The 144,179-nt window shown below is 42.5% G+C and overlaps 2 protein-coding genes and 1 pseudogene across 15 annotated transcripts; 2 read left to right on the plus strand and 1 right to left on the minus strand.

Moving 5' to 3' along the window:
- The first annotated feature begins 36,807 nt into the window (after positions 1–36,807).
- On the plus strand, positions 36,808–96,836 carry FHL1 (four and a half LIM domains 1). 7 transcript variants are annotated; one of them, XM_036839862.1, is made up of 8 exons: positions 36,808–36,941; positions 59,592–59,665; positions 92,250–92,431; positions 92,573–92,747; positions 93,357–93,526; positions 93,973–94,159; positions 94,734–94,933; positions 95,288–96,836. In XM_036839862.1, exons 3-8 carry the CDS (start codon positions 92,276–92,278, stop codon positions 95,369–95,371), a joined length of 972 nt encoding a protein of 323 aa, XP_036695757.1. In that variant the 5' UTR covers positions 36,808–36,941; positions 59,592–59,665; positions 92,250–92,275; the 3' UTR covers positions 95,372–96,836. The 7 variants fall into 7 exon arrangements, with proteins under 7 accessions (XP_036695757.1, XP_036695762.1, XP_036695760.1 ...); XM_036839865.1 differs by lacking the exon at positions 94,734–94,933 and having other exon boundaries at positions 36,812–36,941; XM_036839861.1 differs by lacking the exons at positions 36,808–36,941; positions 59,592–59,665 and adding an exon at positions 85,319–85,424.
- LOC118888369 lies at positions 43,076–46,963 on the plus strand (annotated as a pseudogene).
- Positions 96,837–102,267: 5,431 nt separating the features above from the next.
- On the minus strand, positions 102,268–136,361 carry MAP7D3 (MAP7 domain containing 3). Of its 8 annotated transcripts, none has more exons than XM_036840784.1 (19): positions 136,251–136,348; positions 130,236–130,334; positions 130,059–130,142; positions 128,673–128,836; positions 125,620–125,731; positions 124,972–125,070; positions 121,767–121,856; positions 117,161–117,342; positions 116,528–116,992; positions 115,849–115,979; positions 115,380–115,588; positions 110,983–111,115; positions 109,343–109,481; positions 108,291–108,395; positions 107,223–107,276; positions 105,491–105,593; positions 104,248–104,443; positions 103,052–103,323; positions 102,268–102,468 (listed from the first exon to the last, which is right to left on the minus strand). In XM_036840784.1, the coding sequence occupies exons 1-19, from the start codon at positions 136,303–136,305 to the stop codon at positions 102,461–102,463; spliced, it is 2,700 nt and encodes an 899-aa protein (XP_036696679.1). In that variant the 5' UTR covers positions 136,306–136,348; the 3' UTR covers positions 102,268–102,460. The 8 variants fall into 8 exon arrangements, with proteins under 8 accessions (XP_036696679.1, XP_036696678.1, XP_036696677.1 ...); XM_036840783.1 differs by having other exon boundaries at positions 116,528–117,040; XM_036840782.1 differs by having other exon boundaries at positions 116,612–117,342; positions 136,251–136,361.
- Positions 136,362–144,179: the final 7,818 nt, after the last annotated feature.

Consider the following 144,179-nt stretch of genomic DNA (forward strand, 5'->3'; position numbering starts at 1 on the left):
TTAGTTTATAAAAATTAATCAATCTTAAGTTTAATGAGTTATATACCTCTGCATAACCAACACCTCAATCAAGCCATAAAATATTTCCATCACTCCAGAAAATTCTTCCATGCCTCTCCCCCCACCCAATGATCTGATTTCTATCCTGTAGATTTGTTTTGTCTGCTCTTGAACTTCATATAAATGAAATCATGTGGTATATACTCTTATGTCTGGCTTCTTTTGTTCAACATAATATTTTTTTTAATATTTATTTATTTATTTTTGGCCGTGTTGGGTCTTTGTTGCTGCGCACAGGCTTTCTCTAGTTGCGGCGAGAGAGGGCCACTCTTCGTTGCCTTGCGCGGGCTTCTCATTGCGGTGGCTTCTCTCATTGCAGAGCTCTAAGCGCGCGGGCTTCAGTAGTTGTGGCGCATGTGCTCAGTAGCTGTGGCTCACGGGCTCTAGAGCGCAGGCTCAGTAGTTGTGGCGCACGGGCTTAGCTGCTCCGCGGCATGTGGGATCTTCCTGGACCAGGGATCGAACCCAAGACCCCTGCATTGGCAGGCGGATTCTTAACCATTGTGCCACCAGGGAAGTCCCCAACATAATATTTTTGAGATTCATCCGTGTTGTCGCATGTATCAGTAGTTTGTTCCTTTTACTGGTGATTAATATTCCAGTGTATTAATTTACCACAGATTTCCCTTTTTCCTGTTGATGGATGTATGTTTTGGTCCTTCACCCCTAGTTTTTGACTATATGAATAAGGCTGCTGTAAGCATTCTTATATGACTCTTTTTGTGGACCTATGATTATATTTATTTTGGATAAACAACCAGGAGTGAAACTGTTAGGTCATAGGAAAGATGCATATTTAACTTTATAAGGATCTGGTAAACAGTTCTCCAAAATGGTTTACCATTTTATATTCCCACTAGCAATGCGTGAGTTTTCCCATTGCTCCACATCTTTGCTAACATTTTATGCTATCAATCTTTTTTATCTTAGCCATTCTAAAGAGTATGAAATGACATTTCATTGCAGTTGTAGTGTGCTTTTCCCTGATGACTAATAATGTTGAGAACCTTTTCATGTGTTTATTGGCCCTCCATCTACCTTCTTTTGTAGAGTGTCAAGTCTTTTGCCCATTTTTCTATTGGGTTTTTTGGTCTTTTGTCAGCTATATGTATTGTGAATATTTTCCCCAATCTGTGGCTTGACTGTTCATTCTCTTAATGGTGTCCTTTGATGAGAAATTTTTAATTTTGATGAAGTTTCATTTATCTTTATTTTTTCTTTTATGTCAGTGCTTTGTATATCTTGTCTAAAAACCTATTGCCTATCCCCAGGTCATGAAACTATTCTCTTATATATTCTTCTAGAAGCATTATAGTTTTAACTATATCTAACTGCATTTTGGTACATGAGGCATCTCAAATTAATTTTTAAGTAAACAGTGAGGTAGGGGGTCAAGGTTCATTTTTTTTCCTTAAGAATATCTGGCTGTTTCCAGTACCATTTGTTGAAAAGACTATCCTTTCCCTATTTAATTGCCTTTGCACCTTTGTTGAAAATCAACTGTATATCTATATATATATATATGTTTTTTTTACAGGCTCTCTATTCAGTTCCATTGATCTATTTTTCCATCTTTATGCCAGTACCACACAGTAGATTTAGAGTATGTATGTATTAATTCATGTAGTGTGCATCATCCAAAGTCTTTCTTTTTCAAGATTGTTTTGTCTAGGTCCTTTGCATTTTCATATACATTTTAAAATCAACTTGACAATTTCTACAAGATAGATTTCTTGGGATTATAAATGGGACTGCATTAAATGCATAGATCAATCTGGGGAGAACTGACATCCTAACAATATTGATTCTACCAATCCATCAGCATGATGTATCTCTCCATTTATTTAGGCCTTCTTTAATTTCTTTCAACAATGTGTTTCTTTTTCAGTCTAGAGAGCACAAATGTCTTTTATTAGATTTTTCTCTGGGTGTTTGAAGTTTTTTTGATGCTATCATAAGTAATAATGTGTTTTAATTTTTCTTTTCCCAATTTTTCATTGTTAGTATATAGAAATACAATTAATTTTGTATACTGACCTTTTATATTGTGACCTTACTTAATTTGCTTATTAGCGCTAGTGATTTTTTTTAGATTCTTTAGATTTTTTTCTATACACAATTATGTTATCTGAATAAAAAGTTTTACTTCTTTCTTTCTAATTTGTATGCTTCTTATTTCTTTTTCTTGACTTATTGCACTGGCTAGGACCTCCAGTATGATGTTGAATAAAGGTGATAAGAGTGGACATCCTTGCCTTGTTACCAATCTTAGGGAAAAGTACTCAATATTTCACCAGTAAATATGATGATATATAAGTCTCAAAGTGAATACTCTCTCTGCTGTGTGAAAAAAGGGCTCAGTGGATAAGAAAGGCTAGAGATAGAAATTGTGACTCATAATTATGGATGGTATATAAAGCATGAGTCCTGAGGAATAATGAAATTTAGAGGTTGGGTAATAAATTAAGAATAAATCACTAACAGGACGGGAAAAATGAAAAAGATGCCATCAGAAGCCCAGAAATAATAATAGATACTATTTATTAAGTGCTTACTATTTACCATGAACTATTCTAAGCACTTTTAATGTATTATCTTATTTACTCTTTGCATGAATAGAGAAAGACAGGGATCCAGCAAAAAGACACTGAAGGAGAAGCTTGAAGAAATTCAAGATGTGGGAGGTCACAGGAACCAAGAAAAGAGATTGTCCTGAGAAACAGTGACTGACTTCTGGATATTGCTGAGACGCAAGGTAAAAGACAGAAAAATGTTCCTTTGATTTGCCAACATGGAAGTTGGCTGCCTCGGCAAGGGTGGTTTCAGTAAAGTACAGTCTGGAAGATAGATTGAAATGGGTTGAGGAGTAGATGGGAGCTGAAGAGGAAGAAGCAGTGTTAAGGAGATGATCTTTGGGAAAGTTGGGCTATAAAGGGGGCAGAAAAAAAGGGTATCAGATGGAGAGGGCTGTGGGGTCAATGGAGGAATGTTCATGCCCCCAGGGCTCCTGCAGCACTGGCCTTCTCAGACTTCTTCCAAAGTTGCCTTTGTCCACACTATTCTTTCTACATGCAAAGTTCTGTCCCCACTCTTCTCCACCTGACAAGCTCTTATCCTTTAAGATCCATATCAAATGTCCCCTCCTCTGTGAGGACTTCATTAAGTCATGGTAAAGTGAACCACTTTCTCCACCACATCCCTAGGTACCACGTACACAATTCTATTAGAACATTCAGCACGTAGATTATAATGTAATCATTTTGTTTGTCATTTGTCTCCCCTATTGAACTATGCCTTCCTCCAGCACAGAGGGCAGGTCTTACTCATTTTTGCTTATTTCTTTGTTAAAAACCCTCCATTGGATGGAATATTACTCAGCCATAACAAAGAATGAAATAATAACATTTGCAACAACATGGATAGACCTAGAGTTTATCTTTCTAAGTGAAGTAAGTCAGAGAAAGACAAATATCATATGATATCATTTATATGTAGAATCTTTAAAAATGATTCAAATGAACTTATTTACAAAACAGAAACAGATTCATAGACATAGAAAACAAACTTATGGTTACCAAAGGGCAATTGTGGGGGGGAGGGATAATTTAGGAATTTGGGTTCACAAATACACACAACTATACATAAAATAGATAAACAACAAGGACCTACTGTAAAGCACAGAGAACTATATTCAACATCTTGTAATAACCTATAATGGAAAGGAATCTGAAAAAGAATATATATATGTATATATATATTATATATATACATATATATAATATATATATCTGAATCACTTTGCTGTACACCTGAAACATTGTAAATCAACTATACTTCAATTAAAAAAATAAAAAATAAAGAATAAACATTTTAAAATTAAAAACGAAGATGTGGGGCTTCCCTGGTGGAGCAGTGCTTAAGAATCTGCCTGCCAATGCAGGGGACACGGGTTAGAGCCCTGGTCTGGGAAGATCCCACATACTGCGGAGCAACTAAGCACATGCGCCACAACTACTGAGCCTGCGCTCTAGAGCCCGTGCGCCACAACGACTGAGCCCGCGTGCCACAACTAGTGAAGCCCAAGCACCTAGAGCCCATGCTCTGCAACAAGAGAAGCGACCGCGATGAGAAGCCCTCAACCACAAGGAAGAGTAGCCCCGCAGGCTTCCCTGGTGGCTCAGTGATTAAGAATCTGCCTGCCAATGCAAGGGACATGGGTTCGAGCCCTGGTCCGGGAAGATCCCACATGCAGTGGAGCAACTAAGCCCGTGTGCCACAACTACTGAGCCTGAGCTCTAGAGCCCGCAAGCCACAAATACTGAGCTCACATGCCACAACTACTGAAACCCGCGCACCTAAAGTCCATGCTCTGCAACCAGAGAAGCCACGATAATGAGAAGCCCACACACCACAAGGAAGAGTAGCCCCCACTCACCGCAACTAGAGAAAGCCCGAGCACAGCAATGAAGACCCAATGCAGCCAAAAATGAATAAATAAATAAAAAAATTTTTTTTAAAGATGTGGTATTTTAAAAAAAATCCTCCATTGGAAGTGAGTGACTGGTTACACAGGTGTGGTCAGCTTGTGAGAATTCACCAAGCTCTACACTTACACTCAACAAAAAGGATTTTTTTAAAATGCACAAACAATAAGAAAATAAAATACTGTTTCCCCTTCCCATTGTCTTCAGGTTAAAATCCAATTACTGAGAACCTACTGGGTTCCCAGCACTGTGCTAGGTTCTCAGATGATCCCAGCAAGCACCTTTCGGCCCCTCTGTCCCTCCCCAGCTCTTAGTCTATGCTGGCTGGAGCCTGGAAAGATCATACTCATGTCCTGCTCTGGGACTGTGGGTTCCAGAATGGTCAAATCCTTGCTTGGCTCTGTAGGATACTTTACAAGGAGTTCAAAACTGCTGGATAAACAAAGAGAATGAATTTACAAATGTTTTGGACTGCATGTTATACTTCTGTTAATATATTCTGGAAAATAGCAGGGTCTTTTGCAATAATATCTTCATATTTCACATTCTGCTTGTGAGCAATTATCTATACATTCCTGTTGGGCCACATGCCATTAGCCAAAGTTCTGAGAAATTGATTTCTGGACCAGTGTGATGGAATGTTCTACCTACTTTTTTTTTTTAAACATCTTTATTGGAGTATAATTCTTTACAATGGTGTGTTAGTTTCTGCTGTATAACAAGCGAATCAGCTATACATATACATATATCCCCATATCTCCTCTCTCTTGCATCTCCCTCCCTCCCTCCCTATCCCACCCCTCTAGGTGGTCACGAAGCACCGAGCTGATCTCCCTGTGCTATGTGGCTGCTTCCCATTAGCTATCTATTTTACATTTGGTCTACCTACTTTTTTAAGGTTCAGCATAAACTTTCATATGTTTCTCCAAAAATGAAGAAGCAACCATCTTATTTCTTCACTTATAGCACTGGAGTGTATTACTCACACTTAATCTGTGTTTAGCAATCTGAAATGGGACCTTAAGGGTGTTTGAATTCCTGGAGCCTTTTCACATTTCCGGACTTCAATTGAGTGAGATGAACACACTACAAGAGTAGCCATCTGTAAACAGGGAAAATCATCCCATATTAAGCAATTAGAATCAGAATATGGCTTGTGTAACAGTCCGGTTTTGAAGTCTAGCCCTGGCTAAATGTCTGACTTCAGCTAAATTGTTTAATTTCCCTGCTCCTTAGGCTCTCCAATTTATAAAATGGAACAAATACTGTAATCTTTAAGATGAGTAGTTTGAAGGAATATGCTAACAATTATAGAGCTGTTTGCTCGGAGAGAGTATGATTACCCATATGAATCCCTTTATTTGAAGGAAAGATAATAATTCTGTCCTCTGCTTACAAATCTCCTTAAGTGTTCTTATGCAGACGTCTTTAAGAAAACATAGGGACATAGAGAATTGTACACTTAAAATGGGTGAATTTTACGGTATGTGATTGATACCTTAATAAAGCTGCTTATGAAAATAGATACAGGTCCACTTCAGCACCATGTCCCCAGTCTAATAGGATTCATGAGAGAAATTTCTCTCAGGTTTCTATGCCAGGAAAAACTGACCTTATCCTGAGCAAGACTATGGTTTATCTTATAGACAATATGAACTTGGTCTTGCTTCCTTCTTTCCTTTGTTCACCAGGAAGCCCATATCTAGGTTTGAGATCCACTTGTAGCATTTCAGCATACTGTTTTAACTTGACTTTTGGTTTTATTTTTTTTTCCTACCTGAATTTTCCCTCGGTAGTGAACTTTATATATTGATTATTGTTTTATCCTGTTATAATACATGGATTTACATGACCCACTTCACATCCTCTTTGGAAGTAGGCAGTATATAACTGACCAAACTACTACCTTAGTTACTTACTAGCGGAGGAAGGCAGTACAAACATAACAAATATTACTCCATGTTGAAAACACTGTCCCTAACCATTTTAGAGAAAGTGAAGGAGGAACGAACTCAAGCTCCACTTGGCTTAACAGGTTAAATGGTCGTAGTGATCTACAAGAGTGGGTCTGGGGAATTCCCTGGCCGTCCAGTGGTTAGGACTCCATGCTTCCACTGCAGGGGATACGGGTTTGATTCCTGGTTGGAGAACTAAGATCCCACAAGCCGTGCAGCATGGCCAAAAGAAAAAAAGAAAAAGTAGGTCTGCATATTACCACCATATTCAAATGTTCTGTTGGACATCAGTGAAATTTTTAAAGCCAACACTAGTTTATTCTGCTTTCAGACATTTCACATTTGTTTTAAATTTTTATTGGAGTATAGTTGCTTTACAATGTTGTGTTAGTTTCTGCTGTACAGCAAAGTGAATCAGCTATACGTATACATATATCCCCTCTTTTTTGGATTTCCTTCCCATTTAGGTCACCACAGAGCACTGAGTAGAGTTCCCTGTGCTATACAGTAGGTTCTCCAGACATTTCACATTTCTCAACAACCCATACCCATCTACCCAATGAAAGTTTACAGAGAAAGACCAGTCTGGACCAAAAGGGCAAGGAACAGTAGACTGCAAGCAACTTTTTTCTTTTCTCAGTGCATTTAGAATAAGAATCCTGCTCCTCACACTGGGCTGGAGCTGGCCCTTGTGGGTTTCACCAAACTTGCTTCCTTCTAGGCTGCCTTTTGTTCACTAGGCCACACTGGCCACCTTTCTGGAAATGACCAGCTTTTTTCCATCTTGGACACTTCAGATTTTCTTTTCCCACTGCTTGGAATGTCCTTTCCCCAGCTCTGGGCTTAGCTAGGTCCTTTTCACCCATGGGGCCTCAGCTGAAATAGCACCTCTTGGGAGAGGCCTTCTCTGACCATCCTTTGTTTCTTTCTTTGTTTCTTTGATCATAACCCACAATTAGGTTAATTCTTTTGTCTGCTTATTTGTAGTCTGTCTCCCTCACTAGAAGGAAAATTTCTCAGAGCAAGGCTGTCTTATTCCTATGAAAAATGTTGACCCCCCCCATAGTAGTATCCCCTGCCCCCCATGGCTCTTACCATGCCTCCCTGTTTATTCCCACTGTAGCTGTCCTTACAAACTGAAATGCTCTTTCTTTCTTTTCTTGTTTATGGTCTGGCTCTCTCTACTAGACTCTGAACTCCACGAGGGTAGGGAATGAGCCTGTCTTATTCATTTCCATATCCCCTGTACCCAGCACAGGCCTGGACACTGGATGAATGTCAGAGCCTTAGCATTTGTGTTTAGGACAAAACACCATGGTCACCTCTTCCTGAGTAAACACTGCCTGCTTTTAACTGTCTAGTTTAGAATTGCAGTGGTGTTGGCTGCTAAGTCCAAAGGTATCTCAGTCTAGGCTGCTATAACAAATTACCACAGGCTGGGTAGCTTATGAACAACAGAAATTTATTTCTCACAGTTCTGGGGGCTGGAAGTACAAGATCAAGGTGCCGAGAGATTTGGTGTCTGGTGAGATCCTTCTTCCTGGTTCACAGATAGCCATCTTCTCTCTGTGTCCTCACATGGTGGAATGAGCAAGAGAGCTCTCTGGGCTCTCTTTTATAAGGGCACTAATCCCATTCATGAGGGCTCCACCCCCATGACCTAGCCACCTCCCAAAGGCCCCACCTCCTAATATCATCACACTGGGAGTTAGGATTTCAACATATGAATTTGGGGGGGGCATACAAACATTAAGTCTAGCAAAAGAAATAAGAATAAACGAGAAATGATCTTTCCTATGCTGGTTGTGCGTCTAAATCATGGAGAACTTACGCACAACTTCTGAATGGTATCATAGGAATGCAGAAGTGCATAAGCAAGTGTTTAGGAGACTGGAAAACTATTTGTGTTACTTAGCAGCTGCAATGTTGAGAAACATATTTTATGCCTTGTGTGCACTGTGAAAATACAAACAATCTCTCATTTTTGAGTGTTCTCCCAGCTCTTAATTTTTAAAATCTTTTTCATATTACAGAAGTAGCCATGAAGCCAAACCAGATAATACAAGCTACATTGACTAGCTTAGAAAATCCAGAGATTAACAGAGTTAACTGCTACAAGTTGGAGCAAACTGGGAGGGTCCCAAATTTTGAAGGAGATCTTCTTTGAGGTGGAGCACCTGCTGAGAGTTGTGGTGGGGTGGATCCAGCTCCCCACCTTGCCCCTCACCGCCACTAACATGACTCTTTTGTCTTCCACCCCTGTATCTGGCTCCTTGCCTTGGTAACTTGTCTTCATGCAGTTAACAGATCTTTTTTATTTTATGGACACAATATCATGTCATACTCAATAAGACTCTAAACTTAAACGCCTAGGGATTTGCAAACACTACACAAGGATGAATTGACTTAGTCTATAACCTGCCTAGCAATTGCTGAGATGGTGGGGTTTATACAGAACCTTGCCTTGCTTGTGTCCTTTACCCGTCTACTTTTCCTTAAAGTTAGATCTTCAGAGTTCCAAGAGGTCAGGAAGTGGGCTTGCAGACTAAATGTACTCTCAGTTGTTTTCAGCTAGGAACCAACATGTCTTTCTTATTTTCTAATATATTGATGCAAAACTCCTTTGGACTCCTTATAGACTGTTGTAGAGCTTGGTATAATACTTCTCAGGCACTGAGCCTTTTGAGTTATTGCTTTCTCAAATTCCAACCAAGTCTATGGGGAGTCTTTACAAAATTCTGTTAAAATACCTTGTTCGAGAATATCCAGATCATGGTTTTTCAACTCTGTCTTTGATCCTGTTCTATTTGCTAAAGATAAAGAGAATGGAATCTTGGAAACCCTAAAGCTCTTAGGTCCAGCTAGAACAATCCCTACCCACCATCCCCACTAACCATTTACCTGGGGCTACACACATCAGCGCTACAGAGCTTGCCTGTGCTCCTGTAGCAAGCTGTCACCCTGCTTTCCATAAGGTTAAGTGGGTCTCACTCTATTCTGTCATTTTTGGGACAGAAGAGACAAGAGTGATATAGCTATTGTTTTATTGCCATCTAAGGAAGCATTTATTTTATAAATAAGCATCACCTTAGGAATCAGAAAGAATGCAAGTTGGCCTTGCAAAAATGTGTCAAGATTTATTCATTCACTCACTCAACAAATATTTATCAAGTTTCTACAGGTGCCAGTCACTGTGCTATATGATGCAGATACTGTAGTGAACAAAATAGATAAGGTCCTTTCTTGGAAGGAGATTACATTCTAATGAGTCTCCTAACAGAAAAGGTCTTTGTGAATATATATTGAATAAATCTGGTTGAACATTTGTTTGCCCGACCAGACTAGTTTAGACCCTTATTATCTCTTGTCGGAACTATTGCACCATCCTTCTAATTAAGTTTCATCCCTCTCCAGGTCAAACTTCACATCACATCCAGGGTTGGATTTTTTAATAATTGCATAATTTAAATATGTATTATATAATGTATGAAAATTATAAAAACAAACAATTCAGAATCAAATATCACATAATGAAAAACTACAGTCCTCCTACCCACATTTTACCACACCCTAGTTCTGTTCCACAGAAGTGACCACTTAAATACTTTTTGCTGTTTCTTCTAGTAATTATGACCACATTTCTTTAAAGTATGATTTTATTGGTACTTCTAGGTTCATCAGTTTCAGACATCATCTACTGATTTCTTGTTATGCTCAAAGAGCACTAAATAGATGAAGATCTAACAATCTTACACTATATAGTTCTGTTGTAATTATATTTTTAAATAAAACAAGTGTTTACACCGTTACAACTATGTTAATATCATTTATTGTGGAGTCAAATAATATAATATTATTTTTTTCCTGGCATGTCTGATTACCTACTGTTTTGTTTTATTTTATCTATTAATCTACATACCCTAAATGCTCTACAACTTCTCCATAATATTAGATATTTCCTCAAGTACTCTTTTTTTCCCCCCCAGAAATCACGCTCTTAGGGTCTCCTATCTTCCCGCACCGGTCTAGACTTAAGGCCTGCTTAAGTTTTCATCCTGAAACTTCCCCACGCCACACTCCCAGGCGCGATCCAGTTTCCTGAATCCCATTTCTTCTCCAGTCTTGTTTAATTCCCTCATTTTGCTAGAACATATCTTCCAGTAGTTTCTAAGAAAGATGCATGATCCTTTGCTTTTCTTGCATTGAATTAATGATTGAATATTATTTTTCCTCACATTTTTTATGGCGTTGCTCCATTACTTTCTAGCCTCCAGTGTCATTCTTGAGCAGCCTGATAGTGTTCTGATTCTCCTTGGTATTACATGTGACTGGTTTTCCAGAAGGTTTAAGATCTTTCCATAAGTCCCTATTGTTCTGACATTCCAGCCTCCTCTGTGCTGTGCCTGGTGTCTTCAAGTCGTGAGCCTCTCTAGTCCATTTGCTTGGATCTCTTTCTTGAGGATGAGAGGTGTAGTTGTCGCTGTGTGATTCAGGGTGAGGGCGAGGGTGGAGGTGGAGGTAGGGTGGGGGGCAAGGGTATCTGTCTAAGGCACAGTTCTGATCAGGTAATGCCCCTGCCCAAAAGCCTCCATGTTTCTTTCTTGCCCAGTAAAGCCAACTCCAAACTCTTTAGCATGGCATTCAATGCCCTCCAGGATCTGGCCTAACTTTCCTGTCCTGATTTAGGGGGCCACTAAACCCCAGTGTTCACCTCCAGGCCAACTGGGGTCTTGACATCTCCCAAACACAATAGGGGCCTCTCATTTCCAGTGTTTCTGCTGTGCACTGGTATCCCACACACAGCTAGAATGCTTTTCTCACTGAACGATACCTGTTAAAACTCCACTACCCTTCAACGCCTCAAATGGTGCCTGCCCAAATTAAGAATTGATCTTATCGTCATCAGAACTTTTGGTACCTCTTTGGGTTCAGTCTTCACTTTGTCTTCCATGTATTATAGTCATTGGTGCACATGACTGTCCTGAAAACTCTTTGTGACGATTCTAATGTAAAATTTAGGGTTTTTGGCTCCAAAGTCACCTAACACACCAAATGGCATACAGTAGGTACTCTGTCAATGCTTGTGAAATAAACAAATCTGCGATTTTTGTAAATGTGGAAGAATACCGTCACATTTTAACAGCTTTATGGGAATATGATTCGCATACCAGACAGTTCTGTATAGTTCAATGGTTTTTAGTATATTCATAGACTTGAGCAACCATCACCACAATCAGTTTTAGAACATTCTCATTCCCCCAAAGCAAAGTCCTGTAGCCATTAGCAGACGCTCCCTACCCCCCAAATCCCCAGCCCTAGACAAACACCTACTTTCTGTCTCTAATTCTGGACTTTTCATATAACCAAAACCATAAATACGTGGGGTTTTGCAACTGGTTTATTTTACTTAGCATGTTTTCAAGGTTCATATTGTAGCATGTATCAGTTCTTCATTCCTTTTTATTGACAAACAGTATTCCATTGTGTAAATATACCACACTTCATCCATTCATCAGTTGAACGACATTTAGTTTGTTTCCACTTTTCGGCTATTTTGAATAATGTCTCTATGAACATGATATATATATAGCACGTGTGTATACACAAACACATATATACATATATGTGTGTGTGTGTGTGTACATATGTTTTCATTTTTCTTGGATATATACCTAGGGGTAAAATAGCTAGAACATATGTTAACTCCATGTTTAGCTTTTTGAGGAACTGCCAAACTGTTTTTCAATGTGGCTGCACAGTTTTTCCACCAGTAATATATGAAGGGTCCAGTTTCTTCACATCCTGGAGAATACTAGTTATTGTCTGTCTTTTTAATTATAGCCATCCTAGTAGGTGTGCATTGGTATCTCATTTTGATCTTCATTTCCCTAGTGGCTAATGATGTTGAACATTTTTTCACATGCTTATTGGCCATTTGTATATTTTCCTTGGAGAAGTATCTGTTCAAATCCTTTGCCAATTTAAAAAATTTATTTCTAATTGTATAAAATACACATAACATAAAATTGACCATCTTCACTATTTTTAAGTGTGCAGTTCGGTGACATTGAGTACATTCACATTGCTGTACAGCCATCACCACCATCCATCTCCAGAACTCTTTCATCTTGCAAAACTGAAACTCTGTACCCATTAAACAATGCCTCTCCCTTCCCTCCTGCCCTTAACCCCTGGCAACCATCATTCTACTTCTGTTTCTATGAATCTGACTACTCTAGGTACTTCATATAAGTGGAATCATACCGTATTTTTCTTTTTGTGACTGGCTTCTTTCACTTAGCATATTATCCTCAAGGTTCATCCATGTAGGAGCATGCCTCAGAATTTCATTCCTTTTTAAGGCTGAATAATGTTCCATTGTATGTGTATACTACATTTTATTTATCCATTCATCCATTGATGGACACTTGGGTGCTTCCACCTCTTGACCGTTATGAGTAACGCTGCTATGAACGTGTGCATACAAATATCTCTTCAAGAGCCTGCTTTCAATTATTTTGGGTATATACCCAGAAGTGGAATTGTTGGATCATATAGTAATTCAATGTTTAAGTTTTTGAGGAACTGCCATACTGCTTTCCATAGTGCCTACATCATTTACATTTTCACCAACAGTGTACAAAGTTCCAATTTCTCCACATCCTTCTCCAACATTTATTTTCTTTTTTAAAAATAATTTTTCCCTTAATTTCTTTCCAGTTTTATTGAGATATAATTGACATATAACATTGTCTTAGTTTAAGGTGTACAACATAATGATTTGATATATGTCACATTGCAAAATGATAGCACAAGAAGTTTAGTTGACATCCATTAACTCACATAGTTACAATTTTTTTCCCTTGTGATGAGAACTTTTTTTTTTAAAGATAAGGAGGTTATTTATTTATTTAATTTATTATTATTATTTTTTAATGTATTTATTTTATTTTTGACTGCATTGGGTCTTCGCTGCTGTATGCAGGCTCTCTCCAGTTGCGGCGAGCAGGCGCCACTCTTCGTTGTGGTGCAGCAGGCTTCTCATCGCGGTGGCTTCCCTTGTTGCAGAGCACGGGCTCTAAGCACAGGGGCTTCAGTAGTGTGGCACGCGGGCTCAGTAGTTGTGGCTCACGGACTCAGTAGTTGTGGCTCACGAGCTTAGTTGCTCCGCGGCATGTGGGATCTTCCTGGACCAGGGCTCAAACCCGTGTCCCCTGCACTGGCAGGCGGACTCTTAACCACTGCACCACCAGGGAAGCCCATGATGAGAACTTTTAAGATCTACTCTGTCACTGTGGTTTTGATTTGCATTTCCCTAATAATTAGTGATTTTGAGCATCTTTTCATGTGCTTATTGGCCATTTGTATGTCTTCTTTGGAGAAACGTCTATTCAAGTCTTTTCTCCATTCTTTAATTGGGTTGTCTTTTTATTATGGAGTTGTAGTTTTTATATATTCTGTATACAGGCACCTTTCAAGATATATGATTTGCAAATGTTTTCTCACATGTGTTGTTTTTTCACTTCCTTGATGGTGCCCTTTTTTTTATTGAAGTATAGTTGATATACAATGCTGTGTTAATTCCTGCTGTACAGCAAAGTGACAGTTATACATATATATACATTCTTTTTTTTATATTCTTTTCCATTATGGTTTATCCCAGGAGATTGGATATAGTTCCCTGTTCTATACAGTGGGACTTTGTTGTTTATCCATTCTAAATAGAATACTTTGCATCTACTAACCCCAAACTCCCAGTCCATCCCTCTCGTACCCCCCTCCCCCTTGGCAACTACAAGTCTGTTCTCTATGTCTGTGAGTCTGTTTCTGTTTCATAGATAAGTTCATTTGTGTCATATTTCAGATTACACGTATAATTGATATATGGTATTTGTCTTTCTCTGTATGACTTACTTCACTTAGTATGGTAATCTCTAGTTGCATCCATGTTGCTGCAAATGGCATTATTTCGTTCTTTTTTATGGCTGAGTAGTATTCCATTGTATATATGTATTGATGGTGCCCTTTTGAAGCACAAAAGTTGTCAGTTTTGATGCATTCCAATTTATCTATTTTTTCTTTTGTCACTTGTGCCTTTGGTGTCATATCGATGAAGGTTTTCCCTAACCCAAAGTCAGCAAGATATACTCCTATATTTTCTTCCAAGAGTTTTTTTTCTCTTCATATTTTGGTTTATTTCCTTTCCATTTTAAATATTTGACTGTTATAAAGGGTACTAGTTTTGTTTCACTAAATTGTTATTGTTGAGCATAAGACTGCTTCTCATTTTAGAGTAAACATTCTCATAGTTAAAATGTCGTACTTAATTTTTTCTTTCTATTTTTAATAGTATTTATTGTTTTCTTTCTAATTTTATAAGCAATACATATTCATAACAGACAACTAGAAATGCATAAAAGCATAAAGTAAAAAATAACATTCACCCATAATCCCCCCCATCAAGATAACCCATTAGCATTTTGATACATTTCCTCCCAGTGTCTCCATATTTTTTTCTTTTTTTATATTCTTTTCCATTATGGTTTATCACAGGATATTCAATATAGTTCCCTGTGCTATACATTAGGACCTTGTGGTTTATCCGTCAAGAGTTTTATAGTGTAGCTCTTACACTAAGGTCTTTGATCCATTCACAGTTAATATTTGTATATGGTGTGAGGTAGGGATCCGAGTTCATCCTTTCGCATGTGGATATCCAGTTCTCCCCATATTTGTTGAAGAGACTATTCTTTCCCCACTGAATGGCCTTGACACTCTTGTGAAGAATTAATTGATCATCCATGTTAATGGGTTAATTTTTTGACTCTCAATTCCATTCCGTTGTTCTATATGCCTGTCCTTATGCCAGTACCACACTGCTTTGATTGTTGTAGCTTTGTAGTAAGTTTCGATATTGGGAAGTGTGAGTCTTCCAACTTTATTTTTCTTTTTCAGTATTGTCTTGGCTATTCGGGATCACTTGTGATTCCATATGAATTTGAGGATAGGCTTTGCCATTTTTGCAAAACAAAAAAGCTGTTGGAATTTTGATAGGGATTGTATTGCATTAGTGGATCAGTTGGGGAGTATTGCCATTTTAACAATATTAAATCTCTGGGGCTTCCCTGGTGGCGCAGTGGTTAAGAATCCGCCTGCCAATGCAGGGGACACGGGTTCCAGCCCTGGTCCGGGAAGATCCCACATGCCGTGGAGCAATTAAGCCCTTGCACCACAACTACTGAGGCTGCGCTCTAGAACCCGTGAGCCACAGCTACTGAGCCCGAGTATCACACTTACTGAAGCCTGCGTGCCTAGAGCCCATGTTCTGCTACAAGAGAAGCCACCTAAATGAGAAGCCCATGCACCACAACGAAGAGTAGCCCCTGCTTGCCGCAACTAGAGAAGGCCCATGCGCTGCAATGAAGACCCAACACAGCCTAAAATTAATTAATTAATTAATTAAATTTTTAAAAAATTCTTAAAAAAAACCACTTCTGCTCCATTAATGTGGAATGTCCTAATTTATTTAGGTTCTTCTTTAATTTCTTTGCACAATGTTTTATAGTTTTCAGAATAGAAGTTTTATACCTCTTTTTAAAAATTTATTCCTAAGTATTTTATTTGCTTTGATGCTATTATAAATGGAATTTTTCTTAATTTTATTTTCAGATTGTTACTGTGACATTTTGAATAAGAGGTAAAAAATCACCATGAGCAACCTCTAAGTTTAAAATCAAAGGTTGTTCATATTTTTATGTTGCTGTTTTCAAGGGGTCCCAATGTTTTACAATACTTCACACAGTAATACAGCTTTAAAAAATTATCTCATTAGTATGTTTTGGTAATGTGGAAACAATTGACTTCACTAATGGATTTAATATTATCATAAAAATTCCAAGCCAACCCCATCCTATCTGAGAAAAGTTAATGTGAAACTGCTTACTTTGGTTCTTCCAGAAACTTGTCTGCTAATAAAGTATTTAATATGTTTCTTTCATGAGTGGGTATTTCTATATAGTTTTCTAGAGGACATGGAAAATTCCTGGGTGCCAGTATTAATCTCCTCCTTTCTTTAATGAACTGAGAATCTGATCCAATGAGATTAAACTGTCCTCACAGACCAAGATCAGGACTCTGCTGTTAAAGTTCTGGATGAATTTTGGTTTTTGCACTAGACATAAATTCACAGCAACTCCTCACCTACAGAGGTTAATCTCTCTATCTCTTCTCCACTCTGGCCTTAAGACATCACAGCTAGCATGCTCTCCTATCCTTAGATGGCTGGCTCCCCTTGCTCTATGCTTAATTAAATAGTGAACAACTTCATCAAAACATCTAGTATATTGGTCAGAACTCAAGTACACAGTGAATATTAATATATTTCCCTTGAAACAATGTCTTCTTTTGATATTAAAAAAAAGGTTTCTGTGCTAATTATGGGTTTTAAATGTTTATCCAGATTTTGTGTCAACTTTGAAAAAGAAATTTCATAGACTGGAGGCATTAGAGAAGTTGGAAGGAAACTTAGAAAGCCAGGGCAAGAGCCCATGAGCCAAGTTCAGCCTGTAGACATGTTTTATTTGGCCCCTGTGAATATTTTAAAACTATTTAGATTAGTTGCCAACACTGAAAAATCAGGCAGTTTCACATAAAAATATGGATTTCTGGCTTTTCTTGAAAAAGTGGATAAACCTGGCCATGTCAGGCCCACACTGCAGCATGGCACATATGGGGGCAAGCATGCTCCCGGGTGTCAAGGTCCTCCCTGCCTGACCTGTCTGACCCCAGGAGGCCTTTGAGTCTGTGACTCCTGAGCTAATTCAATTCCCTCCTGAGGTTTGGAGACAGGCTTGGAGATTACTGCTCAAAACTAGTCATCAGCTGATTACTTATCAATTCCTCAATTTGTTTTGACTCAAATGCCAAGAGTATTATTCATAAACAGATAAAATTAGGGAAGAGCTAATTCTTCTAAATGTTCAAAGGATTTTCTTGCTTGAATGGCATCTCTACTGGTGTGTTTAGGCTTTTGAAATATAATTAACTGAGAGAGGAGCTAAAAGGAGCCACAGCTAAACAAAGATCGGACACATCTTAAAACAATAAAATGTGCTTGGAATCATTCTTTTTTAAACCTGTGTCCCACTTTAACTCTGACCTCCTCTTTACAATTTTCTTTCATTTCTCTCCTCTTCTTCTGAACTCGTAAGCTTTACTTATAGACCCGGGTAACAAGTAAGTTAGTACTTAAGCATTCATTCATTTAATAAATATTTATTTGAGCACTTGTGAGATGCCAGGGGCTGGTCTAGGCACTTGGGATGGCACAGAGGACAGAGACGAAAGTCCCTTGTGCAGTTTACAATATATTGGTCATGGCTTATATTTCTTGGGAGTCTTCTACAGCAGACTGCACAGTGTTAGGCACTTAGTGGTACATGAATAAATACTAATCAATTCATTAGCCAATTGATGATTGAGTCAAGGACCCTGGACAGTCTTCTAGGAGCAGGCTGTCAGTAGGAGAGCCTGGTATGGCAGGGCTTAGGTATGCCCTATTTGCAAGAGATAATGTCCCTGGGATAAAACAAGGGGAATAAAGCAAGCATGAGGAGTTCTTCAGTCTTTACCTCTCACATAGGTCATGAGAACTCTGTAATACCTCTATGGAGAAGTGAGCAAACCTGCAACTCAGCCCCTCAAAAGTGAAAGGAGACGTTGTAACTGAATGTCATCAGTGTCCATCCTCTTGGGTATAAAAGATAGAAACAGGTCTCTTCCGAGAGGAGAAGCAGTGACCAGGTGGGGCGGGGCTCTAGTGTTTGGCTGTGGACAAGCCTCTTATTTTCTGGCCGTTGGAGGACCGTGGGTAGCAGTTGGTGTGTGTATTGGTGAGAGGGAGGTTGGCCTCTGGAATCTGCTTGGACTATTGAAATAGTTCAGAAATTAAGACAGAAAACTCCCAGTAGAGATCAGAGAAACCAGAGCTGGTCATATCTGATGATTACTAAATCGTATCTTAGTAAAAACTAAAGGGGATCCACTGAGAACTCCTGGCTGTGGTCTCAAGAGTTCTGAACCTTCCATTCCTTCTATTAGTAAAACTGACAGGGAGAAGGGAATCTTGCCGATCTATGATCCAAAATTCCCCCAAAACAATTATGTAAGTCAATGGTAAATCATGATCCAATATCTCTTTTAAAAATTATATGCAACGGTGAGGAACACATACATGAAAAGAAGTCAATCTGTGCAAGCGTAGTGGAGTCAGAGTGCCTGAGGTTGAATACCGGACACCCCTCTTGACTATGCAACCCTTGGTAAGTTGCTTAACTTCTCTGAACCTTCAGTTTCCTCATCTATTAAATAGGATAATATAGTACCTCCTTTGTAGGGTTGCTAGGTTGGCATATAAGCCTCAACTGGCCGACCTACCTTTGGGTCTCATATTTTTATGGAGATCCTGGATTAAGTAATTAAATTTGTTTTTCTCTTCTTAAAAAAAAAGATTCAGTGAAGTTGTACATGTAAAGCTCTTTTTAAAATGTCAGGCACAGAGTGGTCAACAAACATGGACTATTTTTCTTTCTTTATTCCTGCCTTGTAGAACTAAGGCACTTTACATTTGTACTGAATTCGCAGCAACTAACAATGTGGTATGCGAGCTAAGAGACTGGGGGTTGGAGCAGATAAGAAAAAGTGATGCCTTAAAGCGATGGTAATTTCAGTCAGTCTCTTCTACTTCATGGCTGTCTTCATAGTGAGTTTTGCAGAGAAGTGCCTCTTACCCAATTCCCAAATATAGACCTAACTCCACCGAGAATGGCTCTCACTCCTAAATCATTCCAGTCTAGAAAACAAGTCAAGAATTATTTTGCCTCCATTTTTGTTCAATTTTGCCAAACCCATTAATCAATAAACAACATAAATCATCTAGCTCTTCAGAATTCAACTTCTGTTAATAGTCAGCCAACTCTAAGCTCGATTTAAACTGAGGGTGAGAGAGTGATGTGTATTCGTACTATAAGCATATATGGTAGGAGTCTGCATGTGATGATCTGGACTAAGAAAATAATTATACTGACATGATTTAATCCCAAACAGAACAAATCTCCCAAGCCTAAACTGGCTTTTCCTCACTGGGTCTCTCTGGCCTCCCTCAGCTCTAGTAATTCTAAAAAGGGAATGCTAGGCTATGATATGTGTGACCGCATTTTGAAAAAAAAAGTTTTACAGTTATCAGCGGCTTTTAGTTCTCAAGTAACAGAAAAATGGTTGACTATTACACCTAAATATTCTGAATATGTATGTGCCTTTGTTTTGAATTGCTTTTTCTCCAATGATATTGTTTGCTCTTAAACAGTGAACAACTGAAAAATTAATGGATGAAAAGTAATGTTTAATTAACTTGTTTTATCAGACACCAAGTCCACTGCTATATTTAGCAACTGAACTAATAGAAAAAGCTGCTGCAGAATTAGTCAGCACATCAGCCTGTTAAATATCAAAGAGCAGAGGAGGCCTTTTGTCTCAGCATTGAACCAGAGACTGAAAATGCATCTAATTTTAGCATTTCCAGAGGAGGATAAAAAGATGTGAAACACAATAATCAGGAAAAATGTCATGCACAGCCTAAGTATGTGTTTGTCAGAGGAGAAACGCTGGGAGAATGGCAGCATAAAGTAAGAGGTCTGCTCAGAAGCCAGAATTCATCATCACAAGTAAATTCTTTAAAATAATTTACCATTAAGCCAAGACTCCCATCTATACAAGAGATCCTAGGGACTAATACAGAATATTGATTAGGTGGCGGGTTTTTTCTGAAAGCAGTTTCATGTGGTCTACTTTAGCATTTAAGGGCTCCAGGGCATCATCAGTGCAACTGAAGGGAAGGATTAAAGGGATAAAGGAAAAGCTTACTTTTCAGGGTGAGTTTTTATTTTCTATAGAAAAGCTTCTTTTATTTTGAGGGTGTATATCCAGGTACAGGTGGAGGGAGGAGAAAGTGGGTGAGATGGACACTCCAAGAGATCCCAGCAATCCTAATATATTTTAATGTTTTTATTGTATTATGAAGGCAAAGTTCACATTCTTAATGAACAAAGTGGAAAGAAAAAGAAATGTGAGCTTTGATTACTTATGATAATTTTTAAATTATTATTATTTTTAACATCTTTATTGGAGTATAATTGCTTTACAATGTTGTGTTAGTTTCTGCTTTATAACAAAGCCCAGAGGTAAACCCACATACCTATGGTCACCTTATCTTTGATAAAGGAGGCAAGAATATACAATGGAGAAAAGACAGCCTCTTCAATAAGTGGTGCTGGGAAAACTGGACAGCTACATGTAAAAGAATGAAATTAGAACACTCCGTAACACCATACACAAAAATAAACTCAAAATGGATTAAAGACCTAAATGTAAGGCCGGACACTATAAAACTCTTAGAGGAAAACATAGGCAGAACGCTCTATGACATGAATCACAACAAAATCCTTTTTGACCCACCTCCTAGAGAAATGGAAATAAAAACAAAAATAAACACATGGGACCTAATGAAACTTAAAAGCTTTTGCACAGCAAAGGAAAATATAAGACGAAAAGACAACCCTCAGTGTGATAATTTCTTAAAATTTATTTCAGTATCCCAAGACTCTGGACCAGTGCTTGGCACATAGTAGGTCTCAATAAATATTTGTTGAATAAATGAATGAACGGTTTCATGTCAAGATGGTGAAGTGAGCATATGCATAATTCTCCCCACACTATTTCAAACACATAGGAATGATCTATAAGGTCTTTAAAGATATATTTAAAAGTACATAATAATCAAATGTGAGAGGAAAATCAGCATGGATCTAAACTCCAGTGGTAAGCCACGAGCAGTCGGGGCCAGGACTTCAAGTCCATGGGAGAATGGGGCCAAACTTGCCCAGTATGTGGTACAGGACTGGAACCAGGATCCCAGTATGAAGCCAGAGTCCAGGACCATGCTTTCTCCCTGCAAGCAGTGGCTGAAAAACCTCTGCCTACCCACAGGGATTGGGCCAGGATCTCCTGCTTGTCTTAGGTGACGGCTAAGGCAGAGAATTCTAACTAACATGAGACTTACACCTGGGCTTGTGCCATGTGGGTATGGGCATTAGGACTGCTAAATCTTGCAGGGAAGAAGCCTTGAGCTGAGCTCCTAGTAACTTGAGGCAGTTGAGAAACCACCGCCACAGGGATAGGCATGCTGAAGAAAATCCCCAAAGAAGATTAGCTCCCAAACAAAACTGTTTAATTTATAAGAAGTTGGACACCACGAAAAGTAGTCAACAGACCCAATAACTGAGGAAACGGAGATAACAGAATGGTCTAAAAAGGACCATTCAGTAAGCTTGTGTAAAATATTCAAAGACTATATTGTGTTTGCATGATGTGAAATACCATTATATAGTATGCTAGCCTTTGTGTAAGAAAGAAAGAGAAATATGTATATATGTATCTGCTAATATCGGCAAAATATATTTTGCAGGAAGGATAAACCAGAAATTAAGGAAATTGATTGCCTAAAGTAAGTGGATATGAATGGGATGCAAGGGAAGGCAATGGGACTTCTCTGAGGGTATTTTTGTATATTTTGTCTGCTAATTACATTAATATTTTAGATTTTTAAAAAATAAAATTGAATCAGTATGAGAAAAAACCTAAAATTTAATACAAACAAATAAACTAACCTAACTGTATATCACATTGAAAATATAACTACACAGTAGAATAAAAAGGAATTAATCCAATAACTTTTAACACAGTACTCTCACTGTACACCCTCAGTAGGCTATATTATACAGATAAAAATAGCTGCAAAGCAGTCATGAACATTTTTAGTAGGTTTATTATTGGTAAAATATTGCTATAGCAATTCTGAAGCTATTTTGTATATATCATTGGATTGAGCAAATAAGTAAATATACTGTAAATGAGCAAATACATTGGGAGTCAGGATTCTCACTGTGGGTAAAGGGAAGTACAAACTACATTTTGGGGAAAAGAGAGGAAGAACCATGTGGTGTTAGACTGGCATATAGCTATTAGAATGAACTCGTGATTTTAAAATATATATCTATCTACTAAAAGGGCTTAGAAGCAATGACGTTCCAGTTGTGATGTGCACACAGCACCTTGATCTTGTACTCTAAATACCACATGCCTCGGGTTGAGTTCTCTGCAAACAGACATTGGGATGGAGTTCAAAGTACAAGATACTTACTAGGGATCAATAAATGTATAAAGATGGGGGAGGGGAGGAAGCAGTGTTGAGGAGAGAAGGAAGATTGCAAGCCTGCCAAAGCTTCAGTAAACCCAACAGGGAGCTCTGGAGCTGGTATTTTGCCCCCAAAGAGTGACCCACATCAAGGTGAAAAGCTGGGCCTTTATATCCTGGATGTGGGCTCCTTCAGGAGGGCATGCATATAGGTGAAGTGGTTTTGCAGCTGAGGCAGACCCTGAAGGAGCTGGCAGCTGGAGGCTACCCACTGACTACAGTCCCCACAGCTGGGCAGTAAGTCCTTTCCTACAGGGTGATCTGGATGGCACATCTCCACGACAACCACACTGTTCCTCACTAAAAGGAGCTAGATCTCCTTGAAAAGGGGGCTCATTCCATGTCCAGGGCAAGGAAAGAACAAAGTGAGCCTGGAACATCGTGTTATGCGTGAAAGTGAGGAAATGCCCCAAATTTGATAGACTTTTGTAAAAAAAAAAGACAGGAGCCAGCTAGAAGGGGCCCCCACTAGCCAAATTTGAGATAATGTGAGCATCAAAATGAATAAGGGCAGGAAAGAATTATAACACATTGAATAATAATAAATAAAGAGCCCATGAGTTCATACTGATACTGAAAAAAAGTTCCAAAAAAAGTGGGAGGAGAAGGGAAAGCTCTTATTTATCGGAGAATTCCAACTAATCAATGTAGAAGAAATGATAGAAAGTCATTTTATAACCACCACACTAACAACTGATTCAGGCAAAAATCATCACTGGGGACTTCCCTGGTGGCACAGTGATTAAGAATCCTCCTGCCAACGCAGGGGACACGGGTTTGAGCCCTGGTCCGGGAAGATCCCACATGCCACGGAGCAACTAAGCCCGGGCGCCACAACTACTGAGCCTGCGCTCTAAAGCCCGTGGGCCACAACTACTGAGTCCACGCACCTAGAGACCGTGCTCTGCAACAAGAGAAGTCACCACAATGAGAAGCCCGCACACCGCAATGAAGAGTAGCCCCCAGTCGACACAACTAGAGAAAGCCTGCGTGCAGCAGCGAAGACCCAATGCAGCCAAAAAAAAAAAAAAAAAAAAATCATCACTGGATGCTAAAACTATCAGGTGAAAGCATGTTGAGGACTAGGACATTCACACTGTCTCAAAATATCACTTCCCAGATCTTACTAATTACAAGGGGGAAAAGGAACCCTTACAATGCGGAAGTCTGGTGGAAACCACCTGAACCAAGTGGTCAAACCTCCCATTACAATAACGGGACAAGCCGACATGCGCCTTCCGATGTGATGCACTAAGGCACTAAGAACACATCACTTATGTTGTATCCCTGCCAAAATGTAAAAAGTCACACAAATCTAAACTGAGGTACATTCTAGAAGAAAAACTGACCTGGACTCTTCAAATTTTCAATATCATGAAAGCCAAAAAATAAAACTGGGAAATCATTCTAGATCAAAGCAGACTAAAGAGACATGACATGCAATGCTGGATTCTTGATTGGATTCTGGATTAAAAACAGCTATAAAGGATGTTATTGGAACAACTGGGGAAATTTGATTATGGGTGCAAATTCAATGATATTACATCAATGTTAAATTTCCCAAGTGTAATAATTGTACTGTGGTTATGTAGGCATATGCCCTAATTTTTAGAAAATGCATGTTGAAGTATTTAGGGGTGAAGTGTCATGTCACATGTAACCACAGCTACCAAATAGTACAGGTAGATAGATAGATAGACAGATAGATACATAGATACATAGATAGACACATAGATAGATGGATATAGACATCCACACACAGATAAAGCAAATGTGGAAAGCTATTAACAGTTGGTGAGTCTAGGTGAGGTATACATGGATTTTCATTATACTGTTCTTGCAACTTTTTGAAAGGTTTGAAATATTTCAAAATAAAGTTGAGAAAAACAAAAAATACAAACAAAATACCCACAAAATTTCCAATGATAAAAAGGGGAAATTAGCATACATAAAATTATAATAATAGATTTTGAAATCAGAACATGCAATTATAAATCAATTGAATAAAGAATAGAAAAACAATAGAACAAAACAAAAAGATGTTTCTTTGAAAATATCAACAGAATTGAAAGCCTTTAGTTAGAATGTCCAAGGGAAAAAAGTAAAGAAGACTCAAATTATTAAAATCAGAAGTGAAAGAAGTTACATTCCTACTGAATTTACAGAAATTAAAAGGATTATAAGTGAGTACTATGAACAGATATATGCCAACAAATTAACCTAGATGAAAAAGAAAAATTCCTAGAAAGATACAAACTACTGAAATTGACTTAAAAAAATAGGAAATCTGAAGAGAGCTATAATAAGTAAAGAGACTGAATTAGTAATTTTAAAATTTCACACAAAGAAAAGCCCAGGACCAGATGTCTTCACTAGTGAATTTTATCAAATATTCAAAAAAGAATTAATATCAATTCTTCACAAACTCTTCTAAAAAGTAGAAGAGGAGGAAACCCATCCTGACTCATTCTATGAGGTGAGTATTACCCTGTTACCAAAGCCAAATGAAGACATCACAAGAAAGAAACTATACACCAGTATCTCTGATGAATATAGATGCAAAAATCCTCAACAAAGTACTAGCAAAATAAAGTCAGCAACATGTAAATATATAAGAAGTATTATACACCTGACCAAGTGGGATTTATCCCAGGAATGCAAGGTTAATTTAACATCGGAAAGGCAATTAACGTAATTCAACAAATCAGTAGAATCAATAGAATTGATATAGAATATCTATATCAGCAGAATAAAGGACATGTGATCACCTCAATACACTCAGAAAAAGCATCCTCAAAATCCAACATCCCTTCATGATAAAAACACTCAACAAACTAGCAAGATAAAGGACCTTCCTCTACAAAAAATCCACCACTAACATAATATTTAATGGTGAAAACCTGAAAGCTTTGGCTCTAAGATCAGGTATAGGACAAGAATGTCCATTCTTATCACTTCTACTCTACATTGTACTGGAGGTTCTAGCCAGTGTAATCAGGCTAGAAAAAGAAATAAAAGACGTCCAGATTGGAAAGAAAGAAGTAAATCTATCACTACTTACAGATAACATGATCTTGTATGTGAAAGTGTGTAAAGAGCCCACAAACAAACCTATTAGAACTAATAAATGAGTTCAAGAAAGTTGCAAGGTAGACGATCAATACGTAAAAATCAATTGTAATTTGATATGCTAGCAATGAACAGTCCAATAGTGAACTTAAGAAAACAATTCCGTTTATAACAACATCAAAAGGATAAAATACTCAGGGATAAATTTAACCAAAAAAGTATAAAACCTATATTCTGAAAACTATAAAATACTATTTAAAGTAGGCCCAAATAAATGGAAAGACATCCCATGTTGATGGATTAGAGGACTTAATTTGTGACGATGACAATACTTCCTAAATTGATCTACAAATTCAATGCAATCTCTACCAAAATCCCACCTGGCTTTTTTGCAGAGATTGACAAACATCATTAGTCATCAGGGAAATGCAAATGAAAACCACAATGAGATACCACTTCACACATACCAGCATGGCTATGCTAAAAAAGACAGGCAATAACAAGTGTTGGTGAGAATGTGGAGAAATTGGAACCTTCATATATTACTGGTGAAATTGTAAAATGGTGCAGCCGCTTTGGAAAACAGTTTGTCAGTTCCCCAAAAGTTTAAACATAGAGTTACCATTTGACTCAGTATTTCCACTCCTAGGTCTATATCCAAGAGAATTGAAAACATATGTCCACACAAAAACTTGTACGCAAATATTCGTAGCAGTTTTATTCATAATAGCTAAAAAGTGGAAACAACTCAAATGTCCTTCAACTGATGTATGGATAAACAAAATGGAATGGACAAACTAAATATCCATGTAGTGGTCTGTTATTCAGCCCTATAAAGGCTGAACCTTGAAAACACTGTGCTAAGTGAAAGAAGCCAGACACAAAAGGCCACATGTTGTGTAATTTCATTTATATGAAACATCCAGAATAGGCAAATGCATGGAGAAAGAAAGTAGATGAGTGGTTGCCAGGAGCTGGGAGGGGAGGGATGGGAAATTGCTAGGGGAGTGACTGCTCACGGGGTTTGTTTTTGGGTCATGAAGAGGTGCTGGCATTAGATAGTGGTGATGGTTGCAACTCTGTGAATATGCTAAAAACCAATGAATTATACACTTTTAAAGGGTGAATTTTATGGTAAGTGAATTATATCTCAATTAAAAAACCAACAGGTGTTAGTTAAGGCTATAATGGCAGTCATATTGTAATGTGTAAATGTATCAAGTCAAGATGTTCTACGAAAACAGCAAAACAAAACTTGGAAGTAAAATCATAAACAACAAAAACACAAGAGTTGGAGGTGGAGGTGGGAGAAGTTGTTTGGGAGAAGGATAGAGATACTCATTCCAGTAGGCTAAATGATCTAAATAGAATGTATAACTTCTAAAATGATGGTGGCAGGAAGAGAAGGAGAGGAATAAAGTCATGATGTTGAGTCAAACAGATAAACAAAAATAAGTTGCAGAATGATATATACTAATGGTACCAGTATTATACATCAAACATAAAATCGTAAAATAAAACCAACTCATAAGAGTGGTTGACTCGGGAGAGAGAAGGGAATAGAACTGAAGGCAGTGGCCAGTATTAAATATTAATCTGTACTATTTAATTATCTTATTTCCCAGAAGAGACTTAAAATATAAAGCGTTAACAGCTGTTAATTCTGAGTGGCAGAAGCATGAGTGTTTAGTCTATTACTCTTTGTACATTTTTTTTGTACATATTTTTTAAATGTCTGAAAGTTTAAAAAAATATATAGGGAAATGTCAAATTAGATTTTCAGCCCACTTTTATTGATTTCATGTGTAATCTTGAGCAAATCACATAACTTTTTTCTAACATGATTTTTAGACTGTAAAAAAAAGATTTACCAATTGTACTTGTAAAAATGGGCATTTCAAGGTGGAAAGGTGGGGAAGGAATCTAATATTTGCTGAATATTTGCCGACTGTATGTCTGACATTATGCTCTGCTCTGCATGTGGTATGTAATTTAATTCCATCTTCATATTAAGCCTGTGATTTAGATAATGCCAGTCCCAAATTGCAGATGTGGAAACTGGGATGAGGAAATTAAGTCAAACTAGGTTACGAATATCACTGGGGATACGTGAAGAATTGCCAGGAGTTCATGTGCACATTGAGTTGTAAAGAAATCAATGTCTAGACTTTCAACTTCCTAACATGGATCTGCGGAGAACAGTGAATCTCCCTCGGGTGGGTTCTGCTTTCCCACCTCCTCTCTGTCAACAGCCCTTCTCACATTTTACAAAAGAAAAACAATCCTCTTCCCCCACCCCCCTCCATCGCTAATCTGATTTTGTTAGGACCTCCTAGTACCTAACAAAGGGACCAGCCAAAATAAGGGTGTTGGTGTGGAAAAAGGAATGACCCTATTTACTGCTTAACGAGAACTTTTGCAACACAGGTGGATTCTAATGCTTTGTTTTCAACAAAATTGCTGAAGGATTTAATGGAGTTGTCAGTTAATAAAGCATTAAAATTAATTTTTGATGATAGGTCACGATGGGATCTTGGGTACGCAGCTCAGAAGAAATACAAAGAATTGTGTGACAATGCTGTGAGAAAAAATTTCATTTCCTTCTAACTGTTTCTGTGACCAAAGGTTCTTGGTGTTTACGTTTTTAAATAGTAAAAAAAGAATCAAAGTAAAATCGATACTGAACCCTGTCTCATTGTAGCATTAAGTCATATTTATCCACAAATGCATGAACTAATTCAGAAACACCTCATCCACCTCTAAGATACATTTCCAAAACATTTTTACATTGTATATTTAAATTATTTTTCAAATTTTATAAGAGAGTTAATTTTTTTGGATCAATTGTTTATTAAGGATAACTATTCAGACAACTTTTCTAAAACACATAGAGCCTTATGGTGATAGGAAATATTAAAAATTCAATTTAATTACTCTGGCGATTGATGGGAATGTAAATTGGTACAGCCACTATGGAAGACAGTATGTACATTTTCAAAAAATTAAAAATAGAACTACCATATGATCCAGCAATTCCATTTCTGGGTATTTATCCAAAAAAACCAGAAACACTAACTCGAAAAGATAAATGCGGGACTTCCCTGGTGGCCCAGTGGGTAAGACTCCACACTCCCAATGCAGGGGGCCCGGGTTCGATCCATGGTTGGGGAACTAGATCCCACATGCATGCTGCAACTAAGAGTTTGCATGCCGCAACGAAGATCCCGTGTGCCACAACTAAGACCCAGCACAGCCAAAATAATAAATAAATAAATAAATATTTTTTAAAAAGAAAAGATAAATGCACCCCAGGTTCACTGCAGCATTATTTACAATAGCCAAAATATGGAAACAACCTAACTGTCCATCAATGGATGAATGGATAAAGCAAATGTGATTTATATATACAATGGAATATTATTCAGCCATAAAAAGGAATGGAATCTTGCCATTTGCAAAACATGGATGCACCCTGAGGGCATTACACTAAGTGAAATAAGTCAGACAGAGAAAGACAAATACTGTATGATCTCTCTTACATATGGAATCTAAGAAAAAAAACACACAAAAAACAAGCTCATACATAGCACTGATTAGTGGTTGCCAGGGGCAGGGGGATCGAAAGGTAAAAATAAACAAATTAATTTTAATTCATGTTTTTATTTTTGTTGCAGAGAATTATATATAGAGAGCAATCAGAAGCCAACTTATAAGCATAAAATATGTTACATTAGGACAAAATTCTGTGGGAGAAGTGGAATGGAGATATGAGTTTAAGGAGAAAAAAAGGAATGATGTAAAATTTCCAACTGTTAAAGATATTAATCATGTATTTTTAAAATAGCTGATGGTGGGTATGAAACGGCTATTGTATTCAGATTCAATTGGACAGACTCAAAAAGTGATGTAACCATTTTATTTTAGAATGTCAGCATTTACTTTATACCCCCAAATAACTTCCCTTGTAACTATTTAAACATGGGATGAAAAACGTTTAGATATCAACTTCCAATATGTGAGCAGGTAAATAGGTTTTCAAAATTATTTTAGGGAGCATGTGAGTAAAAAATGTTTTACTTAAAAATTTTTTTCTTTGTTTTTAACCTTTTTTTTCTTTTTACTATAGTCACCAGAAGAAAGTTTGAAGACACCTGAGTTTATAATGTGCCCTGGGTCGTACAAGCAAGAGGTGGTCAAGCTCACTAGCTACACAGCAGTGATTACAGCACTTACTTCAAAGAGCTGGAAACTTTATAGGTGAGATAAGCTGTCTTGAGTATATTAAATGCAATCAGAGCAAGAGACATTTATGAAAATTGTTATGAGAAAAGGGAGAGGTTATTTTCAGCTGGGGTATCAGAGAGGAGTCTGAACAGGTTCTGGCATCAGAGAGATGGGTCTTTGTAAAATGGGTACAATTTGGACCAGGGGAGACGTGGGTGAGAGAAGGTATGAAAGATTAACTCACCCATCCATTCATCCAAGAACCATTAACTAGAAACATATCAGCCAAACATAATAAATGAGCCTTGAAAATATCCTGATTGGAATAAACAAACTGTAAAAAACGTTTGGGAGACATCTGGGAAATTCTGAATCCTGACTGGGTATTTGTTGATATAAAGGGATTTTAGTTAATTGCTTTGAGGTGTAACAATGATATTGCACTTATGTTAAAAAAAAAAAAAAGAAAATCTTTTAGCAACATATACCGAAGTATTTCTGGATGGAATATGATGTGTTGCATTTGCTTTAAAATAGTACAGTGGGGCTTCCCTGGTGGTGCAGTAGTTAAGAATCCACCTGCCGATGCAGGGGACATGGGTTCGAGCCCTGGTCCAGGAAGATCCCACATGCCGCGGAGCAATTAAGCCCGTAAGCCACAGCTACTGAAGCCCACGCACCTAGAGCTCGTACTCCACAAAAAGAGAAGCCACCGCAATGAGAAGCCCGCGCACCGCAACGAAGAGCAGCCCCCGCTCGCCGCAACTAGAGAAAGCCCGCGCGCAGCAACGAAGACCCAGCACAGCCAAAAATAATTAATTAAATTGTAAAAATTCCTTTAAAAAAATAAAATAAAATAGAGTGTGTGTGCGTGTTGGAGGAAATGGATAGGGAAATGTAAATGAAATAAATAAAATTGGTGTTGATAATTGTTGAAGATGGATGTTGGGTACATGTTAGTTCATTATACTATTTTCTCTGTTTTGTATATGTTTATATTTTATAATGAAATATTTTTTTAAATGTGAATTTTATTTTAATCTCAATTCCCTTATGCTCTTGCATCTAATTTTTTTCTTTAATTAATAGTAATCTTTTATTTATTTATTTATTTTTATATTTATTTTTGGCTATGTTGGGTCTTCGTTTCTGTGCGAGGGCTTTCTCTAGTTGCGGCAAGTGGGGGCCACTCTTCATCGCGGTGCGCGGGCCTCTTCACTATCGCGGCCTCTCTTGTTGCGGAGCACGGGCTCCAGACGCGCAGGCTCAGTAGTTGTGGCTCACGGGCCCAGTTGCTCCGCGGCACGTGGGATCTTCCCAGACCAGGGCTCGAACCCGTGTGCCCTGCATTGGCAGGCAGATTCTCAACCACTGCGCCACCAGGGAAGCCCTATAATGAAATGTTTTTAAAAGAAATATTAATTGAATGCCTACCATATTCCAAGTGACTAGAGGTATAAACAGGAAAGACACATTGCCTGCCCTCAAGAAGCCTATGATCTGGTGGGGGAAACAGATCCCTCAAATCAACAGGTCTGTAAATGATCACCTGCTGTACTCACAGTATAAAGCTATTGCTTTGGGAGCAACTAATTCTGACTGACTTGGTCAGGGTTTACTCCGAAGACGAGGTAAGGTTTGACTGTTTCACAAGTAGAATTTACAGGACTTGGAGACCTATTATACATGGAAGAAGGAGGAGAAGGAAATGCAAGTTTACCTTGGGCACCTGGGCGGGGGCGGCGCACCATTAGCGAAGACAGGGAATACAGAAAGGGAAATGGGTCGGGGTAGGGGTAGGCATCAGGGGTATACCTTTGAAATGTACAGATGTCCAGGAGGACGTTGAAACTGTGTTCTAGGCAGAAGTAACAAAGGTTTCCAAGGGGGATGTACAGGGTGCGTTTCAAGACCCTCCTAGACCTCAGGCTGATGGCCCATAGGGTCTGAGAGGGAAGAGGTGGGAGGTAAGGCTGGCCGCAGCGGTAATGTGCTCACTGGGAGTTAAGCTGGACTCCACCATTGCCACCATGTGTGATGATCATGAAATGGTGCAACTGTCAGTAGGCTTGAGGCCCCTTGTGGAAGAAGGGGCTTGAACTCTGTGGCTTACATGGATAGAGAAGTCATGAAGATGAAATATTCAGCATCACTTTGTAAAAAGAATCATTTCCCAGAAAGAAGCAGCCACTTTGGCTGACCACAGTAAAGGTGATTAACTCTCTTCTTTCATTGTTTTGCAAGTATAGTATACTGATTTGGACTGTGGGCTCTGGAGCCATGCTGCGTGGTTTTAAATCCTGGCTCCAAAGCTTCTTAACCTCTTTGAGCCTCAGTTTTCTCACCTGTACAGCGTGGATAATAGTGTCTAATGCAAAGAGTAAATAAAATGAGGAACAAATAAAATGATGCATATAAACTGTCAGGTATGTAATACAGTTTCAATAACTTAGAATCACTGGTCAGAATGCACTTCTTGAAGAGAAGGCAAAGGACTCGACTACTTCATATGCCGATAAATGCTTCATATTTCCTTCCCAGGGTGCTTTAAATTCTGTCGAAATCTAAGACCCTTCTCCTCAGGCCTATTTCATTACTCAAACAGAAATGAAAAAGATCAGATCTGAGATCATACCATCTGATTTCAGTCTGTTTAATTTCTTTTTGCTTCTTGATGCTGAAAACATTACCAGAACGTGGCACACAAGTTCACAAGGTGGGCCGCCTCTTTCCTTTCATCTGTTTTGCTTATTCTGCAACACAGTCCCCCACATATTTTAAGTGGAACATTTTGTTTCCATGACCCGCAAAAGTTGAGTTCAAATCCAAGGAGATGAAGTGTTCAGAGGCAGACAGGGCTGGCCTAGGGTGTAGACCAAGCGTGGGCAACGTGGGAGATCTGGGCCTTGCACCTAGTAGGAGCACGTCAGGAATATCTAAAGAAGGGAGGAAGGGAGGAAAGAAGGTGGGGGGCGGAGAGGAGGGGGAAGGAAAGATGGAGAAAGGAAGTGGGGAGGAAGAAAAGGATCTTGGGAGGAATGAACCACAACTAACACTGATGAGTGCCAAAGGATGGCCAGAAGGTTCCCTGGGAGAGGGCCCTTCATAGAGCCCTCCATCTTGGACGTGTCTTGGCTGTTTGGGGGCTGGGCGCTGGGCTGGTACTCTATTCCGGGAGTTGCCTGCAGTGGAGCTAATTGTTCAGAACCTTCTTGGCATCAGGGTCGGGCAGATCGACTTCTTTTTCTAGCAAGCCTGAAGCCACAGCCTCTCCTGCCAACCAGAAAGACCAAACGTCAGTGCTTCTGAGGGCTCGTTATGAGAAAAGGGAAGGGCCACGCGCCTGGTGCCAGGGGGAGAGAAGGGAACCTTGCAAGGGCTTAGGCTCTCTCATAAGGGAGGTCAGCGCCCAGTTTGTGCACCCCTGGGGAAAATAGGAGTCATCAGACTGGATTTGCTTGGTCTATACTTACGGCTGGCCACCCTCCACCCAGCCCCCTGATCAGCATCTTTACAGTGGAGAATTCCTTTCAGCAGATGGAGGGCCCGTCCTCCTCGTGGACCCCAGCTCTCATTTCCTCTGGGCTAGGCAGGCTTCTCTCATCAGCAGTCCCTCCCTACTGATTATCCCTCCACACGCTCTCCTCTCTCAAATGAAAAAGAGAGAAAGGAATCTTCCCTTGTCCCTAATTGTCCCTCCCGTTCCACTCCACTTCTGTTCCCCTTTACAGTGAAATATCTCAAAACAATTGTCTATACTATGCTGTCTCTACTTCAGCTCCAATTTCCTCTCCGAACCTCTTCCATCAAATCCTTCCATTTCCCTTCACAGGCACCACCCTAATCGAAACCACCATCCGCTTTGATAGGGACAACTGGGAAAGCATCTTAACTAGTTTCCCTGTTTCCATCCTCAGTCTCCTCTGAATCTTTCTCCACATGGTAGTCAAGGTAGTCTTTTAAACACATGAAAGAATGCTCAACATCACTAATCATTAGAGAAATGCAAATCAAAACTACAATGCGATATCATCTCACACTGGTCAGAATGGCCATCATCAAAAAATCTACAAACAATAAATGCTGGAGAGGGTGTGGAGAAAAGGGAACCCTCATACACTGTTGGTGGGAATGTAAATTGATACAGCCACTATGGAGAACAGTATGGAGGTTCCTTAAAAAACTAAAAATAGAACTACCATACGACCCAGCAATCCCACTACTGGGTATATACCCTGAGAAAACCATAATTCAAAAAGAGTCATGTACCACAATGTTCATTACAGCTCTATTTACAATAGCCAGGACATGGAAGCAACCTACATGTCCATCGACAGATGAATGGATAAAGAAGATGTGGCACATATATACAATGGAATGTTACTCAGCCATAAAAGGAAACGAAATTGAGTTATTTGTAGTGAGGTGGATGGATCTAGAGTCTGTCATACAGAGTGAAGTAAGTCAGAAAGAGAAAAACAAATACCATATGCTAACACATATATATGGAATGTAAAAAAAAAAAAAAAGGTCATGAAGAACCTAGGGGCAAGATGGGAATAAAGACGCAGACCGACTAGAGAATGGACTTGAGGACACGGGGAGGGGGAAGGGTAAGCTGGGACGAAGTGAGAGAGTGGCAGTGTACATATGGACATATATACACTACCAAATGTAAAATAGATAGCTAGTGGGAAGCAGCCGCATGGCACGGGAGATCAGCTCGGTGCTTTGTGACCAGCTAGAAGGGTGGGATAGGGAGGGAGACGCAAGAGGGAAGAGATATTGGGGATATATGTATATGTATAACTGATTCACTTTGTTATACAGCAGAAACTAACACACCATTGTAAAGCAATTATACTCCAATAAAAATGTTAAAAATAAATAAATAAATAAATAAAAATACAAATAGAACCTAGAATACCACTCGACAATAAAAGAAAGCAAACTATGGATACACACAACTTGAATGACTCTCAAGGGAATTAAACTGAGTGAAAAAACCAATCCCCAAAGGTTACAAACTGTATGACTCATTTACATAACATTCTTGACAGGACAACATTGTAGAAATGGAGGACAGATGAATGGTTGCCAATGGCAAGAGACTGGGGGGACTGGGGAGGGGGTTGAGGCTAAAGGAGCAACAGGATGGATTCTTGTAATGATGGAACTATTTTGTATCCTGACTGTGGTGGTGGATACATGAGTCTACGCGTGATAAAGTTGGATAGAATTAAATACACACACGAGTACAAGTAAAACCAGGGAAATAATAAGATTCGTAGATCGTACTAATGTCAATATTCTGGTTATGATCTTGTACTATAGTTTTGCATCGGGGGAAACTGGGTAAGGGGTACATAGGATTTCTCTGTATTATTTCTTACAAACGTATGTGAATCTACAATTATCCCAAAAGAAAAAAGAAATAGGAAAGAAATATAAATCAGGTCATGTCATGCCCCAGGGGTGAAGCCATTCATTCACTAGCCTCCCATTGATTTTGGAATAAAACCGTCTGACTATGGACTAGGATGCAGTCCATGATCGGGTCCGTGCCCGCCTGCCCAGGCTTATGCTACCCTCCTCAGCTCTCCTGGTGCCAATCACAACCACCACCTCTTAGTTCTAAAGCAGCAAGATTTGCCCCCTCCTGGCTCTCATATGTCTGCTCCCTCTTCTTGCAAGGCTTCTCCCTGGCTCTTCCTATGGTTGCTTCTTTCATAACTTTCAGGGCTCAGCTTAGATGCCACCTCCTCCTTTCCTAACCACACAATTTGCACCCTCTCCTTTTGCTGCACAGGCCTAATCCCAAATTTGATTATTTTCTCACTTCTTAATCGTCTGTCTCCCCACTAGATTGCAAGCTCCCAGGGCAGGGTGGAGGGTGTCCTGCTCGACTCTGCCATGTATCCTCAGCGCCTGGCACTGTGCCTGGCACACGGTGAGGGCCCAGTAAACCGAAGGTTGAGTGAATGAATGAGTAGCCACGTGCCGCTTTGCCATCAGTGCTTTTTCGAATGATGCAAAGCCCCTCTGTATGGTAGCTTTGGGCTCATGATGGGGCTCCTTTCGCTCCCCCGCGGCCGATTACTAAGGGGAAGGGTCGCCGGTAGGTCCTTCGGCGTCGCCCAGAACCACGGGGCTCCTGCAGTCAGGGGCCGAATCGGGGTGCGCTCCGGACGCGGGCCGCTTTGCAGGGGGTGCGCTGGCTAGAGTAGGCCCCCGGTGAGGCCACCTTCGCCCGACTCTCTTTGTTGCTCCCACCTCCCCAGCGCCGGCCGCGGCTGCCTGCAGTGACTCGTGACTCCCCGCCGGCCTCGAGGGCTGCGGCGCGAGGGGCGGGGGTGCCCCGGGCGCCCCCAGCCTGCCCTCCCCTCGGCCTCCGGGGCGGGAGCCGGTCCTCCAGGAAAGCGCTCGCCCCTATCTCCTCGCAGCCACCTTCCCCGCGCGGCCGCGCCTTGCAGTCAGCGGGCCGCCCCCGAGGCGGGGGCACGTGGCCGCGCGGGGTGCGTGGCGCCCCCGCCCCGTCCCCGGCCGGGCCGGCTCCCGCGCGCGCGCGCGCCCCGCACAGCAGCCCCCGCAGGCCGAGCCCCGGCTGGCGCACGCCCCGCCCCGCCCCGGGCCAGCCGCGCCCGCCCCCGCCCCCGCGCGCGCGCACCCTCCCTCCCCGCCTCCCCCGCGTGCCCCTCCCCTCGCGCCCCTCCCGCGCCCTAGATCCAACGCCCGGCCGAGGGGGCTCAGTCCGCAGCGCCACCGCCGCCGCCGCGCCTTGGCCTCGGTGCTGGCAGCGGCCGCCGCCGAGACAGCCGCGCGGGCGAGCGTCCCCAGGCAGTAAGCCCGCTTTCTCTCCGCGTGTGCGTGCCTGCGTGTGTGCCTCCCGCCCAGCGGGCCCGCGTCCCGGGAGAGAGGCTGCCTCCTGCCCCGCAGCCTCCGGTCGCGGGCTGGCCCCCGGGGCGGGTATCCGGGGCCTCGGGCCTCGGCCGCCCGGCCGGGGGCGGGGGCTGCGGGATGGGCGGCCGCGGGGTCCCCTCCTCTGCCCTCCCGCCGGTGCGTGCCTCAGCCTCCCTCGGGCTCTCGCCGCAGGGGTGGCGGGCGGAGGGGACCGGGAGCGCCTGGAGGTGGGGGAAGCGGGAGGGAGGAGGGGGCTCTCCCTGGTTTCCTCTGCGGAATGGTGGGGAGTGGAGAGAGAGGGAAGGGGGCCCCTGGGCTTTCTGCCCGAGGATGGCGGGCAGTGGGGGGTTGGGGCGAGGTGGGGGGCACCTCTCGGTTTTCTCAACGAGGATAGCCGGCCGGGTGGGGAGAGCGGGTGAAGATGAAGTGGGGGGCTCCCCTCGGTTTCCTCCTCGAGGACAGGGAGGGAGCGAAGGGGAACCGGCCTCGGTTCGCACGACGAGGCGGGCGGGGGTGGGCGTGGGAGGGAGTGGAGGTGAGGGGCTTCCAAGGTTTGCTCGTCGGGGATGCTGCGGTGGGGAGGAGGAGGGGGAGGTTCCGCGCTGGTTCTTCTCTAAGGGGATGGCGAGGGGTTGGCGAATGGGGGTGGGGAGGGGGGGTTTCAGCTCCAGCGCGAAACCTAGAGAATCAGGAGGAAGGTTTTGTAACATGGGTTGAGCCTTAGAAGGTGGATTTTCAAAACTGCAGGGTGTGACCTTTCCGTCTCAAAAAGCGTGAAATCCCTACAAGGTGCCGTCTGTTCTAGGCTCTGGGAGAGAGGTTTCTGCTTTCGAAGTTTCTCTTTCTCTTCCATTCCTCGCGGCCTCTTCTCAGGCGTCCAGGACTAGGTGGAGGTTTGGAAATCAGCAAGGAAAGATTGTGTGTGGTTCGTGTTCGGTGCTGTATTATCTTCTGCGTTTGAGACTGTGCGGGATTCTCAGGTTTGTTTTGATTGCCCTTTACAATAAAAACCCTGCACCAGCGAGACCCCTTGGGAAAAGAAGAGAACAAGGTTTATTAAGGGGACTCCAGGTTTGGTTTTTGGATTTCCTGAAGTGCAAGAGATACGTCGTTGTAGCATTTTGCTTGGCTTTCAGAAGACGTAGAAATAGAATAAACGTATGTCTTTGCTGGAAGTCCCCTATATTCATTTAAATTATTCCATTGGGATTATCTGAGCCCCCTTTGATTTGAATTTGGAATAGGTCCAGTTTTCCTAATTGGAGCCATCATTTTGTAATTGCCCGTAATTCGTTCCTGGGTTATCAAATCTATGGCAAGCTTATAGAGCAGTAGGAATAATTTTTTTTCGTTATCTTGATTAAGACAGTTTTAATGTAAATTTTATGTTGTTCTTTGGAAATGTGAACATTTGCAGAATAGCATACATTTAAATTATGAGCCCCTTGGAATTTTGCAAAGCCTTTCCCTCCCCAGCTCATCTCCAGGAACAGAACCCTCCCCGTTCTTTACACTGAGGAAGCAAGGGCTTCTGGGATGGTAGCTTTGCCTTTGGAAACTCATGCTCATATTTGCTTAGGAAGAATACATATTGAAAAGGTTTAGGCCTTTAATGTGGTGACGCTGTACGTGCTTTCCCATTTTGGTTACATAAGGTTCCAATCTAGTCTTTACCTTCAGTCTTTAAAAATGCTTATTTAACATTTTTCAGAGCAAATATAATCTTTATGCAACAGGAAATTGGTCAGATACGCCATGATTTGTGTGAACCACCTACCAGTAAGTACGTAGTCTAAGACTACCATATGGATTCTGTAACCATATATGGTTTTTGAAATTCTAGGCTGCCATTCCCATATTGAATTTTTGGAGAAGGAAAGCGTTTTTTTGTTTTTTGGGTTTTTTTAACCAAGTCTAGATTTTTGAGTGAAACTTTTAAAAAATGGTGCAAGATTTAAATTGGGAAAATTCTTCATATATGACACCAGGAAATTGAAGCTAATTTAATATGGATCAAACTAATGGACCACTTAAACATGATAATTTATTTGTGTACTGGAAATGATAAACTGGAAACGTTTTAAGTGGAAATAGAGGTTTTGGTCTCAAAGGTGGACGAGAATGCATTTATTTTTTTTATAAATTTATTTATTTTATTTATTTATTTTTGGCTGTGTTGGGTCTTAATTGCTGCGCGCGGGCTTCCTCTAGTTGCGGTGAGCGGGGGCTACTCTTCGTTGCGGTGCCCGGGCTTCTCATTGCGGTGGCTTCTCTTGTTGCGGAGCATGGTCTCTAGGCGCGCAGGCTCAGTAGTTGTGGCGCACGGGCTTAGTTGCTCCGCGGCATGTGGGATCTTCATGGACCAGGGCTCGAACCCGTGTCCCCTGCATTGGCAAGCGGATTCTTAACCACTGTGCCACCAGGGAAGCCCCGAGAATGCATTTAAACACTATTATTTGCACCATTTCTAATGTTAATGTGATACCCATTCTATATACTGGGCAATGATCTTAAAATAATACTTTAAAAATACAATTTAAATCTGACTGTTTTTTTCTCTTATGAATAGAATGCTGGGAGTGGTGAAATCTTTTGCAGAGAGAAGCATGTGATGGTGGTGGGCCTTAAGCTTCTCTAGACAAAAGGAGTAAATGGAGTGTCTTTTACGCAGCTTTTTAAGAACCTGTTGTTTGCCCCGCGGGACTGGAGAAGGGGAAAAAAAAGATAAGGAAACCTGAAAAATTAACAAAAATATGATCAGATATCTTTCTAAATATTCTTTAAATTTTTGCTCATATCCATTTGAAAAGTAATTTGTAAGTCAAGGCTTTGCGTAAGACATTGACTCTTACCTCTAACGTTTTGAGGTTAAGAAAAAAAACTGTTCACTGAAGGATGGCAGCTAACCTCCTGAGGCTGACCCATCCCTCTTTTCCTGCTTCCCACCTCCCGGTTGCCTGCTTGCCCTCTTGTGCCAGCAACTTTGGCTTTTATAATCTTGTGGGAGTTGAACAAATGTTCGTGCTTGCTTGAACTTTGGGCCTTATCTGTTTGGCTGCTTTCCCCAACTTTTGCCTACAAAATTTTTTTGGTTAATTGAATTTTCCAGTTGTTTAGGTTTGGAGTAAAAGGGAGCAGACTGTAATTATTTTCTCTTAAAAGATCTTTTCTTTCAGCTCCTGTTGGACGAGAGCAAAGAAAGTTTCTTTCTTTTTTTTTTTTTGTCAACAGAGTACTTAATTAAGCAGAATATATGACCATTTATTTATTCAACCAACATTTACTGAGTTAGCCTCTGTTAGAGGCTCTGTGCTAGGTGCCGGGATGTACAGTGGATAAGAAATGGCTCCTGCTTTCTGGTGCAGTTATTAAAATGAAAAGTAGACAGTGAATTCGTTGTGCATAATCAAGAGTTGTCCAGAGTCTTTTGGACTTTAACATAGCACTTTATGTACAGTAAACATGCTTCAGCCATGCAAACAGGGGAGCCGTTTCTTTCCAGGGTATTAGTCACTGCATAAATTCCATCTCACCTTCCCAATGAAGACATACTTTGTCAGTTTGGGTAATAACATGGTTTATAAGTCATCTTAAGGTCAATGGCCTTTTAAAATTTTATGTAAAGTAATTAGGACATAGCAGATTCCTTGATATTAAAGTTCAGCATTTTGTATGACGGTATAGAGTAGCGAAAAGACAACCAGGCCAGCATTCCTTCCTGTGACTTAAAGCAGCTTCTGACAGCAAATTGGGCCAAAAAATTTATTTTTCTATGGTCACCTTTGAATTACAGGTACTAACGAATGATGGAGCCCAGAGGAGTAGATAAGACTAAATGGGAGGGCGAGTAAACCTTTGTCCTCCTGCTGGGTTGCCTACCGAGGTGGTGGAGAATTCCCATCTGCAGATAGTGCTAGACGAGTGGTTTTTAACTGGGGCAGTTTTGTCCCCTAGGAGACATTGAACAATGTCTGGAGACAGTTTTGGCAGTCACAGCTTGGGGTGTGTCTAGTGGGTAGAGGTCAGGCAAGGGGCTTAAACATTCTAGGATGCAAGGGGCAGTCCCCCGCAACAGAGAATCATGTGACCCCAGTTGTCAATAGTGCTAAGGTTGATGTAATTTCCTCTATGAAATGCAGTAGAACTTAACTTCAGGAGAGTAGAGAACACTAACAGTGTCTTGACGTGACTGAGTTGTTGGCTGAGCTTACTTTACTAGTCTTTAAAGTGACTAGTACCTGAACATCGACCCAAATCACGAAGACCAATAAAAGCTACCATTTATGGTATTTAGCTCTGTGCCAGGCACTTGTATACATTGTCTAGTCTCTTCATTTTTTAAATTAAGAACCAGGCTCAGAGAGGTAAAGTAATTTGCCCTCGGTTGCACAGCTGGTCGCGGTTAGGAGACATCAAAATTAAGATTGTCTTACTCCTCAGAAGTTCATGGTTTTGAGCACAACGTCGTACTGTCTCCCTTGTGGTGTGCTCTATTCAAAGTCTTAACAAAATTAAAATTACTACATGTCCTATATACCATTGAGTTTGCTGGAGAGTAATTAAAACCATGAACATTAAACTTGATCATACTTGAAGTAAGTGGCCAGGAGTAGGGGGCGAAAGGGAACTGGTTACTTGAAGGCCTACTATAGTTCTAGAAAATATGTGAGTTGAATTTACACCCATTATGTAATTTGATCCTCAAAGGAACTCTGCAAAGTGGTTATGATGCACATTTCACAGATGAGGTTAGTTAAGTAACTTGTCTAAGATTGCACAACTAATAAGCGGCAGAGTTGGGATTTGAACTTCAGTCCCGTGACTAAGCCACTGTCCCTTGCTGCTTGGTCTGGAGCTTGGGGTTGCTGAAGGCGAGTGAGGCGAGGAGCCTGCTGCAGAGAGGCGGGTGACTGGTCCTGGGTAAAAAGTCACTTCGGAGGTAATGTGTTTTAGACACAGATCACATCCAGGTGGAGAATGGAGAGGTGAACTCTTATACTCTACCTTCCTCAGCTGAGGAGAATTCAGTTGAACATGAAGTTTGTTCTAGAGATCTACCCACACTGAGCCTGCCGTTGTCATTTTGGGGAACTTTATTGTCTATCTTCCTTGAAAATTTTACTTTTTATGGTGGTAAAGCTGGAAGTTACCTAATTGTGTTTATATCCTTTCTGCAGCTTACCTTCAACCTTTTTTGGACTGTCGTATAGAACTTAACAATGATAGCATTTAGTTTTGTAGTCTTTGTACACAATTTAAACATTTGTTTTTGCTGTGGACGTTGTTTTTATAACAAGCGTCATCAGATTCATATTTGTGTTTTCCATATGGGGGGTGTGTTTTGTTTTGACAGCTAAATATTTATTTTAACTTTTGATGTGTTGTGTTTTAGAGCATAGCAAGAGGAAAAAAAAAAAAAAAAACCCAGCCCAATAGCAACCATATTTTGTCTGGAAAGCTTTTTTTTTTTTTTTGTGGGTAGAAAAAGTACCTCATGTTTCATTTCATTTACTTTAAACTGGAAAGGAATTTTAACCATGATTCTCAAGGGCCAGGATGCTGGAAAAAAAAAAGTTATTTAGATAAAACGTATGTTTTGATTTCCACGTAGGACTGTGAGCCATAGATTCTGATTATAATAATAACGTCCTGATTCTGACTACAGCAGCCAGCCACTTGGGTAATCAACCACTGTGCGCAGACACGCATTGCGATACTGTCTGATTTCGTACCCCCGCCCCATGATTTTAGAGTAGACTTGAGAGATCTGGTAAAACTTGCAAGAATGCACTAATCCTTTTGAAAATCAATTTTTTAAATGATAAGAGTGGTACTTTTTCATTGTAGGGAAATTTAGAAAATACAGACAAGCCTAAAGAAAATAAAAATCAGTTATAATCCACCACCCAGAAGTTAGTGACAATGTTTTGTATTTCTTTTTTAAATGCAGTGATTTTTTTCATGGTGGACTCAAGTCCATTGCAGAATCTCCAACTTATAAGTGTAGTCTAAGGTTTTTTAAAAATTTTACCAAAAGATCCTCTGAATTACTGTTGCATCTCTAGATAGAAGTCATGGTCATGAAGAGTGAAATGGGAACGCCGCCCGAGAGTTAGAGAATGATTGTGTGGCCTCCTCATGTAAGCTCCTTAAAATTCTTCCTCCTCCAACTTGAGTAGTAGAATTTCAGCGCTAGAAGGGACTGTCAAGACCCACCCCCTGCTTTGTTTTAGAGATGAGAAAACTGAGGCTCAAAGGGGCCAAGCACCTGATCCAAGGTCATATGATGTGTTAATGTCAGAGCTCCAATTAGAAGTTTTAGGTCCTCCATACTAGGTAAGTTTTAATTTCCTAATTAAAAACTTCACAGCCAGAACTTTTTGTTGCCTTGTCCCTCAAAAGAACAAGTTATTATGGTGAAAGTATATTAACTATGTACTGAAGGATACCAAAAATGCCAATTTTTTCCTAGTTTCAGAAAATCATCAAAACAGTTGTTTGCAGAAATTTATCATATTATTTGCTTTACTGAAATTGAACATTAGTGGTGGGGAACCTCTTTTTTGCATCTAACCTTTGATTTCCTCTGGCCTAGGGAGCAAGTACTAGTACCGAGGCCTATCAAATATGCCTAGAGTCACAGAAATTCAGCAACGACTTCGTAAGAGTCTTTACACATACTAGCCTGAAAGACCCCAATTGGCGCCATCGCTGCATGAAAGTTTTCTTTTCCTTTATAAAATGAAATGTCTGTTAAAATTGTGGTAAAGTTCAAATTGTGGGAAAGAAATGGTAAAGACTGCATTTGCTTCCAGACTCGGGTAGGAAGTTAAGTTGTAGCAAATGCTGGCACAAGCGCATGCGCGCACACCCTCACATGCAATTGTTGTTTTAAATCTGGCGCTGTTAAAAAAAAAATACGTTCTTCGGCTTCCCGCCCTTTCTTTCTTCGCCCTCTTTGTTCTTTCTGTAGCTGTGTGGGCCCCTCTCTCTTCGTGTCTCCTTTGCCTGGGTGTCTATTTTACCCTCAGGGTGACCTTTTTTCGGTCCAGTGGACTCTGCCCACTTTTCTTCTTCCGGGCTCCAGAGTCATCATCATGTTTACCTGCCGCTGCGTCTTCCCCTTCCCGCATTTGCCAGTATTACAGTTACCCCAACCTGGGCCAGTTCCGTTTTCCAGCCTAGGATGGTCAGGGAAGCTGCTCTCCAGAACAGGTGTCGGGTGAGATCTGGTGTCCCTTGATACAGAAACGTCACTGTTCGAATAGAATTAAACAAAATACATCTGGAGATTACATAGGCTGTGTACACATGTAAACCTGTGAACGCAAAATCATCCCTTTTCTATGGCCAGGGCCCCAGCAAACACTGAAGCTTCGTGAAATAATGAACATGGATACTCACTGCCAAGGGCTTACTATTTGAACAAATGAGAAAATTGTACCCTTGCCTAGGGGTGTGTTGTGAAGTAGTTTTTGCTCCTGTTCCTCATTATTGCCTGCTAATGAATATGTGCATTGTCAGTGAGCCGCCAGCTCTTCCCAGCTTCCTGCAGTACACTGTATTTCTCTTCTGAAAATGGGTTTTTCTCTGTATTTAAACCAATGAGATTTGCTTGAGCTTCATTTTGGAACTACTATGGGTGTAAAATACACAGATAGAAGATACATGTGTACTGGCTTTGTAAGTGCAGTGAAACCTAGGAAAAGAAAAGAGCAGTCAAAGTAAGTCTTGGTTGCCAGCACTCTGTTTTGTGGGATTTATATTTTATTCACGCACCTAAAAACTCTGGTTCTAGGGGCAGGACAGGAATAAAGATGCAGACGTAGAGAATGGGCTTGAGGACACGGGGAGGGGGAAGAGTAAGCTGGGACGAAGTGAGAGAGTGGCATGGACATATATACACTACCAAACGTAAAATAGATAGCTAGTGGGAAGCAGCTGCATAGCACAGGGAGATCAGCTTGGTGCTTTGTGACCACATAGAGGGGGGTGGGATAGGGAGGGAGGGAGGGAGACGCAAGAGGGAAGAGATATGGGAACATATGTATATGTATAACTGATTCACTTCATTATAAAGCAGAAACTAACACACCATTGTAAAGCAATTATACTCCAATAAAGATGTTAAAAAAATAAAATTAAATTAACAAACCAGAAAAAAAAACAACCCTGGTTCTTACATATATTCAAGGCATAAAATGTTCCATAGACCTTCTAATCACAAGAATTTGCAATATCCACCGAGTTCTAAATGTGCTTTTCAATACTAAGGACGTGATAGATAGGAATGTAGAGATGTTACCGTCAAGGTTGTTTTGACGAGGATGGTACAAAAGTAAATTTCTCTACTCGATTAACAAGTTTTGTTATTCACTTTCAGTTTTAGAGTGCGGATAAGGCTGCTTGGCTCCTGTCAGAATAAAAATGTGTGATTTATTAGGAAGAGGTTAAGGACTGGTTTTTCAGTGAATCTCTGCCGGGTCTAGTATTAGACTTTATTCTTGTTTGGGAAGCTGATGGCCAGCATCTGTCTATAAACATAATCAATCATCTGTACTTTCGTGTGACCAGTTGAACTGAAGTAACAGGTGCCCCCCCCAGGTTTCTTAGAGACTAAAGAGTACACACACACACACACACACATAAATTCCAAAAATTTGTGTATCACTAAGCCATAGTAGTTGATTTAGACATTTGAATTAACAAAATTTTATGTTTTTCAATAGTTTGTAAGAAACACCCTGTAAATAATGGTAGTTTCACATACTTAAAACAATTTTTATAAAAAGTCCTCAGGCAGATGGCTTCTAGAAGCTAAGGAGACACTTTAAGTTCCTTGTCAAAGATTCTATGTCTCCAGATGCCAGGGTCAGTTCAAATTTTCAAATTCTAGGCCCTTCCCTTCTAGGCCATAAGATGCAGAATTTTCCAATGTAGTAAGCACACCTAACCACACCAAGGAAAGAAACCAAGCAGCCAAGCCAATAGGAGGTGAAAATGTATACTTGCATCTACAGATAAAGCAGTCGGCCTTTGTTAGAGACACTTTTTAAATATCAACTCCCCCCAATTTATTAAAGAATAACTAACAGATATAATTGTATATAGTTAAAGTGTACGGCATGGTACAATAAATAAATCTATTTTAAATAAGTTACAGTAGATAGATTAGTTTGGGATGAACAGATACACACTACTGTATACAAAACAGAGGTTCGGCTGAGGGGAGGGCCGCTTCAGGGAGGGGCTCAGCCTCGGTCAGCAGGCTTGTTGCTTTTCTGGTCGCCGCTCCCCCGGCCAGCCCGACAAGACGCGCCAGTAGCGGGGCACCGATTCCTCTCGGGCTCGTGGGCGCTGCTCTGAGCCCCGTCACCCTTTATACCAGAAAGCTGGAGGGCACCATGGGGAAAACAAAACAAGAAGAAAGTGGAGGAGGTGCTAGAAGAAGAGGAAGAAGAGGAAGTGGTGGAAAGAGTTCTCGACCGTCGAGTGGTAAAGGGCCAAGTGGAGTACCTCCTAAAGTGGAAGGGGTCCTCAGATGAAGACAGCACATGGGAACCAGAAGAAAACCTGGATCCCCCTGGCCTCATTGCTGAGTTCCTGCAGTCACAGAAAACAGCCCACGAGACAGATAAATCAGAGGGAGGCAAGCGCAAAGCTGATTCTGATGCGGAAGATAAGGGGGAGGAGAGCAAACCAAAGAAGAAGAAAGAAGAGTCAGAAAAGCCACGAGGCTTTGCCCGGGGTTTGGAACCAGAGCAGATTATTGGAGCTACAGACTCTAGTGGAGAACTCATGTTCCTGATGAAATGGAAAAACTCTGTGATGAGGCTGACCTGGTCCCTGCCAAGGAAGCCAATGTCAAGCGCCCACAGGTTGTCATATCCTTCTGTGAGGAAAGGCTGATGTGGCATTCCTACCCCTCGGAGGATGATGACAAAAAAGTTGACAAGAATTAACTGTCCTGAGTACCAGCCCCTGTCACATCTGACTGTGGGTTTCAAGTGGGGAAAGAAAGAGTTCTACTTGTCTTGACACCATAGAGGTGGCTTGAGAAGATGTCCTTTGAAGAGCCAGTATAGTTTCTGTGCCCTACAGCAGCCCAAGTGCTTTAAAGCTGCTCCATGCTGTATAGTTTGCACACCCATCCCAGTGGAGAGGAAGGAGGGTCAGTGTTTCAAGGCAACCCGTTCTGAACTTTGCTGAGAAAAGCAAAGGACCTTCTATGAAGGACAAAACTTGCAGAATGGGATGTGGGAGAGCTATAAAGATACTGTAGATCTTCAAAGAGCATCTCTGCAACCCACAGCTTTCTTCCCAATAGTGTTAACTCTGCATTTTTACAGCATAGCATGCATGTAGTTTTTGGCTATTACTGGTGTATTATTTGGGGTGGGAGGGATGGGGGGGAAAGAAGGGAGATGGGTTAGGGTCATTTTTGTTAAAATTTGGGGCCTGATGGGGGAAGTGGTGAAACAAAGGAAAGAACAACTAATGAAGATTTGGTTCTGTGTCCAGAATATTTCATCCTTTCAAAAAATGTCATTGGCAACCTAAGTGAGGACTGTGAGAGACTTGTTTAAAAGCTGTGAATGCCTGAAACTTAGAAGCCAAGGTGTTCCCTGCCTGAGCTTAATGCTGTTCCCAACAAAGGACCAAGCCAGTTAAGAAGTTACCAAAGCTGCCATTTGGGGGATGGAAACTGGTTGAGGAGGAAAAGTCTTACTGGAGTGGATACGCAGGCAGGTCATTCTGTCTTAGAGGTGCTAATTCTTGAAATTGACAAGAAGACCCTTTCTTTTCCAATTATGAAGTTATAATATCAGCTTCTCCAAGCCACTGGCTGAAGTATTTGGGGAAGGGCAGAGGGTGGTATAGGAGGTGGGAGAGTAGGGAAAGACAAGGGCCAGTGCTCTTAGGGTGGAAAACTCTTGGAGCCTCTGTTTTTTGAACTTTGAAACCATTGGTGGCAGGGTTCAGTCACTGACAGCACGAATTCACTGAATCACTTCAGGAGCTGAATGATTTCTGAAGCCCTGGTCTCAGGAGAAGATTAAACTTTCATACTGGGGCAGTGGTTCACTTTAAAACAAAACAATTTTTTTTAATCCTAAGAATTAACTAAAACCCAAAATGCTGTCTTGAATCATGAGATCCATCAGTTCTTGACATCGTCTAGACCTGCATCTAGAACTCCATTGTAAAATCATTTTAGGCATGTGTTAGGTTTCTGTGAAAACTTTTGTTTAACTGTTAAACTTCATACCAACACTGTCAGTTTTTGTCTTAATCAAAGTATAGATTTATAAAAAAAAACACAAAAAACAAAATAGATGAACAACAAGGACCTACTGTATAGCACAGGGAACTATATTCCATATCTTGTAATGGAAAGGCATCTGAAAAAGAATAGATATATTCATATATGGATAAGTGAATCACTTTGCTGTGTACCTGAAACTAACACAACATTGTAAATTAACTATACTTCAATTTAAAAAATGGTTTAAAAAATAACAAGAAAAAAGAAAATGAAGTGTACAATGTGATGATTTGATATACATGTACGTTGTGGAATGATTATCAAGATAATTTAATACCCACTGTATGGAGTATCATTTATGTACAGTAAACTGCATCCAGTTAAGGCACACAGCTTGATGAGTTGCGGCAGCGGCATAGAGCTGTGTGGCGCTCAGTCCCCCCACGCTTCCTCGTGCTCCTTTTGCAGTGCATCCTTCCCCAGGGAACCACTGATCTGCTTTTGTGTGAGAGCTGCTTTCTAAACTTAGATTTGAAAGTTTGTGGATCTTTCTCAATCCAAAGACCAGCTATAAATCCAGAACGCTGTTTTCTTCTCTACATTTAAGATCAAATAATATGACAAGGAGATTCCAGGTTTGACTTCTTAGAACCTTTTCCTGGTGGCCTAAAGACGAGTACTTAAGATTTTGCCTGCAAGTAAACCACAGTCTCTTTATTGAATAGCCTCATTACATACTTGGATTGAAGGGAAATCAGAGCCAAGAGAGAAACAATCCTGATAAAACAGAGAGGCAGCATATGCTCTTCTGAAGTAGATAGGGTGAGATGTCAAATCCCTCAAGGACAGGACAAGTAATGTAATTTGAATTTTGCTTCACACTTATTCATAAATTAAAAATGAAAGCATCAGGATAAATGTTTTACACCTGTAGGTCTATACCTCCAGCTAGTGTGTGTATGTAATCATTATTCAGGAATAACCCTATCCCTAGAGCCTTCCAAAAGATTTGAAATGGGTTTCAGAGGGAATTTTCAGTGGATGGAAGGTGTACCATCTTTACACACTTACGTGCAAAGCCGGCTTTTAACATGCTGAATGTTGCTTTCCCATTGATATATTCAGTTGAATGAATGATTAGGCAATTTAAGGGCTAGAGTATTGAGACGCAATTTGTCCCTTCCTCACTCACCCCCTCAAAATAATTCATGTCACCGTCCTTTTATGTCTAGCTGGCTCTCCTTTCCATTGCTGCCGCTCTGTCCTGCATCTAGCGTCCATCTGCCACTCCTGATTTCTACTGTTTCTGTCCTTCCCTGCTTTCCTTTCCCAGTTTTCTTCCTCCTCTTTTCTGTCTCCCGATGCTACTTCTCTTACGCTGCTCTGCTTTCTCATGACAAAGCTGTTTTTATAAACATCTCCAGACCAAGTCATCAGCAGACTAATTCCAACATGTCAGATGTCATCTTGGAGACTGTTTTTCTTACTTTTTGTTTTGTGGTCCAAGAATTTCTTCAGACTCCTTTTTTTGGGGGCCATACTGGAGGTCTGAGAGTTGTGAATGGTTGGTTTTCACATAATCAAAGTTGAATATGTTTGCAGGGCTATGTTATAGTCAGTCTTTGAAACCATGAATCATTGAAAAGACATGAATGATGTACATTACAGCGTTCCTGTGAAACTTCCCTTTACAAAGCTACAGCAATTAAAATGGTCTTGAGGTAAGGAGATGTATTGTGCCTCAGAATGTACTGGAAAGGTTTTTTTGGTTTGGTGTTTTTTTTGTTTTTTGGGGTTTTTTTTGCCACACCATGCGGCTTGTGGGATCTTAGTTCCCTGACCAGGGATCAAACCCGGGCCCTCGGCAGTGAAAGTGTGGGAGTCTTAACCACTGGACTGCCAGGAAATTCCTGGAAAGGGTTGGTTTTTTTTGTTTTGTTTTAAAAAACAAAAAAACTTCAACATTTGTCAAAATCTCTAGAATGCACAGCAGAAAGAATGAACCCTAATGTAAACTATTGACATTAGTTAATAATAATATATCAGTGATGGCTCATCAACTGTAAAAAAAAAATACAGTAATGCAGGATATTAAAGATAGAGGAAACTGGGAAGGAGGTATTGTGGAGGTATGTGGAAACTACTTTCTGCTCAATTGTTCTGTAAATCTAAAACTGCTTTTAAAAAATCTATTATAAATATTATTTTTCACTTGGGATTCAGAAATACAATGAATATATCAGTCACTTTTTATTATTAATTTGTAGATAAAAGCACAGTGTTTGTTTTTAAGTACTAGTAACGTAAGAGAAGTGCCTCTTCGTGAATGCTGTAACTTGTACCATCGGTTCCCTGAATAGTGAAAATGTGAGTTCCCGGGAGAGCTGCCTGGCGCCGTTCACTACTGTCCGGTTGCACAAGAGTTACTGAGCAGGTTAGTGTGAGCACTGTGTTGGGGCTTTGTCTGTCTGCCACCACTGGGGCATCGTGCCATCTTTGTGGTGGAGTGGAGCCCTGGGCTTGACAAATCCCGTGCCCTACAACCCAGTGAGCCCTTTTTTGACCCTTGCATTTGTGGTATCCCTAGCAACAGTGACGATCGGTGAGCTCATGCCAACTCTTGCAGCCAATATCCAGGTCAGAGTTTGATTGCTTTCGGCCAGAGGCTGTTGCTTGGCTTGTAGTAGCATGGACCTGAGACCAGAACCTCTGGGCAATTACTCAGCGTGGCCAGTGTGACAGTAAAGCATGTGAAAAGATGAGGTCTTTTAAGGTCTTATTGCCAATGGTTTCTATATACTGGAACTGGGTGATTCTTTTTTTTTGACCTGGGTGATTCTTACGAGCAACTGCAAGTACGTGTTGCTTCCTTGAGTTGGCTGTGTAAACAGAACATTCTCTGTAGGCGTTAGTAGGTGCGGGGGGCCGGGGGGGGGGTGGGTCAGGCCTGAGAATGACATTGAGGCTGAGGGAGACAAGCAGACATTGGGGTGGTGTTAAAGTCACTGGAAGAGGAAAAATTGAGAAAGCATCAAGAATTGGAATATAAATGACGGCAGTCACTCAGGGAATCAAGGAATGGATGTCTTGGGGATATGGTTGTTCATGAAATGCGTCCATCAGGTCTGTGATTAGACGCACGGTCAAAAACTTCATACAGTTAGCTGCAAAAATACTCATGAAGGGGGGAGTTGGTTATGGAGTTCACCTATTTAACTTATTAAATTTTATTGTATGTTGGAAGAAAATTTTTAATGTATGGATCTGTTACGTATACTCATTGTTATACCTGTTATTAGAGAAGCTTTCACGTATTTTTTTTCTTGATTCGCTGCTTGACTGGTCGACTGTACATGCGGTCCTACCTCTGTTGGAAGCAGCAGATTTTAACGGGGGGAAGGGGAAAGAGGGGACAGAGAGAACCTCTCCCTTGAGTCAGAGTCCGCGATGGAGGCTGGGGATTCCAGTTTGGCTGCCGAGATCAAGGGTTACTCTGGGCTGGTGGTGAACCAAACGGCGGCACAGCCGCTGCATTCCTTGTGGTCACCTTCACGATTGACACCGGGTTCTGTGAGCTGACTTGATTGTACAGCAGTTCCTGTCCATTGTAGAGGCGGCAGAACTAACCGTCTGGCCGAAGCATCCTGCGTTTGCCCCACAGGTGTAGACAGGCCCGGTCAGTCAGGAGGCCTGCCCCAGTCAGTCATGCTCCTCTCAGCCACGCTGCTGGAAATAGCTAGAAGGCCTGTGGAGGTGCAGTGGCGATGGCAGGCAGGGCGGGTATGTCACAGCGTCCTCTTGCCCCCTGTTGCTCACCCAGCCACTGCTCGCTGCCCTTTGGCTCCTCTTCATCTCCCTTTCCCTCTATCTCCTGTTTACCCTTGATTCAGTTACTTGTGGATTTTCTGTTAAGGAACAAGGAAGCGGGACCTCAGCACCAAAAAGTCAGGGCCCCTTGGCTGAAGCAGTCAAGCCCAGACTTTCCCCACTGCCGGGCTGTTACAGCTGCGTGGGCCTGTTGGGTGTCAGATGGAACTTGGGGTACTTGTAAAAGTTTCTAACATACAACTTGAAAGTTGATTTGTGTCACCTTATAAACTTATCGTTCCTTCCACTTTTAAAACCCTATAATTTTCCTTTATGTGTGTGTTATTGTCCCTATAGCAGACACTGGCTGCGTGCATGCCGATGTGAAGGGTTTATTCTGCGGCTAATTGATTGGAGCAGGGCTGCCCAGTGGCCAGCATGTAAGGAAACAGTTCATAGGGTACCAAAGGCAGCTTCTAGAGTATGAGTCCGAACACTTCCTCACATGAAATCAGCAAACGTCTATTGACTGCTTGCTCTATGTGCTAGATGCTGTGGGGAACGTTAAAAGCAAAAAGGATCTCTTCAAGGAAGGAACATCCATTCTAATTGGAGAAGCTGTTAGAGACGCATTAAGGATGTGGTAGAAAGAGTACTGAACTGAGAGGGAGGAGGAGGGAGTCGGGAGTGTTGAATCCCAGCCCGAGTTCTACCAATAACCATCTGATCCCTTGGGCAAAGTACTTCCCCTTAGTACTTAGTTTATAAAAAGGGAATCGGACTGGATAATCCCTAAGACTTTCTATAGATTGGTTCACAAACAAATGGGTTCAAAAGGTAAACAACAGTACAAGGCAGTAATAGGATTTCAGAAGACGGTACCTTCTCTTTTGCCGAATGGAATATGCATATAATAGTTATTATTATGTGTAAATGATGCATATATTTATACTGTATAATTATCCTGACTATAGACCAGTATTTCTCAGAGTCGGGTCCTTGGACCAGCAGCATCAGCATTACCTGGGAGCTCGTTAGAAATGCAGACTCAGGGGCCCCATCCCAGACCTACTGACTCAGAAGCACTGGGAATGCAGCTCAACACTTTGTGTTTTAATAATCCCCACCCCCACCCCCGGAGGCTGTCATGCCCACTAAACTTTGACTGTGGGCTCTAGGAATTCGGGGCGGCGGTTCTCAAACTTGGCTGCACATTATATTCCTCTGGGGGAACACGGGGGGCACCGAGACGTTACTAGTTGCTCTGGCTCCCCAGGTGCAGCCAATTTGAGAATCACTGGTGTAGGGACGGTGGCGTGCACCCGAGCACCCGTTACTCAGTAGGGGTGACAGAGCTCAGAGGCATGGAGTCAGCCAGAGCCAGAGCTGAGTGTGGGAGAAGGGGAAAAGCGGGCTTGAGTGTGACTGGAAGGCCTTGAATTTCGTGCTAGCAATTTGGCCTTTAGATTACAATGGAGGAAAGTCGGGGGGAAAGGGAGTGATCCGTTCAAGCTGGTACATTTGAAAGGTTATTCTGGCGGTTCTATGAAGACGGGAGTGCGTCCATAGTCAGGAAGTCTGGTGAAGTAGTCTAGGTGTGAAGTAATCATGCACCAAACTAGGAATGTAGAAATGTGATTATAAGGAAGAAAAAGTATGAAAGCTCTCTTGCAGTACAGATGGCTAGGATTTGGTGATAGCTGTGGGGTGAAGGCACAGTTAGAATGAGTCTTTGGCTCAGGAGTTCCTCTCTTCTGGGACAGCCAGTGCTCTCCAGATGCAGCTTTCAGAATCGTCACGTTTTCTGCATCTGTACTTATCCTTTGTCCCTCATTGCTTTGATTTTGGAGTTCTAATTTGGGGGGTGGGTATTCCCCAGTGACTTATAGAAAGACACAAATTATAGTCGTCCAGAAAGCTACCCATGGTCATCGGGGCGGGGGGGAAAAATCCTATTTCTCTTGACGAAAGAATGCTTGGAGTTGTGGGAAAGTTGTAAACTTGGCAATGACTAATTCAAGCCTATCAGTCAATTAAGTGAATTTTTATTTTATCATTTGTTTTATTTGGGAACTGTTGTTAATAGTCACTGAAAGAACATCAATCTCCGTATTTTTAAAACAAAACAAAACAAAAATACCATTGAACATTAGGGCAAAGGGCAAGAATTTCGAGGTTTTACCTTTTGACTTTAGCAAATATTTGCTGCTCCATTTTTCTTGCTGGATTTTGCCATTTAATTTGTTTTTGGTTTTTGGGTTTTGGATTTTTTTTGCATTGTTCCTACTTGTTCCTCATGCCTGATAATTTTAGTTCCCTTTATTCTGTCATTGATGGCTTTTTTATTCCTAAGTATTCTTAATGTTTTATTATTATTATTTTTTGTTTTTCTCCTTTTCTTTAGTCTTATAAAGCTCATTAGCCAGCAGTTATGTAAAGACATATGCAGAAAATACGTATAGTCTGGGTTTTTTTAACCTTTTGTCCCCTTCACCCATTTCCCCACCCCCTGCCTCTGGCAGCTACCAATCTGTTCTCTGTACTGGTGAGCTTGTTTTTTGTTTTTTAATTTTGAGATGCTGTGTGTAAGAGAGATCATGCAGTATTCGTCTTTCTCGGACTAATTGCACTTAACATAATGCCCCGGAGGTCCATCCATGTTGTTGCAAATGGCAAGATTTCCTTCTTTTTATGTCTGAGTAGCATTCCATTGCGTATACATGTACTGCATCTTCTTTATCCATTCGTCCATTGATAGGAACGTGGGTTGTTTCCATATCGTGGCTCTTGTAAGTAGTGCTGCAGTGAACATGGGGGTGCAGATATCTTTTTGAGTTAGTTTCTTTGGATAAATACCCAGAAACAGAATTGCTGGATTATATGGTAGTTCTATTTTTAATTTTCAGAGGAACCTCCATACTGTTCTCCATAGTGACTGCACCAATTAACATTCCCACCAACAGTGTAAGAGGGTTCCTTTTTCTCTACATCCTTGTCAACACTTGTTATTTGTGGTGTTTTGATGATAGCCATTGTGACAGGTATGAGATGATATCTCATTGTGGTTTTGATTTGCATTTCCCTGATGATTAGTGATGTTGAGCATCTTCTCACGTACCTGTTGGCCATGTGTTTGTGTTCTTTGCGAAAATGTCTATTCAGCTCCACTGCCCATTTTTTTAATTGGATTGTTTATTTTGCCATTGAGTTGTATGAGATCTTTGTATATTTTGGATACTAGTTCCTTATCAGATATATGATTTGCAAATATTTTTCTCCCATTCCGTAGGTTGCCTTTTCATTTTGTTCATCATTTCCTTTGCTGTGCAGAAGCTTTTTTATTTTATGTAGTCCCACTTGATTATTTTTGTGTTTGTAGCAAAAGTATTCTTAATGTTTTAGTGTGCCAGTTAAAAAGGAATGCATGTATTTTTATTTCTTATCCCCCCTTTGTGACTACAAATTCTTTAAATTTGCATCCAGAAATGGTCCATCGAAATTGCTCCTTAGAGCTTATTTGGGGCCTGGTGGGCACACTGCTTACCTTTCATCCTTTTGTTAGTTTACAGGTTGTGCCATATCTGGAAGGAAAGACCTTTTCTTACTAGTTGCAAACCTGTAACAGCAAATTTGATATTTTAAAGGGTTCCATATATTCCAATGCAATATTTTAAAATGGTCACCGCTCTAACTTTGGAAAAGTTGTGCACTTTTTAGTTTTCTGAAGGAACTATAAAAATCTAAGGATGAATCTAGAAGGATCACAACTTGAAATGTGTAGTATATCTAGTAGATACCTTTTAAAAATATAACCTCTCTTTTCCCAGACTGAGTAAAGATAAAACCTTTCTCTTTCCAAATTTTGAAGAATATTATAGCATATAAAATAATAAATGTAGAAACTTGTGTGGAATAAATGATCTTCCAGACATAGTATAGAGTATATTATACTCCGTCTAAGGACACAAAATTAGATTTTATTATATTTCTATAACATAATATCTTCTTGGATTTTGTTTATTAAGTTAATGTGCTGGTAAAGACTCGATGATGTTGCAGATCCTGATTATGTTGAAATTATTAAAATGAGGCATCTTTTATCTGAACCATTTATTTATACCAATTAATTATTTTGCCGGATAAGAGCCACTTTATCAGTTCTTCTGCTAAAGGAAAGAAGCCAGTGGCCATCTCGTTTGTATTTCTTATTGCGTGTTATGGTAACATTTCAAATGTGTTTTTGGATGGTGCAAATGCCGATGTCTCTAACGACCATAGCAGCGTAAGCATTTGAATCGAAGCAGGATAAATGAGAAGTCTAAGCGGCTGCTCAGTACCATCACAACTGTACCTAATTAAGAAGGTATTTGGGGTTCACTGCTCTTTGGTTTCTTAGGTAGGAGAGAATATTCTGAAGGACATGATTAAGGAATGGTTACCATGACAATCGCATTCAAAGAATTTAGAGGAGACAATGAATCTGTGGGGCTCATCCATTTTGATTGATTCAACTGGTCTTTTAGATTCATTCAAACAGCTGCTGTCTCTGGATTTTATTTTCCACGTAATTCACCCAATTGATTGGTGATTTGGGGATCATTTAAGCTTGGCTGTCCATAGTGATAGGATTGCCAGTGTCTGTGACCAAAATACCATTGTTAAACCTGAAGGAGAATGATTGTGTATGTTAAATGTCACTAGAACATAGCTTCTGGCTTCTGGAATAACATAAATGGTTTGTCTAATTTCACTTATTAATTCTGTCAGGGTGGGATAAGATTAACGTGATTTATTTTAAAGCATGACTGACCCCGAAGTGTTTGGGTTTTATTTTGGATTAGTTTGCTGTCATCACATTTTACCCAGTGTGTTTGGCTGCTGTTCTGTTTTTACTCTTTGACTTGCGCAATATCATCAACACAATTTGTGTTATGTCTGGTCAGAGCCACAGTTACACACTGCAGATTGAAAAGTGTACCCAACTCTACGGCTCTGAGTGCCTTTATCCCCAACTAAATGTTAAGCGGGACACAGTAAAGTGAACTGACATAGAAATGCTGTTAAAATCTTGCTGTACGTTTTTATCTTTCTTTGTGGGCTAGTTCTTGATGGTGAAACTATGAACCGTGCAACTCAAGACTCCTCTGGCAGGGGCCCAAGTTGGACCCCCATGCGAGAGCTCTGCCTGCTCAGCCTTTGGGCCTTTCTCTCTTCTGCCCTCTGGAGGGCATCAGGGAATATGACATCCAAGGACTTCCTCTGCGAGGGAGAGCCGGCATCTTGGTGCGGTTACTAGATGCCAAGTTCTCTGGCCTCCCCTGGCCCCATCAAAGCCTGAATTTGCAGAGGTAGGGAGCAGACAGAGAGAAGGCAGGGAAGGTACTGGCAGGGTTGGGGTCTCAGGGAGGAAGCTATTCTGGTTCTTTAGAGAACGGGATTCCTTCAAGTAGAGCCCAGCATGTATCAAATCCATCTCTAGGAAAAATTGGTTCTGGAAGGGTGAGTAAAATGGGCTAGTATAATAAGGCTAGAGTGTGATGGATTCAGGTTCAAAGTTTAAGTTGGGTTCGATCTAAGTAGGGGTATATTTGGGGCCAGGTATCTGAGGCAGCATATGAAATGGTTATCCAGTTTTGATAACCTTTTCACTCTGTGCCTGCTGTAATAGTAGTGATAATTATATATCTGATATTCAGTGAGTACCTTGTATGCGTGAGGCCCTGTTAAGTGCTTTATACGCACTGCCCTGTTGCCACCTTACAGCCTCTCTGTGAGGTCAGCTAACATGAGGTTCACAGAGGTTGTAGTTAATATGAGGTGGGGCCAGTATGTGAACCCAGGCAGTCTGACTCTGGCGCCCTTGCTATGAACAGCTGCGCCATGCTGCATTCTCCCCGCAGCTGCATGAAAGGGTGTGGCACCTTCTAGAAACTGAGTTCTGTGTGAGTGGGGTGTGGGTGGTGGGAGAAGAGAGTGAGCGAAACCTTTTGTGTGTACATACCATGCTAAGTCCTGGGAGATAGAAGAGAAGTCAGGGATTTCTGTCCCTGTCACCAAGAAACTTAAAGTCCTGTAAGACAAATGAGGTATAATATAAAACCAATGATGAATTATTCATATGATAGAATAAGAAAATATTATCTCTACTTAAGTATAGGTGGGAAGGGGACTAGAAGGTATTCTATTGGAGTCAGTCACTTTCAAGCATTTGCTTTTGAAAGTTAGCTCTTCGTCGCTGGCACAGATTTGCCTTCCTCTGGGCTTTTGATCTGGCGGACAAGACCCCTGTCCCTATAGTCAGCAGACTTGTCCATTTCAAGTTTGGAAGAGTTGTCTTCAACTGTGACAGTTGTCATTAAGGTCTCTAAACAGATGAACCCATTAGCCTACTGAGCTAACTGGACCAGGTACTTATTTTCCCATTCATTAACAGTAAAAAAAAAAAAAAAAAAATCTCTCACCACTGCTTGTTTGATGATCGGCCTGGAACCGGTTGGTCAGGGCGCGGGGGGCTGTTATGAGCCTGGTTATAACCCTTGGTTTATGTTTGCCTTATTTCATTGGGTGGATGCTTCTTGAGCGCCTCCTGTGTGCCAGGCACTGTTCTGGGTGTGGGAATAGAGCAGTGAACAGAGGAGACGGGGCTCGGGGGGCCCTCCTCTCTGGGAGCTGTCTTTTCCTCAGATTTCATTTGCTCGTGTACATTTTACAGTTCATATAGAAGTGCCTTTGGTGTGAGTTTCAGGATTTCACACGTTGGGGATGATACAGTGATCACACTGCCTTGCTCCTCAGCCCCAGCCAGTCCTTTCTGAATGATGGGGGGCGGCTGAGGGGGTGATGCCAGCGTGCCCGTGGGGAGGCCTCGCGGGTGCGGAGAGGGCAGCGTGTCAGGGTATACCGTCTCTGTGTCGTGATGGGAAAAGCACGGGGCACACCTGTTTCCTAGGCATGCCCACCAGCCTACGTCCTAATCCTGTTGTTGATTGGAGATAACTTCAGCGGTCGCAAGGCACCTCGTCTCCATGGCAACACCTCTAAATATTCCTCTGGTGACTTGTGCTCTACATTCTTTCTGGATCTGAGCCCTCCTGTGGCAAAATATTCTAGAGCTGTTAAAAGAGGGGGAAAAAAAGGCTCAACTAATAAATCTATTCTAAAAGACTGAGTCATTTGTTTTGATTACCCGGGTGATTGCCAAGTGTTAATTTAAAACTGAAATAGGCCATGAGCTCACTCTGCTAACAATGCTGAGTGTTTGAGCTAATACAGCTTGATAATGAGGGGGCCAGATCCACTGCCGGTGCGAATGTTATATGATAAACAGACATTTGGGGAAATATGCAGAACATCTTGGCAGTTTTCCTTTAGCTCTAAGGGTTGTAAATACAAAGTAGAACGTGTTACCGTGGGCCATTTCAAAGGAAGTTGATTTTTGTTTTTGTTTTTTAGGAATTTCTGACTTTTCTTCTGAAAAGGTAACTTGACCTCTTGATTCTCATTGTTTCCTAACTTAGGTACGTCGGAGGTTGTTGTCAGCTGCGTCCCGCCCTCACTGAATACATCCCGTTCTGCACACATCCAGTGTGAGGTAAGTTTTCCGAATCGCCACCCATTCTTACCACTGATCTCCACCTCCTGATGTGTGGTGTTAGGCTCAACGTTGTACAGAGATCTCTGTCTGTACCGTAGACTTTAAGGGGGTTTGTTTTAACTGAGCTGAGCGACATCACCGCTTACCCTAGATGCTGGGTCTCTGGGGAATGCCTTTTCAAGGGCAAACACATCTCATTTGCTTTTCATTTGGGGGCATGGAAAGTGAATGTGGCAAGCACAGCAGAACGGTTAGAGGTCTGCTTGAGGGTATAGATCTGCTCGTGTTGCCCGTGAACAGTAGGGAGCAGGAAAGCTGCATGGAGCAGACCCTGGGCCGGAGCCCGGCAAGGCTGGGCCGCCCGGTCAGCTGTCAGAACTCTCACGCCTGGGGTGAGCCGAGCCTAGGTGTGGAGCTGCCACTGCAGAATCTGGTGCTTTGGAGTGTTTCCATGGAGCCACATTAACGTGGGCCGCCAGATCTTTTTCTCACTAGGACTAAAGTTCTAAGCGCAGCCGCGTGGGTGTGAGCAGTGGGGTGCGCCAGGCCTTCCATTTAACATGCCCTGGATAGGCATCCTCCGTCCTCTTCCTTTCGCCTCTGGACACTCTGTGATGACGCCGGCTTACTCATTTCTCTCTCTTGAGAGATGGGGGACGTTCACCTTTGGATGTGGAAAGGGAGGGAGTCTGCAAGATGGTTCCTCCAGGCACAGTGTAAGGGGCCACGGTCTTTCTGCTTTCTGGGCCCCAGTCTCCTTGTGTTTATAAGAGAGTTGGTGACAACTACGGAAGCCCGCGCGCCTAGAGCCCGCGCTCTGCAACAAGAGAAGCCACCGCAATGAGGAGCCCACCCACCGCAATGAAGAGTAGCCCGCGCTCGCCGTAACTAGAGAAAGCCCGCACACAGCAACAAAGACCCAACGCGGCCAAAAATAAATAAATAAATTAGTTTAAAAAATAAATAAAATACTGTTTAAAAAAAAAAAGAGAGAGAGAGAGGTGGTGACATTTGCTGCACCGGACCACTCAGGATTTCCACTTGCATCCATCGAAAGGTGGCTGCGTTTTTGCCTTCCCCTCCACCCCGCCCCATTCCATGCTCAGTCCCACATTCAACGTAGGGCCTTTTATTTCAGTTAGGGTTGATGCTTCCTCGGAGGTGAGAGTTGCCTTTCTTACATCTACTTGATGCAGGATTCTCCAGAAATTTTAAAATATATATGCAAATATATTAAACCCTAAATACGACTATAAAATATAAACCCTAAAGAGTGAAAAAGTAGGACAGCTTTTTAGAAGTGTTTAATCTGAATTTGATCAATTTCATCCATTACAATGGTAGCTGGCAGTCGTTCCCGGGGCCTGGGGCTTTAGACTGGCCCTGTGACAAAAGCTTCGGCAGTTTCTCTCAGCTGTCAGCCTCAGTCGACTCTTCCATCTTCAGATTTAAGCCCTGGCATTACTATCATCCACAGCCTTTACCTAAAAGGGTTGTTTTCAGACTTTTTTTTAAATGATGAAAGCCTGTCTTCAAATAAAAACATGAGGTCTAAAACCCCAGTAGAGAATACCCAGCCGGAACTGCCTGGGCTCAAGTAGGAGGCTGCGACTCTTGTCCTCCAAGGAGCCCTAGGGCAGTTGAAAAGCAGTGCCCTGTTTAAGGAGCAGAGGTTTTCACTCTGTGCCCTTTCACAGCTCTTACTTTTATTTTTCCACAGCAAGAGAGACTAGACTGTTGAAGGACATACACAGATGAGTCAAAAACACCCTCCCATCAGCTGAGTTGGAAATGCTGGCCAGGTGAGGCTTGGCCATTCACATGCATTGTTTGCCCTTAGGAATTCCACAGCAGTCTGCAGCCTTGACAAACTCTGTCAGTAAGAAAACTTTAATAGAAACTATGTGTACACGACTGTATTCTTAAAATGGAACATTTTAATTTGAAGTCCTTTGAACACATATTTGAAGTGGTTTTGTGATACTAAGAATACCCCAATGACATCTTTAATTTGACCAAAACTTAGCATCTTTGGGTTTTCTTTTAGAGCAGTGAGTTTCTCAAGCGAGTTAATGAAATAGAATCCATTAAGTTCTGTTTCACCATGACAGAAATCTATGGGATTGATGTAAAACAGTTCAACAATCACGATGCAGTGGTATCTTATGATCTTTCTTCCTTTCTTTTATTCATTCATTCGTTCAGCCCTACTGTGGACTAGGCCAGGAATGTAGGAGTGAGCAAAACAAAAAGAATGTGATACATTTTCATCTGATATTCTTCAAGTATAGGACATCCCTAGATTACTTTTCCTTTTGCAGAAGAGGAAACTGAAAATTGATTTTCCTTTTTAAATTAAATTGCCCAGTATTGAGTAGACCAGTATGGGTTCAGGGGTACAAACCAAAGTCCCTGTCTCCAGTCTGCTCCTTGAGCCTGTGAATTATGCCACCTCCATATAAGTGTGTGCAAATAATAAAGGATGCCTTAATTCCTGGGGATGCAGCTGTTCCTGGGACCCAGATGCCCCCAAAATGAAAACAAATGTAAACTGTATATTTCACACTCTAGTTTTTTAAAGTTTATTTGGAAAAATTGGACAGTTTAGGAAAACGGACTCTGCAGTTTCCACATGAGGATATATATATTTTTTAATGGTAATGTGTCCCGTTTTATGTTCAGTACAGTATTTATCACAGGTAAACTTTATAATTCAGGAACTTGAAATTGTTCCATTTGGCTGCCCTTTAGGTATGGAATTACTTGGAACAAAAACTTGAACACAACATAATTCTTAATGCGTACTTGAGCTGGGTACTCTACGTATTTGTTTTTGTAGTAGAGACGATAATGAGACATTTATTTCACATCTAGGAAATATTTGTATCATTGACATATGGTCACTTTCATGATTGATTTGGCAGTTTTTAATATTCACAAAACAAAATTTTTAAAAGCAGTAGTCATAGTTATTTGATTTGTACCATTGATCTTTTTTTTTTTTTAACTTACTGGGTTGACTTTTTTTTTAACATCTTTATTGTAGTATAATTGCTTTACAATGTTGTGTTTATTTCTGCTGTATAACAAAGTGAATCAGCTATACGTATACACATATCCCCATATCCCCTCCCTCTTGCCTCTCCCTCCCTCCCACCCTCCCTATCCCACCCCTCTAGGTGGTCACAAAGCACAGAGCTGATCTTCCTGTGCTATGCGGCTGCTTCCCACCAGCTAGCTATTTGACATTTGGTCGTGTACATATGTCAGTGCCATGTACCATTGATCTTGACGTGACCTCTCTTCTTGGTGCACAGATGGGTCACACAGGCTTAAAGAGTTTGGAAACCGTCCATCTGGAGCCAAGGTCTGAAACTGGTGGGCTGGATCTGGCACACAGAGGGGTTCTTTTAAAATTTTAAGGGAATTGCCAAGCATTTAGGAATTGAGAGATTTCACATTTTTAAACAAATGCGGATTTTCCTCTTCTCTTGACATATCAGAAGATCTGGCAGCATGGAGCCTGCATTCCTGTTGGGCAACGCTAGGCTGGAGCCAGTAGCCGCTGGATCTTTAGATAGAGCATGAACTCTGAAACTTGCCACGGTCGCCAGCGCTGTGTTATCTCCTTGACACTAAGGACAAGGGTCAGGTGCCATTATCTGAATGTCTTACTCATTTGTAAGACCTGCTTGGCTCTTACGTGCATGTGACTTTTCGATCCCAGGTGTGGGTGAAATTGCGACTACAAAGTTAGAGCCATCCTTCCTCTCAAAACCTCAGCGTGTGAATTTTCAGGTGCATGATACGCTGGGTGATGTTCATTTGAAGGGGGTACCTTAAAAGGGTTGAGGGTAGACATCTGAGGGGAGGGATCCCTTCTGATGGTGCCTGGTTCAGAGCAGGAGCATCGGCAGAGCTGGGGGGAATCCCGTGGTCTGTGTCGGTGCTTTTCAGCCTTTAACATGTAGATTCTGGTGCAGCAGGTCTGGGGGCAGGCCTGAGGTTCTGCAGTTCCAGCAAGCAGCTGCTCATACCACGGCTGCTCTGAGGACTCGCCTCTTTGAGTGGCGAAGGGGACTCTACCCTAAAGCAGTCCTAAGAAAGAGCAGTCATGCAGTGGTGGTTCTAAATATCTCTTCCTTTGGCCCGAGAAAGAGAAGGAGATCTTAACCAGGCTCTTTGGGGTTGAATCTTCATTAACAAACCTGGGTTCACTTCTGGTTGCAGCAGGATAAATTTTTTTAATTAATTATTTTTAATACAACATAGGCTGTGTAAAAGAGAAATCCAACTTTTATTTTAAATCTTGTTTTAAATTAAGTGCTTCTGATAAAAAAGCTAGATATGTTAAAGGTCAAGAATCATAAAGTAGGAATTAGAGCTTTAAATTGTATAATTATAGGAGAATATATTTATGAGAGACTCCTAGAAACTTATTTAAATAAGACCACAGAAAATAGGATAATAATCAAATCCCTGGAAGTATGATAACCTTGTAACTATAAAATGATATAAGTCAGGGGAATTCCCTGGCGGTCCAGTGGTTAGGACTCCGCACTCTCACTGCTATGGCCCCAGGTTCAATCCCTGGTCGGGGAACTAAGATCCCGTAAGCCACGCGGTGCAGCCGAAAAAGAAATGATAGAAGTCAGAAAGGAAGAGATCAATGGATTCAAATATATAAAAATGTGCTGAGAGAGTAGATCTTAAGTATTCTCACTACACATACACAAAATGGTAACTGTGGGGTAATGGCTGTGTTAACTTGATTGCGGTAATTATTTCACAGTGTATGCATATGTCAAGCCATCACGTTGTATACCTTAAATATGTACAGTTGTTGTAATTATACTTCAGTAGAGCTGGGGAAAAAAATACTGAAAAGGAAAACACAAAACAAAAGGAGATGCTCCATAACTGTTGGCTGAGTGAATTCTCCAGTAGGTGGACGGGTAAAAGACATTCATGTTCTAGCACAGAGTAAATGAATGCAAGAAAAAATGTTCAGCCTCACTGGTGTGCAAAGATGAGCATATTCAAACAGCAGTGAGGTACATTTTCCATCTGTAAAATCAACAAACACAAAAAGAAAGCCCAATGCTAATATGGTTACCTTGGAGCCAGTAAACACTTACTCATTGCTGGTAACATTGTAAGTTGGTAAAAAGCTTTTTGGAACATTATTTGGCAATATATGGCAAAAGTCACAAAGATTGGTACCCCTTGATCCAGTAATCCTATCTGGGGAAATGTGTTCGAAGAAACAAGCTGTTTTAAGAAAAGAAAAAAGCTGTGTGTTATGGATATTCCTCACAGTGTTATTTGTAAGGACAAAAAATTAGAATTTAAACATCCAACATTAGAGAAATGGTTCATTTATTCAACAGATAGTTTTGGCTAAGTAACTATGATATCTCTATGAAGTGGAATTCCATGAATTTGTTCAAAATTAAAATGTTGATGCCTGCAGAGCAGTATGAAAGAATCTGTATAATACAGCTTTACTAAAAACTGCAGGATGCAAAACGGTATATGTGCTCTGATTATTACCTTGTGAAGTGATGTGTACGTATGGACAAGACCTAGAAGGCACCTGGACAAATGTAAGTAGCACTCTGAGCTTTTGTTCGCATTGTTGTCCTATTGTTTGTACATTTTGGAGGTTGAGAGTCTTCAGCTTTTACCTCCTTAAATCAACGCCACATCACAAGCAGTGATGTTTCCACTGATCACACAGTAGGTGCTTAGTAAATAGCTGTGAAACATGATGAGGACTCCTGCTCAGGGCCTAAACGCTGAGTTCCAATGGTATTGTTCCTTCTTGATTGCTTTGTTCCACCATCCTGAGCCCCCCTTTTGCTTCCTGTGGTCGGTGGAGAGGCATCTTGGTGTCCCACGTGACAAAGTGTACATGTCTGTCTCGGAGCTTCTCATTGACGTGCAGCAGGGCTGGGGCCCGGACCTTCGCGTGCCCGGGTTCCGTGTTTGCTGCAGTAGAGCCTCGGTGGAGCCGCGAGGAAGGGCAACGCCCATTTCAGCTTCTGGTTTCCTTCAGAGAAGCAGCAAAACTCCACCTCAGTGTCCTGAGCCTTCTCCCAGCGCCCCCTCCCCTCCAGTTGTGTTCCCCATGTCCCTGCTCTCAGTATACTTTTCTCCTTTAATTAGGTCAGTTACTTCATGTCTGTTTTTCTTTTTTGACATGGTTTCCTCTGGCTGTAGTGCCACATATTTTCCCCATTTGTCATTGCCTCTGCAGCTTCGTGTTGCAATCGTTTTTCAAGTGGAACAGAGAGCACACTGCTGAGGGGGGCAGCTCTTGACTCTTTGCCTGCCCTTTGCCTGCATGAGTGTTGCTATTTCTTTTGGGCCTAGTTCTGTTTGGTTTTGTAGTCTTCATCGTCAGTTATGTTTGGACTGAAAGATACTTAAGTAAAAATAACGGTAAGTCAGAGAGATGTTTGGCAAAGGTGCAGCACATTTGTTAAGGTTGCTGGTTTATTTATCTCCCCTGTCTCTATGGTGACTAAATCCGGGGCTGGGATTTAATGGACTTAATTTTGACCTCTTGTACATCTCCTGACTTTCCCAGCCTCTGATATAGAAGGAATTCACTTTCACTATAGGAGAGAAATTGCCTCACTTAGAGAAAGGGTCCTAACTGGACTCTGGAAAAGTGGTATCTCCAGAGTCTTCGATTCTTCTGCTGTCTTTGATCAGAGTTCGTGTAGCACTTGTAGAGAAAGCGGAGACGTCTTCTAGATAAATATGCACGCACGCGCGCACACACACGCACATTACCAGTGGCTCCAGTACAGCTCCCAAATGACCATGTGCTCTGCCACAAAGGGAGAAATGAATTCCTAATTTTAGTCACATGGTGTCAGATCATCAGTTCCAAAGGACTAATGGCATATGTTATGGACAACAGCCTTCAGGGGACTCTGAGTGGCCCTCACTTGCTTCCAGACACACCACCGTCAGCCTTCCTGGCCAACCCTGGTCCTCTTCATGAACGGTGTTTTCAACACCAAGTGCTGTCTGTCAGTGAACCATAACTCAGCCTGCCCCCCTGGATAAGAGCAGCATCAGAGTTGGGTACGCCTCTTCTGTAGAGCCGGAAACTTTCTTGCTTTAAATAAAACGCGTACACTTGAATTATGTGAGGCCACTGCCTGGTTCTGTGCTAGCCCAATTCCTGGAGTTTTAATATTCACGTAGTTGGTCACTGTCAGCAAGCGCCATCCTTTTTTCACCTGAATGAATAGTCTTTCACGTCCTTTAAAGTGATCTCTGGGTGTTTTGTTACTCCTACTATAAGCAGTCTTTTAAGTTACTTGACCTTTTCTGTTTTTTTACTGTTAAGGAAATTGAGGTTCCCCGGGTCTCACATTGAAGAAAATATAGGTATCAATAATATTTCCCAGGGTCATGTCTTTATTGTTTGTTAATGTGGGTGAACTTTCAGTGAGAACTTTTTATAAGAGAATCTTTTCTAAGAATATTAAATCAATGGGAACATTGATTGGATATTACATTTTTTTTTTATTTTTAAAAAGTATCTCCTTTGGGCTTCCCTGGTGGCGCAGTGGTTGAGAATCTGCCTGCCAATGCAGGGGACACGGGTTCGAGCCCTGGTCTGGGAAGATCCCACATGCCGCGGAGCAACTAGACCCGTGAGCCACAACTACTGAGCCTGCGCGTCTGGAGCCCGTGCTCCGCAGCAAGAGAGGCCGTGATAGTGAGAGGCCCGCGCACCGCGATGAAGAGTGGCCCCCGCTTGCCACAACTAGAGAAAAGCCCTCGCACAGAATCGAAGACCCAACACAGCCAAAAAAATAATAAATAAATAAATAAATAAATAAATAAATAAATAAGTATCTCCTTTATCCATTACAGGATTCTAAGTCTCCATGCATAGAAATGTTCGAACCATATATCAGAGTTCCAGTGTATTAAACTGTGCCCATGGAAGTCCACAGTAAAGGTTATGTTTGACTAGGATTCGCACGGAAGAAGTCAGGTTTGGACATTGGAATTCAAATCTAGTGTTCTGTCCATACCTAATTGATGTGAAATGAAGACATGGATCTCTGACCTCTAAGGTAGCTAGAGTCAAACCATCTTGAACTTGAGTTGGTTCAAATGATCCTTTAAAACTTTTTCTCCTCTTCCATATGATGCTTTAAGACTCACAAGGACACTCCAGTTTTAGGAAGTTTAATAATATACCCCAAATCGAGTCAGAGTGCTTTATTTAATGCTAGTGTATACTGTGTTAGTTTACTCATGGATAATTTATCTATTTGCAAGTCCTTTCATCCTCTCTAGGAACAAATTCACTTGTGTGAATTTTCTTTAAAACCAAAACAAAGGAGTTAGTAAATGATTAATAAGGATTGTACAAAGACTGAGACAAGAGAAGCGACTTAAGTGCCCTTACATTCTTATTCCTCAATAAAATATTAGAGTTCAGATCTGTCATCAAGTTCAGTTCAAGTCCAATAGGAACTTGTGAATACTCAATGTTTTTATTAAGATTTTGTAACATCGTAAGACCCAGTGGATATGGAAGTTGTTTGAAGATTTTCTCCATCATCAACTCTTCTATTAATAGTACAGAGACTTGAGAAGCCAACACCAGATGCTCACTTGTGAAAGAGATCCATACTTGTGGGACGAATGTTGGATACTCGTTAAGTTCTGGGGTTGAAACCTTGCTCATGTGGCTTATAACCGTGAACTTAGAAAACCTGTGAGATTAGGGCCATAGCTAAATCATATACATTTTATTATGGTCAGTACAATAAGCATAGCTCAGGTCCAAGCTTTTAGAGAAATCAAAACGTTAAGGCCCAAAGCTGTTAACAGTGCTTGAGGAAGAGCAGCAAGCACTTCTGTTCCCATCACTATCATTGTCATCATCATTATCATCATATCAACCTTGTGTGTTGAAAGCCCAGTGTGGAGAACTGTGCTAATAATAGTTATAATTTATTTCCTCATCTCTTTAATTCTTAATATTTCAGTTTTATTTAAACAGCTCTAGGGATCGAATCAATTTAAATTTAAAAAAGGAGAAAGTATATAAAAATGTACTTGGAATAGTAGCCTCATTCTCCTGTCCTGTCAACCAGATAAGCTTCCCCCTTTGTATAGCATCTCTCACTGAAGGATCTCAATTTACTGGATGAACAGTTAGTTTCTGTAACAGTTCTTCACCGAGGTAGGAAAGCAGTGGTCCTTAGGTAGTTTGGTGAGAATTTGTGGTCTTTGCGGGTCTGTGGACACCTCTTAAACCATGTGATACGTGTGTGTGATATGACCATTTTTATACCTTCTTCAGGGCTATGAATTAATAATTTACTTAAGATATTCCAAGTGTTTCTTTCCCAGAACCAGTGGAGTTTTTTCTGTGGATTCTGGTGACGGGTTTGTGTACGTAGTTCTCAGTGTACGTGCCTAGGGGATTCATAATCCATAGTGTCTTTTGCTCACTAAAGTGGTTCAAGTGCTAATCGGAGAGGCTGAGTTCCACCCTTGGCATTGGGCTCACGTGATGGGTTTGAACCTGGAAGCAGTACAACATATTCTGTTATTTGTAGCCTGTCCTTTATGCTCCCAGCTGTGTCCTCTGTATCGTCAGTCCTTGTAGACTTTACATAGGATCTTGACCCAACTCCTTTGGTCCTCTCCTGTGTGCTCTTTTTTGTTACTAGGACAATCTAAGGCACAAATTGAGTCAAGGATTTGGTTGGGGTTACTGCCCTAAATAGTGCTCTCCTTCCCCAGGAAGCTCCCTGGGAGCAAGAATTACTGATGATTTCTCTGGTGTCCTCCAAGTCATGTATGATTTATGCCAGAGGCATTTACTGGAGATAGTTAATTAAATGAAAGGCATTTTATAAATTACAAACCATAGCATTACCGTAGTGTTACATAGGACACTCTTGGGATCTTTGTTTGACCTCCTGTTCCTCTAATATCAGTATTCCTGACATGGTTGGAGCATATTCTTGAATAGAACAGTCCCTCCTGCCTAATCCCTTATAGCATAGCATCACATTTTCCCCAGCACTTTGTTATGAAGTTTTTCAGACAGACAGAAAAGTTGAAGTTACACAGTGAACGCTCCTTGCCCACCACCCGGATCCTATAGGTAAACATTTTGCTAAATTCGCTTTACTACGTACCCCTCCGTCCGTTGGTCCCTCTTCATTTCTTGGCTGCATTTCAGAGCAGCCTGCGGGCACCCTTACACTTCACCCCTAAACACTGCAGCATGCGTATCATTGTGTGGTTGCAGTTCTGACATTCTTAGACCTGCTGTCAGATTTGCTAAGATTCTGACATTTATTTTGCTGGTGGCTAGGAAAAGATGGTAAGTTGAATGTGAAATAAGCTCCATTTTCAGACCCGGGAGAGTTTTTGTTTCTAACTACCAGCAAGTGAACAAACACTTTGTATCACTGCCCTTTTTCTCCCACTTTACACGATCACATTATTTGTACTGTTGACATTTGGAAGGCCAGTCTAGGAAATAAAGTTGAGAGTCTGGTTTATATGAGTAAAAGCGGAGAATTGGGGTTGAGGATAGCGGGGCAGGAGGTTACCAGCGTGATACCGCTTACGTATACAAGGTCTCGAGAGGGTTTAGTGGCTGTTTATATCACCCAAGGGTGGTAGATTTAATAAACACTAACAGTACAAATAGAGGGTCCTTCTAACCTATTGGTTATATTCCGTGGAAGCCTAGAACTCATAGAAATGTTTCAGAGGTTTCACCAACATTTAAAAATCTAACATGAATTAGATTTCTTTAGAAGTGTATCGAGCTATTTAGAAAGCACTAATAAAAAACAACAGACATACTCAACCGTGTTTTGTAGTAAATTTTAACATACTGGAGAACACTTACTGAATGACTTTAAAATAAGTAAAGGTTGTTCATGTCAGCTTAAAATAAAATTTTGAATAACACGTGTCATTCATCAAAGTCAGGATAATATTTCTGTTGTGGGAATAAAGACAAAAGGTCTTCAGTGAGACCATTACACTAAAGCCATGGTGTTAGGGCATCGTCCTGCAAAAGCTGAAGTTACATTTTGGTTTCCAGTTACAGTGAGCACTTATCCATCTGTTATATTTAGATTTTTTTTTTCTAGTACCTTTAGGAATCTGGAAACAGACAAGTATATGCTTTCAACTTGAAACCACCATAAAAGGGGAGAGGTAGCGAAGAGGCCCGGAGGCTGGCTCCAGTGTCATCCCTCAGATGGGGCTGTGTGAATGGATTAGGGAACCTTTCGAAAGGTCTCTCTCTTGGCCCATAGCTCAAACCGCTCAACACAGGTCTGAAAATGCATGGGTGCAATAGTACGGTTCGTTATGAGATTTTCAGGGCTTCTTTGATTACGCCCGAAAAGCCTTACAATGGCTCTGGCAGATTTCTTTCACTTGGAGGCCGCCGTTCTCACTTTGGTCCCTTTGTTCTGGGTGGTACCACATTCTGTGCCTGTACCTAGGCCAGTACCTGCTTGTTTGTAGCTGCAGTTGATTTTTAAAATGTTTGCTCATCTATATTTTATTTTCTCTTAACATTTTATTATGAAGATTTTCAAAGTTGAAATGATGTTGCAGTGAACACCTGTATCCCCAGCATCTGGAGTCGTCTACCATTAACATTTTACTCATCAATGCATATGATTTTGGGATGCATTTCAAAGTAAATGTGGTAGATTTCACCAGTCAAATAAGTTCATATATTTTACACACTTTGAGTCTGGCTTTTCGAACATTATACAAATGTGCCTAAATTGGCATCGAGTCCTGTGAAAGAAGCTGTCAAATAAATGCCCCCTTTTCACTGGGAAAAAATTCCGGAGCCTTTTTTAAAAGTCACAGATTTTCTGGGGAACTTCCCTGGCGGTCCAGTGGTTAAGACTCCACGCATTCACTGCAGGGGGCACGGGTTTGATCCTTGGTCAGGGAACTAAGATCCCCGCATGCTGGAGCACGGCCAGAGAAAAAAGTCACAGAGTTTCTGGAATTCTGGCATGGAGTTGGAAAAGAATACTGGCTTATTTTGAAATCTGAACTTTTTTGTGACTCAGACGTTGCTGACCTCTGATAGAGAAGGGGGTTATACTTGTAAATTTTGTTTTCATCCTTGAGACAGGAGCCAGATAACTTCCAGTTCTTATAGAGAGGCAGGAAGGATCATCTTTTAAAGTGTTACAAAATACATCGTGTTGGTCACTCCAACAAAATCTGTTATATTTGGAAAGCAGGGGAGCAGTTAACTAAGGACTAAATTTGGTCTATGCTGGATCCCATCCCAAACCCTGGTGTCAAGTGTTAAGTGCAAATTATTAAAAAAACACTCTTGTTACAATTGGAACCGTGAGACCGTGATGGAGATGAGAGATTTTAGTGTGTGGCTTTTGCCCCCTTTATGCGGAAAGCACTCCCTCCATCCTTGCAAAGCTGCGTCGTCGTTCCCTTTATTCTCAATCCCCAGAACCTTGTCTAAACACTCTCCCTTGGCCCCGGGGCTTGGCTGGGTGTATTTCCTTCTGGAATTCTTCCCTCGCACTCCTGAGTTAGCTGGCGGGAGATCCCTTAAAAGCATTTCCCCCTATAGGGGCTAATCCTGCAGTTTCCACTTCAGTTCCAGCTGCTATTGCCTGGGTAGAAGCAGATCTCTGCGATGCTTCCAATCTCTGGACCTTGCAAGAAAATTTAATGTTTAAGAACAGAAAGTTAGGAGAGAAACTCTTTGGGGCGGGGACTAGGTGGCGGGCTGTGGGTGAAGAACTGGGCGGTTAGATACATCGTAAACGTGTCAGTAGGACATGAATTTAAAAATTACCTATAGGGAGTTGTAAAAGCTTAAGCAGCGCCTTCAGACAGACGCACTACTCTTTAAAACCTGTAAAAAGTCCTTGGCACCGTGGAAGGATAATGCCCTTTGGTCTTGGAAGAGACTGTTAGGTTGCAGAGGTTTCAGTTCCTCTACCACCGACTTGCTCTTAGATCTCAGAATGTGACTGACTTGTTCTGTGATGGTTTCTTTCATAAGCACTGATAATAAAACTGATTTACTGTATATAGTATAATAGGGGCATTTAAAACTATATCTAGTTTCCGTTATAGCTCAAGTTTTTGAATGATTAACATTTAGGTATTAACATTACTCCAATTTAATTTTGTTTGAAAATTGTTGTTTTGTATATGAATACATTGTATTCTGTCATTCATATGTACAGTACCACCCTTAAGTAAATGATATGTCCACAAATCAGTTTAGAAGGTTCATTTCCTGACTGCAAGACAGATGTCAAAACACATAGAAATTGATTAGACTCTATACCTGTTGCTGGCAGGAAGGTGGAAAGTTTTCTAGATTTATGATTACGACAGGTGACAGTGTGAGCTTCTATTCTTAGTTTGACCTTGTTCCCCTCTCTTAAGGCAAGACACTTAATCTTCTTAACGTCTCAGTTTATCCATGTGTAACACCTGTACTCTTCTTTCATGAAAACAGTACCTGGTTTATATTTGATAGCATTTGAGGACTTGATATAGAAGGTGGCATCAAGGTTCAAATTACTCTGTAGAAACTATTTGTATGTTGAATGATAATCTTGACAAATTACTAATTACTACATTTAGAAAGTTACAACTCTGGAGGGAATTGATATTTGATATTGTTGTCCTGTGTGTTCTAAGTTACCATCATAACAGTAGGAAAATAAACCCTGTCTTGGCTGTGTTACAAAGGGATAAACTCACTTCTTCAAGTGGTTACTAAATCTCCAGCCCTTTAGACAACAAATAAAAAGTGCTCCTTGTTTTATTTAATTTTTCTGGAAAAAAAGTCTTCTGACTAACCCTGGCTTAATTTTTTCTTTTGCTGAGAGCTTGCCAAGTTGTTCTCTTTGTAAAGAATGAAGGATAAACCATGTCAGTTACTTAAAGCAGCAAAAATTACCCTCTACAAACGGGCAGGGGAGTATGCTTTTGATTTTCAGATCAAAGCAAAGAACCAAGATTATGTGGAGCTAGCTTATAATACATTTGTACCCAGCTACTTGTGCCTTTGCAAAGAATCAAACGTTAACTAAATAGCAAGAGGATTAAATAGCTAGATGCTGAGTAAAACTAAAATACCCATATGACTATTTTTTAAATTCTATATCCTTGGAAGTTTAGGCTAATGTGAGAGAGATCACCAGTCTTTTCACAATGATCTGCTACTAGATTTTATGGTGTATGGTGTATAACTGTGTATGTGTTTACTGTGAAAATTTTGTAAGTCGTGTGAAAAATGAAATCCACTCGAAAAATTAGAAGACACTGTCTACTTAGGTACAAAGCCTGATTTTTATATATATTTTTTCTTTTACAGATATTTTATTTTGACATTACTTTTCAGTTCATACAGTACTTGGACACACATGATTTAATTTGGTTCCCAAAACCAAATTAAATCCTATAGGGAGAGCAGGACAGGTATTCATGTCCGCATTTGATCGATGAGGAAGAAAAAATAACTTGGCTTGTGAGTAGGTCAACAGAGTCAGGGGTTCTACCTGGGATTTTTGATTCCATATCTGTTGCTCATTCCTTGAGTTACAAAACAGTGAAGCCAACCAAACGTTCACTGTTCTTTTCATTAAATGCCAGCTTAAAATGAATTTAACTTTTATAACGTTGTCTCTGTTTACTTTGACAGAATTAACTTGTAATTGATTTTGCACTTGCTAAAACTTTCAGAGTTAAATGTCCTGTTTCACAGCTCCTGAATTCGTCTCTTCTCTGTACACTTCCTTGGCCAATACGATCATTGATGTAGCATGTATTTAGCATGTGTTTCTGACATTAAATGAGTAGACTGTTGGAAGGGAATTGAAATGAATTAGCGGTATAATTTTTATTATACTCCTGGTCCTCCACACTGACCTGCTGCAACACCATGACTGAGGACCCCTATTTTAACACCGAACAAAAACTGCTGGTAGACATACTTTTTAATGATTTACATATATTATGCTGATTTATAAACATGAACCCCTTTTCCTGAAACCCAAAGAGTTAATTTTTTAAATGTTCACTGTGAGATTGGAGTCGGGGTACAAATGACACTTCTGTTTCTTGTTTGTCGGAGAAACAGGGAGGTACAATCTAAGTTGCGAAATCAGTGACACACAGAGCACGAGTCACCTGGCTTCCGTTAGTTATGCGACCTTTTAAAAACCAAGTGCCCGTTTCAGAAAAGAGTGACTTTTGAGACGACAGACATCAAGCTACTCTTCTTGCAGGGTTCATTTAAAGCTCTGATGCAGACAGAGCTGGAAAATCCCTGACAGGTTTCCATAAGGAAGGTGTGCAGTGTTGCCTTCCAGGCAGGCGAGGTGAAGGTCAGCCTCGTGACTCAGCTGCACCAGCTTGGTGCTGAGCATGGGCACCCGTGCCCAGCTCAGCTGGCTCCAGACCCTGGCTGAGAAGCCACCTTTCATTTTGTTCAATAGATAAAGAAGAGAATGTGAACACTTGAAAGTCAAATACCATAGGTACTTTATAGCTTTTCCACCTAAAGACTTGATGAACGCTAAGCGCCTCCTTAATCTCAAGGGGTAACGTCTCCGTTGTCACCAGTGCATCACGGTGCGCCACAGTGAGCACGTGTGTACGTTGTCAGGATAAGCGTTTGACTCAGTTTATTGTCTTGTAATTCATTGGCCAAGACTTGTGGTTTGGTGCAAAGAGCACTCAACTTGGAATTAAAAGCCACTTCCTGTCTGGGTGGCTTATTAGCTGAGGGTAACCTTAGCATAGTTGGCATGGGATTTCCAGATGGCGTCTTTTCTGCCTGAACAAAAATAATCTACCACTTCAGTAAGCCTTGGTGGGTGCTTCCTGATCCACCTGAGATCCCTTCATCCTTTTCCTTTCTCTGTCTCTCTTTCCTTTTAAATAAATCACAGCTCTGGTTCTTTGAGTGCAGCTGACCCTTGTCAGGTATTAGGGGAAGGCAATCTGGTCAAACTCACTACAGTACTTTTTTTAGTTGATTCATTCCATCGTTTTAAACTTTGTGTATTTCTTACATCATTGTAATAACAGGCTGGAAACAACTTAAATGTCTATCAGTAACGAACTGTAAATTGTGGTCCATCTACACAGTTGAATACTATGTACCTGTTACAAAAGTAGAGGCTCTTGATGTACTAACATGGAAACTCTCTAAAATATATTGAATAGAAAAGGCAAGCTGTAGAAGGGTATGTATAGTATATCACTGTTACGTTTTTAAAAAAGGAAAAAGAAAAAAGTGTACATGGCCACCTACTTTTCATATGCCCAGTACCTCTGGAAACATAAGACACCGGTATCATTGGTTCCTGATGGAGAGGGGGGAAATAGGTGTCTGGGGCCGGCAGGAGAGGAAGACTTTTCACTACCTTTTCATCAATAGATATTTTAAAAATGCAATAAATCCACGTGCAAAAAAGAATGTTCACAGCAGCATTTTTCATAATAGCTAAAAAGGAGAAACAATTCATGTCCATCAACTGGTGAATGAATAAATGGGGTGTGGTATATCCAGACGATGGAATATCATTCAGCAATAAAAAGGAATGAAGTACTTACACATTTACAACATGCATGAGCCTTGAAAACATGCTAAGTGAAAGAAACCAGCCACAAAGGGTCACACATTGTGTGATTCCATTTGTATGAAAATGTCCAGAATAGGCAGATCCCCAGAGACAGAAAGTAGATTAGTGGTTGCCAGGGGCTGGGGGAGGGGGAATAGGGAGTGACTGCTGATGACTATCGGGTTTGTTTTTTGATGATGAAAATGATCTGTAATTAGATAAGGCTGATGGTTGCACAACTTTATGAATGTACTAAAACCCACTGAAGTGTACACTTTAAAGGGATGAATTTTATGTTGTGTAAATTGTATCACATTAAATAAAATAAAAAACAACTTGGTGAAGTCATGAACATGGAAACTTTAAGAATCACCGTGAGCATATTAAACAAGGAACAACTTTCTTAAGTTTCCACCTAAGAAATCTTTCCGTTGTAAAATATTTTACGTAGTATCGCTGATGACGCCGGAAGACTTTGTATCCTTTAGCTACTTTCACTAACACCCACCAGGGATCTTTTTATTTTCTAGGGGAATATTGTTAACCCACATGAAGCCCTGGTTGATTGAATTTTAAGCAAAATAGCCCAAAAAAAAAGGATTTACAGTTATATGAGATGGAGAGATTGTGGCTGCAGGCCTTCCCCACTCCCTGCCACGAGGAGAGAAGGTTATGGGAGTTCTTAAAGGAGCCTCAGAATCTTTGGAGCAGCTGCCCTTCCTCTCCCCGCAGCTGATGTCAGAGCAACTCCTGCCCCTAGCCTGCCTCGCCAGTGAGCCGCCCCACACCCTTCCTTGGGTTCTCCTGGGTCAAGCTGAGTCTTGGGGTTTGAGGAGCCATTCCTAATAGGAGGGGGTTAGCCTTAGGGCTCTCGGGTGAGATCGGTGGACCTGACTCTGTGACCTCTCTTCCCCTAGTCACGGAGTGTTCACAGGTGCTGGGCCGTTGCCATCATAGCATCGGCCTGTCCGTAGGTTGGTCAGATAACAGTCTTCTGTCAGTCTTCCCAACTCCAGGTGCCTAAACCTGAGCTCATCTTGGGGTTGGGCATGGGGGGTTGAGCACAATGTATCTTTGCTCAGGGGTGGGGTAGACGACGCACATCTCAGTTCTGCCGCCCTGAGACTTTCGGCCTGACTGTGCTCACTCAAGCGAAGTCTCTCCCCAAGCAGCCTTACCTCAGCCGAGCTGCTGAGTTCTCCTTGTAAGTGGCCTAAGAAGATAGCGTCTTCAGATGCGTGTCCTTGGCATTCATTCCGAATGAACTCACGCGATCCAAGACTAACCTGTGTTCTGGCCGGAGCTGTGGCTCCCAGTGATACAGGCAGCCTCTTCTCACTGTTGATCTTCATAGGCCAACTGAAGACCAGAGATGTGAGCCGCAGGGGGCCTACCTCGTTAATTAGTCTCATCGAAGCAAGGCCTTATTCATCGTGTACGAAGGTCTGATCATCCATTGGGCTCACTGGGCCCTTACTTGTAGGAGGGATGTAGGGAAGATCCCTCCCCAGCCCAAGACTGAGCAGGAGACCTAGACCTAGTGGGTCTTTTATTTTCACTAGAGGATCGAAAGGGCAGAGTTTTGTTCTCCGTAGGTCTCCGTCATGTGTTCATAAACCCTCCTTGTCCATATGGGAGGTACAGCTCTCCCCTCTGGGCTGATTCCTCTGAGTTCCTAGGACTTTCAGAATTGTTCTTGGGTGCCCCAGTCATTCTCAGGCCCGTAATCCTCGCAGCTGGGCTCTGGGCCAAGATCCTGAGCTCTTGTCTCTTTCCACATATCCCTTGTGGATTGGTAAACTTGAGGATAAATTCCTCTTTTGCAGGAATCTGCTTCTTGGGACATCCGTATTTTTAGAGTGAAATTGAATAAATAATAACACGTTGTGCTTACTGTGTGCCAGTCACTGTTCTAAATGTTGCCAGTATTTACTATTTCTCATGACAGCCCTGTTAAGGTAGGTACTCTTGTTATCCCCATTTTAAAGATGAGCAAATTGAGTCACAGCGAAGTTAAGTAATATTTGCTCGCACACAACCACTAAGTGGTGGAGGCAGGAGTCGATTCTAGACATTCTGGCTCCAGAGTCCATGCCCTTAGCCACTATGCTGTATTCCCTTGAAACTTTATAAAACAACCCCATATTAAACCCAGGGCAAATTCTATGTTATTTGTCTTAGAACAATGTTGGTTGCTCAAACAATCTCATATAAAATTAAGACTTGAATTTCTTTCGTGGAAGCCTTCAAAAATAGTCATGGTCCAGTCTAAAGCATTTCGCCTGAGTTCCATTGAATGCAGTGATCACCATCACTGTTCATTGGGTTTCCCTGCCTCCGACAATCTGGTCTTGTTTACACTCGGTCCGTAGTCACATGCTTGTTCTCTTTGATTATCACACTGCTGGAAAACCAACAAGAAGCGTTGGAGTTTGAGGTGAACGTGATGTAATCTCTCCGAGTGCGTGACCTGTGGTGGCTTCTGCCACTCCAGCCACAGACTCCTTCTTGGGCTGTGCTTGCTGGACCTCGTGTCCCTGTCGTTCTGTTCGTGTGCTGCCCGCCTGGCACGGTGAACGTGCTGCTTGACTTCCAGAGCTTTGAAACGACTCGCTCGTGCTTCTGGAGTGCCAGCTGTTCCAGGGAGACCCTCTGCTCCTCCATCGACCGGGCCCTGCTCTCTCGGCCCCGTATCAGCTGCCGCTTCCCACTGAGCTCGGCTGAAGTGTACGGTCACTTTGACTAGACCCTGGCTTTGCGTGAGAGAACCTACGAGGTGTTTTCATCCACAGATCGTAGAGCTGTCCCTTAGTCTCGGTGTCGGTGACTCAGGCACCCAGCCTCTGCCGATGATGACCAGAAGTCAAGGGACCGTGACCCCCATTGAGCAGGTTTTCCGGCGACGTGAGTAGAGCCCTTGCTGGCGGCAGTGTGACGTGCCCGGAGCGGCGCCCTGGGGGGCCCGACACCCGGGTTCCAGACCTGAAGCTGCTGCTAACGCAGTGAGGAAGTCACCCCCCGTCTCTGGGCCTTAGTTTCCCGTCCGTAAGATGAGGCCTCTGCGGTCACTTCCGACTCTGTCATCATGCGGTCTTGATGAAGGTGGAGCCCGTGCCCCCGTGCCGCGTCCTCCCCGTGCACAGACGGACGGGGCAGTAACCTCACGGCAGGGCGCACTGGCCTTTACCCCGTCTCGCCACTGAGTTTCCCGGTAATAGTGCCTGTCCTCGCCAACAGGGTAGCTCTTCCCGCAGAAAGATCTTCACGTTTGCTCTCCCAGACATGAGTCACCGTGGACCAGCACCCTCCTGGGTCAGGCAGACGAATAATGGCCCTCGGGGAAACTTGGCAGATGGGGACCAAGTGAGGCTTTCAATCCTCCAGAAACCCGATTGGCCCTGCTGTCAAACAGTCAACCCTGTTGCCTGACAAAATCTAGACTTCCTGAGTGATGCCCAGATCGCGGCTTGACGCCCTTCCTCCCCCTGTGCTCCCACACCCACTTCTGTGCCCCATGACCAACCCCAGAGAACCACTTGTGTTTCCAACCTCTACCCTGAATTCTGGGGCTTTCCCCTGTTTCGGAGTTGAAAGCACCAGTGCATAATGAGGGGATGTAGTAATTCCAGTCCTTTGGTACATGAGCACAGGTTGTATGTTACTAGTTGAGATCTCACACCCCAAAGCAGGGCTCGTGAGTTATTATGATCACACCTCTGGTCAAGGCAGTCGGTCCCAGGTAGCAGAATTAAGAGTAAGGAGATGGAAGCTTATTTGATTTGCTGTTCTGTCCTGTTATGGATATTAATCAGCTGGCTAAATTATAGACTAGGGTCATGGAATGTTTAGCTCTCAAGCATCTATCAGAGGCTTGAAATGTCCATAACAGGTGGGCTTGGTGAATGCCAGGAGTTAGCATGATTGAAAGGGTGTTTTGAGTCATGGCACATGGCAACGTGGAAATAAAACAGATATATCACAAGTGGGTGGTGGTGGTAGAAATAGACTGGAAGAGAATTTTAACACCTAAAATATGACAAAGATTTATCCCTACAAGCTTCTCCGTTTCATGAAATATTCGTTTTCCTCTGATCTGAAATTCTGTATTTGTATTGTGTATTTCCTTCTAAAACTATTTCTGATTTCTGTTTCGTTTCTCTTATCACTTTCTCTTTATTTCCTCTTTTAAGTGCCACTTCAAATATATATTTTTAAATCTGAGATCATCATAGTGGCTAACTTTGAAAGTCATTTGTTCATGTTGTCCTGATGGTGATTTCTGGTTAGAAGCCCACGGAAATATCTCTCGGGTGCGGTTGGTACAGTTCCTACATCTTGGCAAGAGTCTAGGAGCGGTATAGGAAGGGGCAGGCTTTGGGGACAGGAGACATTTAAAACTGTTACTAATCATGGAATGACATTTTCAAAAATCAAATGGCAGAGGCCACGGCACGTGTTTAAATGCTTAATCTCTGAGTCTTACACGGAGATTTTCTAAGCCTGGGTGAATTGTGAAATGAACAGGCCTTCACTGGAGTGAATTAGCACTTCCAAGGTGCTTGGCCATTTCCAGGGTCTTCTGTTTCAAGTATCTTATCTCATTTGTAACAGGTCTTCCCCTTTCATAGCCACCCTTTCTCCTTCGCTCCGAGATTCAGAGGCCCTTTGGGGAGGAAGAATTCCAGGTTTGCTTTCATTCGGGCCTTACCTGATATAATTGCCCCTCGTGTGGTTCGAGGGGGTCCCCTCGTTTTATTCTTTGACTGGTGGTGACACTGAGTTGTGACACTTAAGCGGTGACTATGCAAAATTTGGCTACTCGGTAAGAAAAAGTACCCTTTCCCACTCTGAAGGTTGACAGGAACATGAGATGGCAGAAGCTGTCCTGGGCTTTTTCTGGCAAGAGCACATAGGACAAGAAATACTCTGGAGTGCTCAGCATGGAATCGCATCGTGTCTCGGTGCATTACTAGGTGCCTTAATCTCGCGGTTGGAGTCGCTCGGGAAAATTGTTGGTGGAGGGACTGGGGAGTCTGACAAAGTTATATTGAGAAAACACTTGCCGTGTGTTAATGCATTAGTAGTAGGCATGGGGAGAAGAGGAAGAATGGAAGAGAAAAATTCAGATGAAACCACTGATACATCCACAAAGACTCCATTCCAGCTTGTTATCATTCTCTTGCCTCTGGCGGCGACTCACAGCCAGTAAGTGAACCTGAGTAAGTTTTCAGATTTCTTCGGGAGAAGAAAACTACAGTCAGGGGAGAAGGGTGACCACAAGCCAAGCCGTGAGTGAGGAACTCCCAAGATGTGGGCCAACTAGGTCACTGAATTTGTCATGTTTGACTCTTAGGTTGCACCCCTTTGAACTTTGGAAGTTTGATCCTCCCAGTGGTATTTGCGAGGTAGAGATTCTGAGGTTCGATTGCAGGGCAAGAATCCCCACAAACATGATTCCACTGGAACCTCACCCTCATCCCTGTTTCTCTCTTGGCTTGACAACTTGGACCCTATTAAAGGGGCTTAGTTGTTGACATCTCAGAAGAACCTCCTTATAAAGCCCAAAATAAAGTGCCGTTTTTCCCCACACCGGCTCCGCCTCCCACGTCCCCCATCGCTTCCCCGATCACCCAGAATCACGACCTCAGAGGGCTCACGGCTCCTCCCTCTCTGACATACCTAAGCCGTCCTCTTGGTCCTGCCCCACGGTGTCCCTTCCAGCTCTCCTCTCCGTGCCCACTGCCCTGGGTGCCCTCATTCAGGCTGTTGCCCGCGCCATTCCTTGCCAGGCTGTGCTCTCCCCGTGCATGTGGCTGTGTGTGCCACCGTGCTCTCGTCCTGCGCTCCCGCCTGCAGGGATTGCATCCTGCCTCTGGAGCGGGCCCTGCTCTGCTCGTACCTTTGCTCACACTGTACCCTTTCTTGGAATGGCCCCTGCCCTTCTCTGCGTGCTGCAGTATCCCCCGTTCTTCAGGGCCCAGGGCACGTACCATCCCAGCCATCTAGTCTTGTCCGATCCCCCAAACCCGATGTGATCTCTGCCTGTGATAAATCTCGGCACCACTTTCCATCTGTCTTGTCATACTCACCGTGCTGTGCCTTGCGTGCTAGTCATCTGTACGTTGATCTTGGTACACTGCAAAGGAAGGACTGTCTCTTATTCTTTGTGACCAGCAAAACATCTTGCACTGCACAGTAGGACATGTGTTCAGCAAGTGTTCTTATAAAATCAACCAATGGGTGGGGTGGTACTATCTACAGGTCGAGCCAAAGGCGGGTTAAATGTAAGTGCAGCGTGGTTGGAGGACAAGAGTGTGTAGATAACCTGAGGCAAGTGGAGTCTCGGGGGTTCTCAGGCGAGAGGGGGCCGAGGAGCTGTGATGCCCGGCGCTCACTGAGAAGTCATCCTGATGTTCGCTGGAGCAGGGGAGGCCGGAAGGCCCGAAATGCGGCCTTCAGACGCTGAAGAGGTTTGTTCCTGAAACACCAGCCAGCCCCACCAACAGCATATGAAGGTGCTTTGTAAACAGTACAGTGATTATTAGGGATGCTGGTACACACATAACGTGTGATGTGAAATGAAGGTGGCTCAGACGCTGATGAAACTGGTGCCCGTTCGGGTGTCTGCTGAGGGACCGTCAAAGTTTCTGAACCACTGAGCCCCCGACTCTTCTTGCTGAGAAATTGATTTTCAGCTGACAGAGGGCTTTCTCTGTTTTGGTTTTGTGAAAGTTACAGCTTTGTGACTTGAGGACATGGGCAGTGGGGACAGATGTCAGAGCAGGTGCTGGTCATACCGCATGAAGTTCTTCGGGAGGCCGACTTCACCTGGTTGGTGCAGAGTGAATGCTGTCGTCGTCGTCCGGGCTCCCGGCTCACCCCGGCTGGTCGGAGTGGCTAAATGATGAATGGTCAGAAAGCAGTCCTCTTGTTTTTGTGTTTTTCCTCGTGTTTCGGGCAAAAGAGATTTCAGTTTATTTGCTCATTTTATATGGCTCTCGGTCTGTCCATAGTCCGTTGTCACCTTTCACTTCGTGGAGGAGAGCCTTGGGCGCGCTGAGCTTATCGTTCATGGCACGGCGAGAGGGGCGTTTAAAAACACCTCAGCTCTACCTAAAAATACACCTCACTAAAACCGAAAATTTAGTAAAGGTTAATCCTCTAATAAATTAAGAGCGTTTCCTCTGGGTGAAAAGTGTGAGTTTGTTTGAGGGGCGTGGCGTCGTTCAGACTGGCCGGTCTCCCTGCCAGAACGCAATCAGCCGAGATAAGCAAGAGGCTGCGGAGGCGCGCTGGGAGCGCAGTGCCCCTTCCCTTCTTTTCCCAGGCTTTCTCTCCTGTTTTTTTATTTTTATTTTTTTGACATGTAATAAATCTGCCTGTAACGTCCGGGGCTTTACTGTTATATCATTTTCCAGCTAACTAGGAGTTACCGACAGTTTTAGCTATCTTTTAGAATAACTTTTTTTTTAAGTTGAATGCATACCATACTTTAATAATCCAAGACAGTTCAGCTGTTTCTCTTGAGTATGTTTCATATAACCCGTATATAACAACATTGCTGTGTTTTTAGTCAGTTTTACATTGAAGGGTCCAAAATATGTTTAGAATAACTTTTCATTAAACGTTTGAAGAGCATAAGAGCCGTGAAGCTCATTGATTCATTCATCGTGAAGCGTGTATCGCTCACCTGCTGGTTCTGGGAGCAGGAAGCCAAGTAAAGCATGACCCCGGCCCTCAGCCTGGGGGGAAGATGCATGAAGAGGGTGACACCAGTGACAAGCGCTAGGCGAGACGTGGCCTGACCCGGAGCGCAGGTCGTCCCCTTTCCTTGAAGTTCAACGGCTTGAAGCCACTTTTGGGTTCCAGGTGGGACCACGTTTCCGTTTCATATGTGACTTGATTAACACTTTCCACGTCTTTTAATTCATTTTTTCAACATAGAGTTTTTGCGGGGAACAAATTGGGGAAGAGGTAGGGAGAGCGGGGGCGGGGAGCATGTTTGCGATGTTAAACAGGGTGGCTGAAGAAGACGGCACTGCAAAAGCGACTTGGAGCAAAGCCTTGAAGGAAGCAGAGGAGCAGCCGTGAGAGGCTCCGTGCTGAGGGGATGGCCGCCAGGACCCTGAGGTGGGGCGTGTCTGGAGGGCGCAGGGGCCAGAGAGGCATGAGGGCGAGGGGGGCAGGGATGAGGCTAGAGGAGGACCCGGACGGGGGCTGGTGGGGGGGACTCACAGGCCCTCCTCAGAACCTCGGCTCGCCTGGAGCTCCATCCCGATGACCAGCCTCCGGCCACTGGATGACCTGTTGAGCCGTTGCAGCATGTTAGGGCGCCATGTTTTCGTCCATATTTTTAACATTCATTGTTCCTGACAGTGAAGAGCGAGAGATTTCGTTTGTGGGACAATGTCTCTTCCTTGGTGTACATAGCGGGCGTGTATGTCTCTCCCTCCTGCCCTGCTCTGACACTAAGGAGATACGAGGCTAGGATTGCTGTCTTCGGTATTCTCCTGATCTCTGGTGCAGACCAAGTAGGACAGAGATAATGCCCTTGATCTGTATATTCATAGTGTCTAATCGCTTTTAATTACACTGGTAGCGTAAGTCTGTCTCTTATAGTTACTTTTATCATTAACAGCACAAAAATGAATTCTTCAAAGGACCAAATGCAAGCTCTTTAGGCATATAAAGTGGATTAATGAGGGTGGCTCAGCGTTAAGGTATGCCAGAGCCGAGTCCAAATTTTATTCCGGTACAGGGATCACTTTCTATGTGGCCTCTCTGGCTCTGGAGCTAATTTGGATGCTGAGTAGCCCCACAGGTATTTATATGTAGTGTTTGGTATTTTTACTGGGTCCTATTCTTCTCCCTTGGATCACCTAAAATGGTTAAGAATTTTCTAGTGGGATTAAGGTTGTGATCTCTGGGGAGGGGTGGGCCATCTGCTCTTGGTTATTTTTGTGTTAGCCGCTTCCCCTTAAATGTATGTTCACAACTGAGCCACAGCCTTATCAGCTGGGCTTGAGGGAAGACTGGTCTAGGTGCTGCTCCTGAACTTGGTCTCTAAGCCATGGCTTCCCATAGACACTCAGGTAAAAGCTTCATATTCTTTATCTTCTAGGAAGCACAATTTTATTTGGGCACTGAATCTTATGATTTGTCTAAAAGATACTTTTCGACAAAATGATTTTAGCCTTGTCTAAATAGTAAATCATAGCTCGTCTCTGTTCTGTCCTTGCCTTCTTCGAATGCTGTTTCCAAGACAAAAGATTATTCTTATTCAAGTAAAATCAGCAGTTTGAGTGCCTTATTTTTTTTTAATGTATAAACGTACTACTGTATTGTACATTTTCCAGGACATCTTATGAAGCTGAAAGAGACTGTATGAGGAAGGAGGTTTTCTTTGTTGTTTTAGGAAGTTTTTTATTATTTATAAGATACAAATCTTCATCTTGACAGTGCTATAAATCGAATTTAAAGTGTTTAGAAAAGGTCAATCGAATATGGAGCTGGAAGGAGGAAGATTTATAACTAAGAACGTCCATACTGACTTAACCACATCTCTCCTTTTCTCAGAAAAGGAGAACATCTTTTCCATGTTTTTTCTTCCCGAAGAAATTGCTATGATACTTTTGATATGACACGTAGGTTATTAATTGTTCTGATCAGAAAAAGGGGCAAAGGTTCGGAACTTCTAGACCGTCATTACCGTGAGAGTCTTCCTGACATTGAGGAAGCCCCTGGGCCATGGCCAAGACTCGCCCGGGATGGGGGCCGAAGGACAGCCAGCTTCCCCAGAAAGCCCGGCTCTCCGGACTCAGCCTGCTGCCACTCTCTCCTGCGAAGCCAGGAACGTCGCCGTGGCTCTGCTGCCCTCTGCCTAAGTAACAGTCCCCTTTCGTAGCAACCAGGCACTTCGTCCCATCTCCCAGCTTTCAGATTAAGGGGCAAAGTATTATAATTATCAGCGGCAGTCTTTTGGAAAAATTAATTTTGAAAGCTTGTAACTGCTTGTCAATATATACATATTTTTTGCCTGTCAATACTTAAACAATGGAAATACTTTGAGAAATTTCTCTTTCGTTGTTTTACAACAAATATGCTGTGATGGAATGCACTGCTTTAATGAATCAGTGTGCAATGTCTTCTCTGTTCCCAAGTGTTCAAGAGCTGTCTGTTTTTCTCCCCACCCCCCAGGAGCCATTTAACAAACATGGCACCACACGCCTGAGATTGTGGTAATCGGCTAACATACATATTCTCTGGGTGTAGACAACAGTCAGCTGTAGCAGTTGTTCCAATGGACCTTGAACTCACGTTAACTCCCCGTTTTATTTACTAATTAAATGACAGAATAGGGAAATGTATCTCAAAGGTGACATATTTATAACACACCCAACCTTGATTTTTAAAGTGCACCAAATCGTGACATTATTCTTATAGTAAATCTGGAGGCTATAACTGTGACTAGACAGATTACTGACACCTTCTAGATGATTTTTAAAATCAGGGACTATCATCTTGTGTTACATTAGGTTCATAGGTCCGTGAAAGCAGTTGAGAAAGAAGTGCTCACAGAAAGAAGCCCCACAGTACCCTGAATTGGACTTTGTGTGGACAAAATAGAGGCTCGGATAATTGGATGGATGAGAACCATTTTTAGGGACCGTCCACATACTTGAGAGGACGTTTCAAGGACAAGAATTGATCCTTTTGTTATTGAACACTTACCATCTGCAGAGTTGTGCAGATTTCATTCCTTTACCCTTTGGCTTTTCAGGTTGAGGACGGGGTGGGTGGGAGGGCAGTGAAGTCACCCAGCATCCTCTCCAGGCAGGGGTGTGACGGGAACGGGTGGGCGAGGGGAGCAGACCTGGTGGACTGACTTCCTGAAATAACTGGAAAGTGGTAGTCAGAAGCCTTGGTCGAGGGTGAAACTGAACGTCTTGTACTTTCAATGACCACCAAACGACCGCCTGCTACTTTGCCACAACTAGAAAAGCTGAAAACACATGTTGTGTTGGCTACCAGGTCAGAAGCCCTTTCTCTGCGGTGCGAGAGGCAGAACGTGCTGCACGTATTGTGTGCGACGTTCAGAAAAGCTCTGTGTCAGGACAGAGTGGCTCTGGCATAGGATCTGCCCGGGGTAAGTTCAGGGGCACGTAATGTTTCGTTTGATCATCTCTATGCAGCCCTCCTGATCCCGGGTGTCATCTAAACCGGGTTACCTGTGACCAGCAAGCCAAAGGAGAGTTGGCGGGGGTTTTCCTAAACGCAGCGTACCGGCGAAGTTGCTAATAACATGGAACTGTTACCTGGTCTGTTTGTAAGGGAAAAACCACTTTCCGATTTTCTGTGCAATTCTCTGAAAGCCCACTTTTCAGTGACTCGTGAGCCCCTCCTCCCTGTCGCAGCTGTGCAGGTGTTTATCCTCTGCGTGGGGCGGCGCCTCCAGGTGCGCAGGCGCGACTGCTGCGCAAGCCTCCCTTTCATCAGCGAAGGCTTCGTTCCGTGTGTTGAATGTTCTCATACGTGGAGTGACTAACGTCCTGGTATGTTGCACTTAGCCATTAACAGACCAGAAATAACCTGCATATTTTCCCATTTGAGTTGCTGTTCATTGTTTATACTGTACATTATACCACTCGGGGAAAGCACATAGTTAGAAAAATGCTACCTAGTCATAATACTCACTTTTTCCCTAAATATTCTTATTTTGAGCCACTTGGGCAGGAGGGGAAAAATGAAGATTAGCAAGAAATCCATGAGAGAATACATATAAGGCAGAAACAAGATTATTAAATACAAATTGGATCTTCTCTAATGAGGTTTATAGTAAAAAAAAAAAAAAACAGATGTTGCAATGTTATATTTCTTGTATGTGTACATGATTAAATCGGAAGCCAAACTTTTTACTGAGATACTGAGGTTTATATAGGCCCCTCTTAGAATGTTGGATGTACTTCAGGAATTTTCTGAAAGAGGAAGCTTGTTTATTAAGTGAAGAATGATGTGTCTTTTGAAGCAGGCATAGCAAGAAAATCAGGCTACCATCTTGGAATAAATACCTAAAATTTGACACATTTCCAACTGCATTCCAACCAGCTAAGTCTTATAAAGGACTGTCAGTTAGACATCAGCACCTTAGGGTCACAGGCGCTGCTCCCTGATTTTCTAAAACAGAAATCTTTGTTATAAAATGATTAGTCAGAGAGCTTCCCTGGGGCAAACATGTCCTGGACAAAGGCAGGAAGGGAAGTAGTGTCCTACTGGTATGTATCCAGTGTTTCATCTCACGATTGATGACGCCCTTTCCCAGATAACAGCAATAGGTCAAGGCAAACAGATCTGGAAGTTTTGGAAGGTTAAAAGGTTTTGTATTTCATGTACTTACAAATTGCTAAGAGGGTAAAAAATTATTCCCTAAGAGATACACCTAAGTCTATGTCATTCACTAAGATTAAAGAGAGCCCCAAAGAGGACGTGAAAATGCCACCTTCATTTTTTTCTCTATTCTTTTATTTCTAACAAGGGGAAAGAAAGGAAAGCGTAGAGCTTTTCTCTCCTCATGAAGTCAGTGCTTAACTGTGACTCATTTGGTGCAGCCCACAAATCAGGGTATTTGCTGTCTTTTAGGAACCTCTGTCAGCGTCGTCATTTATAAGCCGTTTTCTTAGAGTTGTTAACCTCTTAGAGGATAAGTAGTAATGAAATATTTTGCTCTTCTGCACATTGTCCATATTTTATGCAGAGGTCTGATGTGGTAACTATCTCATCAGCAGGAATGTATTACTCCAACTTCTTCCTAAGTACACTGTGTGAAGGTTTGAAATAGTTTTGGACCAAATAATCATAAGGTTAGAAAACCACAAGGTAAGCTCATTCCCGTTGCCCAAAGTTCCACTTACTGGATTTATTGCAAAAAAAAGTACTAAAGTTCATGAATTTGACATCGACATTGTTAACATGCTTTAAGTATTTCCAGCCTGTTTACTTATTAGGCAATAGAGCCTGCATTCCTAGAAGTGCCTATTTTATCTTGACAAATAAGTGTTCGCACACACATGAAAGAGGCTCGAGGCAGCTGTGGAAAGCTGTTCTAAAGGGTGTGCCGTTTGAAATCTGTCACTCATCTGGATACACGCTCTCTGGGTTTAAGTATGCATTGGCGGGGAATATGAGATGACCCTGGGCTTTTCATACTGAAGAAAGAAAAAATAATAATGCCTACAGCTAGGACTCAAAAACACCAAGTGGTGGGACTTTCCTTAGTAGTATTCACTGAATTTCCCTTCTGCTTGGTTTTACGACCCTGCACTGTAGGTGTGATAAAGTGGTGAACAGATTCAGTGACTCCATTTTCAACACTCTCTGGTTCTGCCATGTTCATTGCTGAGCCATGGATTAGTTCATCGTGTGGATGCCTAGAAACTCTTGGGCGAGTCGTGTTCTAGAACGATGAAAATAACCAATGAAGAACTTGGCGTTGGTAAAATAATAGTTTGAAAGTATGTGGTTTTAAGGTGGGAAAGGCTTGGCAGGTAAGATCTCTCTGGTAGTATGAAACCATAGTGGTTTTCCTTCTCTCCAAAAGCTCTAAATGGAATTCACTGTGTCTTCTGGTAGTTTGTTTTTTTGTATGACATAAATACCTGTATTTTTACCATAAAGCTAGGATTCAGAAATACCATGAGACAGAACCATCCCTTAGGTGGGTCTCTGTATGGTACTCTAGTATAGAAATATTTAGAATCCATTTCTTCTTTGAATGACATCAAAAGAGAGTGATATTAAAATGAGTTGGGTTCAGACTTACTCTAAATAGAGACTTCGGTAAGAGAGGAGGGATTTTCAAATGTGGTCCAAGAAGATAGTCTCTAGCCACGCAGGAAGCCAGCGCTGTCTAATCTTACAAATTCTGACTTCCTGCCAAATGGCATTTAGGACCCACTGATAATTTAATTTCCTGGCACTTACTGTTACCGGAGATTTATTTGGTTTCTCTACACAGCTCTAAACAAGAAAGTAAATCTTCGCTGAGTGCACAATTTCAATATGGAAGAGCTAATAAGACAAGGATTTTATGTGACATGTGAAAGGCCAACAAGAATGAATTAAGGAGAGTGATTTTCAACATTCTATCCGTGACAGGCACTCTTTCCAGTGTACACGGGGGCTAAAGACAGTTTAAAAGCTGCCTTAAGTAAACAGCGCGTAGTTCAAGGAGATAGACCCTGGTTTCATCATGGCTCTACTTTTCCTTTCTAACCCAGTTATGTAAGGGAACACCCCGGTTTTCTTTTGGGGGAAAAGTGCCAGTAAGAACCGTTCTGTAGTCTCAGTAAATCTCTGAGCTGGGACACGACTGTCGCAAGCACCTGTCTTCGCTCAAGACTGTCACTCCTTGGCTTCAGTGCTCAGGGGTCTGTGTGCGGGAGCAGGAGCCGGCGGGCCTGGGGGTGCTGCCCACCTGCCCTTGTCGGAGGCCGGTCTGAGTGCGAGTCCGCCGCCTCAGCCCAGCCCCGGCGGTGCTCAGACACAGGGTGTGGTTTCCTTAGCTCACTCTGCTGTTTGGTTGCCTACGGCAACAGGATCCAAACAACTTGGACATGTGTTTGTATTAAAAAAACTGGGAATGGGACCCAAAGTGGGAGTCTGGGGCTGGCCAGTTAGTGGAAGAGCTGTGGTGAGTACCGGGCAACTGCTCGTTTCTTTTCCCTCGTTCTTTCTCTCTAAATTACTCCTGGGGTGTTCGCTTGCACAATAACCACGTTTGTGGGTAGTTGGAGAAATAGTCTCTGTTTTCCTGTTTCCTGGGCAAATTAAATAATTGCTGTCTACTTACCCGTGTAAGTTTCTTTCTCAGGGAGACAGGAAGAAATTAGCGTCTGCTTACAGAAGTTGGGAGCTAATAGAAACTCACATTTGGTACCTCTTTGGTGGCAGGATTAACAGAGTGCTTTTTAGTCCCTGTGATTCCGGGGGTGGGGGCGGGGTGGGACGGAGTAGTTCATATGAAGGCGATGGAGGGGGTTCTTGGAATAACCATTTTCCCCCAGATTATACTTTAAAATTGCAAATGTCCTAAATCGTATAGTTCATTGACTGTATTGACCCTTAGTTGCTTAAACAAAGGGGGATTTGATTTTGGCGCATCACAAAACCGAATGTCACTGTGACAGATAGTTCACATTTGCAAAACTGGCCGGTATGCGTCAAGAGTGCCTTTTAAATAAGTCCTCTCTTGCCTGATGGCTTGGGCCTCAAAAGTCAGTAAACTATCTTGGAAATAATTCTTTAGGATCTTTTCAGGGATTAAAAAGTGCTCTGGCAGATTTAAAATAAAAGCGGACATTTAAAATAAATTAATAAGCATTGCTTACGTGGCTAGCGTGGTCCAGAGTCAGCAGTAAGTTTCTGTTCAGATGAACTGCATTTTGCAGGGAGGAGGACAGCCGGGCGTCCGGAGGATGCTCTCCCCGCCGAGGAAGTTGTAGGCGGGGGTTCCTGGTTCGGCCTCTACTGAGGGCCTGGGCACCTCCCTCCCTGCCAGCTGGGCTGCCCGCCTGCAGACTCGGCCCAGAGAGCTGTGTCCTTGTCCTTTGGTGTAGGCTCGGCCTCCCCTCCTGCCTGCCCCGTCCCAGCCCTGCCCTCACTCACCCCACCACTTGGGGCCCCGTGCCCACCAGAACCCTTGTCCCCCTCCCCCAGTGTCCTCTGTGAGGCAGCGCTGTGCTGGGATGGCCCAGCGGGACTCTCTCTCCCGGGGCCCCGGGGCCTCACCGCGGGGCGCTTTCATCGCAGGAGTCACGGTGAAGCGCCTGTCACCTGGGTCCCGTGGTGGCCTCCCCAGAGCCCCTCGGGCCACGCTCCGGCCTTCCCGTTGGTCATTTGTCCCACCTGCTCGTCCCCCGCAGGTCCCTTCAGCTACAAGGTGGGCACCATGGCTGAGAAATTCAACTGCCACTACTGCAGGGACGCCCTGCAGGGAAAGAAGTACGTGCAGAAGGACGGCCACCACTGCTGCCTCAAGTGCTTCGACAAGTTCTGCGCCAACACGTGCGTGGAGTGCCGCAAGCCCATCGGCGCCGACGCCAAGGTAGCGGCCGCGGGGGTGGGCGGGGCCGAGGGTGGACCTGGACGGGGCGCCGGCCCTTCCGCTCGGGCTCTGGTGTGAGGGACCGTGTCATCTTGACGGGAGGCCCCGCTCACGGCGTCCGGCCCCCTGCTTGGTTCCCAGGAGGTGCACTACAAGAACCGCTACTGGCACGACACCTGCTTCCGCTGCGCCAAGTGCCTCCGCTCCTTGGCCAATGAGACCTTCGTGGCCAAGGACAACAAGATCCTGTGCAACAAGTGCACCACTCGGGAGGACTCCCCCAAGTGCAAGGGCTGCTTCAAGCCGATCGTGGCAGGTACCGGCCGCACTCAGCCCCAGGGCAGCCAGGGAGGAGGCCCTGAGGGCAGACGTGGCGTGGGGTTGCTTGCGGTGATGGGGCTGGTGCTGCTGGGAGCCGCGGCCGGAGTTCAGCGTATATATGCACGCATATATATACACGTATATATGTGTACACATATATGCTCGCACACACGCACACACTCGGCAACTAAAGAACACTGGAGAGAACTGTCTGTGGCAAGAGAAGGAAGTGAAAAGTATGTAGCGCTTTCTCACTTGGGATAGTAAGTGATCGAAGCATGCTTCTTCCTTAGGGTGTAATTCTGGGTCACGTAGTCCCCCGTTGAATCTCGGAGTCCACGAAGGCCATGGGGGTGGGGGGGTGGGGGTTCAGGCATCTGACCCTAAATCACTACAGCCGGGGTCCCCTCCCTGACAGAGTCTGGGTTGGCATGACCACAGGAGGACGCGGTAGAGAAGCCCCTGCGGGTAGGTGAATGGAAGCGTGAGGCCAAGAACTGCAGGGCCTGCATTTCCTCCCCTCTGGAGGGCCCAGGACGGCGCCAGCGGATGCAGCCCCTGCAGAGCACTGTCAGTGGGGCTACCCCGTCTCTTCCCCCCGCAGGAGATCAGAACGTGGAGTACAAGGGCACCGTCTGGCACAAAGAGTGCTTCACCTGCAGCAACTGCAAGCAAGTCATTGGGACGGGAAGCTTCTTCCCTAAAGGGGAGGACTTCTACTGCGTGACTTGCCACGAGACCAAGTTTGCCAAGCATTGCGTGAAGTGCAACAAGGTACGTGTCAAGGGAGTTCTGCGCTGACCATTGCTTCTAGAGGCGTTTGACAGTTTGCAGAGCACTTGCACACACACTATCCCATTCCATCCTCACGACAGCCCTGCGACGTAGGAATTACTATTCTCGTTTTACAGATGAGGAGACTGTGGTAGTAGAAAGCCGTGCCCAGGCCAGGGCAGGCTGTCCGTGGGCACACTGGCTCTGGAGGCCGGCCTCCTCCACCCAGTTGCTGTGTAGTAACCTCGCACAGGGGCCTGCCTTCTCTGAACCTCAGTGTCTTCATCTGTAACTGGGGGATAATAATAGCGCCTGCCTCCCATGGCCGTTGTGGCGATTCAATGAGATATTGTAGACCAGAGCGCCCAGCACAGTGCCTGGCACGTAGTAGGCATTCAACAAAATGGTTGTTGAATCTGAATCCGGTGCTACACTCCCTGGTCTAGGCCATCACATCTGGAGGAATCACTTACCAGGATCAGCCCTGGCATGCCGAGTGCTTTGTGTGTGTTACCTGCTCTAAGAAGCTGGCTGGGCAGCGTTTCACCGCTGTGGAGGACCAGTATTACTGCGTGGATTGCTACAAGAACTTTGTGGCCAAGAAGTGTGCTGGATGCAAGAACCCCATCACTGGTAGGCTAAAGAGTCCTTGCTAAGTCTGCCAGGCTAGGTTTTGCGCATGGTAACCATCTCTCATTTTCCTACGTCGTCGGTTTCATCCACAAAGGCCCCAAAGAATGCCCTCTCCCCCTGCCACTGTGGTCCCGAAGGCCCCCAAATAGTTTGGATTCTCCCCCAGGCCAGGTTAGCCTTTGCAACACAGAACACTTCTGACGACTGCCGACTAACTAACGCTGCTGCCGGAGATCACGAGCCTGAGACCCACGGCCACGGGCAGGCACTGCGCGGGGATGCTGGGGGGAGGGGTGGGGGGAGAGGAGCGGGATGGGCTGAGGTGGGGGAGGGGAGGGGAGGGGAGTGGGGGGAGGCCGGAGAGCGAGAAGCTGGGATGAGAACACCCCATAGCGGAAGGCTAGCTCAGAGGTGCCAGTGGGCAGTTCTTTTGCGATCAGGAGCCGAGCCAATCACTTCATTCCTCATCTCGCGGCCGCGGTCCACGTGCCCTGGGCCCTCTCCCCACCTCCAATTTTCCCATCTCCCGGGGAGCCTTGAAATGTACATTTGAGAAGACTTTTGCCATCCTCAGGGAAAAGGACTGTGTCAAGAGTGAGCCACCCAGTCTCTAAAGCTAGGAAGCCCCCAGTGTGCCACGGGAAACGCTTGCCTCTCACCCTGTTTCCCAGCGCCAACCTCCGGGGCAGGCATCCGGGTGGAGAGAGGACTTGTCCCTCGTGGGTGGTGGTTCTTTATAGAAAAAATCGAAGCTTAGCAGCTCCTCGAGGCCCGGTAAGTGCACACCCCACCAACAGCCCAAGTTTGCCTCCTGGTGGCCACTTTGATGCCATGGCCCTGACCTAAATCAAAGAAACTGGTTGTGCTGGGAGGTCGGTGCGCGTCAGTCACAGGGTGATGGCGGTGGCAGGGGATGTGGGTTCTGGAGAGCAGGGGGCCCTCGACTGAGCTCTGGCATCTTCTCAGGTCCCGGCGGCGCGGGGGACGGTGCGCGGTGGAGCGGGGGGCCGGGCGCCGGGCGGACGCTGCCCGCGTGCTTGTCGGCTCCGTGAATGGGCAAGGCGGCGGCCTGGCTGCCACCTGTGTCCACTCAGCTGTCGCTTTTGTTTGCTTTTGTTTCCTCCACAGGGTTTGGTAAAGGCTCCAGTGTGGTGGCCTATGAAGGACAATCCTGGCACGACTACTGCTTCCACTGCAAAAAATGCTCCATGAATCTGGCCAACAAGCGCTTTGTTTTCCATCAGGAGCAAGTGTATTGCCCCGACTGTGCCAAAAAGCTGTAAAGTGACAGGGGCTCCTGTCCTGTAAAATGGAATTTGAGTCTTGTTCCTCGTGTCCTTGCCCTCTGCCCAGCACCACCCATAGGGCGAGAGCGGCCTTTCACCTCTTCAGGGTTGCTCCTTCTGTCTTTCCTCCCATTTTACAGTTACTACTCAAGTAAGGGCACACAGTGATCATATTAGGATTTAGCAAAAAGCAACCCTGCAGCAAAGTTAATTTCTCCATAGCTGCAATTAGCAAACGAACACTTAGCTAGATTGACTCTTCTGCATGTTTATCATAGAGCAGAAAAGTGCTGACCATGTAGCTGCTTAGTGATGTAAGCAAGAAGCCTAAGAGATAAAGCCCCCCACTGAGATGCCTCTTGTGGCTCAGCTGGGACCCACCGTGTCGGTTACGCGACACATCAGAGTTGCAGCGGCTGCTCCAACTCGGCTGCTCACCCTGTTCTGTGAGCAGAAAGAACTTACGAAATGCATGGTTTAACTTCCTCATCAAGACCTTCCTTCTGTTCTTTTGTGCTTTCAAATGACTAACACGGATTTCCAGAAAATTAACAAACAACATTTGAATTTAGCTGTAATTCTCAACTGACCTTTTCCCTGTACTAACTAACGTTTGAGTTCCCCGTGTGGCGTGTTTTCTGAGCGTTCCTACTTTCAAACATGGAACGTGCAGGTGACTTGGAAAGTGTAGGCAGATCTGAGAAAACAAGCCTGTTTCAGAAGAACGTCATCACAGTGAATACTTCTGGAAGCTTAACAAAACTAACCCAGCTGTCCTTTATCTTTTTTTAATTAATAATATTTTCGTTTTAATTAATAGCAATATAGCTTATTGGGTTTGGAGACTTGCATGGAAATATTTTAGCCCCCTCAGACGTTCCTGCAGTTTTGAAAGTCATCCTACAGAAGTAACCATAAAACTCGAGAGGGATAGGTGAGCAGGCGCCAGGACTGTCATTGACACGGATATGACATTTCCCAACAGTGGCAAGTGGAATCCCTTGTAACACAGTACTTGTCTGCTGTGTCCGTGTGTTAATAAACAGGCCCGCCAAGTCCCTTCTCTTGGGATTCTGAGGACTGTTCCTCAAGAGCTTAGCTGGCTCTCTGGGGGCATGCGGAGGCCACTGTCCCCGCAGGCAGAACCGGATTTCCACGTAGCGCTTACCTGAGATGCAGGATCACCTACTTACTGTATTCTAGCTACATTGTTATATTACATAGTATAATGAGACGATATCAAGAGTACACATGTAATGACAGTGCATATTAACATTCTTGTAGGAGTGGTTAGAGAAGCCGATGCCTCATTTCTACATTTTGTCATTAGCTATGATCATCTGACAGTTCAGTGTATCCTTACAGAAATAAAGCAGCATATAAATAACTTGCCTCCTGACTTCTGATTCTGTCCGGTGCAATTGTTCTAAGGTGATGATACTGCTGATCCAGAAACCTGAATACCTTTTCCTTCCTTCGAGGAGATGCTCAGTTCAGTGCGGTTGAGTGCAACTACACGAATTACAAACAAGATAAAACAAACCTGTAACAGCACTTGGATCCAGTTAAAAACAGTAACAGAAAACCCCATTCTGACCCAAAATAACATTTCCCAGATGTTCATATCCCTTAAAAAGAGCACACTGATTTCCTTTGGCCAGGGGGTTGGGGGTGGGAAGGGAACTGCAGCTGAAGTTTTGTCATCGAGAGGTCATCCCGTCCCTGTTTTGTCGGCTGCCCTTTCCCTGTGGCCCCTGGAGCCCCGAGCTGTGGCGAACGCTGCTGTGCCCTCCACTGCCACTCCCCCACCGTCGGGCCTTCAGAAGAAGGCGCCCCCCCCCACCACCTTGAGGCTGCCGCTTATTTGGGAGGCTGCTCACCGGGGCCCCTGTATCTCAGGGGTGGGGGGGCATGGGGACGGTGTGGGCAGAGGTGGAGGTAGCTTGTAGATCACGGCCACACCCCCGAGGCTCAGGTTCTTCAGGCGTCCAAGCCGTCCACACCATGTGGTCGTTTCGGGACGGCGTTGGGTGCCCAGCGACACGGGTGTGTGCTGCAGACTCCTCAGGTGGAAGGGTCCCCAGGATACTTCAGCTAAAGGCAGAGGCGGGAGGAGAGGGCCTCGTCTTTGAGGAGCCTCATGCCCAGGGTAATCAAAGGACAGAACCCCTTTGGGGCTAACATTTGCTGTGTTTGTTTGTTAGGAGTCAAAACCTGTCTATAGGAAACCGTGAGCATTTCTATGAATGGGGAGAGTGTGAGTGTGTGTGTGTGTGTGTGTGTGTGTGTCTGGTCATCTCCTGGGGTACCAAGGAAGTGGGGGTGGGGTAGGGAGTTGGGATGGCACCCCTCTGCTTCCCAAGGGAGCTGGGTGACAGGCAGTGGCAAGGGACGGAGCCTCTGCGCGGGCAAGCCCTGGACCTCGGCAGCACCCAGACCTGCCTCTGTGACCTCGTGCCTTCCCTTCCTGGTCCCCCTCCTCATCGCACTGAATTTATTACTTCTTCGCTCTCCAGTCCACTGATGGCTCCAACTACCTCTCTCAGCCCCTTCTCCCGCTTTATCTGCCCGAGATTCTACCCTCTATCACTTCCACCATTCTTGGCCCCCTCAATCCTGTCACCCTTTGATTCCCATCCCACTCAGCCTGCAAAACCCCGGCCCACGCCAGGGCTGAAGAGCTCTGTGGAGAAAAAGCTGCACAGCTAGACTCCAGCCCTCAACCCTGCCTGAGATGGCCTGTATCCCCGAGCCACCACCTTCTTCCCCCAGCAACAGGCCCACCAGCAGTGGGCCTCTAGCTATTGCTTGCCACGAGACACCTGCCCTCAACGCTGAAGTAAGCGCCTTACACAATTATACCTAGTCCTCAAACAGCCAACACGGGCACTATTGCCCCATTTTCCAAGTGAGAAAACTGAAGATCACACAGCAAGTAAGTGACAGAATACCACCCTGGGCACACCTCTAGCCCAAGCTAGAAGGCTTATGACACTGCACTGTCACAGAGCGGGGACGCCGTCTGTTCACCGCATCACAATGAGGAAAGCATCACGCACAGCGCTCAGTAGTCAATTTTAAGAGTGACAACCTAAGACTCAGGAGGGGAAATTTCTAGTTACCAAATTTTCAGCTGAGAACACTTCTCTCCCTCATAACGAAGGGGAATCAGAGTATCACGAACATAATCTACTTTGGGGTAACAGGGTGAGTTCTGGAGCTGTACTGCCTGGCTTCAAATCCTGGCTGCACAGCCACTTTCCAGTTATGAGACCTTGGGCAGGTCACCTAACCTCTCTGAGCTGGCTTCCTCGCCTGTCAAATGAGACAGAATTCCTATCTTACAGAATCACATGCACATTGCGTGATAATACAAACGCTTATTTTATTAAACACAGCAACTGACCCAAGAAAAGCGACACCCAAGAAAAGCATTCAATAAACATTAGCAGTTATTTTTATCTCTAGCACCAAAGATAGTATGTTATGTTACCCACCATGCAAGCCACAAGATACTGTTCCCACCGCCAAAGCGATATGGGGTGTGACTTGAGAATCAGACTTGAATTTGAACACCAGGTCTGCCTCTTTCTAGTTGTGTAACCTTGAACAAATGCCAATCTCCACTAATCTGTGTCCTAGGTAAAAATGAATACCCACAGCTCACAGGGTTGTTGTGAGGGTTTAAAATGATACCTATAAAGTACCTGGCACATAGAATGTGTAAACATAACTACGGTTATTACAACACAATTGTTGGGGAAATTATGAGACGAGCCCATCTGGAAACAAACACTGGAACTGGATTGGTGGGGAGGGAGACCGAGGGCAAGGCGGCCTTTCTGGGACCTGCTTCAACTGACCAGGCCTGCAGGGTGTGCGGGGATCACACTGAGCCCTGATAGGCCGGGCCGGGGAGTCTGCCTCCAGCTGTGCATCTTGGCACCAGCTGCTGCTGCGGTTCTACGCCCACCTCCCGACCCTCTAGCTCTCGCCACAGTGAGTTAGCGACTCCTGAGAACTGAGGGCCCTCCGAGATCCTAGCGCAGCCCCCCAGCCCGCTCACCAGACAGGCACGGCTCAGAGGAGCCATGACGGGCACAGAGTTGCTTGGAGGGCTTGCAGCCCCCTCGGCAGGAATTCGGGTCCTCAGACCTCCTGTCTAGCATCCTTTCTAGTGTTCTTACCGCGTTTTTCTGGCTGCCGGGGACTGGAGCTGTTGAAAAGCTTCACTGCACACAGGGGCAGTGGGGGGATGCGGATGACACGGGTGTGGGAAATGCGCTATCTGCAGAATCCACCGGGAGAGGCGAGGGGCCTGCCCTCAGCCTACGGTAAGCACGGAGGCTGGGTCAGCGTCCATCACCTCAGGGCTGTCAGCAGGGTGCTCTGACCGTACTTCAGGTTGTCTGCGCACCAGGGAATGTCCTGGATCAACAGCCCCAGTGGATGGCCCAGTACTGAATGCCAAGTGGGGAATGGCTGCCACTGTTCTCAAAGCACCAGGTGCCAAAGATCGGGGATAAACAAGGACCTCACCTTATCAAACACAAAACCTAGTGCAGTGGAACATGTTTCCAGATTAGAAACTAAACATTTATGGGCAGATCAAAACACTGGTTTGGCCACACACCGTAACAGTGATGTCATGAAGGGATGCACATGTTAACAGAGCACAATTACTGCCTGAGCGCACGCTCAGACTTTCAAAAGCAAATGTGTTTTCCTCATGCGCAGCCAGCACCAAATGTGATGTTTAAAAGGGCTTCCCTGGTGGCCCAGTGGTTAAGAATCCGCCTGCCAATGCGGGAGACATGGGTTCGAGCCCTGGTCCGGGAAGATCCCACATGCTGTGGAGCAACTAAAGCCCATGCGCCACAACTACTGAGCCTGCACTCTAGAGCCCACGAGCGACAACTCCTGGAGCCCGTGTGCCACAACTACTGGAGCCCGTGTGCCACAACTACTGAAGCCTGCGTGCCACAACTACTGAAGCCCGCGTGCCTAGAGCCCGTGCTCCACAACAAGAGAAGCCACCGCAATGAGAAGCCCGCACACCACAACGAAGAGTAGCCCCCACTTGCCGCAACTAGAGAAAGCCCGCCGTGCAGCAACAAAGACCCAACACAGCCAAAAATAATAAATAAAATAAATAAATTTATAAAAAAAAAAGGGCTGTGGGGAGAGGGAATGGGGAGTGACTGTTTAAAGGGTACTGGGTTTCTTTTCAGGATAATGAAAATATTCTGGAACTAGATAGCGGTGATGGTTGTACATTGTAAATGTACTAAATGCCACTTATGTGAATTTTACCACAATAAAAAGAAAGATACTTTAATCACTGGCCTCAAGTATAAGTCAGAGCCGTCACAGGGAAGAGTTAACAAGCATTGAAACAGGTGCAGGAAGAAGACCAGAGTTCAAAATTCACACCTTAATGTCCCACGGTGGAACGCCGCCAAATCACCAAGTGACTGCAGAGTGGCATCAGAGGATTTGATTACTTATCGAACATACCTGTTGCCTGTGTCCGTAGCTTGGTTAACAACTGGTGTCACCTTTATACCACCACCAGTACATTTTTTATTATTAAAATAAGAAGAAAACTTGCTTTACCTGCAAAGTTTATTGCATAGAGCACACACATTTATATGAAGGCATAACAGTGTTTCAACATGTGAAATCTGTACAGAAAAATATCAGAATCACATCTGTTAAGATGACTGTCTCTGCCTTTTTTATAAAAGAGCTAGTGTATAAAAAGTTTTTAAATCTAAGGCACCAAGCTCTATTCTATAACAAAGATACAGTACTCTGAATAGCAAAGAACTAGGGAATCAGAAAGAATAACTACTTCCTTTTACTAATCGAAGACTGGTGGCTACAAAGGAACACAGGCCTGCTTCAAACTATTTGTGATTCACCAGAAAACTCATTAGCATTAGGACCACTAATTTGAATTCAAGTTTTAGTCAATGGTTTAAGCAAGATTCAATGGATTTCAGGAAACATATATCCTGCGTACACGTGTGTGCGTGTACATTGTGTATGTCTCTGTGCCTATCAAGGGGGCCGAAGAATAACACTGCTTCTGTACTCACTCACAGCCAGCCGCTAGAGAAAGGCAAGCAAATTTTGATTCCACATCTCAAGCCTGAGTGTATACTGAAGGGCAGGCCTGGAGAGCACAAGCAGAAAAAGATTATACACAGTAAACATTTAGAGGAATTCAACATACCCCTTGACAACAGCCAAATACTGCCCTATGTACACAATAAAAATAATAACGTTTTTATAGATAAACCGCAGTATGTACTTCAAAATGAAACACTGACAAAAGCAGGGAAGATGCTGAAGATCACACCTTCTAGGACTCCCAGTATTTGGGGGTATCAGTGCCTGTGTACGGGGCTGGCAGACTATGGCAGAGTTAGAAATATACGTACATAGCGGTAAAATGTGATTTAATATTTTGCAACCTTCTGTATTTGTATACTAAGAACAATCCAAACAAAGCTCTTGTGAGGAATCTTGAGGCCCTCAAATAAGCCATCATGTCCTCTACAAGATCGAATGTGAGTTTTTATTGGTAAATTAAAGTAATTGTTAAATGGAGTAAACGTGATTTTAAGATTTCAAATATATACTGAGAAAAAACTATTCCTCTGGTAGAGATTCTCTTAGAAACTCAAGAGTTAGCATTTTATAAAGACACCCTTGATACACACTCAAACGTGTTGGTAGGAAAATACAAGAACGAGAGACATGAAGATTTTTACAGGCAAACAAAACGACTCTTTACTCAGAACCCTTGCTTATGGGCAAGAGTCAAGATGATATGAGCATCTTCTGAGATAAGTTAAGATGACGTTTTGATGTTTCCCTTTTTTTTTTTTTTTTTTTGAGAGTCATTTTCTTTGCCAGGTTCAAGTAGGAGGTGGAGAAATTTTGAGAGATGTGCCTGGAGGTCAAAATCCAGAGTGGAGAATGGATTCTCTTCCAGGCTGGATGAGGTTTACATATCTGACCAGAGGGAAAAAGAAAAGAAAGAAGGTTAGTAGAGAAAATGCTGGTTCCACACCAAGTGGGCCCTGACTCCCCTCTGAGGTGGGCCTGGGACCCTCAGTAGCACCCCCGGAGTGGCTGACACACTGGTGCTCTTATAAACGTTCCCCAACCCCCAAATGGGCCCAAGCTGCCTCTCAATTTCAGAGAGCTTCTCAAGGAAAGAAAAACACAGGCCTTTTGGTTTTGGAAACACAAGTTGAGAGACTAATTCCAAAAAACTCACTAACCCTCTGCCCTAAATGATTATCTGTGTGCTGTAGAGCAGCCAGTGGATCAGGAGCGCAGAGGAACCTGAGGGGTCTGGGGTTTGAAATGAACCCTACTTTGTATATCTGGCAGGAAATGCAGGACATAAAAATTAGAATCAAGTCATTTACCCTCTCAAAACTAACTTAATGGAGGGCTCTTCGACATCAACCTAGTTTTGGACCAACCACTGTCTTCTCCCTCACCAAGACAACCCTGGAACAGCTGGAAACACAGGAGGGTTCAAGGTCAACTACCTTTCAAATGAAGTGAAGATGGGATGAGGCCTTACCTGATAGAGCAGAAACAGATTTGCTTGTTTTCTTGTTCTCTATAGGCAGCTGGTGACTTAGGCAGGATGTCGTGGGACCTTTCAGATGGTGTTTTCGGCTATCAGGAGGGATACTGGACTTAGGTGGTTCTATCTCGCCTGTGATGTCAATAATCTTGTCACAGACCCAATCCTGTGCCTCTGAATGTAAGCTCTTGGAAGGTCCCACGGTGTTGCTGGTTTCTGCCTTTCCGGGTTTGGCTGCTCGGTTGGCTGTTCTTTTGGTGGAGGATCTGGAAAAAGATATTTTAGTTATAATCCGGATTATCCCCAAACCAAGGCTTTGCCTGAAAGAAGCTTTATTATTTAATTCTAAGAAATGCCTTGGACATAAATAAACTTTCAGAATCACAGAATGGGAAGGCTGGATGGAAGGGACCCTGGAGATCACAGAACACACTGGTTTCCAAATTGTGTCCTCCCAGGTCCTAGGGTTCCATGGGAATGCTGAGGGGGACGAGGAGCAGCTAAGCACGCAGGGCTCCGGGGACGCCGTCCCTACTTCAGGCACATCCAGGACACGGCCAGTAAGGCGGAGTGAGGACTAATGTGGGTTTACCAGCTCCAGTGCTCTTTCCATGCCATCACTGAGTCTCTTAGCAGATTGTTTCCACAGGCCTTGCAGGTTAATGTCTTTTCAGGCCATCGCCCAAGGAGCCTTCCTTTCCAGGAATCTGGTCCTGTTCTTCTAACCTAACCTCTGACCCTCAGTTTCCCGTATGTACAGTGAAGACTTTAATATCAAACTCAGAGTTGCAGTGAGAATTAAAATAGTTAAAATGCCTGGTATACTGCAGTCACTCAATCAATGTCCCCTTCCCTGACTGTATGAGACAACAGTAACCAGCATGAATAAAAGCACAGTTTGGAGTCAGATGTATCTGGGTTTGAATTTGGGCTCTGCCCTTGAACAGTGGGATGCTGGGCAAATAAGGCCCATAATCTCTGCACGCCTGAGTTTCCTCGCCTGTAAATATAGGGATGCTCATCCTCACTAGGCAAGGCTGCTGTGGGGATTAGTTTGTTTCTATAAGTCGAGTGCTTGACACAGTGTTTGGTACAAACTAAGAGCTCAGTCAATAACCTCATGCATCATTCTAAGAATGCCAATCATAACCCTTCCAAGTGTATTCTGATGAACTCACCTAAGGACTCACCTGGCACTCTTTGTCTGATTCAAAGGGTCTTTCACTCTTTTTTGTCTGAAGGTTTTCATGTCACAATTGAAAAGTGTTTTTGTCTCTTTACGGATGTAGCTAGAAGTCGCATCTAAAAGCACCAGCTTGCGAGTGTTCTTCACGTTTTTAAAATGTGTTTTTGGTTTAGTGGATGACTCCGTGCCGTTTATAAAAGCTAGAGGAAAAAAAAAAAAAAGAGCAACAAGATTAAAACTGGAGTTTCAACAACAAGACAAGCAAAGTGCCTGCCGGCTCGGGAGGGAGCCTGCCTGAAGGCCGGAGCGGTCTCATGGCAGCACTTCCCGGAGCCACGGCCTGGGCTACTGCTCAGGGCACAAGCCCAGCCGGCCCTCAAAGCACAAAGCACCACCTTTAAGGAACCTGCCCTCTCTCCTTTGCCAGCAAAGAATGACGGCCAGAGGGCAGGATGGCACCACGCTCCTTGCCCCTCCTCCTGATGACCCTCTTATTCTCGCCTCACCTCCGACCTCAGCCTTTCCCAGCGCCCCGAGGTGCTGCGCCTACCGCTCCATCCTCGTGGATTCTGGCCAAAGTGCTTTTAAGTGCGACCAGCTTGTGGCAGCACCACGGTCTGTTCATGCCTGGCTCCCCACTGTGGTTCCTCGAGGCCCCAGTAGCTAGCAGAGCGCCCGACTTGTGTGTTTGATGCCCGCTACGCCATAAAGGGTGAACGAATCATGTTTTCTCAAATGCCATTACTGTGGCCATCAAGTGGTTCCTACTCACCAGGGAATGAACGAGACTCAAAAATACACCTTAGGGGCACTCATATCACGACATGATTCTCATTCTCTCTCAGTGAGGCGGGGAGTGGCGTTCTACCTATGGTCAGTCATGAATGCGCCACAAGGTCCTGAACTGCGAGATGCTAGTAAGCCTCACACTGAGCTAAGAAAGAGCTGCCACTTACAGTCTCTCAGCACAACCTGAAACACAGTAACAGCTGCAGCAGCAGCTAATATTTATTGAGAGTTTGCTATGTGTCAGGCACTATTAGCACTGCATGATCTCACTGCAATCTCATGCCCATCCTAGGGAGAGAACAACATTGGCTTCCCCTTTTTCAGACGGGAAAACTGAACACAGAGAGGCTGAGTAACTTGCTCAAATCCACACAGCTCAGAAGTGGAGAAACCTTTGGATGAGCCTAGACAGTCCAGCTTCTAAACAGTGACTAACAGAACTCAGAAGGCAAGCAAACCTGATGGATGCATGTCATCAAAGGAATCACTGTCACTTTCCGACTCGTCCTCATCGTCTGCCTCGTCCTCCTCATATGCATCGTTGCTGAATGTTTCTGTAGCCTACCATGAAAAACAAAAGTCGTGATTACATCTAATATTCAATCATCCTGACTTAGTTATTTCAAAGAAGACAGATTTCAGGGCTTCCCTGGTGGCGCAGTGGTTAAGAATCCACCTGCCAATGCAGGGGACACGTGTTCAAGCCCTGGCCCGGGAAGATCCCACATGCCGTGGAGCAAGTAAGCTCGTGCGCCACAGCTACTGAGCCTGTGCTCTAGAGCCCGCGTGCCACAACTACTGAAGCCCGTGCGCCTAGAGCCCGTGCTCCACAACAAGAGAAACCACTGCAATGGGAAGCCCACGCGTCGCAAAGAAGAGTAGCCCCCGCTCGCTGCAACTAGAGCCCATGTGCAGCAACAAAGACCCAATGCAGCCAAAAATAAAAATAAATAAAATAAATAAATTTTTTTAAAAAAGACAGATTTCACACCTGGATTGATGGCTAAGTTTTGTCATTTCAGTTAAAAGGTAAAAAAAAAAAATCTAACCTCTTTGGCCCACAGAATCTACAGAGGACAGGACAGGTGGCCCGTGTCTTGCAGCTAGGGAAAGCCACTCAAGAATGAAAGACTTCCCTGAGTGGGAGCCAAGGGGCAACAGCTTTGGGCTGGCATGGGGGCTCTGCCAAGGTGGGGCCTTGGCTAAAAAAGTTCTTGGCTGCTGCTTGAGGCAGGGCGTCTCAGGCCAATGGGCTAAATGATCCTTGAGATGGCGACTCCCAGCACTTTTCAGGAATGACATTTCTATTCTAAATTTTCATGATATGAGTGACCACAACTGGGCAACTGTAAATAGGCAAAATATCAGTTTTGTAGCTCAGAGGGTAAAGAACACAGAATCTGGGGGAAAAAGACCTTAGATGCACGCAAACCATCAAAAGACAGGACACTGGGGCCGGGGAGGGAAGGGTGGCGGTAAACAAATACTTATGAGATATACCCTGAAAGCACTAACCATAAAGGAAAGAAACTGCTAAATTTCAGTTCATTAAAATAAGCTTCTGTTTATCAAAAGACATTATGAGAGTGTGAGGCAAACTACTGCACGGGGGCTAATAACTGCAATACAAATGTCCAAAGGGCTCAGAAGCAGAGCAGGTAAAATCTCCTACAGATCAATAGGAAAAAGGCAGGTGACCAAATGGAAACAGGGGCAAAGGACTTGAAAAGGCACTTCACCAAAGTGAATCTCTAAATGGCCAATAAGGCACCCGACTCCATTAGTCATCCAAAAATACTGATAAATTCAGCGATGTGAAAATCAAGAACTTCTATGTAGCAGCAGACAGCAAGAAGAAAAGACAAGCCACAAACTGGGAGAAGATATGTGCAACACATACAAGCAAGAAAGGAGAAGTTTCTAGAACATTTAAAGAACTACCAATGAGTAAGGAAAAGACAAGTCAGCCAGAAAGTTTTGGGCAAAAGACCTAAACAAGCGTTCCACACAAGAAAAAACATGAAAGCTAACTAAAGGTATGAAAACATGCTCAACCTTTTTAATAAGCAGGGAAACGTCAACGTGATATGTTATTTCATTACCACCAGAGATTGGCAAAAATTAAAAAGTCGGCAAGAATGTGAAGCAACAGGAATTCTTATACACTGCTGGTAGGAGCACACAGACTACCTTTGAGGTATTTGAATCTGGCCTTCTTGTCCGCTTCATAATTTCCTCAATTCTCTATTTAAAGGAAAATAAAAATTCAAACATGAAAACAGATTAAAAACAAAACACTGGTCCTGAAGAAGTTGATTATTTCCATGTTCCAGAAGCGGACAATATCAGTGACTGCTCCAACGCCACAGATATAGCCGACGCAAGACCCTGGGCCGGCAGCTGGGTGCCTTCCTTCAAGCCCAGTTTCATGATCATCTAGAAAACACCCTGAGCAGTGACAGGTGTACTTGTTATCCTAACACAGAAATCCAAATGACTTCTCACTCCTGATTTTGCCGACATGGAAGTTTATTACTTAGACTAAGCACATATTATTGCAAACCAATTAGAACTTGTGAACATGATTTTAGTCTGAACAGACCACGAGTGAAGCCGAGTTAATGAAAAGAATGCACCCCAACAATGCGACCCCGTCAGAGGTTTTGTTACTAGAAGGAGCACAGGCAGGAGGGATAAGAGCTCCCTTCTTTCCTGAAGGCGAGGAAAGCTGCAGCTCTCTGGCCTCCTCAGGGTGACTGATCTCCTGACAGAGACGCCGTGAAGTACCTTGGCCTGGTCCAGGGCCTTCCTTGCTCCCAGACAAGCCACGTGGGTTGCACAAAGTGAGGTCCTACCTTACAAACAGCCTGCACCTTGGCCTCTCAGGGAAGTCTCCACCTTCTGCTTCTTCCCACTCAGTTGCTGCAATTTCCAGCCCAGTTTAGAAGAAACTCTAACTTCCACCAACCCCTACCATGACCTGAGTGACTCTGTTCAAAGGAGCTTTGTTTCCAGAGATTTGCTGTATAGAGATATCCCTGTAATGGTCATCAGTGGTCCATGAGGGAGAGGTATGATCAATAAGAGGAGATCATTCTAGGGAGAAGGGATCAGATCCTTGGATAAGAGAGTACAGAGGGAAAACAACCAAGGCTAGCATATCACTTACTTGTCATTTTCAAAAACATGTTTTGATATCATGTGCCCAACATTGTTTTAAACAAAGAATCAAACCCCCCAAACAGAGAGAAGGAGTACCTTTTTTCTTTCTAATCTCTCCTGCAAATTCTGTAACATAATTCTCTCGTGCTCCTTCTTGCGTTTGTCAGCCTCCTCCTGAGCTTTTATTTTGGCATCACTTTTCTAGAAAATTTGTATAAAAATGTCATTTAATCTCAATATATCTGAGTGACATCAGTGAAAGAGTAAGATGTTATCCAGAATAAAACAATGTAACCTTTTGACTGAGAGTACCCACATATATAACATTCATGGATCACCAGTTTTCAAAGCATTAGCAAAAATATACAAAACTAGCCTAACTATTACCACAAGGATTTACAAGCCATGTTAATCCCCTTCAGGACCTCAGGGTTGTCAGACCACGATCGTTTCAAGTATGTATGTGATTGTGTAGTCTTCCACTGACACAGGCATCAGAAGCCAAGTCTTATACTTCTCAAAAGCAGCAAGAGGATTCCTAAAGGTACTTTCTCGAGGAATGCAAATGCATACAATCATTTATGTAACATATTAATTGATTTTGATAAATGATACACTAAAACTGGAATATAAATTAGGTTACAACAATAATTTAAGCTGAGTATAGTCTGAGCTCAGTTTGGGGGTTTATTTACCTGGTGATTTAAATTTACATGGGTGACATTCTCATCGGTGAATCTGATGAGGCATTCATAATTTGTATCTTATCTGTTGTGGCGCAGGTGTTAAGTGTCACCACAGAATGCAGGGCTGGGAAAACTCACACAGGATGTTTAATCTCTGTGAGCGATCTGGATTTCCCGAAACCAAGCTGTAATATTATTTATGGAGACAAACTAAAGGACTGCTCATCTGTAATTTGCTGCTTTCTGCTTTTGTTTTACTTGGAAAACATTCTGGGATTCGGCCAAGGGTGGCTGAGAACAGCTCACAGCGACACTGGTAATAGCGAGGCTGTGATGTGAATGCAACCAGAGCGTGCAGCATCTGCTGGTTTTCTGTCTTGGAGAAATAGACTTTTGCTTTGGGTTTCTACTGAATTTTAGAATCTGGTTCTCATCCCTTGATCAAGTGGGGAGCCGGCAAACCTGGAGTTCTACTTTTTGGTCTTCTTGTTCTTGACTTCCTTTCTTCTTTTTTATCTCCTTTGGTGGTTGCCCATCTCCAAATTTTGAGAACTCCTCTTGTTGGCCTTCATCTGCTTTCTTTGCTATGTCTTTCATTTTCCTGATGACACAGAATAATTAAATAACTCTTATTATGTGCATTTTTATAGTAAAGCTGCTTGTGTACAGTAATACAATTTCTCTTTACACCAGATTCACCACTTTTTCTGTGTTGTTACTACACAGGATTTGCATAATTTCATATTTTTTTAATGGGGAAAACTAGCCCTTGGGAGTAGAAAAAGATTTCTATCAAGTAGTGGGCTACTTTGCGTCTTAAAACACAAATGCGTGCGCGCACACACACACACATATATATAAAATCACTCCTTCTTAACTGTTTTAGACGTATGCTCATACCCAGTCTCACATGGGGGTGTGACAGACAGAATTTAGAGGAGGGTCTGGTGGTGCTCAGAGGAGAAAAGCCCAGTCTACAACGACTGGTATTCAGGGCTTTTAAAATGTTAAACTAGCTCTGTTTACATGAAGCAATGAATAATATTCTTCAAGTTATAGGGGTGTTTTTTCTATTCATAATGTCTCCTCCTCCTTTCTCCCAAACCCATATAAGGTATATAGAAAGCATGTGACTGTGATTCAAAAACACTTAATACTTAAAAACAAAGTCAGGACTGTAGTTATTCTTTGCAGGCAGTGGACAGAGGTTTACATTAGAAGGCCCCAAATCAAATGGGCCTTGAGATCGAAGATCAAGAAACCTTTAGATTGAGGTAGAATGCACACAACTGTACATGACAATGGCAGCCCACAAGTCATTGGAAACCCAGTAAAACACAAGAAGTATCCCTTCCAGGTTTACAATTTTTTTCTTTTTTTGGTAACTTTTTATTTTCAAACTTACAAAAAAGTTTCAAGCAAAGTTGCTTTACCAGTTACTAACTCTATGTGTGTGTATATATTATTTTTTATGAACCGTCTAAGGATTGAATTCTGAACTAAAAAAAACTGTATAAAGAATGTCACTGGGACAAATGGCAAATTGAACTGCTGACTCTGAATTAGAAAATAAAATAATAAATTTCCTGATATTAGTTATTATACTCTGGTTATGTCAGAGAATGCTTTTGTTCTTAGGAAGTATACACGGAAGTATTTCGTAGGAAAGGGTCATGATGTATGCAACTTATTCTTAAACAGGTTTACAAATTCTAAAGTTATAAAGGACCTTTGAAATAAAGAAAGGGGCTGATGCCAGTGAATGGCAACAGAGTCTTGTGTGATCACTCAGGTGCTCCCACTGAGATCCAGGCCCCTGACATAAGTTCAGGTCTCTATGCATCTTTACAGCACACCTGACGGCACATGACACATAGAGACTAAAAAGGACCATACACTCATCTACACACCAGCGTCCTGTCTGCTTGAAATGCTCCCCACATTTGTTTAGAAGGCAACGAGTCATTTCTGATTCACACTGAAGAAAAAGTCAGTTACTATTTGAGAATTTATAGTACATCTAACTTGAGGATAAAGTCTGACTTTCAGAATTCAGGCCCCAGCCAAGATTTACAGTATAGAAAGGATGATTTTGTGCCAACCTTTGTTCCATCTCTTTTTGTAGTCTTTCTTCCTCTTTTTCTTTTTGTTCACGAGCAAGACGTCGTTTCTCTGCCAAAATTTTTGTTGCCTCCTCGGCATTCATAGGCCCTGGTGTGCTTTTATTACCAGACTCTAATTTAAATTAACATGTAAAACAGTTAAGTTTAGGGAACTTACTGCCTCGATAAGTCCAACAAAGAGGTACAAGACAACCTGTGATGTTAAAAAAACCAAACAGTATGTTTGTGGTCTAAAATGTATAAATAAACTATAAGTGATTTATGTAACAGCTTTTGTTCAAAAGCCCAACTCCCGCCCCCTCTCACCCCCACCCCCCAACAAAAGAAGTAGCATATTGTTGATTTTTAACAACTACCTGTTCCAAAATGAAATAATGTACTCCTGCTTTGGTTTAGTTGTTTTGAGATACCTGACTGAATTGCCTCTATGGGAAAAAACTGAAGATATACTGAATATAGAGGAAGACAAGCTTATGCTCAGTCCAAATGAAGTGTACAGATCTTTTATTTTTTAAGTTATTTTGTCATGCCATGCAGCTTGCAGGATCTTAGTTCCCTGACCAGGGATCAAACCTGGGCCCTGGCAGTAAAAGTGTCAAGTCCTTAACCACTGGACCGCCAGGGAATTCCCTGAAGTGTACAAATCTTAATTACTCGATTAAACAAAAATATATCCAGTGTACATTGTGCATCATCTTTACTAACTAAGTACTGTTTAGCTAACTGTTGATAATCGTATGTTAACATATTTGGTTGATCATAAAGTGGCTAACTGTAGATAACCAAAGAAACCAAGACTATCAGTAAAATAAGGTGACCACATGGACGCATAACATTTTAGTTCATGTGACGAATTTGTTTTAAGTATGACGAATTTGTTTCAAATAAACTACATACAAAAATGAGGATCTAAAAAAATCAGGAATAAATAATTTGTAATAAAAAGATCGTTTCTGTTACAAAGAATTCACAGTGGAATTCCTTCAAAAAGCAAAATTCATGAGTGTATTTAAAATTAAGTAATGTCAATGGATATTAAGAATGCATTTAATACCAAAAAAGAAAATTACAGGCCAATATCTTTGATGAATATAGATGCAAAAATTCTCAAAAAAATGCTAGCAAACCGAATCCAACAACACACAAAAAAGATCATACACCATGATCAAGTTGGATTCATCACAGGGTCACAGGGATGGTTCAACAAACGCAAAGCAATCCATGTGATACCTCACAACAACAAAAGCAATGACAGAAACCACACGATCATCTCAATAGATGCAGAAAAGCCTTCTGATAAAATTCAGCATCTCTTCATGATAAGCTCTTACCAAAGTTGGTATAGAGGGAACATATCTCAACATAATAAAAGCTTTGACAAACCTACAGCCAATCTAATACTCAAAGGTGAAAAGTTAAAAGCCTTCCTGCTAAAATCTGGAATAAGACAAGGATGCCCACTCTCACCACTTCTATTCAACAACAGTATTGGAAGTCCTAGCCATAGCAATCAGAGAAGAAAAAGAAATAAAAGGTATCCAAATTGGAAGCAAAGAGGAAAATTGTCGTTATATGTAGTTGACACGATATTATATATAGGAAACCCACACAAGACTCCACACAGAAACTACTAGAACTGATAAACAAATTCAGCAAAGTAGCAGGATACAAGATTAACATACAGAAATCTGTTGCATTTCTTTACACTAACAATGAAGTATCAGGAAGGGGAAAAAAATCCCTTTTAAAACTGCATCAAAAACAATAAAACACTTAGGAGTAAACCTGACTAAGGAGATAAAAGAGTTATACGCTGAGAACTATAAAACATTAATAAAGGAAACTGAAGATGATTTAAAGAAATGGAAACATATCCCATGCTCTTGGATTGGAAGAATTAATATTGTTAAAATGGCCACACTATCCAAAGCAATGTACAGATTTAATGTGATCCCTATCAAATTACCCATGACATTTTTCACAGAACCAGAACAAATAATCCTAAAATTTTTATGAAACCATACATAAAAGACTCAGAATATCCAAAGCAATCCTGAGGAAAAAGAACAAAGCTAGAGGCATAACCCTCCTAGACCAGACAATACTACAAAGCTACAGTAATCAAAACAGTGTGGTACGGGCACAAAAACAGACATATGGATCAATGGAACAGAATAGAGAGCCCAGAAATAAACCCACGTATCTATGCTCAATTAATCTTTGACAAAGGAGGCAAGAATATACAACAGAGAAGACACGGTCTCTTCTGTAAGTGGTGTTGGGAAAGCTGGACAGCCACATGTAAGTCAATGAAGTCAGAACACTCCCTCACACCATACAGAAAAATAAACTCAAAATAGCTTAAAGACTATTAAAATATAAAACAGGACACCATAAAACTCCTAGAAGAGAACATGGGCAAAACATTCTCTGTCATAAATAGTAGCAATGTTTTCTTAGGTCAGTCTCCCAAGGCAATAGGAATAAAAGCAAAAATAAACAAATGGGACCTAATCAAACTTACAAGCTTTTGCACAGCAAAGGAAACCATAAGCAAAACAAAAAGACAACCTATGGACTGGGAGAAAATATTTGCAAATAATGTGACCTACAAGGGCTTAATTTCCAAAATATATAAATAGCTCATACAACTCAGTAACAAAAAACCAAAAGCCCAATCAAAAAATGGACAGAAGAACTAAATAGACATTTCTCTAAAGAAGCCATGTAGATGACCAAAAGGCACACGAAAAGATGCTCAACACCACAAATTATCAGAGAAATGCAAATCAAAACTACAATGAGGTATCACCTCACACCAGTCAGAATGGCCATCATCAAAAAGTCTACAAACAATCAGTGCTGGAGAGGGTGCGGAGAAAAAGGAACCCTCCTACACTGCTAGTGGGAATGTAAATTGGTAGAGCCTCTATGGAGAATAGCATGGAGGTTCCTTAAAAAACTAAAAATAGAGCTACCATATGATCCTGCAATCCCACTCCTGGGCATATATCTGGAGAAAACCATTAATTCGAAAAGATACATGCACCCCATTGTTCACAGCAGCATTATTTACATTAGCCAAGACATGGAAGCAAACCAAATGTCCATCAACAGAGGAGTGGATAAAGAAGATGTGGTACATATATACAATGGAATATTACTCAGCCATAAAAAAGAATGAAATAATGCCATTTGCAGCAACATTATTAGGACCAAGACATTATCATACTAAGTGAAGTAAGCTAGACAGAGAAAGACAAATAACATATGATATCGCTTATATGTGGAATCTAAAAAAATGATACAAATGAACTTATTTACAATACAGAAATTGACTCACAGACATAGAAAACAATCTTACGGTTACCAAAGGAGAGGGGCAGGGAGGGATAAATTAGGAGTTTGGGATTAAAATATACACACTACTAAATATAAAACAGAAAACCAACAAGGACCTACTGTATAGCACAGGGAACTATACTCAATATCTTGTAATAACCTATAATGGAAGAGAGTGTAAAAAAAGAATGTGTATATTTATATATATATATATGTATAACTGAATCACTTTGCTGTACACCTGAAACTAACACAACATTTTAAGTCAACTGTATTTCAATTAAAATTAAAAAACAAAACAAAACAAAACAGAAACAGACTCACAGACATAGAAAACAAACTTATGGTTACGAAAGGGGAAAGGAGCAGGGGGAGGGATAAATTAGAAGTTTGGGATTAGCAGATATGAACTACTATATATAAAATAGATAAACAATAAGGTCCTACTGTATAGCACTGGAAACTACATTCAATATCTTGCAATAACCTATAATGAAAAAGAATATGAAAAAGAATATATATATAGCTGAATCACTTTGCTGTATACCAGAAACTAACACAACATTGTAAATCAACTGTACTTCAATTAAAAAAAGAATGGCAAAATACCAATATGATACTTTTTGGAACCCACATACTGACCTGACACATGTATGGTCTATGTATGGAAACTGCCCTACAGCTCCTGAAGGAAACCTGCTCAGCCACAAATGGCTGGAGTGCTCTCTCCAAGGATGGAAAGTACCTTAGGGCCATCCACTATCAGAGCTGGAAGGAAATGCAGGGACCACCTAGACCATGGCGCTCATCCAACCCATCCATACCTCCAATATCAGTTCCAAAAATGGGGGTAAGAAGTTCCAGCAAGAAAAAAAAAGCAGTGTGCCAGCGTGACTGGTGAAATTCTCTTTATTTAAAAGAAAGTTCGCTTCCTAAAGTTCTCTGAACTGGGGAATAAAATGACGTTGACAGTTCCCAAACTACCTTAAGATTTTCTGTGTTGCTGAAATGAACTTCTTAGTGAAGGAACTCACCTTCACAGATCATATCCTTTTGGCTTGCAGCCTCAGAGCTGTTAATGGTGTTAGAGATGGCTTCACTTTTCATTCCAATAGTACCTAATGCATTTTGTGCAAATACGGTACGCTGCATAGGAATTGCTCTACAGGAAAAAGAAAACTGTGTCGACTGTTTTGACGTGACGGGTGAAGGTGACGGGGGGCGATTCTTTTGGATTTGCCTGCTGGGAAAAAGTAATAGTTAATAGGGGAAGTCTGGTATGGTTTCGTAATACATATGTGATGATTTTTAGTGTACCATTTCATAAACTATAATGTCTTGACTTTATAATGATATTTTATAACAGACAAAGGTAAATCCATTTTTAAAGGCTTTTCCCTTTATATTTACATTACCATGCATACTACATTATTTATGAAACACTGATGTGAAGTTTATCCTGGTAAAATATGTATCAGGAACAGTGGCAAATAAGCTACTTACCTAGCACTGATGGGAGATGGAGGACACCACCTGCTTGTAGGAGAAGATGACCATCTATAACACGGTATCTGAGATGGTGGTAGGCGCTTCTTCGTAATCAGGTTTGAGGCCTGTTTGTCCGTTTCTGATTTCTGAACAGATCAATACAATCAGATAAGAAATTACTAGCATTACATTTTGCAGCTGGCTTTTCAAGAGAAAAATATTCTGAATAAAATATAATTATAGCTCCTTAAACTCCCAATTTTCCTTTCATGCATGAGAATTAGGTACAGAGATACATTCTTCCAGACTAACAATTTATATTACACAATTCAAGCATGTCATAGAAATAATTTAAAAGAATTCTTTTACTTCAAAACCTACTTTTATTTTTAAATCCTAATTGAGGTTTGCAATAGTTCTCAAAAACATTCCTTCAGAGTTTAGAAACACAGTTCATATAAACTGCTTTATTTTGTCTCTTCTACTAAAAATTAACTAATATTCCAGCTTTGGGGGGGTAAACTCTGTGACAACGAATATCATATAATTTTAAATTATTAAAGTGAATTTATTTTATCACAGAACGCTATAAATAAGGAGTTGCTTATGTTGTGAAATCTGACCTATCATAATCTATACAACAAGACATACAGATTTTAATAGAAAATTTCTCAATGAAAGGCACTTGTCAAACCTGTGGAGAGTCTTTCATTTTCACCTTGGAAGACATTCCCATGGTCGCCTCAGGGGAGGCCTCAGGGGGCGCCTCCATACTTGCCTCAGAGGGCACTTCTGTGCTCTCCTCTGGGGATGCTTCCACGCTCGCCTCAGGAGATGCTTCCACACTAGCCTCAGATGACGCTTCTGTGCTCACCTCTGGGGACGAGTCCACGCTCACCTCTGGGGATGAGTCCATGCTCACCTCTGGGGACGGATTCACACTCGCCTCAAGGGACAGATCCTCGCTTGCCTCAGGTGATGTTTCCACACTCGTGCAGGGTGTTCCTGCGCTCGCCTCGGGGGGTGCTTCCACGCTCGCCTCGGGGGATACTTCCAAGCTTGCCTCGGGGGATACATCCAAGCTTGCCTCGGGGGGTGCTTCCACGCTTGCCTCGGGGGATACTTCCAAGCTTGCCTCGGGGGGTGCTTCCACGCTCACCTCGGGGGATACTTCCAAGCTCACCTCGGGGGGTGCTTCCACGCTCACCTCGGGGGATACTTCCAAGCTCACCTCGGGGGGTGCTTCCACGCTCACCTCGGGGGATACTTCCAAGCTTGCCTCGGGGGATACTTCCAAGCTTGCCTCGGGGGGTGCTTCCACGCTCACCTCCAGGGGCACTTCCACACTCGCCTTGGGGACCGCTTCCACGCTTGTCTTGGAGGGTGTGTCTACTTTCTCCTGGGGAGGTATTATCACTGTTGACTTGTGAGGCACTATGGTACTCTTCAATTCATCACTGCTATGCTTAAGCAGGGGCATGTTTACATACTGGAATATATTGTGGATGCCTGTAGGTAAATGAGGACAGAGAGTGAAATTCCACACAGCTAGAAATTTGATAAGACAGAAATGCACCATGTAACAATATAAAAACAAAAAGAGACTGCGTTTATTAGGAAATGACAGGGATTACACACAACACAGAAATGTTTACTGAAATGGATCACAGACACAGGACAGAAGCATTGCAAAGTTGGTACTTCAGAAGCAGCACCACCACCAAGAGAGGCATTGTGAAAACAACAGTCCACTCCAGATGAAAATAAGATGCTTCTCCAAAGCTGATGTTTGCCGTAAGCCATTTCTATTTTAATCACACTATAGTTCAGAATGATTTTCATAGAAAATTACAAGACCGTCAATGCTTTTTTTTTTTTTAATTTTTATTTATTTATTTTTGGCTGCGTTGGGTCTTCGTTGCCGCGCGCGGGCTTTCTCTAGTTGTGGTGAGCGGGGGCTACTCTTCGTTGCGGTGCGTGGGCTTCTCATTGCAGAGCATGGGCTCTAGGTGCGTGGGCTCCAGTAATTGTGGCACGCGGACTCAGTAGCTGTGGTGCACAGGCTTAGTTGCTCCGCGGCATGTGGGATCTTCCTGGACCAGGGCTCGAACCCGTGTCCCCTGCACTGGCAGGCGGATTCTTATCCACTGCGCCACCAGGGAAGTCCCTCAACGTTTTTTAAAAGTAATCTAAACAACGTCACCAAGGCCAGGGATCTTACCATTACAGGTGATTACATAAGGCATTCTATATATGATTGTTTTAAAATAGAGTATAAAAAAGAGCATTTTCTCACCCATACTAAAAATTGTAATAAGACATTAATCAGAATGGGCTGGATCTCCAAGGTCTCTTCCAGCTTTAACAATCTAAATATTTTTAGCCTAACAAATGGACAAAAATTATAATATCCGGTACCAGCTAAGATAGAGAAAAGTGATAATACCAATGTTGGGAACCAGGCAACCTCATGCACTGCTGGTGGAAGTATGGATTGGTATATGCTCCCTGGGAAGCATTTTGGCAATAGTGTATCAAAAGCCATTCTAAAAAGTACACACTCAGGACTTCCCTGGTGGTACAGTGGCTAAGAATCTGCCTTCCAATGCAGGAGACAAGGGTTCGATCCCTGGTTGGGGAACTAAGATCCCACATGCCGCGGGGCACCTAAGCCTGCACGCTCTAGAGCCCACGCGCCACAACTAGAGAGTCTGCATGCCACAACTACTGAGCCCACGCGTGCACACCAGAGAGAAGCCTGTGCACCACAACGAAGATCCCGCATGCCGCAACTAAGACCCGACGCAGCCAAATCAATCAATCAATAAATATTTTTTTAAAATAAAAAGTCCACACTCTTTGTTCTTGCAATTTCACTTAGGATATTCTGAAGAAAAAATGAGATAAATAAATGAAAATGTATGTATGAGATTACTTACTACAGCATTGTTCAATAATATAATTTAATAATTATATTTAAATATAACCTATTCAACACAAAATTTGGACTATACTAAGGCAGTCATTAAGAGTAATAATATACAATTTTTGGACATAGAAAATGGTATATGTTGAGTTTAAACAAAAGCAGGTTATGATCCCATTCTATTAAAAAACATGTAAACGCAAAGAAAAATATTCAGTTATCAGTGGGTATTGGAATAACAGAAAATTATATTTAAAATTTTTCTACACTAAATATTTATTGCTTTATAATAAAGTGAGCTTTTTTTTCTTTTTTGCCGTACCACGTGGCTTGTGGGATCTTAGTTCCCCGACCAGGAATAGAACCCGGGCCCTCGGCAGTGAGAGCATGCAGTCCTAACCACTGGACCACCAGGGAATTCCCTAAAGTAAACATTTTAAGGAAGGTATTTGGTGGTGGCTTTCTAAAGACTTGGTAAATATAAGACTCGGTTATTTTTTAGTCCCTCACTTTTGGTAGAGAAAGCATTTTACTTACGTACTTGTATGTGCCTTAAACAGTCACTTATTTAACACTGACTGTGCTACAGAAAATATAGTAAGTATAATAACTAGATTTCTAATAGCTACAGAAATTTAAGACAAAATATTGAGGTTTTTGATGGGAGTAATATATTAAAATAAAATGAAAGTAATTAGAATACCTTACAATAGACTGAGGGGAGACTGGTAGAAAATAATCTGACACACATACAACTAGGCATAAACAAAGTTGGGAATGTGAACCAAGAGAAGTAAAGCTGCACTACCACAAAGTCTATGACAGCACTTTGGTTTACTAATCATATGGATATTGACATAAAAATAAGCAAAGGGGGTGGGATATATTCTGGAAAGGAAAAAGTGGAGAAAAAAAGACAAAAAGGATGGGAACAATGCACTAGAGCTCTCCATTACTAAGGACTTACTAGAGGCATGTCTAACATGATATGTAATCTATAAATGAGAAAATCCACATAACCCTGAAGATTTGTTTTATTTTACTAACAATCTTTATGTTCTTAATTAAAAGCTAAAGAGCCACTCAGTGTTATTCTTCCACATTTTAAGAAAAAAAGAAGGGTGGAGTAGGACACTTTCTCCCTTGATATTATTTAAGATTTTCTATATTTTTAAAATCCAGTACTTTTTACAGTACTGTGATACACTTAAGCACAGGTTAAGAAACCCACAGTTTTACGATTTAACAACCAAAGGTCCCTATCTCATCCTATAAATTACACTGATAACTATTCTACCCTGCTAGAAATCATAAATATGCAACATAAAATGTTGGGTATAATCACTCATTTGCAAAGTATTGACTCAAATTATTTTTATGTCTTACTGTAAAAAATTAAGTGATACAACCTACTTTTTAAGCACAAATACTAACACTTTCAGGCACTCTACTCTGCCTGTTACCTGGAGTACTGCTTCCAGAAATTAATAATGAAGCAGTACTTTTGTTCCTGGCTACTGACGCTTTTGTTGGGATGAACAGGCGACTGATTAAATTATTCTCCCAAAGAGTAGTATATAGCTGACAAACTAAATGATGAGAACAAACAGAAAGGATTTGATTTGAGGTCTCACAAATAAATGCAAAGCAAGAAGGAGCAATGTGAACTGCTGCAAATGATAACTTTCCGAGCCTAAAAGCAGAGGCAATGAGAGCCACACATATATAACAGGACTGAAAACTGCCACCTGATGGGACTACACTGTCAGGGAAGAGAATACCTGAATAGAGGGGCAAAGGCGCCAGCATACCACAATAACCCCAAAGCAGGAATCCAGGTAATGTATCTAGCAGAGCCATACCCAATGTATTGGAGTCTCTACAGAGGAACTCACACGTGGAGAAAATAGTTGTACATGACAAAACAACTCTGACATGGATTCCTCCAGATGTATGTCACTGACAGTCATATTGGTCAAGTCAATTGCCAATAGCTCCAAGAGACTGAGTGAATTATTCTGTTAAAAGTAAATCTTGTAAATAGCTTGCTCCAATAAATTTTTATGTTCAAAAAGATCCCTGTGGGGACTTCTCTGGTGGCGCAGTGGTTAAGAATCCACCTGCCAATGCAGGGGACACGGGTTCGAGCCCTGGTCCGGGAAGATCCCACACGCCGCGGAGCAACTAAGCCCGTGCACCACAACTACTGAGCCTGCGCTCTAGAGCCCGCGAGCCACAACTACTGAAGCCTGTGCACCCTAGAGCCTGTGCTCCGCAACAAAAGAAGCCACTGCAACGAGAAGCCCACACACCGCGACGAAGAGTAGCCCCTGCTCGCCGCAACCAGAGAAAGCCCGTGCACAGCAATGAAGACCCAACACAGCCAAAAATAAAAATAAATAAATTTATATTAAAAAAAAGATCCCTGTGACAATGACATTTGTTATAACAGGATGTGACCCGAATCAATTAAATGGAGAGTCTTCTGTAAGTGAACAGTTTGTTATGGAAAAAAAGGAAAATCATGTCTAACAGGGAAAACTTAGGGGGGTGTTAGAAACAACTTTACATAAAGAAGTACTTCAGTAATAATTTTGAAATCTTGTGTGTAATCATCAGCAGTGAAAACACGCCCAAAGGATAGATGCGGATTATGCTGTGAAGCAACAAAGCAAAGCTTTGAAGTTCAAAATGTTGCCGATAATTTAGAACTTCAATGTGCGAATTGATGAAACGTTTGAAGGGAATCAAGTGCTTCAGGACAACTCTTGTCTATACCAACATTCTGTGATCTAGCTCCTCAGCTTCATTGCAGAATTATATATTTCATTTAAAAAGACTCTTCTGGCTTCAGCCAAATAAGCATGGCACCAAAGTACATTTTTTAGTTAAAGAAGGGAAATTTTGGCTTCCAATGTTTTGGAATGGCTTTTCAAGCAGCTGAATGTTGACATAAATATAACACTTTTAAACCACCATTTAAGATCGGTACATAGAAATAACTAACCAGGTGTTTTTTCTTCCACTTGTTCTGTAGATGAATGCAGTTTGCTACATCTTCTATTCAGAGATGAGCTTCTCCTCTTTTCTGTTGTTTCTGGAGATCAAGGGCAAAGAATATTACCTTTTACAAGCTGTTTATATATATTATTTCAGGGGTGAGCCACCCATTTCCAAACATTTTTTATCTTATTTAAATTTCAAGTGTTATGTAGAAATTTTACATGCCCAAACTTAAAACTAGTTTACTCTTTAAGTAAGTTATCCGAAGTGAAAGAAAATTATTTAGGAAACAGTAAAAATTAAGCGGGAAAATCTGATACTGACAACATCAAAGTTCCCAAATTAGGAATATACAACATTTAATTTTGGACACAGTCCATAACGTCTATTACTAAAGTAATTTATAGTTTAGTTTTAACTCGTATTTTTTTTTTTTTGGCTGTGCCACGTGGCTTGTGGGATCTTAGTTCCCTGAGCAGGGATTGAACCCAGGCGACGGCAATGAAAGCACCGAGTCCTAACCACTGGACTGCCAGGAAAGTCCCTTAACTAGCATTTTTTAAATAAAAATGATCATTAACATTTGGTATAGATGTCAGAATTTTAGCAACCCAAACCAGTCATATGGGAAAAGACACTTTTGTGTCTTTTCCATTTCACTTGAAATATTATGGCTTTTGTGTAGACACTTTTCCATTTCACTTGAAATATTATGGCTCAGGATACTGATGAAAGTCTTTAAAGAATAACTTCTTTTTTGGGAACCTCTATAAATTAAAGTACATATTGACAATATAGCGTCTTGTGAAAATTCTTGAATTGATAATGTAATTGCACAGCATGAACCACAGAAGTGTAATCAATTCAACCATGTGATGAAATCACCTATCCCTCATTATCACACTGCAAGAAATGACAAAACAGTGTGAACAGTTATTATAAGTCAGCAATGAGCAGAAAAAAAACAGACTATTTGAATCAGTCAAGATTTAAAGCAACGCTATTTAAAATATCACAGGTTAGATTATGAACTTCATTTAAGTTTGAAATGTCCATCTCTCTGGATTGAACAGGTTTTATTTCAATTTGAAGGGATTTTACAAAGGTAAGCCACTGACAATATTGATTTTATTTTTAATAAAATTATTGGAATCATTAATTTAACGGCATTCATCATTTCAGAGTGTGCAATATACTGTAACTTTAAGCAAACTCTTTCATAAAGTATCTTCCACACATACCTTCTTATATTAAAAAATTACTTGGAATTGTTCCTTCAGTGCAATTTAACTAATTATTAACTTGAAAGTCATCACCTGTCCCTTCTCTTTACATGTCTCATTGATACAGCAGGCACACATATTAATGAAAACACACTAGTGTTTGCTCATTATATTAAAAATGTAATAAATGTCTGTGCAAGAAATCTTTGCTAATTCCTCCAAGCAATTAGATAGTAAAACATGGCCAATGCTTATGAAACAATTAAAATAAATTAAAATGAAAGTATATAAATATAACATTGCAATGAATGTTACCTAATTTTTCTAAAGGATTGAGTTTGTGAATAATAAATTAATTACACGACAAGCAAGGTGCTAGAGAAAATCTTCCCACGTTAATCTATGAATGAACCTGGGCTATACATAAAAGTGCTCTGGGAAAGCATATTGAGGGTAAGGGTGGAAAGTGGATCAACTTTTGTTGGACCATTACAAGAGAAAATTAGATGCACCAAGACACAAACAATGAAAGACCTCTCAAGTTCATCGTTGGAAACTGTAAGAGTTCTAAAAGTACAAATATCGTAGGACGAACAAAACAAAAATCCTTTTCAACATATTAAAACTATAATATTTAGACAAGAATGGAAATCTTTCCTACTAAGTTAACCACTGCTACAATTAACTAATTATACTTTAAATGAGGTCCAGAGTCTTTTGCTGTAGTGGAATTTTAGAGCAATCAGCATTGCTCAAAAAACTGCCAAGGCACCTAATAATACAAAAGAAACATTTTTAATTCAAACTATAATTATGCCTTTGTCTCAATTCACAAGGTACAAAGGTGGTATTTCTTCTTTTCTTATGGCTAAGTTCGAGGGAATGATGTGGAATATGCCTGCCATGTCTTTTTCCTGCCCAGATCACTTCTGTTTTTTTCTCCGGATGGGTATGGTTGTCTAATCCATTTCAATTATCAATGAGAAGCACCATGTACTACAAGCCAGAAATGGTCACTGACACACACTCTGGTAAAGATTTTTTTAAAAATAAGGAACTCTAGGGAATTCCCTGGCTGTCCAGTGGTTAGGACTCCGTGCTTTCACTGCGTAGGGTACGAGTTCAATCCCTGGTCGAGGAACTAAGATCCCAAAAGCCGGGCGGCCAAAAGAAAAAAAAAGAAAAAAAGGAACGCTAATTAAAAGTGCAAACACTAGGAGCAAAAGGTATTTGAAGTATCCATAGTAGATAACTGTTTTATTTTAAAGAATACTGCATTACCTCTAGGAAGAGTTGTAAAGTGGAGCTTAGCAATACTTCTCTCATTAAACACTGTTACCACTTTATTTGCTTTGGGGGAAAACATGGACTTGCTAGTGGAATGTACAATTTAAATACCATGATCCATCTATCAAATGACCAAAATATAAACCATAAGTAAGTATGGTGGAGTGGAAATCACCGAATTTCTTGGGGTCTTAACTATACAACTAGGAAGGTAATTATACTTGCCTGTCAACTTTCTATATATGTGAAGCAGATCAACCTGTCCACTGCTATATATATGCTATTATTTTACTTAAATGAGGTAATATTCATGAAACTTAATGAAAATTGAATGACTAGTCTAGTCCCTAGAAAAAGTGATTTCATTTATAGGTTAGACAGAATATGAATTAATTCTAAAATAAATTATTGTGCCACCTAATGGCAATGTCTTTTGGTCAAAAGATGTTTCATATTTGTTGGGCTACCTAAGCCCAACAAACCCATCTGATATGATTAGTACACAAATCAAGAAACAAAGATTTATACTGATGAAAATACAGGATAGTAATGACCATCTCTACTGTAAAACAAGGTGGTGCTCTTCTGAAATATTTAAATGTCCTACAATCTAAAGAATAAGTGGTACTGTGGAAATACATATAAAGAATTGATTTCATTGGTTTGAAACTCAGTAGAATACATGAAATAACTACTTACTCTTGGCAATAGAATTTTGAGAACTTGCAGATGACATTTGTTTATGTAATCCAGAAGTCCCCTGTTCAAGCTTTTCAGTAGATATAGAATGTTTGTTGGCTGAGAAAAGATATAAGATTTACTGTACTCATATTTAAAAAAAGCATCATTAGCTGAAACAAAATGAGTTCATGATGTACTTCTATGGAGCATAAACGTGTATTAATTAGGTACACAATGCTCACTGTCAGTCATTCCTTACAAACTATATAAATTTAACTTACATTTTATGCAACTGTATAGAATTATGTCCACACATAGGAAAAATTTACAGTACACCAATATTAAACAGGACAATTTTAAAAATATGCACTGGATAAAGCTGTGTAAAGCCTATCAATTATTATTCATCTTTACACTGATTACAAGTTTAAATGGTAAGACTTTGGATACAGTGGATAAAATAAAATTACTGTAAAATTTCACCTGGTTCTTTGGCGATCTCACATGACACAAATTTAAACGCATGCCAAAGAGTAAGTACATGGCAGTGTTTTCACCTAGGATACAAAGCTCAAAACCTTTTGTAGTAAATGCAACCTTATACTAGTAGCCAATATTTACATGTGAAAATGAATGAACTTAAAGTTTAGCAGTTGTATTAATTACCAGTTTTATTCTGAGAGTTTACTGTTGTAGAGCCTTCCCATGACCATCTTTTTTGATGATCCACACGGCTGCTCCGTTCCAGTGTACGATGAAGGACAGCTTTGAATCTCTCCTATTTAAAATAAATGCCAACAAATTTTTACATATGCATTATATTGGTTAGTATAATTTTGATCTGTTGGTTATAAAATACCCCCACCACCAAATTTTTCAATCAGGCAAATTTTTTTTAATGAAAGAATAGAACTGGAAACATCTCAAGTAAAAAGTTAAAGTTCAATACATCTCGGGTATCAATCCATGTTCTCCCGAATAACTAGGTTTTAAACTTATGGACATGAATCAAGGAACTGACTGTGCTTCCATCTTTGCTTGTATCATTAGGAAATTTAGAACCAAACATGTAGCCTATTCTAGCAACTATACAAAGACTGAGTGGTACACTTTGGTGTATGCTAATCATACCTTATGTTTTATTATTTTCTTACTTTAATTTCCCCCTCTGCTTGATTCCCTCAACCACTTATTTTCTCATCTGGTTGTGGTATGGCTTTTTAAAAATATACCTTAAATTCTTTGCAGAATGAGGCAGGAAAAACAAATCAACTAATACACATATGTGAAATCTATGCCAGATCATCTGTTATACCCACATTTGTAACATCTGAAATTCTGGTGTTAACTAATCAAATTTTTAAAAAGAGGTGTGTTTGTCTTGACCTCAGCTTCAATTTGAACTGGGCAGGATAACAGCTCTACAAGTGTAAATGCTACACTGTGGCGAAACAAGGCCACTGCTGGAAATGAGAGGCAGTTTTCTTTTCTCAGCTATTCCTCATCCTGTGCTGTAACACATCATGGACTACACTCAGGTAAGCAAATCAACTCAGGGCCAGAAGGTTTTCTATTCTTCCCTGACAACAATCGTTTCATAGCAACATCATCCTTACGATGTTCCCACCGTTTCTCTGAGGGCAAATAGGGTAAACATACTAGGAAAACAGAGAGTCACCCATATCCTCTGAGGAGAAAAGCAACTGCAATTCTTAAAATAAAACTTATCTAATGGCAATATTTTAAAATTATATTTTCTGACAGAAAGTAAGTTGTTCTAAATTACTTAGACACCTAAAAAGTATAATAAAGACTAAAAACAGAGAATATCCTTGTATTATTAAAACATCTCTGATTCCTAAGCATTCTAACCTGCCGTTTCCAGATGTGCTGACCCGCTGTGCTCTTTCAGGTTCCTTCCCGCACCTGTGGCTCACGTGCAAGCTCCTGTCCTGCCCCCCATGTAGCCCCGCCCGCACTCACCCCCGCTCAGCACCACCGAGTTTGGGCTTTCCCCTGCTCTACTGAGTCATCCTCTCTCTTCTTCTCCGGGCGGCCTCCTCACAGTGTCGGCCTCCTCACAGTGTCGAACGGTCCCTGCTCTGTCTGGGACGCCCCCATGCTGGCTCCCTGGGCTCGGTTCTCTTTTGCCCTTTCTCCTTGTCTTCCGGCCTCTTCTCCTGCCCTGTCTCTGGCTACAGTATCACTTTGTTGCTTCTTCTTTCTCTGTGTTCTCTCTCTCAGGTTCCTCTTTCTCTAAGATGGTCTCTTTTTCTCGCAGTCCCCGGGACTCTCTCTCCTCCAGGGACCCTCCCTGACTCTGCACATAGTTTTCTATTTTACTTTCTTTGGTTCTCTCTTTACCTAGTTCAGTCTCTCTGGCCTTCACTCTCTTTACCACAGAGAAGTAAATTGAGATGTTTCACAGAGGAAGACAGAGAGTGACACAAGTTCTGAATGAGAATTCATTAAATACTGGAATGTGCTGAAAAAAAAAGACAGAGAAGGTGCTAGTGGACCATGGACAGGGAAGAAATAGCACAGGAATAGTCCTAGAATAAGGAAGATTCGCCAATGGGGGTAAGGGCTGGGGGGTGAGGCATTTGCAAGAGCCAACTGTGTGCAAAAATTAGGAGGAAAAGCGAGCACCACAGAGAAAGACACAGAGAAGGGGGCTCTTGGGGAGAAATGAAACCAAAGAGAAAAGGAGAGAAAAAAACATTTAAAAATTGGAGCAACAGAGAAAAAGAGAGGGAGATAAAAACCCACATACTGAGAGAGGCAGAAACTCTAAAGATGGGGAGAGAAAAGAGGGACAAGCTAAGACAAAGAAAGCAGAAAGAAAAGGGAGGTGCCTCGGGCAGAAAAAGGCCAGAGTCAGTCAGACAGAGAGCCGAAGACAGACCAAGACTCACTCAGGGACACTTGAGAGTCACTGGAACAAAGAAAAGAGAGAATGACAGCAAGGAACAGGACAGAACATGTGAATTCAGAAGGAGCCAAGGACACTCAGAGTAGAGTTGTGGAACAACCTACAGGAGAAAAACTTGGTGCCAGAGACAATCATACAGATTGAGACAGGCAGCCAGATGCCCACACAACAGTCAAAGACAAACTGAATGAAGAGGGACAGAGGGGGAAAGAGAGGGCACAACAGAGGCAGTGACTCATACCAACAGAGTGCCAAAGACACCAAAACAGAGTCCAGACAGGAAAAGAGAGAGCAGGGCTACAAAACAACAGAGAGAAAAAAAGGAACAAGAAGGGGAGGGGGAGAGCGCAAAGGAGAGGGAGCCAGGGCACCGAGGGAGAGCGCAAGGCTCTGGCGTGGCTGGGCCCTGCCACTCACACAGTGAGCCGAGTGGTGAGAAGCAGAGCAGAGCAGTGAGAAGCACAGAGGGTCAGGGTCAGACGGGGGCCTCTCAGGGGGGCCTGGGACGGTGGCTAGGTGAATACCAGGCAGTGGACAACACCTTTTGTAGGAGAGAAAGCCGCTCAGAGCAAAGCCCAGGCCGCAGGCACCCTGCAAGTGGACAGGGTTCTCTCCCTGGACGTGCAAGGCTCGGATCAGGATGGGGCAAGAGGTGCTAATGCTGAAGGAAAGACGAAAGGAGAATTGGGAGTGGTTCCCGTAAAAGCAGAGAAGGGCTACGAAAAAAGCACTGCAGAACCAGGCAACACGGTGCATCATCTGATTAACAGGCTAGAAGAACATGTACCCTTTCTTCCTGTAACTTTTCGTTTCTCTTTTTTTCTGCAGATATTCTCCGTTGCTCATCCTTTTCTTTCTGTTCCCTCAGCTTTCGCTGCTTTTCTTCCATCTGTTTTTCGTATAGGATCTTAGACTTTCTTTCTTTTTCAAGTAGTTGTGTCTCTTTATTAGCTGAAATATTCCAAATGCAAGGTAAGAGCCAAGAAAATATTTAAGTTTTCCACATTACAGACAGAGAAGGAAAAAGTTTATATTTTATTCTCTTTCTTAAAAATAACATAACCTGTGCTAATGACTAAAGACTTATTATGTAAGTGAACAGAGATGGCCACAAAAGAATCATTTCCACTGGGTGTTCATTTAACTCCTGAGAACTGAATTGGCTTAGATGACTCTCCTCCTGTCCGAACTAAAATTCCAAATTCAGAAGAAATATTTTCTTTCATGTGATGTTTCTGCTGACTTGAGCTGAAGTCAAACCCCATCAGATTAATATGCTATACATTAAAATAAGACGTAAAAAAAACACATGGCCAGAATATACGTTTTTTTCCCTTGTACTAGGAAACTTCTTTTCAAAGGCCTCATCTAGACAGACCATATTAAGCATGCCAGTTTGACCTTCGTGGGCTTTAGGCACATTCCACATTACTGACCAGCATGATGTTTTCCTACGTTCAAATTTCCCCTCACTAAAGCCTGCAGAGCCACCTATGCAGTTGTAAAACACTCTTCTAAAGAGCTACAGGAAGACACAGCTCCTCACCAGAACCAAGACAATTGCTATTTTATTTGAATGAAGTTGAGCACTAGTTTTGCAGTGGATTTACAGGGCCAGATGGGAAAAATACATAGTTGAAAAAGCATTCTCTCAAGGTGTAGAAAGAGTATTCTTCTAGATCCTAATTGATCCAAAGTTACACTTGAAAAGCACAGCAGTCAGTGAAAGATACCGTATCTATGTTAGGATTATTGGCAACTCCATTTTTTGTTTTTTTGTTTTTTGCTTTTATTTTTGAACCCACCCCCGGCAGTGAAAGCAGACTGCTAACCACTGGACCACCAGGGAATTCCCTCATTTTTGTTTTTAAGTCATTTTTACTGAAATTTCATTTTGCTTGTTTCTACAAATGTTGAAGAAATTTTCATACCTTAATTTTCAGAAAATTAAAGCTAACAGAAACTACTAGTTCAAAAATAAAACAATTTGGTCAAATATTTTGCATGGACCTTCTTTATCTCATTTAGTATAAGCTTTTAATCCAATATAACACATACTGTAAAATGTGTAACCTATCATATGAACAGATTAAAAAGTAAAACCACTTTGGAAATATATAACCTTAACATAAAATTCATTCATTTTAATTTTTTTAAAAAGTCTAAAATATACCATCATCTTGTCTTTTTTTCTCCTCTCTGCGCTCCTTTGCTAATCTTTGCTTTACATCATTTTTAAGCACAGATCCATCTATTACTAAAAAAAAAGAAAGAATACAGTTAAACATAAGATATCAAACTTTAAGGATATAACACTTTGACATCTATTGAAGCATTCTAGAAATTATACCTGGTTTAAACGCTGATTTTATATTTGAGGGCTGTGATGGAAGAGCGCTAAAGCTACCCTGACTCCGTCTTTCTTCAGCAATGGCATTAGCAGCAGCAACTAAAATACAGGGAGATAAAGGAAAGGGATTCGATATTAAGAATACAAACAGCGGGACTTCCCTGGTGGCACAATGGTTAGGAGTCCCCTTGCCAATGCAGGGGACGCAGGTTCGAGCCCTGGTCCGGGAGGATCCCACAAGCCGCGGAGCAAGTGGGTCCGTGTGCCACAGCTACTGAGCCTGCGCTCTAGAGAAGCCCGCGCGCCTGGAGCCCGTGCTCTGAGACAGGGGAGGCCACTGCGGTGAGAAGCCCGTGCACCACAACGACCCAGCTCGCCACAGCTGGAGAAGGCCCGTGTGCAGCAATGAAGACCCAACACAACCATAAATAAATAAATAAATTTTAAAAAAAAGAAAGAATATGAACAGCTAATCCAGGGGTGGCAAAGCACAGCCAATTGTATCTTCGATGATAAAGGACAGAATCTCTTCTACAAGGCAAAATCATGACAGACTCTGGGTCAGGAAAGACATACTGAGTACCTATGATGTTCAACAATAATCCAACAAAGAATTAACAGTGTTTACCGTAGACATGCCAGCCTATCTGTGCACACAGAGTTGTCAGTAGAAGTAGCAGCACGAGCTGGTGGGTGAGTAAGAGCTAATGATTAATAGCTTTCAAAAATGCCTCAGACAGACATTATAGCAAGTACTAGAAAAACTGAGCTGGCAAGGATTTGGAAAAATGTTTCGCCATAAATTGGGGGAATTTAGAAAAGATTTGGAGTTTATGGATCTGAATTTGGATGCAAAAGTGTCAACGGTGAGAGCCTCAGAGATTGGGCCCAATATAAGGAGTACATTTATAAATTACCTAGATCAGGGGCTTCCAACCCTGGCTCCACAGGAGAGTCACCCAAATTGCTTTTAAAAAAAATTAGCAAAGCCTTCCCCTCCCCGCCTCCACTCTCTGAGAATGGGGCCCAGGCCTTTGCAGTTGCTAAAAGCTCTATTCTGATGCACAGTGAAGGTGGAGAAAACACTCAAGGAATTGCCAATGTGATGGTATTTTTCTAGGTAGGAAAATGTCAAGCAAATAAATATAAATTATATAATATAAATTTACACATCTTGTGTGAACAGGTAGAAAATGGCAAATAAACTTCAATAAGGGTGAAATATAAGAGTATGGGAGCACAATTTGAGGGAAAGTAAGAAAAACTAAAATTCTAAGATGATACAAAAACAAGTTCTTGGGGAATTCCCTGAACTCTAATTCCATATACGGCTGTATCTAAAATGCCCCATAGTACCAGGCATCTTCAGGAAGGAGCTGGAGAATAACACTGAAAACTCTCTTCTACTCTCGTATAAAAGCACAGGAAATATGCCCCTGTGATACTGCATACAATTCTGGGTTCTACAATATCAAGAAAAATATAAAACAGCTGTAGATGGGCAACTATAAAATAAGGGAATAGAGGGATGTGGTCGTACTCAGAATGAATGGACTTTGAGATGTTACTTGCCACTGAGGAAAAATATCTGGGAGCCATTTTATAGAGTAACCTTGAAAGTGACGTCACAATTGTTGCCATAGAGATCGCCATTTCAAAAGGGGAAAAGGATTTATTTTTAAATCTCAGAGACCTAACAGCTCAGATAATCCATGATCTAGCTATCTGAATTGAAGATTAGATTCTTGTCGGCTTCTTCAGTTATTTAACTAGCATCAATTTTGTGGACCACGATTATCCTCTGAATTTGAGTACTAGTGTATTAAGAAAATTCTTAACTATAGTCTATAAGTTAATTAAACCATCCTACACACCCTCCCTTCCACTCACAACATTTCTATGTGAGCATACAGAAAACCACTGTTGCTTCTGCACATTCAGTTTTCCTGCTTAAAAATCCTAAGGAAAGTCCATATTTTGGCATAATTTAGTTGGCCATAAGGACAATTCTTCTCAAAATGTACAATTTTACCAGATTTAAGATCTTATTACTCAGAAGTAACCTTAGAAATAGCTGTGGTGGCAATAATGAACCAAATCATATAAAGGTTATAATATCAAATATGATTTTTATTTATTTTTTTAAAATTTTGGCTGTGCCGCACCACTTGCGGGATCTCAGTTCCCCGACCAGGGATTGAACCCGGGCCACGGCAGTGAAAGCACTGAGTCCTAACCACTAGACCACCAGGGAACGCCCCTCAAATCTTATTTTTAGATCTTTACATCCAAATTCCTACTGGCAAGAAATACATTCACCAAAAGAACAGGCTCTAAAAATGTCCACACAATGGGAGAAAGCCTTTATGTCTGGACTTAACAAAATGAACATTTTATTCAACTCCATTCAATGACAGAACTTACTTAATTCACTTTCAAGTAACAGGTGCAATAGAGTACTTCTATAGTTCTTATACTAACTCTAAATCCAAAATTAAAGTTAAAAGTTACCTTTTGCCTGGAGATTACGTAAGAAAACATGTAGAGTTTATTACTAAAACTGAATTATGAATCTTAATCTGTATTTCCAAAAAATTGCCATAACAAATAATGTATACCACCATTTATGAAGTTGTTTTCATTGGTTATTACCTCATTTAATTCTCATAACAATCCTATAAAGTGGATATTATTATTTTCCTCATTTTTTTTTTAACAGATGAGAAAACTGAGGCTAAACATAACTTTCCCAGATCACACAGGTAGCAACGGGTAAAGCCAGAACTTAATTGTAGATTAAGAAGCAACTTAACTTTGAAACATTACATAATTATCAAGGACCAGACTGTACAAAACCCACATCAACCTTTATATGACTTAGTTTAATATTCCCACCTCAGCTACTTCTAAGGTTACTTCTTTTTAAAATACCACAATGAAGGAATTAAGATCTAAATGTATAAAATTTATTCAACAATAAGTAAATGAAATATATGGGCTTTGGTTTAAAATATACTTTGGAAATACAGAATGGAAATATTTGGGAAATGGAAATATTTTAAAATAAAGCATTTACTTCTTTTTTTTTCTCTAAAGTAAGCACTGTTATGCTGTGGCTAGAAAAAGCCTAAGTTTAGAGAAAATGTGTAAAAGACATTACAAAAAGAAAATCATTCTCCATTTTTTTTTTTTGGCCGCACCTCGAGGCTTGTGTGATCTTAGTTCCCTGACCAGGGATTGAACCCGGGCCCTCGGCAGTGAGAGTGCAGAGTCCTAACCCCTGGACCACCATGGAATTCCCCCATTCTCCTCCTATTATGGGAAAACAACAAACTCAATCATCCTAGCCATCTAGCCCAATAAAAACCTCAGAATGAAATGAACCAAAAATAGATGCCACTAGGATGCCAAAATTAAAGAATGCTTTACACTTGATTTCTAAAAGATGTCATTGAAATTTTGAGGCCCCTTCTGGACATAAAGCATTTTAGGTCACTACTGACTTCAACTTCTGCTTCTCTCCAGAAACACCACTCACCCTTCCTAAACACACGCGCGCGCACACACACACACACACACACACACACACACACACGATCTGTGTCACAAGAGCTCTGCTCCACTAGGGCAAGCTAAATGCAAGAAAGGAAGAAGAACACTTTTCCATGACAATTAGTTCAAGAATCTTCCTAAAGCTGCACCCAAGCACAATCACCCCAAAATGCTTAATCCCATGAGATGCCAATGATAAATACTCATCCCAGTACTTATTAGCAATTCTGTATTGTCTGCCTCAGCTGTTGCTCTGGACATCACTCTCAGTCAGAGTTCGACCTAAAATCTGTAGCCCCACCTCTCCATGACCTTTCTTCTGTACTAATTAGAAACATTAGATCACACAAACTAGTAAACTAGTATTTCTCATTAGGTAGCAAAGGGCGTAGATTGCAAAAAAAAAAAAAAATGATTGAAAGGTTTTTAAAAAATTATTATAAAAAGGGCTACGGTTGAGGCAGACAGCAACCGTACTAGGAAACTAACTGCTACAGGTTAGTGGATACAGTGCTACTCACCATTATTTGGATAACAGAATAAAAAGAAGCAATTGCTACCAAGCCTTATCTTGCACTCCTGCTGGACGTAGCCTCAGAGCGTAGGCTGGGGGGCGTCTGGCAGCAGACGGTCTTCCAGCAGCCCAGTCCCAGACCCTTCCGCACAGCTGCCGGCCCAGACCTGGATCCACCCTCATTCAAAGCTGAGCAGCTGGGAGTGCAGATCCATTCCGCCCACACCAAGGGTCTCTCTTCACGGCCTTGTTACAGTTTGCATGTCATTAGGCCAGGGAGAGGGTGAGAAAATATTTAGAAAAAAACAGAAAACCAAAGACATTTGCAATCAGGGAACCACAAAAATAAGGCAGATTCAGGGAGCTTTGCCTAAAACAGCAACGAAGTCTACTCACTGTTATTTGGATAACAGAAAAGAAGCAATTGCCACAAAGTGGCAGAATATTTCACTGACTCTTTGTCCCCTTCAGGAAAACGCTGAGACCATGAAGTAAGTTCTTTCTGGTCAAGGTGGTCCTCTGTAAAAGTTTAACATGTGATGTTTTCCATTCCTAATACAAAATGGGCAGCAAGGAGGTCAACTAGGGTTCTCGGTTAAGCCTTTTTTTGCTTAAGTTTTTAGTTTAAAATACTGTGAATTCAAGCAACTGTCCCATATAAAATTTAAAAATACTTTTCAACATTCAGTATGCAAATACTTTGGGGGGTTATCCAGAAGGCCGGTCAGTTTAAATCAGTGAAATAATTCAATGTCAGAGGACCTTAGGTGTCACTAAGCAATAAAACAATGAATTTATTGCAAACTCTCCCTGTAGGTGAACCATAATAAGCTAGAGACAGAAGAGTTTTTCACCCTGTGCAATAATGAAAGTGTTTTTGCTTCTGACATTATTCTCTGGGGAGTTGATTCAAAGCGTTCTGAAGTAACATAAACCCTCCCAATCGCAGCCGGTCTAATTTTTCAACTGCAAATGAAAAAAATCCCTAAGGATTTCAATAAAATCATCAAGGCTGTTTTATTCAAGCTCATATAGGAGGAAACTAGCCCGAGAACTAAAAGCAACCTCCCACAAGCAAGAAATACTGTCTCGCTCAAGTAGTGAAGCAGTCTCCTGGCCTAAGCAATGCCAAATCCTGACAAATTTTATAAAACTAACGATTTTGGGGGAGGGAACTTTTTGGCGATGGGACCAGTTTAGAAGAAAGCACTCTGAAGCGCTGAGTCCCGTTCAGTTCAGCCTAGGGTCTGCAAGATGTCCCACGGAAGGTGACATCCTGGCGAAGTCATGTGCTGAGGCAAACCAGGAGGAGCAGGGGGACCAAGTTTCATCCCAAATTTCAAAGCCAGACCCCCAAGGCCCCCTCCTCACCGGACCTTAACCAGACCTTGACCAGGAGAATGCGGGAGAGACCGGGGTTGCGACCGTGGGAGAGGATGAAAGCGCTAGCGCCCCGGGCGGAGGGAAGATTCCAGGGCTGCCCCGAGCCGCGAGGGCCGTCCCGGCGCCCGCACCTCCCGGGCAGCGGCGCGGCCTTTCCGAAGGCTGCGAGGGCGTCCGCCTCTCCCCAACGGCAGGCGGGGCTCGGGACCGTCCGCGGGCTACGGGGTGCCAGGCCCCCGCCCTCCCGCCCCAGCAGCGCCCGTTAGTTCTCTCGCGCCCCGCCCGCCCGCGGGGGTACGGCCGTTGGCGGTGGCAGTTGGGCCGCGGGACTTGGGCCGTTGGTGGCGCGGGCCGGCCGTCTCCCCTCCCGCCCGCGTCCCCTCTCGGCGCCCCGTCCCGTCCCAGGGCGCTCCGGCGGGGGTGAGGGGAGCACCCGACGGCGCGCGAGGCGACTCCGGAGTGAAGTTTTCGGGCGCGGGCCGCGCCGCTCCGACAGTCCCCGGGGCCGCGGGAACCCCGCCTCCCGCGCGGGCCCGAGCCCCCCCGGGAGCCGCCGGCCCGCTCACCCATCCGTTCCCGCAGCCCCCTCAGGGATGTGCCAGCACCGGCGCGCTCCGCCATCTTCAGAGCAGCCGAGCGGGGAGCCACCGCAGGCGCTGGGGCCCCAGTGCGCAGGCTCTGGCGCGGCCGCCGCGGGGGCCGGGGCCGTGGCGCCGGGGGGCGGGAAGGGGCGGGGCCCAAAGGGCCGCCGCGACCGCCTCGCTTGGACTAGCGATTGCCGCAGCGCTGCTTTTTGCGCACCACGTGGTGAGCCGCTGGGCGGCGACCACCTGGTGTAAATAAACCCTCTCCTATGTCCCGCGTTCTCCCCGCACCCTCCATCCTGGATGCCAGCCAATCATCAGCCGGCGTGGCCCTCCAACATTCCTTTTTTCTTTTCATCTCTTTTACCTAGGAACGCAGTAACGTTCTTTCCTTTCTTCATTCGTTCACTTAGGGAGCACTTCCTGAGTGCCTCCTGGGTGCGCTTGCATCAAGAGTTTGCTAGTCTTTGAAACACGACAGAAAGGCCCAAGTTGGGTGAAGAGGCCTAGAGAGGGGTTGGGAGAGAGCGAGGTTCCTGTGAGGTGCTAGGGGTCCTGATCATGAGTAAAGACTTTAAGTTGTTGAGAATAAATCGTGACACTGTTAGGTCTCAAAGTTGTGTGAATTACCTTAGGGTGTTTGTGGGTCTTTAAAGTGAAGGAGAGGACTTATTGGCGTTAATCTCGCCAGATAGATAGATATATAATATTCATAAATGATTAGTATCCAGAATGCATAAAGATTTAAAAATTACTTAAGAAATAGGCAACCCCCCAAAAGTGAGCAAAAGGCATAAAGATGCCTTTCACAGGAAAGAAAACACAAATGGTCAATAAGCATAAGAAAAGATGCTCAAACTCTTAAGCGCTCAAGAGAATACAAATGGAAACCACAGATATCATGTTACACCTACAGATTTGGCAAAAATTAAAGAGTGGAAAATAAGTTGGTTAGGATGTAGTTTAATATTAGTGGAGAAAAATAATACTGTAAATCAACTATACTTCAATTAAAAAAACACTAATGGGGGGAAAAAGTTTGGCATTATATCACCTGAAGCCCTGCTGCTGCATATATACAGACACCAATGCTTTGCATGATATACATGATGGTAGCTATGATTATTATGACACACATGATCAGGGCACCAGTGAAACACATATACCTACACACAAATTCAGCTTTGATGAATTTATCTGGAACTTCACAAACAGAAAATCTAGAAAAATGCAACATCGCCTTTGTAGTTTCTTGCAAAACTGTTGAAAATGTTGACCCCCACTGTTAGATGTTGAACCCATCTAATAATAAGGAAACATTCACCCAAATCCAAACTGTGGCATATTCTGCAAAACAACTGACCTGGATGCTTCAAAATGAAAGATTAAAAACAAACATCAGGGAAGTGTTTCAGGTCAGAGGAGGCTACAGAGACCAAGTGTAATAATGCATGATCCTTGATTAGAACCTAGATTAAAAAAATTTTTTACAGGGCATTCATTATTGGAACAATTGGGAAAATTCAAATATGAACTGTATATTATATATTATTGTATCAAAGTCAAATTTCTTGGGTGTGAGAATGGTATCGTGGTCATGTAGGAAAATGTCCTTTTTCTTAACAAGTAACTGCTGGATAAAGCATCATGTCTGAAACTTACTGTCAAGTAGTTCATAGGAACAAACAGAGCAAATATCACGAAATATTAAAAACTCGTGAATCTAGATGGTTACATAGAGGCTCATTTTACTCTTCTTTCAACTTTTAATATGGGTTTGAAATTTTTCAAAATAAGTTGGAGAATTTATTTTAAATCTAGAAAGATTGTCTTCAGCTTATTTCTAAGCATCACCACTTTGAAAAATAAAACTTGATTTGGCATTACGTATACAGGGAGGCACCCTCCATAATCTTTGCAGCATTTAGAACTTCTAAAGGTCTTAATCCTGCCCAGGTGTGTGTTGGGGGGGGAGGAGTAGCAATAAGAGGTCTACAAGAAAACAAATACAGGCGGCATAGGCTGGGAGCTGGGTGAGTAATTAAAATGGGTCCCATCAACAAGAACCTACTGTATAGCACAGGGAACTCTACTCAATACTCTGTAATAACCTACATGGGAAAAGAATCTAAAAAAGAGTGAATATATGCATATGTATAACTGATTCACTTTACTGTACACCTAAAAGTAACACAACATTGTAAACCAACTCTACTCCAATAAAAATTTTTCAAAAAAAATAAAATAAAAAAAAAAAATAAAAAATAAAATAAAATAAAATAAAATGGGTCCCAAGAGCTCAGAGGGATGAGAAATCACTCATGGTTGGAGTGATCAGAGAACTCTTTGTGGAAGAATTGGCACTTATTTTGGACCTGAGGACCAAAAGAGAGGTCCTCGGGTAGCCTAGTGAGGCAACGTGCCCGTCTGTGGCTAGATTGCACTATTTCTCAAAATAAGATGGAAATCTAGGTTTAAATGTAAAGTCTCTTTCTAAACAATGATGACAAAGTTAAAAGTTTTGCAAAACAGGGTGCAGGGCAAATAAAATCATCAGATAGCTAATCAATATTCGACTTTCCCAATTATCTCATTTTTTATGTTCAAATGAAAATCCAAACAAGGTCCACACATGGCATTAATTGATATGCCTTTTAGGTCTCTTTTAATCTATAGATAAACCCTTCTTTTTCTCTAACGTCTTTGACAGATCACTGTGAAATTTACAACTCATTCATTCATTCAGTATTGGGGAGAAAGAGACAGGGAAGATCCCCTCAGATGTTTCCTTGGGGCTAGAGCAGCTCCCTAAGGAGCCCCCCACGGGACTGTCTGTACATTTCTCAGAAAAATATTGGAACTGAAGACTGCCAGCTTGGGGAGAGTTAGTCTATTCTGGAGCCAACTCAGACTCAGAGCTGGGAAAGAACCCAGGTGACTTGACTCCTCTCTGCCCCTGTTTGGAAAGTCTATGTTCCCCAGTGAGCAAAAAAGAACTGGAATCCTGCTCACTATTTTTTTCCTACTTGGCTATTTTTTCCCTTCAACCTGACACCAGCAGGAAAAAATATTCAGAAACCCCGCAGTCATAATAGGTCTGGGAAGTGTCACTAAAACATTGAATTCACATGTAATAAACACCCAGTGGACTTATCAAGTCTAACAAATTTGCATTTAAACTGCCACCATCACAGCTCTGTAGTAAGAGTTTTAAACTTCACAGCCTTGAGATGGCTGTTCCTCTCCATCCTTAACTAGCTGTCGGATTCATCCGTCACACACACAGCAGAGTCAGGGCTCTGGTTTTTCGTTCTCCTCTCATTTCTGACTCTTGACTCGCATCTGTTGCAGCTTGGCTGGGATGCAGGGGGAAGAGTGATGTTTCATTCTGGGCTCATCTCTTGCCAATTCTACTCACGTTTTCCTTTCTTTTCCCAAATCTGCACTTTCCTTCTCTCCTCAGTTACAGACTCACCTCAGGCTTTGGTCATTTCTTGTTTGGTTGATGGCAGCTTTCCCAGCTCCGGAATTCCTGCTGCAGCACCTCGCCCCCCACCCCACCCCCCCCCCCCCCCCCCCCCCGCTCCCCACAGTGACCCTTCACCACCCCTCCCCCATTCCCCTTCCCCTTCCCTTTGCACTGAGGACCAGGGTGACCTTGCTCTCTTTCCAGGGATAGGGTGGGGGGCTGGGAGCTTCCGAGGAGAGGAAGAAGAGGCACCACTGTCAGTTGGATCACACAGACCTCAGAGGGGAAGAGCACGGTGGCAGCGATGGCAATCTGCTTGGAGCAGTAGGTGCGTCTTGGATACTCACAAGTAAACAGTAAGAGATACGTCGTTTGTCCAGTGCCTACACACTGGCAGGCACAGTGCTTAAGTCTTCACATGGATTGTTTCATATAGTCCTCACCACCGCTTCATTAGATAGCTTCTGTTATCATCCTCATTTTACAGATAAGGAAAGGGTTAACCTCCCCAGGGTTAGCACAGCTAGGAAGTGGCAGAGCCAGAATTCAAAGCCATGTATATCTAGTACTCCTTCCACTGTGTCTCCCAATGTACCAGGTGATGAGCCCTAGTCCACTCAACTCCTAACCCATGTCTTCACTTCTCCATTGATCCAGTCCCCACACTCAGGCCACTCACCTTGTGTCATGTGGGATCTTAGTTCCCGAAGACCAGGGATCAAACCCGTGCCCCCTGCAGTGGAAGCTCGGAGTCTCCACCACTAGGCCACCAGGAAAGTCCCGAGATGCACTTTTTATCAGTGGTAACGTCTTCGTACAGCTACATCTCTTAACCCAAGTATCACTATAGCAGTCTCTTAAGTCTTTACTAGGATTGACTCAAACTATTCCATAAGAAACCGTTGAAAAATGGGTGTTTAATATGTCTGGCAGTAAAGATAAATAAGACTCCTCTTAAGCAGCCTTCCTTCTAGAAAGGCTCACAGGGTCCATAAATGCCAAGTACTCAGGACTGACTTCAAAATGCATGTGTAAAGGAAAATGTGCCACATCTAGTGCACTGTTTATCCTGCAATGAATATTTGTCGAATGAATGAAAGAGTACTGAAAGCCTCCACAGTACTGAAGGAGGAATTTTCAATGGCCACTGGGGTGTTGAAAAGGTCTAGACTTAAAATTATTAAAGGGCAAGACAATGTCCTCATTTTTTTTTCTTAACTTCTAATAAAGTAGAGCGAACATGGGCTGTGCCTTCTCATTCTAAATACAGGGCCTATCATATAAAGGAAGATTCAGGGGATGCCAAAAAGCATAAAATATCAAGGAATGCCCTTTAAAGACACTTTGGAATTTCTAATAGAGCTAAAAATTGGTAAAATCTAGATGGGGGAAAATGAGAAGAAAAGAAGAGTCGGGATGGTTTGTTAAAACGCAGATTGCTCGGCCTCATTCCCAGAGTTTCTGATTCTATAAGTGTTATTAGTTGTATAACTAACATATACCACTAAGGAAATGTACCGAATGTCTACCGTGATGTCACGTACAGCTGAGTGCTTAATATCATTACACTCTGATGATGATAAACATTTAAAAATTCTAATACAGATCTAGTGTCGTGTACATCCTGACCCTTGACATTTGTTTACTAAGGGCAGACAGATACTTTGCCCTAGGTTTCACTGAAAGTCAAGATCTGGCCAAGGCCTTGTGGGTGAGCATCGCAATGGAGGGAGGGGTATCACAGGCAGGGAGCTGCCTGCAAGGATGCCTGAGAGCATTTTGTACTGCAGCTTCCTGTGAAGCGCAGAGTGCAGTACAACTCACTGCATACACGGTTTTCCTTCTCTTCCCCATTTCCACCTGCACAGGACAGTCCACGCGCATACACACCTACATTTGAAAAGGAGTTAACGTAGGTACGGGGAAAGTAAAGACATCCAGATCACAGACAGGAAATGAAATGCAGAAGAAACTCCTCTCCTCACGACCCAAGAGGGGAATGTTTCCCAGGGTCAGAATGGCTAAACAATTGTGTCCTTAACTCTGGCTCTTCTTGAGGACCCCTTTGCAAAACTCAATTGTTTGTCACTGCACTGATACAGTTGCAGAGCAGAAAGCCTGCACTGCAAACCTCATTGTTTGTTCATGGCCAGCTCCCAGATCTATTTAGAGAATGTATACTTTGAGAGACAAAAGGACCCGAGAGGACAAAGGGGAACTGTGTGCACACTCTTCGGGAAACGTGGGTCTGTGGGGATGCACACGTGGGCAGCGGAGAGCTGAAGCAGGCTTCCAGCAGGGCTCTCATCTCTACGCAGCTGGGGTGAAGGACTCAGCAACAACACAGAACAAAACTTCTAAGGGCCAGCCCCACAGCCAGCCCCTCGACAAGAAAACCCTCCAGAGTTTTCAGAGAAGACTCTTGGGGTGGATGGGGGAGAGAAGAGGAAAAGAGGTTATCCCTGAGGCCAAGTGAATAGACCATCTTTCTTTGCTCTCAGGAAAGACACATACCCTTGACTTTGCTTTTCTTTAGCTTCCAGATATTAGTGTCTGTTGAGGACACATCACTGAATGTGAGAGCTGGGAAGGAACGTCAAGGCCACTAAGTTGAGTCCTCTCATTTTCCCCTGAGGCTCAGAGAGGCGTGTTGACTCAAGTCCCCACTGCTGGAACCCAGGTCTCCCTACACCCTATCTAATGCCCTTACCTCTGCCCATAAGTGAAAGGCTGTCCAAACCATCTTTTGGAAGAAGAAAAAAAAAAAGTGAGAATTGCTGACCCAGTGCTGGGAACCACTATGTAATCCAGCTGGAATTTGACCTATATCCTCCCAATGAAACTGAAACGGACATGGGAGGGAAACAGATGGAGACCCCGCTAAGTTGAGAAAGACACACTTAAAGGATGTTGAACAACCGTTATTTTTGCGAAGGAACCAATGAGCTGGTCCCTACCTGCTGCCCCACACAATTCTCATTACTTCCTCTCAGGAACCCTATTCTGCAGCAGCAAGACCAGGCAAACGCCTGGGCTCCAGATGGCCTCTCGATCTATTCTTCCCCCACCTCACGGAAGTGTGATTCAAGTTCAGGATAATCTGACTCCAGACTTCTCTCGAGCTTTCCGGAGGTCTGAGGAGCCAGGGCAAGAGGGGGCTGCTCAAAACAGTGCCTGGTGGTCTATGCCGGGGCTACAGGCGCGGCCGTATCCAGCTGCTGTTTGAATCTAGGAGTGGAGGTGGGGATGGAGGAGACGGCCAAGCCCCAACCGAGCCCGAGAGGCTTCATGGAAGGAACGGCTCTCAAAACCAGGCTTTATAAATGGTGGCTATTTATTGGCTAGTACATTCTTATACGTGTTACCTTCAGAACCCTGCGCAGTGCTCTGTAGAGGGTTTGTGTTCAGTATGTTTTTGTTGTCGATATTATTATGCCTGGAGATAATTCATTCAACTGAAACACACCCAGGAGGAACTGTTCAGAACGTGTGGGTCTTCGTTTCTGTGCGAGGGCTTTCTCTAGTTGCGGCGAGCGGGGGCCACTCTTCATCGCGGTGCGCGGGCCTCTCACTATCGCAGCCTCTCTTGTTGCGGAGCACAGGCTCCAGACGCGCAGGCTCAGTAATTGTGGCTCACGGGCCCAGCTGCTCCGCGGCATGTGGGATCTTCCCAGACCAGGGCTCGAACCCGTGTCCCCTGCATTGGCAGGCAGACTCTCAACTACTGCGCCACCAGAGAAGCCCACCACCCAGTTCTTTTCTCTCTCTCTTTGGAAGGAGAGTGTATGGCGAATTCTGGTTCCTTCTGGATGCGCCTGCCCTGGGAAACTGCCGACGAGGCTGCCTTCAGAAAGAAGTTGTGAGGAATAAAGCACTGATTTCAATTGTAGTTCTGTAGAAATATTTGAGCAGTCTGCTTGGTGGTGTTTTCATGATTAAAAATGACCCCGTGCGTGCACTCAGCAGGAACATGGGCCACAGCCGGCCTGACATATGCTTTTTCCCATCTCCATATGTTTCATTTATATCTTAATCCCCAGCCTGCTGGGAAAGAGCCGGGGAGGATGACACTTTGGGGACCGCTGTCAGTTGGTCTCAGGCTATTTTCTTAGCCTATGGTTTTCACACATCCTTCACTATGAGCTGGAATCTGGCACCGCGCCTGTGGAATTGCCATAGGGCTGACTGCAGGGGAAAGAAAATTCGAAATGTGAAATGACTTTGTTCACATGTGAGTCGGGGATGTGTTTGCTCTGTTTATAGAAGGAGGAAATGACATTTGAAGAAAATTGGTTCAGGGAGAAATGCTGTCATTATATAAGCATTCGAAATTTAGTGGCTGACTGGTACCCTCATGCAGTTCCCAAACGTGCCCTTTGCCCGTTGCCATGTGGCGACAAGAGCATGGGCTTTGCAGTGCAGTACATCTGGACTTGCTTCCC

This window comes from Balaenoptera musculus, chromosome X (assembly GCF_009873245.2).
Source record: "Balaenoptera musculus isolate JJ_BM4_2016_0621 chromosome X, mBalMus1.pri.v3, whole genome shotgun sequence".
Taxonomy (NCBI): Eukaryota; Metazoa; Chordata; class Mammalia; order Artiodactyla; family Balaenopteridae; genus Balaenoptera; species Balaenoptera musculus.

Coding starts and splice junctions, on each gene's coding strand:
- MAP7D3 (XM_036840779.1), bottom strand. CDS start 136,305: ATGGCGGAGCGCGCCGGTGCTGGCACATCCCTGAGGGGGCTGCGGGAA. Junction 130,143..130,235: donor AAAATCAGCGTTTAAACCAG/GTATAATTTCTA, acceptor CTTTTTTTTTAG/TAATAGATGGATCTGTGCTT. Junction 115,589..115,848: donor CCATCTCCCATCAGTGCTAG/GTAAGTAGCTTA, acceptor ACTTTTTCCCAG/CAGGCAAATCCAAAAGAATC.
- FHL1 (XM_036839861.1), top strand. CDS start 85,403: ATGGCTTCCCATAGACACTCAG. Junction 93,527..93,972: donor ATTGCGTGAAGTGCAACAAG/GTACGTGTCAAG, acceptor TCCCTGGTCTAG/GCCATCACATCTGGAGGAAT. Junction 94,160..94,733: donor ATGCAAGAACCCCATCACTG/GTAGGCTAAAGA, acceptor TGCCATCCTCAG/GGAAAAGGACTGTGTCAAGA.